Source organism: Thamnophis elegans, chromosome 1 (assembly GCF_009769535.1).
Source record: "Thamnophis elegans isolate rThaEle1 chromosome 1, rThaEle1.pri, whole genome shotgun sequence".
Classification (NCBI taxonomy): Eukaryota; Metazoa; Chordata; class Lepidosauria; order Squamata; family Colubridae; genus Thamnophis; species Thamnophis elegans.
This window is the reverse complement of record NC_045541.1, coordinates 74,036,453-74,180,631: the sequence shown is the minus strand read 5'-3', so window position 1 is coordinate 74,180,631 and position 144,179 is coordinate 74,036,453. Positions and strand designations below refer to the sequence as shown.

Genomic DNA, 144,179 nt, shown 5'->3' with positions numbered 1-144,179 from the left:
GCTTGGCTACTATTTCAAATTGGATATCAGAGATTCCACTTCAGATGTGGCCCCAGATCATACAGCTGATTCAAGGAAAACGTGACCCACATCCAAAAACAGATTAGGTGGAATTCAGTACAACTGATAAAACTCAGCTCTAAGTTTCCTGATGTTTTCTTCTATAATGCAGATACTGAAAAGCACTGGAGACAAAATGGAGTCCTGGGGGACAATATAGTAACAGCTCCCATTTCAAGAAGCAACTATATCCAAGTGACACCATTTGAAATTACCTAAGGCATAGAACTGCAAAAATGTGCCTCCTATTTCCAGAACATTTAGGTAATCTATGGTCACTGAGATACTGAGAAAAACCCAGAGAGTCTCATTACCCGTGCCAATTTCCTAATAAAAAATATTTTACAACTAAGCCGTCATAAACCCATGGTGTGTTCTGAAGCCAGTTTGAAGTTGATCAAGCTAATGTCTCTTCTAAGCAATAGATGATACTATTTTTCCTCATATTTGTTTGTTTAATGGCTATTTAAAAGTTCACTGAAAAAAAGAGAAGCTTCTCAAAAAAAAACCAACCCAGTCTCATGAGAGAGGTCACAATTTAGTTCAGCTCTTTAAGAAAAGTTGAAATAAGACCTACAGACAACATGCTAACTTGATAATCTCTAAGGTAGGTAAGACTGCTTTTAAGGTAATAAGTCTTGAAGTATTTAAAACAACTGGTTTCTCTTTCTAAAAAGCAGTAAAACTATTCTCATATTTTTATTTTTGTTTTATTGGATCAATAAAATGTACATTCTCTACATTTAAGCATGACATATAAAGCTGCCCCTTGATATTGTGACAGTGGATTACTGAATTTCACTGAAGTTACATGCTGTCAACAAAAATTAATATTTAACATTTTCTCCCTTTCCGTATCTGAGAAAAGGGCAGAGTGTCATCCCCAATCTCATGGACAGCTCAACACAGACACAGAAATGATCTCAGCCCTCCCCCCACCCACACCTATTGGAAGTTGGAACACTCAACAATTTTATATATAGCAGAATTAATTAATCAGAAGGCAAAAAGTTACTATGTTTGCAGTCACCCTGTTTAATATCTGTTGGATATAATATGTGAAAATGATTTGTAGCTCATGTAACTTGCCATAAATCCTCACTATCTTAGCTTTCTAATGGGCAATTTGCTTGCCTTTTAATATCTGTGAATTTGAATTATTGTGCACACTGATCAAAATCAAATTTATGATTTAGAAAGCAGCATAAATACAAAACAGCTTATTGTTTGTGCTGACTGCAATAATGAGGATAAAAATCCAGCAGCCATAAAAAAACTTATAAATAACACTTGCCTGATTCAGATCTTATTTATATTTTGCCATTATTATTTTTATAAATAAGTCAGAATGGCGAACATGCCTAATACTCCTCCTTCTCCTATTTTCTCCCCAACAATAATCCTATGAGGTGAGTTGGGTTGAGAGTGACTGGCCCAAAGTCACCCAGATGGCTTTCATGCTAAAGCAGGATTAGAATTGACTGTCTTCCAGGTTTCTAACCTGATGCCTTAATCACTAGCGCTAACTGGCTCTCTAATTTATTCTTTCCCATAAGCAGGAATTTTATGGATATTAATTTTTTTATAAAAAGAATAACAAACAAATTGAAAGACCAAGAAATTATAACTGTATCTCCTTAAGTTAATTAATAAGTAGATATATTTAATTACATCCCAGAGTTTAGCCTTAGGGATTATTTTCATCCAAAGATATGTTAGTTCTCAGATATATATAAAACTCCCCACCCTATGATTCCTCAGCAAAACAAAGCAGTAGTCAAATGATACTTGATAAATTATTATTTACTACATTCATATCCTGCCTTTTTCCAAGGAACTTAAAGCTACATACATGGCATTGTATCCTTTAATTTTAATTTATATATAATCCTTTAACCTCCCTAAATAACAACCCATGAGACAAATTAAGGCTAAGAAACTGATTAATCCAACATCACTTGCTGACTTTAATATTCTATCTTATTGCAAAACTAGTGACTGTTTTACAGATAGTTCGTGTCACAGTAGGAGAAGCAATAGGGCAAAAGTCATATTCAGTCAGGCACATTAAACTGAGATATGGTCATTCAAACTAAGCTATGAACTCTAATTGTTCTAAGTGCTAATGAGTCAGACAGCTATAAGATACCTATAAATATTTTAGTACATTTTTGCCTCCAGAATTACACTGGCCAAAAATCTAGCAATAATTCAATTGCAGGCTATTCTAATGAATTACCACGTAAACTAGCAGATGAAAGTTCAATCTCAAAGTGTATGTCTGCTTTATATAACTAATTTGTTACCTACTTAATGTATATGTACTACCTTTCAACAAGGAGTTCAAAAAATACCCTTCCACCTTTTCACAAATAATTATGGCCCTGATATATCCTTGGGAGAAAAGAGCAGAGGAGTGACTATACTAGACAGGTGTTCAACTGATGAAATAATTAATCTTTCTGTTTGTTTATATTCCATTTCAACAGCAGCAGGGAGTGTCTCCTCCCCCCCCCCCCCAGTATGTTATACTCTGGCATTAAGTAGTTTGGAGTTTACAGAAATAAATCAGTTGCGGTCAAATATTTTATTTCACTGAAAGCAGTATACAGTAGTCGTCAACGTATGACCTCAATTGAGCCTGGAATTTTGGTTGTACCTCATTGTGATCATAAGTTGAGTCATCATATGACCGGACTTGATTTTACAACCATTTTTATAATACCTATTAAGTAAGTCACCATAGTCATTAAGCAAATCATATGGAAGTTAAGCTAATTACATGGTTGTAAGTCCGAATCCAGTAAATGTGTATGTAGTTGCTAATCATCTGAAATGTGATCATAAGACTGCGGGGCAGTTATAATTTTGAGGACAGGTCTTAAGTAACTTTTTTTCAATTCTGCTGTAACTTTGAACAGTTGCTATATAACTGCTCATAAGACTACATGTAGAATGAATCCTGATTTTGTATCAATACATTAATTTTCAAATCTAATTTAACAAAACATTTGCTCTAGGACATATTAAAAGATGCTATCTGATTCATGAGGTAACCGAATACATCTCTGCTACTTAGATACCAATTTTTGTAAGTTCAATGAAACCTTCATCAGATAGAGAAATATTAAGAAAATATTTTCAACTTGGAATGATTTATGGAGTTATTCAAATTACCCTGTGATTTAATAAACAGAAACCTCTTAAAAAGCAGGATTAATCAATATGCTACATTTAGATTATATTTTTATCATATACTATACATTAGTTTTCAAATAAGACTAGGAAATAACTACTAAACGTGCAACAGACTGTTGCAGAAAACAAATCCCAAATACAATTTATGACCACAATTGGGACCAGAATCTCCATCACTAAGCCCGGCAGTGTGAAGCAAGTTGCTCCTAATTTTACACCTTTTTGCCATGGTTGGTCAGTGAATCACTGCATTTGTTAAGTAAATCACAAGGCTGTTAAGTGAAAATGGCTTCACTCATTCTCTTTACTTGTTGGAAGCTGGCTGGGAAGGTTGCAAATGGCGACCAGATGACCCTGAGACACTGCAAGCATCATAAAGAGCCCAATGTTTGATCACATGACCGTGCAGATGCTATGATGGTCGTAAGTGAAAGACTTGACATATGTCACTTATTTTAGTCCCATTGTTAACTTCAAATAATCGTTAAATGAATGGTTGTAAGTCAAAAACTATCTGTATAAAAGAACTGCAATTGAAAAATTGGCATTCCAACAAACTACAGTAGTTAATAAGTGAGCAACATTTCATTTGCTGCAGTAGTCTGTAAAAGTTATTTACCTCTTTGTGTTATAGGTTGTGTCCTGTGGCGTTTCTTCAAGCAAGGTCACATAGCCCAGGGTGCAAGTAAGGATAAACAAGACTGTTAAGGTGTGAGCTTGCCTGTTGACAAAGAGAAAAAAATATCATCTTCTTTTGACACTGTTTATAGTTGGCTTATTATTTTCACCAGCAGAAATTAAAGCTTTAAGTGTGCAAATGTGTTTAAGCACACAGCTCTAATATAAAATATACAGCATTTAAAAGGCAAAGTATATACACCAGTAATTTAAAATGCATTAATATAGCATTTAAAAAGCAAAGTAATACAAATTCACTAGTTACATATACAAGTCCAGAGGAGTCACGACTCGGTATCTATAGAAAGAGAAATTTACATCTTTTTTGAAAGATCCCGAAGAAAATGCTAGTTTCCATGGGGAGAACTGTGCAGAGCTTTCAAGTACTGAAAAAGTTGTTGTTATAGAGTTGTTGGCTATGTCAACTCACTTAATGAGACTAATTAAGCCTGAACAACAGCTGTAGCAGGAAAATGTATGGCGTGATAATCTCAAGCAAGGAAAAGAATAACATCACCTTAAACTGGGCTCACAAGAGAAATACCAACAACTGCATCAAAAATACATTTTCACTTGCTCACTTTGTGCCTTTGAGTTGTATATTTTATATAAGCTGAAGTTTAAAGAAATCTTCAAATGCAGTCAATAAAACAGCAGCTGATCATTGAGATAAAAATGGGGGGAGGGGGCAAACTTACAATAAAATCCTTCAGAACCAAAATGTATTCAGAATCTGACAAGCTGATAAAAAAGATAGGGATTGTCACTAACTGTTTTCTAGGAATCAAACAGAATCAGAATGCTCTCAAAGTCTTCAGAGGTGCAGTTTTTTTCAAGAGCAATAAGACTTATATATTTTTTAGATTTCATTTTCATCTTTTGGTCTTTTTTTTCAAAATATCCAACCAAACGTGGTGAAATGTGTCTATATTGAGAGATGACTTCTCTAACTTCAGAGGAATGATAAAAAGATTACCTTCTTGCAGCAAACAGCCTGTTTCAGTTTAGCCTAATTAGAAGAAAAAAAATCTGCCTCTGCCTCCCAGCAATTTGCCCCTTTCTGCAAACAGCCAGTTTCACTTTCAATTTCAGCAGGGGCAGATGATCAGCTGTTTCAGGCTGCAGGGATTGCCATAGCCTATTTCCGGCTCCGCAAGCCCCATTTACCGTTTGCTGCTGGGAGGCAGAGGCCAAAAGGTGGGGGCCTGTAGTGGGCGGGGCTACATTTGGTGTATAAGACTCACCCAAATTTTCACCCTCTTTTAGGGGGGAAGGTGCGTCTTATACTGCAAAAAATATGGTACATATTTTCTGAAAGTCATGCTTTACATCTGTAATTATATACCGGTAATCAGTATTATAAATTACCTTGGTGCCTACCTTCTTACAGGACTAATTTCTCCAATCTGAGTAAGCCCATCTATTACATTCTTCCCAGGAGAAGCTTTTGATCATACATCACTTTTGTTAAGTACTGGCAGCCACTCCCAACTGTTTTGGTACCAAGGAACGGTTTTGTGGGAGACAATATTTCCACAGACACGGGGGTGGGGGGGTTAATTTGCTCACTCGGCCACCACTCTCCTCCAGCTGTGCGGCCTGGCCCCTAACAGGCCATAGACTCGTACCAGTCCATGTCCTGGGGGTTGGGGATCTCTGCTATAAGGGGAATGAAGGCCAGGAGAAATTGCTTCTCAGTTGCTACTCAGATCTTGTGGGATACCATTTCCTTAGAATTAAAGCTTATTCCATCTCTTATAAGGTTCTGGAAGCTAATGAAGATTTTTTTTTCTTAAAAGCATTTGATTGAATAGTTGGTTATCACATTTAATTACATTAATTTAATTTTTGATATTACTTAATTTGGTTTTCCTATGATTTGTTTTATTTTTTATTTTATTATTGTTACCCTTAGTCAGGTGCAATGGACTAGAAATGATGCAAGGAGTTGATCAGAATGGTACGTTTATTGCTACTCGCCTATTGACAGGAGTCTCACCAGACTAATATACTTACCACAGGAACTACTAGATAAGCACTGCAAGTTTAGGGAGGATTTCAGCTCCAGATTCCACCACACCATTGTATTGTTGTGACTTAATTATTGGTTGTTTTATTTATATCTATCATACATGCTTTAACTGAAATTATTGCTTCTGTTTTGTAAACTGCTAAGCATCTGTAGTGATTTGATGGTAAATAGAATTAATTGCATCAGCTATAAAAATTAACAAAAAAATTAAGGAAGCTTTTGCTAGTTTATGGCAACGCTTAAAAGATATTTTAATTACAATCAATAAATTATTCCACTAAAGTACTCCAGCTAATAAAGCATGAAGTAAATTAGATCTTTACTACTGTACTTGCTTTTTCCATAATGACCATAACTCTAACTAACATCCATTTTTTATTTTATTTTTTTCTATTCCAGCAGGCCTGGGGGCTGTTGACCTCTGGATTGAGGTCCAGCCCCGCTTAGATTGGGTGCATGTTGTGTCTTTTTAAATTTGTCGTGTTTTAGCTGTTTTTAATTTCTCTTAATTTCTGTTTCTGTAAGCCGCCCGGAGTCCTTCGGGATTGGGCAGCCTATAAATTTAATAAACAGTTAAACAGTTAAATATTTTTATTTTTAAATGTTTAGCCAAATATAAGAATAACTAAGAATAATCAAAAATGAGAGACACAAATGGAAACTTCTTTGAAATAGTAGTTACCATAACCTATGTAGGGGGGGATGTAACACAAGATGAATAATTACAATATTATGAAGTGTTACGAAAAAAAACCCAACAACCTTAGCAGAAGTTTATAAACGGAGTACTATTGGAAGAACTGGCAATTTCACCCACACGCCATGTAAAACATGGCATAACTCAAAATATCAGTAAGATCCAGTTACTATATCAGTATTTTTGTACCACAGTTTGTCCCTAATGTACTCTCTAAAATGCTTCCTGGACCTATGATGAAATATGGTGTTCCCTAAATTGCAGAGCATTGAGTACTGGGGCAGTGCATTCTCAGTTGTTGGAATGCAACAACTTCTAGGAAGCTGCTAATTGCGCTCCAAATTTGTTGCTGGGTATCAATGTATCCCTCTTGCTGCCAAGATCACAAAGTTCAAGTCATACAAAGCCAGTTCACGTTTTTTTTTCTCTTTGCCAAGGTTCCCCCCCCCCCCGCAAGAGCCAGAGAACTGTGCCCCTGCAACAGCAAACATTTTTTTTTTAATCTGCAACTATGTTTTCTTCTCTGTCAGTGGCACAGATAGGTAAAGACAGGTGGGAAATACAGCACGACAGCACAAACCACACATGTTTCTGCCCTTCTAATTAGAGGAAGAATATTCTGGAGGCAGTCCATATAGCTAATGCCCAGATTTATGATTGACATAAATTATTGTTTACTGTAAAATTCAAGCTTGCTTTTTATTTAAGGTTCTACAAGTGCAGTTTTAAACACTATTTTTAACCAATGGAGATGTCACTAATGTCATTTTTCTTTTGGGAAACAATGATTTTAAAACATCAGCTAGAGGAGAAGCTGTAAAGAAAAATGGCAGAAATTTACTATGGCTCACTCAGCTGTTATTATCTCATGTAGTGTTCTTATGCACTTTCTTCAGGGATTATTTTAAAATAATAAAGTTCCTTTGTCAATCTTTTCTTTTGGTACAGTTCCATTTCTTTGCATGCTCTATCAGCAATAAGCATTCCACTTCCTAATGCTGCTAAAGTACAAAATGATTTTACAATCTTCCCCCATTGCTTTCTAAAAATAGACAATGTAGAAAATCTGTACAAACTGGGTAAGTGCCAAAATAATATGAAAGAATGTGCAGAACTAACAGAAACTATTAAAAAAGGACAAAGAATATAAATAGATATTTCCTTTTCTCTAACAATCCAGGAAAATATAGGTAGCCCTTAATTTATGACCATAATGGAGCTTGCCCAGTATGGTCATAAGTTGTGACAGTCGTAAAGCAGGTCACCCACATTACCAATCTGATTTTATGACCTTTTTGTGGTGGTCAGTAAGCAAATCACCACAGTCAAGTCAACTCATTGTTCACTACGGGGTGTTTTTGGCGAAAACTAGAAGTAGTAAGTGCCAGTTTTTGGCAAAAATGTTGTAAACTATGGTCACATAACTGCAGGATCCTGCAAACAGCCATAAATTTGGGCTAGTTACCGAGTGCCTGAAATGCAGCCACATGACTACAGATTGGAGGACAGATATCGGAACTTTAGAACCAGTACCATATGGGTTTCCATCGTAATTTTGAATAGACATAAAGTGACTGTTTGTAAGTCAAGGACTACCAGTATTCTGAAAAAAGAAATGTATTCATTTAAGCATAGTTAAGGAATGCAGTCCAAGTGCCCCCTTATTGATGCAGATTAAATTGGCTTATTTCCCTAAGCTTTTATTATGTGTTGCAATATCCATTTCTAACTGAACAAAAACAGAAAAATGACCACAGAAAAAGACCTAGTGGTCCACCAAGTCTGTCTTTTGAGTTTGTTTTTTGTTCTCTTTTTTCTTTATTCATTGTTTTTATTAAGTTTTATTATATTATTTTATTTTCTACTTTTGTCAGACGATGGACATGTGTTTATCCCTAGCGTGTTTAAACTCAGTTACTGATGTTGACCACTATCTCCACTGATTTCTAATGATATTCTTAACAGATTCAGGGACAAGGCACAAGATAAAGAGAGGAGGGAAAATTGTGAAAATAGTCTATAAAGCAATCTTAACAGTTTTCCCGAGTAAACTGTTGACTTGGTCTTCAGTAAAGTTCAATAACAGGATATACATACTATATACCCTTTGGATCCATAACCTTGAACTGGGTAAACATGTACATCATTTTTTTCAACCAGTGTACCTCAAATGTGCTAACTTCCAGAATGTATCCAAAATCTGGACACTTGGAATCCTCTGGAATTGAACTTTGGCAAACTTGATAAAACATTTTATGACATAAAATTATCATAAAGCATTTATGGCATAATACCAAGTGTCATAAAATATTTCCCGTGGTCAACTTCAGATGCTTGACTATATATATGGGCTACTTTCAAAGCAGATACATCTCTGAATAGCTCCCTGAATGTTTAAGAACTTTTCCAATACCTTAGATTAGAAGCTCTGCCATTCAAGAAGGCATTGGAGAATCTGGTAAGGAAATATGTCCGAAAGGATGATGACCCTTGCCTAGTTAGTAACTGTAAGCTTGTTTACATCTGTGATAGCAAGTGATGAAAAATCGCATCCGAGACAGCAATAGCCACCAAGCCAAGTCAGCACAGGGAGCAGGGGAGGAGCAATTCGGAAAGGTCTGTCCTGAAACTAAGAACGTGCTGTACCATCTCTTTCAGAGGACACACACATACACCCAGTTATCAAAAATCAGCCTAGATCTAATTAGAAGCGAGTGCTAGCTCTGAATCCCTACCCAACCCTCGCCCCTGCTGCTGCTGTCACCTTCAGCATCAGCGCCCAGCAACCCTTCCCCTCCAGATTCAGCCACCCTCTGGGCGCCCTTATGGGGTCCAGATGCACCTAAGCGCTCGTTCTGCCTGCAGAGTGACCCAGCAGGCAGGCAGAAGGGGAGCCCGGGCAGTGCGGTCGCCTCTCTCACCAGAAGAAGGTGTTGGTCCCGTCGTCGTACACCTCGGACTCAGTGCTGCGCCGGTCGCCATGAGTGACGACAGCGGCGTCTGGCGCTGCTGCCGATGTAGCTGCTGACACTGACGGAGAGTCCCCGCGAGGCCCCTCTCCAACCTGCAGAGAAGCGCCGTTGGGGGGCGGAGGTGGCGGCGGCAGCGGTTGCCCTTCCTCCAGCGCCGCTTTGCCGGAGGCGCCTCCGTGAGCCCTCCGCTCCCCGCGCCTCATCACGAGAACGACCGCGACTCGCGAGGCTTAAGCGATGCTCGGCGCGCGCCCTGCCGATCCCTCCGCGCACCCCATGCAAAGCTCCGAAGAAGCCAACACAACAGCTCTTGTTCAAGTGCCTTTTCAGCACTCGCTCGTGACCCTACGTGGGACGAGGTTGAGGGGCGGGACTCCTCTTGGAGGAGACGTGAGCGGCTAAGGCCTGCGGGGCGCATGCGCATACCGAGTCACTCATATTCTCTCTCTCTCTCTCTCTCTCTCTCTCTCCCTCTCTCCCTCTCTCCCTCTCGCGAAGGCACCGTCCAGCGAAGCTTTGGAGGCGGGAGCGTTGGCAGGACAAGCTCCTGGAGTACACAATAGAAGTTCAATTGCAGCAAGCCAACGCAGGGAGGTTTACATGGAGAAAAAGGACGTCAGGATGGAGCGTGGTTGGCTGACGAAACATTTTTAGATAGTTTAGTTGAGGGCTTTGTTGGTGAATTCGGTACGGTTACTTTAGGTTACGTGCCTTAAATAAATCCAGACACAAAAGTGCAGTAAATTATACAGAGGGTTACTGTGTCTAAACACAGAAAATATACTAAAAATTGCAGCTTACCGTAGTTAAACAAAGACGGGGGAAAGGGGGAGAGTGTATGTTCCTGTCGTCGAAGAATAGTAGCCAGGGAGCCAGCATTTCAAATGAGCCTTTATTGGTTCCCTGCCTAATTTAAAAAGCTCTTTGCAAATGCCCACTTCAGGTTTTTGGAAAGAGCAATTTACTCTCCCCCTCTCCTTATACAACAACAAGCTGAGGGAAGAAAGATCTGTGTCGTTGGGTGAAAGTAAAAACAAAAAACCACTGCAAAACTATTTTAGAATTAGAAGTTATAGTAGAATAATTGCAGTAATGACTCTGAGATCCCTGTGCCTTTCACTGCCTTGTAACAGGAGAAATGCTGCTGATGACTATCTTTTTAGCCTCTTTCTGAACTAGAGTAGGGGTATATGTTTCAGTTTCTGTCCACTTTCAATATATCCAGCACTGAAATCTTGAAAACCAACATTTATTGTGGCATAAACCTGTCAAATATAGAGACCCTTATTTTTACTGGGTAGGTTATATGTAACACCCTGTAGTATTATGGTAATGTTCACATTCATTGCTGATTTTCCAGCAAAATTAGATTGTTACCATTTTTAGGATATAACTCTAGAGTATTTGGTCAAAAATAAATCAATTTGAGCCCAATATAATTCATTTCTGAGCAAATATTCACATGATTGCATTAGATCAGATTGCATGTAAATTCATTTGAAGGCTGATGATGCCTAGTATTGTGTAAGCACCTGTGGCTCTTATAGTAATTTGTTTATTCTAATATACAATTGGCTACAACTATTGTTTTGTTAACTTGTTATCTGTACAGGTTTTATATTTTGAGTTGTGGGTTTTCTTTTAAATTGCTGTGGATTGCCAGTTTTGGTGGGAAACAAATCTGATAAACAAATTCTACTTTTAACACTTTTAAGAAAATATTGTTAAGATGGTAATAACTATGTCATGTCCATTGTTCATGAATTTCAGCCAGTGTAAATGTGCATTGCTGGCTTACAGTTGGAAGACATTATTGCTCCAATTATGTTGATTGTTTATTCATGTATTATATTTTCCTTAATTACAGTGTCCATGGATGTTTTATTTTTACATACAGTTATGAGTTGTAGCACTGGGACAGTTTAGAAATCAAATAAATAAAAATTAGTTAATTAAGGCCAATCCCCTGCTCTTCAGATGGTCACTTTCAGATTACTTGATTCCTGTTGACATCATGGACAGATCCATGCAATGGTAGTTGTCACTGCTTTCTTCAAAACCTTTGGACTTTTCAGTCTGGTAGCTTACAGTCCTGGGATTTCCTTCTTGTCTCCCACCCAAATATTAATCAGTTCCTGTTTTGCTTCCAATCCCAGACAAGATTGACCTGGGACTATGCAGGTATATACACCAAAACAACTACAACAGAAGTTTATTTGTACAGTTCCAATGAATGAAAAATCACTATCTCCCTGGCTAACTTATTCCATCATGGGGCTATTATTCTTCAGAATTTTTTTCCTGCCATTCCTCCTACTTCCTAATGGGGTGACAAAAACTTCTGACTTGCGATGTAACAGTTTCACTATTTGGTGAATACTGTTGCATTTCAACGTTATTTTCATCTCTAAACAGTCTCGGTTCTTTATGTCTCTCTATAAAATTTGATTTCCCTTGTTCATTCTTGCTGCCTGTTCTGAACCAGTTCCAGTTTCTCTGAATCCTTGTATGCTACTGAACATAAACATTCAAGAACAAAGTGGAACAAATACCGTATTTTTCAGAGTATAAGTTACACAACAAGGTTTTGAAGAGGAAAATTTAAAAAAAGGTTTTTGCACTCTGCAAACTTCCCCCAAACGACCCATTTTTTGTGAAAACGGGCCCATTTTTTTCCCAAAAAAGGGCATGAATAGCCCTTAGGAGGCTTGTAGAATGCTCCTTGGAGGGTGGGGCAAAAACGAGCAAAAAACAGCCTTTTTTTGCAAAAATGGGCCAGTTTTTGTCAAAAAAGGGCATGGATAGCCTTTAGAAAGCTTATAGAGTGCTGCTGGGAGGCAAAAAATGGGCCATTTTCACTCATTTCTGCCCTTCCCAGCCCCCAGGAGTTCTCTGAAAGCCTTCTAAAAGCTATGCACGGCCATTTTGGTGAAGGGGCGGCGTTTTGGGGGGCACAAAATGCTGTATTCAGTGTCAAGCCTTCTACCACCACCACCCAATCCTGCTATGTCACACGGAAAAGTGTTGCCAAATGATTTTGACACATCATAAGAATCAAATAGCTTTTCAATAAACTTCATTGCCAATTTGAAGAAGCAGGATAGAAAGCAGAATGAAGCTTTTGAGCTTGGTGTTGGAGAAGCCTTGAAAAAAACATGGATAGCCAAGAAAATATATAGAAAAAAAAATCAATTCAGAATTCTCATTCAAGGGACAAATAACCAGGCTTAAATTACCAATTTTGGACAGATGCAAATATTTGATTAATGAGGATATTAGATACATAGTTGGCAGAAGGGTCAAGTTGGGGACAAACGAACCCAGAGAAGGACTAACTATGTGGTTACTAATACTCCACACTGACGAATAGCCACATAATCACTGCTAAGCCAGGTAGACCTTCATATCTTATGTATACAATACTTTCTAAGCAGAATTTTTCCATTTTATCTCATTTGAAGCCCATTTCTCTGTCAACTTGAATTATATTTGAATTTTATTTACATCTTATGAAATGTTAAATATCCCACTGAATTTGTAATTCACAAGTGAATTCCACTATCGCATCTGAGTCTCTTTCAAATAGATAAAAACATCAATGCTAAATTGTGTTTGCTTTTCTTCACATATTGTGCTAAGCCAAAATTCTACCATTTTCCCGAAAATAAGACCTCCCTGAATAATAAGCCCAGTCAGTCTTTTGAGCACATGCACTAAAATAAGCCCTCCCTTGAAAATAAGTCCTCTCCGAAAATATAGCAACACATCAGCAGCCATGAGGTGATCGTGCTTGCTGCCTCCTGCACCTCAAAAATAATAAGACCACCCCAAAAATAAGGCCAGTTGCTTATTTTGGAGATCAAAAGAAAATAAGATCCTGTCTTATTTTCAGGAAAACACAGTATTAATTGTGTTTTGTTAGGTCACAGTGGTTATGCTCATAAATAATGTTAAACCTCTTGAGTTGCAATACATTCTCTCTTAGTACAATGTGTAAAGTTAGCCATGTACTTATTTGTGAAGTTTGTTTTTGCTGGCTGCTCCATTATGGTTTGAGAATGAGTTTTGTTTATTCATCAGCACAAATTTGTCCTCCCTTCCCACTATCATTCCCAGATAAGCCAAAGATTCTTGAAATTCTGAACATACTTTGTTTTATAGGTAGTACTCCAAGTGCTATATTTTTGTTGGAAGGTTTAGATCAGTGGTTCCCAAACTTTTTCAGTCCACCACCCCCTTGGTGCTACAAACTGATCCTCAGTGCTCCCTCATTCAGTGGTGGAATTCAATTTTTGTTTCTACCGCTTCTGTGGGCGTGGCTTGGTGGGCCTGGCTGGGGGGGTCATGTGACTGGGCTGTTTGCACGACAGAAGGAAGATAGTAACAGTAAAATTTAAAACTGTAACAATTAATTGCACATTTATTCAAAATCTAATTTAAAAACCTTTTTAGTTAATGTTAATTCAACAAAATTGTTGAACATGATCCAGTGATAACTGGTTTTCAAAATCTGATAGTCATTTATCAAGAACCGTAGTGACTAGTAACTTAGTAAACTCAGTAAAATTTAGTAACTACTTCACTGTTCAGTAAATTCTTAATGTGGTGGATGAGCTTGATGAAGTGATGCCAGTTTCCCAATGTCTGGTTTTAAGACACTTAGCAGGAGTCTTAAATTACTACATTCAGTAATCTGGAGTCGATTTCTTTGCTTGGAAAGAAGTTGGATGACCACACTGAAGCTACTTTCCACCAAATATGATGTTGGAAAGGCAACAAGGAACTTCTTAACCACTGTCCATAGTGCAGGATAGCGATCAGAAATTTCTTTCTGTAACCAAAACTCTTGGTGCCAGGGATGTGCAGTCAGGGGAGGCAGAGGAGGCAGAGCCTTACCACTGTCATCATGAAAAGAAAAAAAAAATGTAAAAGGAAAAAGGCAAGAGCTGAGGTCAGGCTGAGCTAGTTGCTGCCAGAGTCACCATAGATGACTCTGCTTAACTGTTTAAAAAAGCCTCTAAAAAAGCGCCCTCTACAAGAGGAGGCAGGAGAACAATGCGCCTCAACTAGTCTGACTTTAGGTGTTTTATGATCACTTGAGCAGAGTAAAGCAAGGGTTAAAAGCCTAAAAATTCCTGACGTAGGTGAGGCATGTCATTCTCCTGCCTCCTCCTGCAGAGGGTGCTTTTTAGAGGCTTTTTAAAACAGTTAAGCAGAGTCATCCACGGAGAGTCTGGAAGCAACTAGCTCAGCATGACCACAGCTCTTGCCTTTTTCCTTTTACATTTTTTTTTCTTTTCATGATGACAGGCAAGAACAGAGTTGAAATTCTCTCTGAAACAGCTGGAAAAGGTACGTGTGGGTTGGAGGGAGGGGGAGGAATTCAAACTTCATCCTCAAGTGTAGTTTGATTGCAGGCAGAGCCGTGTTGCCTTTTCAAACACACACACACACACACACACACAAACACACCTGGATAAAACTATAAAAGCCCAGCTTCACTGATTACAAGTTTGAAAAGGCAACGTGGCTCCACCTGCAATCAAAGGTGAGAGAAGGAAGGGAGTAGGAGAGATAGTGCAATCCAACTTCTCTGTGTGCGTGTGTCTGTTTGAGAGAGGAGAGGGAGGAAGCATGAAAGGATTACAATCCACAACCTCTTTTGTATGCTGTTCAATCCTTATTTACATAATAAAATAGCTCAAGTGGAGTAGCCGCTCTTCCTCTTAGAATCACATTCCAAAATTTCAGCTTCCTCTGCAATTTTTTATGGAGGCAGCAGCTCAGTTTCTACACAGCATGATAGACCAGCCAAGGGTCTCCATGCGCTCATGTTGGGTGGGACAGAACCTTCGGCTCTTGTGAAACTGTTCACCCACATGCCCATTCGTTAAATAACAGTGGGCCGCGGAGAAGGAAGGTGGCAAAGCCGGTGAGAAGCAGGGAAGACAACTCCATTGCTACCTTTAGGGGTTCACAGCTGCCCCCCCACAGCTGGAAGAGCAGTTTTAACTGCCAGTCTCGCGCGACGAAGAAGAACCCAGCCCTTCCACCCATTGAAGGCGCGTGCGAGACCCAGGCCTTCCCAAAGGCATGGCATCGCCGGTTCATGGTGAGGCGAGACTGAACCGCCACCTCCACACAAGCCACACAGGGAAGGATTCTCGCTTTCGGTCCCATCGCATTCCCTTCCGTGCCTGCGCGCAAAGCTAGGCGAGTCAGGAGTACAGTATAGCAGAACACCTCCAGCACTCCTCTGCCACCTCCCTTGCCTCTTAGCGCCCTCCTGTGGCCCCACTTCCTCTTAGCACCCCCTAAGTCATCCCACTGCCCCCCAGGGGGTGGTACCACCCACTTTGGGAACCACTGGTTTAGATAAACAGTCTCCAACATTTCTGTCTTTGCAGATTGGGGCAGGGGGGGAGGGATGGTTCTGCATGAGCAATAGGCATGCACATGTATATGCGCAATTCTATTTACACAAGCAGCAAGCATATGTGCCTCTGCTGCTCAAACAAATGAAGTTGCATGTGTCACAAATGGAGCTGCACACTCACACAAATGGATAGTGGGCCACAGCCCAAGGGTTGGGGACCCTGGTTTAGATGGAGTTAATCAGTTCAACTAAATTCATTTTTTTTCTGCTTTTGTCCTGTATTTGATGATTACAGGTTATTCATCTAGCCTTGGCAATGTAGTCCTTGGTTTTATATATATATATTTTGCAATTTGCAAATAAATTGGAAGTGCCTGGCAAAATTCTGAACCTATCTATCCAAGTAGCAGCAGCATGTCACTAGGCTTAATCAAGAAGTGTATTGTGAAGCATTACTAAAGCTTTTTAAAATAATGCTAAAAAAAAGTGGCTTCTTCAACTTGACCAATGCAGACAATTATATAAGCTGGAAGAAATATTTTTTTCTACTCCCGAATTCATAGGATAGTCACCTTAAAAAAAAACAGACTGGAAAATTTTCTAAGAATTAGCTTTCTACATTAGCCTATAAATATTTAAGGTTTATATACACTACTTCATTTCATATTCTTATCAACTTACATACCTAAATGCAAAGCTTGTTTGCGAGAACTGAAAGGCTTGCTTAATGTACCAAGGCAATCATTAATATCATTCTTGTGTTCCAAAAAAATCTATCTTGGGAATGTATTGCAGATTCATTAAGAATGCATTGTTGTTATATTTAGCTTGCTCATCCATTCTGAAATTATAGAATTCAGCTACAGATCACAGTTCCAAAGATATAAGGTAAAGATAAAGGTTCCCCCGCATGTGTGTACTAGTTGTTTCCAACTTTAGGGGATGGTGCTCAACTCTGTTTCTAAGCCGAAGAGCCAGCGCTGTCCAAAGACTTCTCTGTGGTCATGTGACCAGCATGACTAAACGCCGAAGGCACACAGGATGCTATTACCTTCCCACCAAGATGGTCCCTATTTTTCTACTTGCATTTTTTTATGTGTTTTCAAACTGCTAGGTTGCCAGAAACTGGGACAAGTAAAGGGAGCTCACTCCGTTACGCGGCACTAGGGATTCGAACAGCTGAACTGCCAATCTAATTGACAAGCTTAGCGTCTTAGCCACTGAGCCGCCTCGCCCCTATTCCAAAGATACAGTACCAAATAAAAAAGCTAATATAAACATTGGTCCTCGCAGGGAAGTCTCTTGGCACCCATCTCTCATTTAGCAGTCTTATCTAAATCATGTTGAAATGGGAGTCTCTCCACAAATTTTGGTTTTGGAATTGGTTTTTAAAAGCTTTAGCATCCAGATATGAGTTCTCAATTATGCACAGTCAAGTACAATACTGAATTAATCATTACACTAAGTACATTGAAAAGTTGATCCATTGCCAAATGGAAGTTCATAGATGATGTAGGAGTTTTCACAATATGAATATATACTCATCTTTTGATACTTGTATTGCAGGGTTTTCAGGTTCCTTGTAATTCAGAGTATCACAACTATAATTTTATCAAAAGAAAAAAGTGAATATTGAGATCATGGCAGGTTCAAGCTATAGAATGCTTTGAATTGCAGAGTGATGAGTGCCTGGAGGGAAATGTTTATTTCTAAAAATGAATATTAACATTTTATGAAACAGAAATCAAATATTTAGAACACTAAAATATACTTATTTTTGTCTTCTGATTATGTACTTTGACTAAAAATGAGCAAATTTTGATTTTTTTTCTAGTTAAAGGCCAAAATATTGGCAAATTTTGCCCTATCTAGAATTTTCTGTTCAAAAGTCCATGGTGATTATATTGTCAAGGACTCATAGCCAAAAAATGATGTAAGGCCATTGCGAGAAATCAGGATTATCCCAGGAAGGCTAAACTACAGATCTACATCCTAGGATGAAGAAACTAGTATAGGTGATTGCAGAACTGCCAACTTTAATAGGAGAATTCCTGGAAATCTGGTAATGTTCCCGAAGTCTGGAGGGGTGCAAAAATTGTCCCATTTTCAAACAAGTGGAAAATAGGTCTTTTTTATATTAATTGTGAACACTTGGCTAAGAATACAACAATTTACAAGAGTCATCATAGGTTTGTGACAAATAAGTCATGCCAATTAACTTTTTTTTTTGGACAGAATTACTTGCCTAGCAAGTCCAAGGAATGCTGAACATAGTGCACTTTGGTTTCAGCAAAGCATTTGACAAAGTATTGTGTTATTTTATTAGTAATTTTATTAAAATATACAATTAAGATAAAAAATTAATACCCATTTTTTAAAAATCAAAGAAAAATATCACAGAAAAGAAAAAAAACTGATTAGCAAAGTATCTTTCAAAGATGCTGAATGTGTAGGAAATATTCTCTTGTAACTTGTAGTTTGGCCACAATCACAATAGATGGTGCTATAAGATAATTCAGTCCAAAAAACACCCATACTTAACCTGAAAACCTTAGTCTCTGCTTCTGGACAGCTGTAGAATATGGGTTTTTATTTATCTATCCCACTGCATTTCTAGTTATCATCCAGGGCATACCTAGGATTCATTGTTTGAGTTTACATATCCTAAACTATGTTTGTTTAAGGCTGGATGAATAAGCAACGAAGTTGAGTCCACAGTTCACATTAAGAGCAAACCAACTACCCACTCTGATTTAAGAATGTGAATCCAGGCTGAAGGAAGCTTCTCACCAAACTTTCCAACAACATTTTTAAGAAGCTGCTTCTACAATAGACTAGTGCTTGTTTGTAGTGCCTACATTTTCTGAATTTGAAGATTTGCATAGGCGATAATAATAGCAAGCAATAGATCATCGTCTGTTAATCATATCATTTTCTATGGTTTATGAACAATTTATCTGATTTATGTAAATAGGCTTTCATACATGAAAATATCATTTTTTTTAAAAACGGTATCTGAATTAAAAAATTTAGCAAGAAATTATTGGCTCATGCAATCAACGTACTATAGTTTTTCTGTGCCTTCTGTAGCCTACACACCCCACCTGAAGAGCATGTAAGAGGTGTATCATAATTCTATGAGAAATCTTCATTTGTACTTGAGATAATTTAAATTCACTGTATATCTGAATTTTTAGACTGAAAGTTGCTAAGAAAGTGTATATTTCTACACTAATTTTATAGATAAGTTTAAATAGGGAATGCTGAATCCCAATAAAACTGGAAGAAAATGCATTTCCCATCACCTTTCTGTACTCTGCTCATTTATGTATATATGGTTATAATATTCCTGTCTCAATAATTGTTAATATTAAACTGAAGAACCCTATAGTACCACTAGGCATTCTCTACAAAGTTCTTCTTTCAGGACAGATTGAGTCTCGAACATTTGTACTTTTTTAAAAAAAAAGTATAGCTTGAGCTGGTTATATTGCTGCCTTTTTAGATTGGGTATCATTCATTGTATACATGTAATTAAACCACTGCACAGATGGTTAATTTTTATTAGATCACAAGCCTACTAACAAGAAGCTCATTATTTTACTAATGATCCTGAAGCTATGTCTACAGGGGCATTCAACTCACAAAAATAGGAAAGTGAAATGCCTTAGAATTTCAAAAATTGGTGACAAATAAAATGAATCAAGACCACAGGTTTTTATTGAGTATTTCATAAAACCGACGTCGATCTATTAGATGTTCCTTGCAGTTTAAATGATAAGAAGGTTGACTCAGCCTTCCATCCTTCCAAGGTGGGTAAAATGAGGACCCAAATTGTTGTGGGCTATAGGCTGACCCTGTAAACTGCTTAGAGAGGGTTGTAAAGCACTGCAAAGTGGTATATAAGTCTAAGTGCTATTGCTATTGCTATAAAAAGTTGTAGATTCATAGAATGGGATTCGGTGGGAAGCAGCCATGCAGTCTCCTGATCAGTGCAAGAATCCTAATGAAAAACTCCCTGACAGATGGTTGACTAGTCTTCATTTTAAGTATATATAACTTAATGGTGGGTTCATATGTAAAAGTGTCAAAACCTCCAGTTTTAGGGAATTAGAAAAAAAAAGCAAAACTGCTTAATACTTTACTCATATCTTTTTTTTTCTGTTACAAGCTATATTGGCCCTGACCCTTCAGGGTTTTTTTTCAAGGTCCTGAAAATATGATTTTGCCAATGGGCATAGAAACTCAGGAGGGAGTAGAGATTATGCACTAGTTGTGCTATTATGCATTGATGTGTTTATATTGGATATGTACTCTGTTTACAGATATTTTTTATAGTTTTATAATCATGACCTTTTCTCAAAGACACTGGACAAGTCCCTGCAGATTTCTTAGTAGGTTTTTTCCCCCAGAAGTGGTTTGCCATCGCCTCCTTCCTAAGAATGAGAGAAAGCAACTGACCCAAGGTCACTCAGCTGCTTTTTGCCTATGGCAAGACTAGAGGTCATAGCCCCCTGATTCCAGTCTGATGCTTTAACCTTTAAACTGGCTCTCATGATTTTAACTGTTTCTTGAATTGTTGTTTTGCTTTATTGTTTTATCTGCTTCTGTGTGCCCAGAATCAAGTACTGAGATGAGTGGCTATATAAATTTAATTAATAGACAAGTTGAACTGGGAAATTGAAAAATAAAATAAAATCTTGGAAGGCAAAAGCAAACCATGTTCATATTATTCTCATGAACCCTACATAGATATGTCCATCAAATTACCAATTCTTAAGTTCAATCTTAAGGAACTCTTCACTGTTTTTCTCCCAAAATAGCAATAGCAATAGCAGTTAGACTTATATACCGCTTCATAGGGCTTTCAGCCCTCTCTAAGCAGTTTACAGAGTCAGCATATTGCCACCAACAACAATCCGAGTCCTCATTTTACCCACCTTGGAAGAATGGAAGGCTGAGTCAATCCTGAGCCGGTGAGATTTGAACAGCCGAACTGCAGAACTGCAGTCAGCTGAAGTAGCCTGCAGTGCTGCATTTAACCACTGCGCCACCTCGGCTCGGTATGTCATGAAGTACAACCCATTTAATAGACCAAGGGTATGCTGCTGTGAATGTAAGGTATTGGGAATTCAGTAAAGCATCTGACAATCTTTCATTCTATCTTTATATAATAGATTGATATGAGTTAAAAGATATCACAGCCCAGAGAATTTGCAATTGTTTGAATAACAACACTGAAATTATGCTCATAAAGAGTTCTATATCAAGGAAAGGGAAATGTCAGTTGGGGTTCTGCAGTCTCTCCTTGCCTATGTGCTATTCAACAGTTTTATAAGTGATTAGTAGGAGAGAAAAAATGACCTTTACAGTGCAAAAAAATGGAATCAAATCCAGTGTATATGGTAGCAAGTATGGTATCCTGAATTTTGCGTGACCCGTCAAAAGCGCGTTCCACAAAAGTGCGGTCGACGAAATCGCGTATGTGACATCATCACAACGCGACGAAAAAGATCGAAAAATTGAAATAAAAATTAAATTACAGCAAGCCGATTCACATAAAGGTAAGGGTTAGGTTAAGGGTTAGGGTTAGGGTTAGGTTAAGGGTTAGGGTTAGGGTTAGAGCGTTAGCGTTACGTTTAGCGTTAGGTTAAGGGTTAGCGTTAGGTTTTTTGTTACATTAAGGGTTAGGGTTAGGGTTAGGGTTAGGTTAAGGGTTAGGTTTAGGGTTAGGTTTAGGGTTAGGTTTGGGGGGGTTAGGGGAAGGTTTTAGCTTTATTTTTACATTTTTCGATCTTTTTTGATCTTTTTCGTCGCGCTGTGATGACGTCACATACGCGCTTTCGTCGACCGCGATTTTGTCGTCCGCGGTTTTGTGGTAGAACCGAATTTTGGTAGGAAAAATCAAGTGCACCCGAAGAGGATTTGATACATCTGACTTGGTGACTATATAAGAAATATACAGCGATATCACTCATCATCAGCTACACATGAGCAAGCAGAGTGATGCAATAGCAAAAGGACCATTGCAATCTTACAGTGCACTTTTAGGTAATATACTGTAGAGATGCTGGAGCAAGTTCATATGGACACTGGTAAAATTGGAAACCAAATCATGTTTAGCTTGCAGAAGGGTAAAGGAAATTATTACAGTTTAACAAGACGACTTGTTAAACTGTAAACTATCTGTTGAGGAAACTGATGAGCTCCTCCTCCTCACTGAAAATGTTCAGAAGGCCATCTGTCGGGGATAGTTTAGTGAACTTCCTCACTAAACAAGGAATCAGACAAGTTGATTTGTGAACTGCCTTCCATTTCATATATACTAAGGTTCTGTGAACCTTGATTAATAAAATCATTTCTTACCAACAGATTGTGTAGGCTGAATTTTATACATTTGAACTACTTTATCTGAATAATGCAAGGTGTTTGATTCTAGTTTGGCATATTTTGTTAATATAGCCTTTGTAACTTGTAAATCAGGGTTTATGGCTATTGTGCAACTCAGCCTTATGATTTTAAAACTCAATTACGGTTAAGGAAATTATAGCTTAGGACGCCTGGCTCTTCTGGCATAATTTGGTTGATGTTTGATTGATGGGTAATTGTAATCAAGCATTAGGCAATGAAGCAACTGTTTATTTCTTAGACAAAAATAACAGATTCAGATGCTCAGGCATGGGAGTTGCCTTCACCGAAAGGTGTCTACCTACCAGGGTTGATATAGAAAAGCAGTATATGTTTTTCTAGCCCAGAAAATCCCTTCATTTTGCAATCCATGTCTATCCTATTAGTACTACCAATCATTATACTACTACTACAAGTGCATTCCTAAATGCATTACAAAGAAAGAAAATACTAATATAGATCAAATAATTCATCACAGATCAACCTTTGGCATATGCTAGTGGTTCTCAACTTGTTCTCTGCAGACCCCTGGGGGCTGCAATGTAATCACAGGGGGTTCAAGAAGGCTTGAAGAAATGCTATGATTCAAATCTTGAGTTAAATCTTGGTGGTGTCCATGGCCACAAGATTTAAAGGGGCAATATCCCAACTTAAAGCAGTTTCTGCTGCCTGTATCCCATTTTTGTCATGAGCTGCTGGGAAGAAAGTGCTGAGGATTTTAAAATATGGAACATACAATAAAATGGCAAGGAGTACAACATCCCTTTACAATTAGCACAGTATCACCAATGCCACACAGATATGATTGGGACTTGAAAAGCTAAGCAAGGTTGGGCCTGATTAATGCAAAGATAAAAATCACCCAGAAATTCCAGTTCTGGGGAGTAGAAAACACCCTACAAGATGACAGTAGCAAATTACTTCCATATTGTTAACAAGAAAACTCCATGGATGTGTCCCTCTAGTGACAGGAATTGAGTATAACTCAAGAGTGTCTCTATCTTTATTCTTGTTATGGGGATTGTAATCTATCAATCTTGAGGGTACTAGGAGCAGAATGGGACCATTAGGAAAGATCCCTAAAAGCCCTGAAAGTCATCAGTGTTATCCAACACTTGATGAAATTGCACATCTCATTGAATTGCAGCTTTTCAAGCAGCTACCATGGACACAGGTCAAAATAACTAATCAGTTTTGTTCAACAATAATTATCACCTAAACAGAAACCAAGCAAAGCACAGGGGCTTAGTTCACGTATGGCACTATATGTTGTGTATGGGAGTAAGTATGTGTATATGTGGAGTGGTTTATTAATTGTGGTTTACTTACTATACCACAATAAAACAGCAATTTAGTACAATGAATTAACCAAATATATAGGTATCTTATGCACCGAATATTTCCCATTTTCTTTCACTGAATCTAATGAGATAGAATGAATGAAAATGAAATATATTGATTATTGTAAAATGTTAGATGATCACTGGATTTAAGTTTAAGCTTCTAGCAATGTCTCTCAGTTCAATATCACACAGGATTATTGGGAAATGTGGGGAGAATCTTCCAGAGAATGTCCTGAAAGCTAACTTGAGCTCCTGTAAAAAAATGGATCATAAAACTATATCACACACACACACAAAAACCGCCTAAAACAAATCCAAAAAAAGCTCCATTAAGTGTTCCCTTTCTTCCTGAAATTGCTTATCTTGGAGTAAATAAATTGCATAATGATAACCTTGTACTGCAATTCATGAACCTTCTTATACACTTTCAATAAAAGATTACTCATGAGGTAAGTTATTATTTAATTATGGTTTACTGAATGATTAGATAAATAATCACACGATGGTGTACAAACCAGAGCAACAGGGTTCATATTACATACCAAATCTAACATGTCACATCAGGACTAACTTAAGAAATTTTGGGATCCATGCAATGGCCAGGTTTGGAGATCTTCCCACATTCTAGATGAGTATACAACCTTTCTGATGAATTCCTATAAAGCAAGGAGGAGGAAAAGACACCGTGCTTTAAAGGAAAATTTATCTTTCTTTAGACAAAAATGATACGAGAAAAGAAGAGTGTCAGTCCCCAGCATAGTGCAGAGCACTTTTGCTCAGGTATAGAGGTTCAGCACAGCCTTCTCTTCTTCACCTTCCGTTTTCGATGGTCCTTTGATTCAATACAGCCGCGGTTGTAGCCGTTTTACAATTCCGTGTGGTGTGAATCCAGTTTTTTTTTTTTTTTAAAGTCGCTCCTGATGCCATTGCCAAAGTCAGACTGATTTTTATCTCCCGCTTAGCTAGTTAACCTGGATTGGGTGTGTGTGGACTCCCTTGCACTTTGAGGAAGAAAACGCTCGCGCTACAGTAACAAAGGGAAGCGCGGAGCGCACACCCATCCCTGAGCAAGCCCTTTGTGGGCTTGGCTCTCCCTGCCCCTGCCTGCCCGGCTACTCTTTTGTATCCTGGTTGAATCTGGTAGGGCGGGAAGTTTAGGGCAAGTCTCTCTTTCTCTGCCTGCGGCGACAGCGGCAGGTGGTGATTCTGTTGTCGGGAGGCGCATTGTAGCCAAACAGTCACACGCGGAAGTCCGGCCGCCTCGAGCACTGAAGCTGCAATTGGAACTAGAGCCCTGGGAGCCTGAAAGGACGCCCCAAAGCAGCATGTGGCGGAGGGGCTCCCTCCGGCACAACTCCTGAAGTTCGGTTAGCGGGCGAAGGGGTCGTAGATCGGAAGCTAGGAGCGCTCTTCTCCGGGGGGCCTGTTGCGCCGGAGGAGCGTCCATCTCCCTCCACTATGCCGGTAAGAGGGCAGAACTGCAGGTCCAGTGTGCGCAAAGTTTAGCCGGAGGGTCAGCTCTAACTGGCTGAGCCACTTCGGAGGCTCCCGCTACCCTGGCCGAGTTGTCCCTTGACTCCCTGTGGATTGGGGCATAGGGACCGTACAGGTGTCGAAAGCGGGACGGTGTGCTGTGCCGAACGCAAACGATTTGAGATTTCGTTCAACGTTTGGCCCGGACGGAAGTGGCCAATGGGATAAATAAGGAAATCTCGCTGCTAAAATGAACCGCGTTCGGCCCTTCAGGTGTACCTCCAGATAATCTTTGGATTGTTGCGTGCCAGTAGGCACCTGCAAGAGCAGAATTAAGCCACGGCCCCATATTGAGCTTTCTGAATAAATCTCACTGAACTGTGTCGTAAATACACCTGAGAGCAGATACATTTCTTGAGCCTTTTGTTTGTTTATTGGATTTGGATTTAAACAAACAAATAAACAAACGAGCCTTTTCGGTCTTCCTTTGCGAGAATTTCTTTTCTATGTACTTGTAAGCAGATTTTTCAAGAGCCGGTTTAGAGTAGTAGTTAAAGCATCACGCTAGTCACTTTCTTTCAGCCTTAAGATAGAAGGCAATGGCAAATTGCTTCTTAGTAATCTTGCCAAGAAAACTGCAAGGACTCTTTAGGCAATCTCTGAGAAAGATGAAAAAAATAAGCAGAGCGAAACATTTGTGTATGGCAGCTGTTAGAATCCCCCCACCTTTCCCCAAAGTTCATGTTCTGGTTCTGGCTGAAAATATGATCAATATTTCACTTTTACTTAGAAAATTCATTCTTTCTTTCTTTCTTTCTTTCTTTCTTTCTTTCTTTCTTTCTGTTTCATATTACAATCAGAAAATTGTATAGAAAGATACAGTTGGTTGATAATTTAAAACTATGTTTTGAATTATGATCAATTGATTTATCATTCTTGGATAAAAACTATTGATTATGTTTATAAAGACAAATACCGTAGTTTAGAGGCTTGATTTCACACTATGCAGCCCAATTTTGCACATGTTTCCTTGGAGTTTTGTGAGTGCTACAAAGCTTTATTTGTTGTTTCAGTATTTGATTAGCTAACTATCCTGATTTCAGGTAAGGTGACTGTTGATAAGCTGGATTTTAAAGATGGTTATCCACTCATGCAAATAAAGTTTCCCAAGAGTTTCATACTGCTTTAGGCTAAGTTACGGTTTACATCAGAGGCTGGTTCCTGAGGCTAAAGCTGACTCTCTGTTCTCAGTTATCTAATCCTTATTTGATACAGAGTTGCAGGAGCACACTGAAAATAAACTCAAAGTTTATATACGGGTAACTAGAAATCAGAATACAAACCCCAATCTGAGTAGTATTGTGTTTTCTCTCAACCATCTTTCTGTTAGAAGCATTGGAAACCAAATAGCATTATTATACGTTGTACTAATGCAACATACTAAGGTATAATTTATTTTGAACATAGTTTATGGAATACAATAAAATGATTGGTCTCATGAGATCATAAATCCAGCGGGTCTTATGTGCCTTTCTCACCAGCACTGAGGCTACATATTTGCACTGCAAAAATCCAGATGCTCAATAGATGATAACAAAGTTAAGTATAAATAGATACTCTTTGCTTAATGGCTGATTGTTTTACAATCATTTGAAGTTACAATGGCCATAGAACAGGTGCTTTAGAGCCCATAAACCACCTCTGGCCATCATAAAGGGTTGTGCTGCTCTGCAGTCACATGACCACATGTTGGGCGCATCAGCTTTATGACCTGTCAAGGCATTCCATGGTCATGTGACCATGATTTTTGATTTTTTTTGCTGGTTTAAATTATCCTCTAGAACAGTATTTCTTAAACTTCTTTGAGGACTTTCTCTTTATGGAGGACCCCAAAAGAGGTTAATGTGGATGTTAAACTGCTCTCCTCTATAGATTACAAATTATAACAGCTAACTTCCTGTTAATATGCAGGGTGAATAGTCTAAAATGCAAAGTATAAAGTTACAGTGGTTTATAGAACAGTATAATAAAAACGTAGTGTGCATTTTCTATTTTCAGTTTCTCTTTGTATTATTTTAATCATCTTTGACCCACCTTCTCATAACTTTCTCATTTTGATTGTTAAAAATAGGTCCATCCGGCATATAATTTTTGGACTGTGGTATTGAATCTCAATTAATTTAACACATTTTAGCAGCTCTTGGTCCTTTGAGTCACAGACAGAAGAAATATATTTAGTCTTGAATAGAAATTGGGTTCAAATGAGGAGTTGAAATGATGAAAAGTTGTCAAGGTGATAATGATTCATAAAGTAACCTTTTAAAGTACAATTATTAATGGAAGCTGATGAGCAGTGTCGAATTAAAAACTCCAGGCAACTAAAACACCTACTATATTTTGTGCTTTAGAGATAAAGTAGGCAAAATATTGAATTGCCAAAAATCATATGCTTGCTGAATAATTGAGAAAGCCAAATAATATCTTTAAGAAGTCTATTTCATTGATTATAGAAGGACTTTTGATTGTGTTAATCATGACCAGTTGTGGAATGTTTGTAGGAAAATGGGAATCACAGAACATCAAATTTCCTTATGCAAAACTCACACCGAGGACAAGAAACTGACTGGCTCCTGATCAGTAAAGGAGTGAGATGAGGCTGTGTACTCTCTCCTTTTTTATTATATTCATATTCTGAATGTAAATGGGGGAAGCTGGATGAATATAAAGAACGTGATTTTAATATTGGAGGAAAAAACAGGAATAACCCGTCTGATGCTGATAAAATTACTCTGATAGCTGAAAATGCAAATGATCTGCAAGCTCTAAAATTGAAAGTCCAGGAGCATAGAAGGAAATGGGATTAAAATTAATGTAGCCCTCGATTTACAAACACAATTGTGTCTCACTTAACAATGTTGTTAAGAGAGACATTTGTTAAGTGAGTTTTGCCCCATTTTACAACCTTTCCTGCCACAGTTGTTAAGTGAATCACTGCAGGTGTTAAGTTAGTAAGACTGTTGTTAAGTGAATCTGGTTTTCCCATTGATTTTGCTTGTCAGAAGGTTGCAAAAGGGATCAAATGATCTTGGGACATAGCAATGTATATATGCAAGAACCAGTTGCAAAGCATCTGAATTTTGATCACATAATCATGGGAATGCTACAAAGGTTTGTAAATGTGAAAAATGGTCATAAGCCATTTTTTTCAGTCCCATTGTAAGTTTGAACGGTCACTAAATGAACTGTTGTACGTTGAGGACTACCTGTACAAATAAGAGAAAACTATTGAGAGTAAACATAGCAACCAATCTAAGGATTGATAATGAAGACCTTCTGGTGGATCTTTTGACTTTTAGGATGATCTATCAGCAGTAAAGGGAAAAATATATACTAGGCACTTGGTGAAGTAGCCATGAAGGTCTTGGAAAAAATACTCAGCTGTTGGGATGTCTCTATACCTACAAAGATCAGATTCATTTAAGCAATAGTTTTCCCTGTGACATTCTATAGAAGTGAAAGTTGGACTTTGAAGAAGTAAGACAGAAAGAATATTAAAGCCTTTGAATTTTGTATTGGGGAAGACTCCTAAAAATACCATGGATAGCTGAGAAAACCAACATGATATTTCACACTAATCAACTCAGAATTCTCACTTAAGACACAAAAGACTAAAATTACTGCATTTTAGGTACTATTTTGTGAAGATATAGCTTTCTTGAGAAGTTTAGAATGTGAGGAAACGTGGAAGGAAAGAAGACAACCAGCATTATACACCCATTGATGATGGCTGTATATCAGTAGAACAGTCAGGTTTGGGGCAGATTATCTGGGCAAGTTTTATATAAGTGGCCATTAAGTGTTAATACTGTCTTGATGCATCTAATCACTGATCAGTCAATGAAACCAGCATGGTGGTTTGCAAAAGAGATTGATGACAATGCAGAGCATCAAGCAAAAAATAGACTTTAGCTATAGGAAATCATAAGCTTTTCTTACACTAGTTATACACTAGTAATAAGGATAAATTTTCTGACAGTGAGAGCAATCAATCAATGGAACAGCTTGCTTTCAGACATTGTGGGAGCTTCATCAATGGAAGCTTTCAAGAAGACACTGGACTGTCATCTGTCAGAAATAGTGTAGGGTCTCCTGCTTGGGTGGGAGGTTGGACTACATAATCTACAAGGTCCCTTCCAACTCTGTTAATCTGTAATATCATGCTTACAATTTTTGTCCTGCCTGACGCTTCATTTTTCTCTCCAATTTTTAATCTTAGTCGTGTAAATTGCAGTCTCCCAAGATTCTCTACATCTAGTACCTGAATATAAAAATGGACTAGATCCGTGATGGCAAACCTTTTTGGCACCAAGTGCCCAAACTGGAAGGCGTGTGCATGTGCATGCATCGGAATGACGGAAACCTGAAGAGTACCTGGCTGGCACACGGGTGTCTTTTTTTGGCTGTTTTGGGGGGCATTTTCAGGCTGGTTTCAGGGCCAAAAACAGCCTGAAAACGGCCTTAAAAACAGCCTTGGGGCATTTTCGGGCCATTTTCGGGCCATTTTCAGGCTGTTTTCCTATACTCTGGTGCTCGTGAAGACCAGCTGGAAACCATGCATGCTGGAAACCAGAAGAACAGCTGGCGCTGGTGCACATGGCCACAGAGAGGGCTCTGCGTGCCACCTCTGGCACATGTGTCATAGGTTCGCCGTTGCGGAACTAGATGATCATTTAAATGTTGAAATGGACTAGATGTCAAAAGTAAGGTTGATGGCAATTCAGCTCTATCTTTTGAAGATCCCCAATGCCATAGCACCTTCACCAAAAGCAAAAGAGACATTATCTCTACACATTATTCAGCTATTCTTTTCTGGCAAGACTTCAAACTTGATAATTGCATAAGAGAAAGCCATTCCCAAAGCAACATTCTCTCTGAATTCATAGTACTAAAAAAAATTGATACTACAATAGTAACTTTTATCTTGTTGTAGTAATTAGTTTAAATGCAATTAACCAGACTTGTTTCTCTAACCACAGGTCACAATGCTGAGGACAATTAAATGGAGTTATTTATTTAGAGACACCTACTCACAACCAGCTTGCTAGAGGATATCTATCTTGAGATTTTAATTATGCAGTGGTTGTATTTATCTATTGTTTGCTGCAGTGTTCCCCTTACACAGTGTAGTGGAGTATAGTTCACCCAAGTTTCATAAATAAAAAGTTTATTAAAGCCAGTGCATGTATTGGGACTCAGAAATATTATCCAACTAAATAAGTCAATAGTGAACTGAACTTCTTAGCATACAACAGACATATGTATCAGTAGTAGCATAGATACTAATATAGTAATAATAGTAATTATTGTTCTCTAGGCCAGCATGTCATTCTTCTGAAATATGGAAGAGAATCCTATAGCAATGAGTGGCTGAAGAAAGTTCTTCTAATCTCATTTTCTGTCATGGTATCCCCCTCTTTCCCAAAATGTGAAATTGGTTTTTGGGGGGTGTTTTTTTGGCATCTTGGTTCTTGTGAGGAATTAGTCAATTGTTGTATTTTATTGTATTTCATGATGGTTAAGTAAACCATCATTTAGTGCAAGAAATACACTCAGCCACTCAGCTCTGAACAGTTTTCTGTATTTTGCCTGTAGGAGCATCTACCTTTGTCAACTGGCCTGATTGGGAATTTTTCCTGACAGAAAGAGTCTTTTTCACCAATTGAATATTTTCCTCTAAATAATTTGGAATTTGGAATTTGAATTTTATTTATAGGCCGCCCTTTTCCCTGGGGGGACTCAGGGCGGCTCACAACTCATGGGGAGGGGGGGATACAAACAATAACAAACAATAACACATAAGAGCGATACATAATTAAAAATAGAGCACACCATTCATACCATTCGGGTGGGGGTGAATTACATTCTTTAACCCCAGGCCTGACGGGATAGCCAGATTTTAAGGGCTGTGCGGAAGGTCTGGAGGGTGGTGAGGGTACGAATCTCCACGGGGAGATCGTTCCAAAGGGTCGGAGCTACTACTGAGAAGGCTCTCCTCTGCGTAGTTGCCAGTCGACACTGACTGGCAGATGGAACTCGGAGGAGGCCTAATCTGTGTGATCTAATGGGTCGCAGGGGGGTAATTGGCAGGAGGCGGTCTCTCAAGTATCCAGATCCACTACCATGAAGGGCTTTATGGGTGGTAAGTAGCACCTTGAAGCGCACCCGGAGATTGACAAGTAGCCAGCGCAGCTCGCGTAGGATAGGTGTTATGTGGGTGTACCGAGGTGCACCCACGATTGCTCGCGCGGCCGCATTCTGGACTAGCTGAAGTCGCCGGATGCTCCTCAAGGGCAGCCCCATGTAGAGCACGTTGCAGTATTCCAGCCTAGAGGTCACAAGGGCACGAGTGACTGTTGTGAGAGCCTCCCGGTTCAGGTAGGGACGCAACTGGTGCACCAGGCGAACCTGTGCAAATGCCCCCCTGGTCACAGCTGATAAATGGTGGTCGAAGGTCAGCTGTGGCTCCAGGAGGACTCCCAGGTTGCGAACCCTGTCTGAGGGGTATAATGTTTGACCCCCCAGCCTGAGAGATGGAACACTAGCCAAATTAGTGGGAGGGAAACACAACAGCCACTCGGTCTTATCCGGGTGGAGCACAAGCTTGTTAGCCCTCATCCAGTCCCTAACAGCTTCAAGGCCCCGGTTCATCACGTCCACCGCTTCATTGAGTTGGCACGGGGCGGACAGATACAGCTGGGTATCGTCCGCATATTGATGGTATCTTATCCCGTGCCGCCGAATGATCTCGCCCAGCGGTTTCATGTAGATGTTGAAAAGTAGGGGGGATAAGACCGAACCCTGCGGCACCCCATATGTTAGGGGCCTAGGGGTTGATCTCTGCCCTCCAACTAACACCAACTGCGACCTGTCCGAGAGGTAGGAGGAGAACCACTGCAAAACAGTGCCTCCCACCCCCACCTCCCGCAGTCGTCACAGAAGGATACCATGGTCGATGGTATCAAAAGCCGCTGAGAGGTCAAGGAGAACCAGGATGGAGGCGTGGCCTCCATCTCTGGCTCTCCAGAGATCATCGGTCAATGCGACCAAAGCGGTTTCTGTGCTGTAACCAGGCCTGAAGCCAGACTGGAAGGGGTCGAGATAGCTAGCTTCCTCCAAGGACCGCTGGAGCTGGTAGGCCACCACCTTCTCAACAACCTTCCCCACGAAGGGGAGGTTGGAGACTGGACGGTAATTGTTAAGAACGGCTGGATCCAGAGATGGTTTCTTCAGGAGGGGTCTCACCACCGCCGCTTTAAGTGCGGAGGGAAAGACCCCCTCCCGAAGGGAGGCGGTAACGACCGCCTGGATCCAGCCCCGTGTCACCTCCTTGCTGTTAGCAACCAGCCAGGAGGGACACGGGTCCAGTACACAGGTGGAGGCACTCACAGCTCTCATGGCCTTGTCCACATCCCCAGGGGCAACATCCAATATTATTCTATGATCCTCAAGAGACATTCAAGCCTTATAACATCTCCTTCTTGGGTGGTGAATGATGTAATTTTGCTTATAGAAGGAGTGATTCAGAGAAGCAGTTTGCTATTAATCATACCAAAGTCATCTTTTCAAAATGTTCTTCTCTGAAGTACTTTTATTCACAGTTCATATCATATGGATTTTCCTCACTATTTTCTATTTTATTCCATTCCATTTTACTCTATTCCCCCACTCTTTTCCTGTTTCCCACACAAATAGCTGGGCAGAATTTCGTGCTTGCTGATTCTACTTAGTACTCAGTAGATTGGTTCCCACTCCTCTTAATAAAAAACCTGCATTTCCACTATCTTTTTTTTTTGTATGAATAGAGTATATAAGTACTTATCATATACTGGAACAAAGCAATGTCAATGCAAATTAGTATATTCTCTTTTTTAGAATGTGCACAAGAAGAATTTTAGAATGTGCACTACACAAGAAATGAGTCACTGTTTCTCAGGAGTAATTTCTGTTCCATCCTATTTCTATTCATCTTAGAAGGAAAAAGGCAAATGTCCAAACACCAAATAACACAGGGTGCAGGCAACCACTTACTGACAATAATCTGAAACTGCTCTATAAGAAACCAGAGATGAGCCTATCAAGAGGCCATCACAGGCATTACAATAATCTGGACACATTCAGAGTTCACAATACATTCCGCATGCAGCCCCTGGGAGGGGCATTCCTAGTCTTTATGCATTCTATCGGCATTGGCAAATGTCTTGAATGAGGCTCGAGATCAGCCCTCCCAGAACACCGTAAAACAATCAGCACTAGAAATGGCAAAGCTGAAGGGCAGATCTGTTTGTGGTCATTTCATAGTGTCTCAAAGATCTTTTGGGCTTCTTGAAAGTAAAGCTATAGAATGTGGTTCTGACTGGGTTGAACATATTTTTTCTAGGTGGTGGATTATATGCCATGGGATGTTGACTTAAAACAAGGGTCAGCAACCCATGGCTCTGGAGCCGCATGTGGCTCTTTCATCCCTCTGCTGCGGCTCCCTGTTGCCAATTGGTAAAAGGAAAAAGGACACAACACTAGGAGGAGACTCTTTGGTGGGGGAACCGGACTTCCGGTCGGCTCCAGAATTGAACTGGGGGCTTCTGGTTAGGACCTTTGTGGCTCTTTGAGTGTTTAAGTTTGCCAACCCCGGCTTAGAAGGAAGTCTCTACATAAGAGATTCTAGCATGCATAGAAAACTTTAGTGTGCTTGTGGTAAAAGTGGAATTAGTTGGCATTCTGGCCAAAATAAATGCTAAAACAGAGTGATGTGTAATTTGCCTTATGCTGGAGGTTATATTCATACCTTCCAATTTACGTAATAGGATTTATAATGTAACATATTTTAATCCAATACATTTCATGTCGCTTCTCAGAGAATGTTATGAATGCTATTTTGATGTTCCAAAATGCCACTGTTTCTTGGAAATGGCATGGCCTGCCTTTTGCTTAGCACTTTGTGCTCAATTGTATATCTGCCCAGAAAATAATAAATTGCAAACAAGAGGACCTGGTGCTCTCAAAGGGAAAGTGATATTTCAAAAATGCAGGTTCCTGTTTTATAACTAAGTGATGGTCACAAAACATTATCTAAGTACGAAAAATTTATAAAACATTATTTTAAGACTCTTGCTGGGTTCTCACATTGCCCTGCATCAAAGCTTACTGGGCTCAACTTGATTCACAACTGAAGTTCATGTTATAAGCTCAAACTGTACTACAGTCAGCAGGATATGTGAATCCAGTATGTAGCAAAACAACAATTACAAAAGCTAAGACATTGCCTACACTGTCGGGCAATTCTGAGAGTTCTAATCTCGATACAATTAAAAAGAATGATGGATGAGAGAATGTTCAATACAATCTGTTTGAAATTATACTGAAATGGTGTTTGGGCTGCACAAATTCCAACAAAAGTAGATAACAAAAAGCCATACTTATTTGTTAAGATCTAGTGATCTTCTAAATGTTTGCTGTTGAGATCTGGTACTAATAGCCTAAGTGCTTTCAAATCTTCCTAAACTAGACTTGCTATATTTTTCTTAAGATTTTGTAAGTGTTAATGAGGATGTGCTCTGACTGTAGAAATACTTCTATAAAGTGATAACTAGGCTGCCAAAGTCCTTGTAGAAATGTTTCAAGAATCAGTTCTATTACACTGGATATACTTTTCCATTTCATTACAAAAAGTGTTACAATATATTGATAATAAACTTATTTATATGTGGTAATGAATATAATATTATCAATTTAAATAACCTCTAAATTCATTATCTTATGATTTTAAAACCAGTGTAGTTCAGACATTAATAATATCTGATGATTCCATTTTGGGGCAAAGCAATACATGAAGTTATAGTTGCTAACATAAAATATAAATATAAAATGATTTAATTTTTTGTTGATATGTTTTCTTCCTTAAAATGTATTTTGACATTTGGTTGTTAGCCTTCTTTTTGCTGCAGTAACAATTGAGGGTGATTAAAAGTTTAAAGAAGGCTAGTCTAGTAAAGAGAAGGACCAAGGGAGACATGATAGCAGTGTTCCAATATTTGAGGGGCTGCTACAGAGAGAAAGGGGTAAAACTATTTTCCAAGGCACTGGAAGGCCAGACAAGGAATAATGGATAGAAACTGACCAAAGAGAGATTCAACCTAGAAATAAGGAGAAATTTTCCAGAGTGGGTTTGCAGGATGATCCAGAGATGGTATTATCACAGCCAATTGGCCTCGAGACTGGGTTGAAGCTGAAGCCACGCCTCTGAGCTCCTCTCCTCTGACTCCAGTTTCAATCTAGTCTGGCCAAAGAGAGGTTGTAAATTCTTGACTCCTGATCTGATTCAACTTTTCTGGACCATCCTCAACTCAACTTGCTTCCTTCTCACAAGGAGACCCTTCCTTCACTTCCCAGTTAGTCCCTGCTATTAGCTGCGGTTTTTCCAGCTACTTGAGGGTTAAATCTCAAGTCTTGGGGGCTCTGGTGGCTGGGTCACTGTCCTGGTGGCCATTTTGGCCGGTGACCACGTGGAGCCCTGAGAGGGGAGATCAGTGCCGGTGGGGGCTAAAGGGCTCTGGTTTCCAGCCCGACAGCCCAGAAGCCTAAAAGGAGAGAGCACCTTGCTGCAGCAGCAGCAGGAAGCCCCAGGAGCATTTTTCAACCGTACGGCATCCTTTGGATGGAGCAGATTCAGGTGCACATTCCACTGGAGGACGTACGCCTACACCAGGGCATCAACAAGTTAGTGGCAGTTGCTGAGTTCTCAGCTGACACTACCTTAAACGCCATGAAGTTTGCTTCCAGAGCTATGGCATCGTCCGTTGCATTGCGCCGCCTCCTGTGGCTCCGTGGCTGGCAGGCGGGCAACAAGGCGAAGTGGCAACTAGTGACAGCTGCCTACATGGGAGGTTCCCTCTTCAGGACTTCCTTTGACCCCATCCTGGTGGAGGATAAGAACAAGAAGAAGGTGCTTCCAACATCAACAAAGAAGACGGAGCAGAGGTCCATGCCCTATGATCGCAGGTCAGCACAGCGACCACAGGAACAGGACACCCACCAGAGCAGGTACCCGGGGGGCAGGGTGGATAGGCCATCCGACAGGGGATTCAATAGGGACAGATCCCACTTCCAGCCTCAGGGCAAACAGCCCTTTCGAGGAGGGGATGGTTGCCCCTTCCGCCAGGGCAAGTAGGTCGCCCATGACCCCACCCATTGGCGGCCGCCTAGCTCTGTTCACAGACGTCTGGCAGAGATATCTACAGATGCCTGGGTCCTCAGTATGGTGACCCATGGTCTCTGCCTGGAATTCCTTTCCCTTCCCCCCAATTGTTTCTGGGTGTTGCCCCTGGCCAAGAATGTTGACAAGTGCCAGCAGATGCGGCAGGCCATCCAGCATCTCCTCAACATTGAGGTCATAGAGAGGGTCCCTGAGGACCACGCGGGCAAGGGGTTTTATTCAAACCTGTTCCTAGTGCCAAAATCATCGGAGGGATGGAGAGCCATTTTAGACCTAAAGCTCCTAAACCAATTCTTAGTGTATAGACGTTTTAAGATGGCTTCCCTTAAGTCCATTCTGGCAGGGATCCGGGAGGGGGACTACATGGCATCCATTGATCTCACGGAGGCCTACCTGCACATCCCCATCCTCCCCGAGCATACATGGTTTCTCCGTTTCTCCTTCTTAGGGGTTCACTACCAGTACAGGCTCTACTGTTTGTGTTGGCTTCAGCCCACAGGATCTTTACCAAGGTGTTAGCGGTAGCGGCCGCCCACCTGAGGGAGATTCAGGGGTGTCTCCTGCTCAGACTAGGTCAGACCTTTAGCAGGTCATTAACACCCTCCTGGGCTTAGGGTTTCGCTTAATTTCTAGAAGAGTACTCTCTCCCCATCCACCCAAATCCTACACCTGGGGGTGGTGATTGATTCCCAGTTGGGTCAAGTGTTTCTTTCCCCAGACCGCAGGTCCAGCTTGTTGAAGTTAATTAACCAGATCCGGAAGGATTGTTGTGTTCCCATAGTCCTTCTTTCCAGCTTGCTGGGAAAATTCATCTCATGCATCGAAGTGGTCCCATGGGCGCGACTACATACCAGGATGCTCCAATGGAGACTGCTGCCATATCAGAAGGCCGCTTCCAGCAACTTGACGCTCAAGGTACCAGCGACGCCGCAGGTGCTGATATCTCTCAAGTGGTGGATGTCCCCAGTTTTGCTCAAGGGCTACAAATTCAAGGAACAAGAGCGCCTCATACTGACAACAGACACCAGCCTGTTCAGTTGGGGGGGGCGACCCTAGGCTCCCAGCTGGCACAGGGCCGGTGGTCAAAGAATGACCTTCAACACAACATAAATTGGCTGGAGCTTTGGGCAGTCCACCTTGCCCTACAATGGTTCCAAACCTCAGTAGAAGGTAATCACGTCCTCGTCTTAACAGACAACGTTGAAGCAAAGGTGCACATCAATCGACAGGGGGGCACATGATCCAGGGCGTTTCACACCAAAGGATGTCGCTGGGATACTGGGTGAAGAAACACCTGCGCTCCATCCGAGTGGAACACATCACTAGCGTTGACACCCATCAGGTGGACTGGCTGAGCCGGGAGACGGTAGACAATGGAGAGTGGATTCTGTCCAAGGAGCTCTTCTAGAAGATCTGCCAGAGGTTCGGGAGGCCAGTGGTGAACCTGTTCGCCGCTCCATCCAACGCTCAGCTGCCACAGTTCTTCCCTTGGTTCCCAGCTTGGGGAATGGATTTGCTCCAAGTGGCCGGTTGGGCTGCTGTACGCTCCCCCCCTACCTCTCCTTCCCGGGGTCATTCAGAAGTTAGTTAGAGAACAGGCCGAAGTAATCCTAGTGGCCCTCTACTGGCCCCAGGAGGGTTTGGTTCACGGACCTGCTGAGTCTGTTGGCAGGGAAACTGTGGAGAGTTCCCCGGGGGAGGTGAGATTGCTATAGGGGAAGTTGGTCCATCCAGATCCACAGTGGCTCCAACTGGCTGTGTGGAGATTTCTACTTGGGAGACGTTTGTCTCCTGGTGCCAGGCTGTCACCTGACCCCCTGCAGGGCCACGGTCCCTCAAGTCTTGGATTTCCTCCAGGAGGGTCTGGACAATGGCCTGTCCCTAGCCATGGTTAGGAGACAGTTGGTGGCATTGGCCATGGTGCTACCTGGGGAGGGGCCCACTCTGCTACATTGTTTGCCCTTAGTTAAGAGGTTCTTCAAGGGGGCGGCCCACCTTCGCCCACCACCAGTCCACAGGTTTCCTACATGGCACCTTTCCACGGTGCTACGGGCCCTTATGGCTGAGCCTTTTGAACCACTCCGGACAGTTAACCGGAAGCTCCTCACTTGTAAGATTGTGTTCCTGGTGGCTATCACCTCGGCTAGGCGAGTCTCAGAGCTGGGGGCTCTCTCCTCCAGGGAGGATCTATGCACATTTCACAATAACAGGGTAGTGCTACACCTGGACCAGGTTTTCCTGCCAAAGGTAAACACGGTCTTCCACCGGGCGCAGGAGGTGGTTCTTCTGGACTTCTGCCCAGACCCAATCAGGGAGTTGGCACTGTTCAGATGTAATGGATTTACCTAAGGTGGACAGTGGAGTTTCGTAGGTCTGAGGCTCTGTTTGTGTCATTCCAACCCTCATCACTAGGAAAGAGGGTCTCTCAGCCCACCATTAGCATTTGGATCCTTCTGGCCGTTGCCCTCGCCTACGAGACGCAGAACTTGCCAGTTCCGGACGGCATCACGGCCCACTCTACTAAGAGTGCGGCCACCTTGGCGCCTGGGCCTCCCAGGCCCCTATAAAAGACATCTGCAGGACAGCGATATGGGCATTCCTGTTGCCCTTCAATCCGGCACTACAGGCTGGATGCCTTCTCATCTTCTGACGTGGCGTTTGGCCGCAGGATCCTGCAACAGGTCCTGTCGGATCAGTGAGGGTCCACCCTTGGGACGAAACTTGGGTATGTCCCATCTCTGGACCATCCTGCAAACCCACTCTGGAAAATGACAGTTAGTCTTACCTCAACTGTTATTTTAAGAGGTGTTTGCAGGATGGGCCAGTTCCCACCCTAAGTTAGATATACAGTATTTGGGTGGAGGTGTCTCCTTTGTGACTTGTTTTCAGGGTCTTGAGAGCGCATACTGCATTGAAACTGGAGTCAGAGGAGAGGAGCCCAGAGGCGTGGCGTCAGCTTCAACCCAGTCTCGAGGCCAATTGGCTGTGATAATACCATCTCTGGCCCATCCTGCAAACACCTCTTAAAATAACAGTTCAGGTAAGACCTGAACAGTTCAGGTCATTTTCTGACAGTGAGAACAATCAACCAATAGAATAGCTTGCCTTTGGATGTTATGGGAGTTTCATCACTGGAAGCTTTCAAGAAGAGACTGGACTGCCTTCTGTCAGAAATGGTGTAGACCTTCTTGGGTGGGGGGTTGGACTAGATGAACTTCAAGGTTCCTTCCAACTCTGTTAAGATGTAATCTGTAAGTTATGTTCAAGTTGTGGACATACATATATCTTTCATATCCCACGTGATGAAATAATTTGTTTTTTGAAGCACTACAAAAATAATGCAGGATGGCATCACTTTCAAATAACATTCAATGTTTTGAAAACAAATTTCCTCTGGAAGACACTTGTACAACCCAGCCCAACATTCCACATTGTTGTTAGTTGCAACACTTTTGTTGTGTCTGTTTCTTTGTTTTTTTTAATTAGAAGTCTTCTCACTTTAGCAAGCAGATATTTCTGATGCAATTAAATACAGTAGACTGAGTTCTTATATCACACACAGTATAGTTTATTTGGTATGGGCCTTGTACTGTGGTTGCAAGTCAAGATTTATGGTATTGTGCATTACCGGTATATGAAACTAAATGAAACAATATGTAGATCAGGCCATTGAGTTGAAACCAATGAAATCTGCTTAATAAGACTCAGCCAAGACAAGGTAAAATACCTAGGAGTAAAACTTTGGAAGGGGGGGGAGTGGGCAATTTTGGTTGGCAATTTTGTACATCAAAACAAAACTCTGACATAGCTATTGGTAGTATAAAAGAAACATATCTTTGACCATTGCCATATTTTTCTCTAGGGTGAAATTCCACTGATGCCATCCTCCTCCTTTGAATACTATGAAGGACTGATACCAGTAAGTTATACATCTGCTACTTTGGTTCAGATGCCTTTAAAAGTAGTGGATCTAAGGATCATTTTAATTCTAATCTTAAACAGAGATTTAATTCATTGCCTGTATATTTATTTATTCATATCCTGCCTTTATTATTATTACTAATAATTCAAGGTGGCAAATATATTCAATACACCTGCCTCCTCCTGTTGTCCCCACCCCCAACAAGAAACCCTGAGAGAGTGACTGGACTGGAGAATGTATGTATCTCAGATTACACTTTTTAAAAAAAGTTGTAGTAATGATAGGGATCAACCCAAAATTTTCCAATGCAATTATCTTGGCTTTACTTGTTTCATAGATGCTCCTGTTCTTAAACTGAATAGAAATTACTCAATTAGGGCAGTGTCAATGCACTGCAAGAGCCACCATCGGAGGGCCAATACTTTCAAATGGCAGCACTTGGTTGAATTTATCAAGCAAATTGTTTGGACTCATTTCTTAACATTTGCATTCATAATTGTTCTTTGCCACAGTCCCAGGCAAGGCAGTTTGCAGTGTTTAAAAAAAAAACATATGCTGTTCAGTGAATGATAGTATTCATGGGAAGTTCTTTAACAAAGATCTGAGGAGTCTTCAGATTGCAAAAAATTCTACAATTTGCTGGTTCAAATTCACTTTCTACCTCTAAGACCAGAGGTTTTTTTTGCACATTCTCAGATTTTAGTCATTAATTTTATCCAGGAGATGCTTCAGGTTAGGGGAGGGATGTTAACCATGTAAGTAAAATATGTAGGAAATGGAAAGAAACAAGTATGAGTTAGATTTGGGGGGGGGGGTTTGAGACATTTTTTTATTGTTTTAATTAAACAGAAAGAAAAATTAAAAAAATCATCTTTCGTTACATCTTGTTGAAAGCGTATCGATTGGTTACAAATATATTCCGTGCGTTTCTTCCACAGGCCTTACATATACTTCATTCAAATCATGTTGTATGTATTAAATCAAGAAAGAAAAGTTATACATTTTACTATCCCTGTACCATAATTCTCATTTGATTACCATTGTTTTAACATGTTTTTATCTAGAATCATTTATATTAGAAGACACAACCACCTACTGATGTTCATTTGCAATTTCAATAGAATCTCCAGTACCATTACACCTTTATGAATTTTAGATAAACCTTCTAAAATTAATTCGGTTAAGTAGGATATCTAAGCATCCCCCCCAGTAACACACCTGTATGTATCATTAAATATTGTCCATTAACATTTCATTGTTATTATTGTAGTTAACTAAAGGTTATTTACTAATTATCTCATCTCTCCTCTCCAGGCCCACACAATATTATAACTTTATAACCATATTTAAACAATGATTTATTAACAAGATTTATAAGACTTTTCCCTCAATTCCAAATTAGTTAATTACAGGCTAAGAAAATAAACATTAGACATCTAAAGCAATCTAAGAAATATTAACATTTCTACTTGACAATCACCCAGAATGTAGGTTAGTATTTCTGTGGTCTGGTTATTTATCCTAAATAAAGTAATTATTTCTCTATTAGTATCATAGTAAGTTTATGTTAATGGATAAACATTCAGTGGTAATTTAAAACATTCTAAAAGATACTATCATCTCTACTTAATAATCAATCAAATATTAACTAGCTTTTTCCCATCAATTGGCATTATTAACCAGTATCTTTTCAGTAACAAAATAGCCTTTCATCTCTCCCAGTTGTTGTGCCAATTCTATATCCAAAACCTTTCCAGGTTTTAAATTTTCTCTCCACACATTGAAGCTTAAATGATCTCTCATGTAGTTTTGTTGCCCTTGAGTTGTTATTAATGTAAGCTTAGCTTTAGTTGTCAGGTTTATTTCTGAATAGATTTGTCTTATTGCCTCCATCTTTTTCGCTCTTTCTTTTTCTCCTACATCTTGAAGATTGGGGTGGAACACCAAATTATCAAAGTCACTTTTCCAGCTTCCCTTCTTTCCATTTTCACTCACGTTTACTCCATTTATAAGTTCATCAAAGTTCTTATCTTTGTTTTCTGTATTTCCATTTACTTCCCTAATTTCTGGGGCTATAACCCCATCATCTTTTTCTGTGATATCCCATAGCCTGTCCCATTTCTTGTAGAATCTCTCGAATCCTTCTGAGATGTTTTGAAGTCCAGGCAAAATGTTTTGAATTAACAAGTTTTCTTCATCTGAGTATTGTTCCATTTTTTAGAATAAGGAATAATATAGGGAAAGAGCAAGAAGAGGGGTTAGGTACAATCTTCCACCCTAGCCTATCACAGATTTTGAAGAATATATCTATTTTTATTTTAGATGAATGTTCTTTTATGGTTTTCAAAGAAAAAGGGTTCTAAATTTTTTTTCCTTTTCCAATTCTTGTCAAGGTATTTTCCATACACCACTATTTGTAACCTTGAGACTTATCAGGTTTTAAAGAGACGTTCCAAGTTCTTTTGTTGCGCAGTTACAGTCTGTATAGTCAGATAAGAGTGAACAAAGAAAACAGCTGTTACAGCAGCAAAAGAAAAAAAGCTTCAGATTTGGGCTTTCAAGTGGCAGATTCGATCCTTTTTAAAACCTCTTTCCTTAAGTATCTCCATTATAATATTACAACAAGTAGAAGAAGAAGTAGAAGAGTTTTAATTTAAGCCAAAAAAAATTAAAGTGGTAAAGGAAAATAAGGAAAAAAGAGATTCCTTCACCTCAAGCAGAAGAAACAGGAGCGTTACAATCACTCAATCCACAAAAGATTACAAGCAAGAGCGGAAAAACTTTCTAAGGCAGTCCAATGGGGATTAAGTACGCTGCTTTGTTCTTGCTTAATGGACTAATTAAGCTTAAGAAAAGAGTTCCTTAGGGCAATCTTCTAAAAGAAAAGAAAAGAAAAACCTCACCAGTAGAAACACTTTCCTTTCATTCTCTCTTCCCTGGAGCAGTCTCCACTATGTCAGCCAGGGGAGGGGGCTAGCAGTTTGCCACCAGTTGGAAGCTCTCCCCTTGGGTCGATCAGGGACTTTGCGATATCCCTGCTACCAACAAGGTCTTGTCTTCCCAGTCACTGTCTCTTCGGGACGGTTTAGATCCTGCCGGACTGTCCAGGGGCAAAAGTGTCATCGATGGATTCAGACAGCCGAATCCAAACAATGTATCGTTGCGACATGGCTCCTCCCATCTTGAGTTAGATTTGTTAATGCTAGGGTTAGTAGGTAAAATGTCATATGGATCAAAATGCACTGACTTGGTGGAAATCCCATCTTTTAAAAAGGTTAATGAATTATTCAACCCAGAAACATACTTTATATCTTATATAATGACATGGTGGTTATGTCCAGTGATGGGATCCTATTGGTTTAACAACCAGTTCAGTGATCACACACTTTGTGCGTGTGTACACATGCATAGTTTTGAGAAAACTTACCTTCTGCATTTCTGCTGGGAAAGAAAACAGCCTAGGCACAGCCATCTGCTCTCCCACGCAACTCAGCTGAGAGGATATAGGTCAGTAAAATGCAAGAATGGCTGGGCAGCCCCAGCTGATTGTCGGAGCTACCGCTTTGCCCAAACCGGTAGAATCCTATCCCTGTTATGTCATGATTTATCTTTATAGGGCTTACTAGACAAATCTCTCCTCAACTAGGAATTCTCAAAGTGTAAGTCATGACTTCTGGAGAATTGCAAGCAAAATGAGGGAGCTGCACTTCCTTCCCCTTTGCCAGAAGGCAGAATGTAGACACTGATGCTCTCCCTCAATTTCCCTTGTGCTCATAGCAATAATTTCTCCTGAGTGCTACTACGGTAGTAAGGCAACTGAACCAGAGCCAAGGCACTCTGATATAATCTCAGTTTCTCCTGTCCCAGGTGTGGCTCTTTTCCTTGAAAGATTGCACAACGTACCAAGCCAGCATACTCCTTCTAGAAAGCAAAGCTATACTGGCCTTGTGAGGTATCAGCCTTCTGTCAGAAGTAGAACAATGTGGAGTCTGGATTGCCTGACGTGGCTGTTGCAGGTTCAGGGACAGGATAGAAACATCTCTAATTGGCATAGGGGAAAGATGTGCACATCAGTGGTGATTGCAGGCGGTACGCCCTAATACATGCGTACCGGTGCCTGCCGGAAGCAGCAGCCACCATACCGGAACGGTGCTTTGAAGGGCCTGCCCGCCTGCCCTCATTCCTTACCTCGTATTTGAAGGAAATGGGCCATATGCATACACGTGTACACTTTTGCAACGCTCTGCTGAGCAGCTGGAGCGCTGCAGGCGGTGGGTGTGCATGTGTGCGCAGCGCGCATGCCTATGGTGCACGCCCGGCTCCGGTTCCAGCGTACTGGTTGCAACGGGAGCCGAAACTCACTACTGATGTACATGTACAAGTGCAGCCCACTTAGGGCAAACATACTATCATGAAATCAAACTAAGGGTGATATAAACACCCAGAAATAGAAAGAGTTTCTCCTGTATACAAATGAAGCCTTGCAGAAGCAATCAATCTTCCTCACCTCTCCTCTTTCAAGGGTAGCAAGACAAGAGAAGACATTCAAGGTAGAATGCACACAATACTCCCACACATATCATACAATGGAAGTTACACGGCAGACAATAAACAATAGAAGTCTCAGCATTTAACTTACAAAACTTACATAAAACCTACACAGAAAGTGTAAATATTTTGATATATATTTTTGGCACAATCAAATCTGCATCCAACCATTTGCAGTGAATTTACTACCTCAGGCCATGTATTTGTCTTTATGTGTGCACTGGGAAACTCAATGCAGATAGTCTATGCTCCACTTTGGGACATGTGGATAGAAGAGTCAAGGGATGGAGCCCTAGAATGGAGCAATAGCCAACATTCTGGACCACTGCAGCTGCCTCTCCCATACGGATGCACAAGGACATTTTTCAGGATTTTTTTCTCCCAAGACACAGGCTTGATCAGATATAATTTCAGATTCTTTCTTTATTTTGCCATCTCTCCCCCCCACCCCCACACAATTATTTTGGTTGGATTTTGTCCTGGTTTGGGAAAGCTATTGTGCACACCATCAGAGTCTGGATCACCTTTACACAATTTATTTCCAAAGGTCTGTTGGGTAGAAAAGAATAAAAAGACACAGAGCTAAGAGAATCCATCTGCATTTGTTAATGGTTTGGTATGTTCAGACATTACTGTCCACCACAACAATTGTGTTAGAGAACTTGGATTTCTGCAGCAGTCTGAACACCATCTTTAGCGATAGCAATAGCACTTAGCAATATACCACTTCATAGTACTTTTACAGCCCGCTCTAAGCGGTTTACAGTCAGTCTACTGCTCCCAACAATCTGGGTCCTCATTTTACCCACCTCGGAAGGATGGAAGGCTGAATCAACCTTGAGCCGGTGAGATTTGAACTGCCAAACTGCAGCTAGCAATCAGCTGAAGTAGCCTGCAGTACTGCACTCTAACCACTGTGCCACCTCAGCTCTTTACCTGAAGTTTGAATGGGTGTACCTTCCATCTTAAAGATAGGTGTCTGTCAACACAGTCAGAAATCACAATAGTCATAGCTTCAGGCAGTGATTAATTCTTCTTTCTCAAGTTTCTGCTATATTGAAATTAAAGCTTCTCACTGAATGTTGTCTGTCCTGTATAAATACCTTGATGAAAGAAGATTAAAGAACCAATTTATGGGCTATTTTTACAATACCATTAACATTGGATAGATGTCCAGAATCACTCACATAATTTTATGTGGCCTTGCTATATTATCTTCCAGATGGAACATACTCTTATTTGGTAATCCATGTTTCCATTTTTTCCTTATCAAGAAAACTCCCTTAAGATATTGAGGGGAAAAACTCAATATCCATGCAATGCATTTGATTGATAGCACCAAGAGTTCCTCAGATAGTTTTCATCTAGATTTATCACTGCATCATTTGGAATTCTCTTTTAAAAAATTCAAATCCATTTATTTCTTCTACAGTAAAGAGAATTAGCTCAAGATACTATGACCCAAGGAAAACAAATAAAAAAAATAGTTCCCCAATTTTTCATTTTTTAAAAAAAAACACATCATAAACTTTCTAAATGTCAAGATTCTCCTTAAAACAATCATTTTCTGTTTTAAAGAAATCAGCAAACCATTTTATAGTGTTGCTATGAAAACTATGCAAATTTAGTTGTCAGTAGGAATCAAACTGGACTCCAGGAAAGCTTTACTTTTTAGCTTGATACTCCTTATGGCCTTTAAAAATGGCTGAAAATTTTCAGCATCAATGTAAAAAAAAAATCTAACCTTTCTCCAAAGAGTATTTTGTCATCAAATAAAGGAAATTCTAATTCTACAAAGAGTTTTTAAATTACTTATATACAGTGACAATATCTTAGTTGATAATACCTGAGCATACTAATTCTTATAAAAATCAAGAAAAGTTTGCTTTTTTGACATTTTGCAAAGAAATCCTATGTAACGAGAATTATATTACATTTTTTTCACAAGAAGAATAGGCATGAGACAAAATTGTCACTCTTATGTTCAATTCCCGGATCTTTGAATGTTGTATATCATCCATAATACCTTCATTTCTTCTTTAGCAGTTTATCTTCTATCAGAATGAGAGCTTTTTTTGATAAACAAAAAAGAAATCCACTGAATATCAAAAAGTTATACACTGAATGTTCTGTTTCAATAAATATAGCATCACTGTCAAAAAAGTCAATTTGTTTTGAATTAAGAATTATTATTTTTTCGATTTTTAAAAATAAAACAAACAGTATTAGAATGATTTTTATCATTTCCTCAGGGATATCGATGTATTGGCTGTTTGAATTAAAAAAAAGATATGAGGAACTTGCACAGGTTCAATTAATCTATTTAATGTTTCATTAAACATTTTGAACAATCATGCTGGCTCAGTTTATTCGACATTCTCATGTTGCATTGATATTTTATTTTGCACTGAGAAAGAGGAATGAATTGTTAGGAATGCAGGCAGGGGTTCAAAATCTGCAAAATCTGCAAAGAATTTTTGTATCTTTTGTATATGCATGTGTGTTATTCTGCCCACCATTTTACAGGTTTTGGCTTCCCCTTCTCCTAAATACTCTCCCCAGTAAGAATGCTTAGTGAAGAAAATATGAATAGGAGGAACGTAAGGGTCATGGTTGGGATGCAACATTACTTGGTTGTTTAGAACATTCATTGTCTTTCTAAAAAGAGCTAGGAAGAAATTAGCGATAAAGTGAAGCAAGACTGATGGAAGGATGGATTATTTAAACAAACTGGTGGAGGAGAAAATGTATGTCTCTCCGTTTCTAGCAGCCTCTTTTGAAAAAAAAATGGAAAAGCTTTAATAAGGGAAATGCATTTGAAAATATTTTGAAGCTGCAGAATAGGAAAGAAAAAGAATAACAAAGGTGACAGTCAGAAGTATTTGATAAATGCTTCAGATTGGGAGACCAGTAATATACACATTTGGGGGAAATGAAAATGTCTCAAGGGGGTGGGTGAGAAACTGCAGATAGAAATGACTTTTCTGACATCAGAATCAGACTTATTTAAAAGTCATGCTCCTTTAAGAGTTATTCCATGGAAACGCTTTAGGATTGAATGAGAATGCATTTTGTATTGATATATTAGCTGATAACCTGGTGTTCCCCGGGTGTTTATAGAGGGAAAATATCTGAACCAAATGTAATTTCTAATGTTGGATTTTCCCCCTTACCATAGGGAGCCCCCTTGTGAGTACTGTGAAGCTATAACTTTTTTTAAAAGTTTCTTCCTTGTATTGGTCATCATTCTGTGCCTACTTAGTGCGCTAAATTTTCACAGGTCTATTTTCATATAATACCCAAAACAAACTGTTTGGTTGATAAACTTTATTTATTTATTTAGAGTTTGGAAATCTCAGCTTTTGGCTGATTCCAAGCTACTCCTTCTGATTATAGGGAATGCTCTTCGATTGCATTCACACTTGCGTATTAGAGAAAAGAAAAATAATCGCCATAAAAATTCCAAAGATTAAAAAATGGAGAACTATTTTAATTTCTTTCAAAATGAAATTCATAATCAATGTAAATTTTCTTAATAATGTAAATAATTCTAGCAATATAATGAAGGGAAACATAAGGAAATATTACATTGTATAAATCCCAATTTGAAAAGAGGAAGAAAATAGCTACAAATAATTTAATAAATAATACACAGAAGTATTTAATAAGCTCAATAGGTACAAATAATATGAGAAAGTAGAGGTTAGAGGAGTAAAAACTTAAGAAAAAAATCTTAAAAGTGTAGAAAGTAACAACAATATGGATTGAGGATGCAACATATTGCGTTCTTTCTTTACAGAAATGCAAAAATAAAAATCCATAGTTCTTCAGATTGTCAATAAGTCACATACAAATGCAGTTTTGAAGAAAATATTTTTCCAAAGAAGCATTAAACTGGCACATATGCTAAATAGCTTGAATTCAAGTATGGATTTTCTGCCGCAAAATATGAGTGAGAAATCTGTCATAACTAAATCTCATTGGCTAGATTCATGCATCATACTAAGCCAAGGAGTAATTTGCAATTGCCTTGGAGTGGAGATATGAAATTTCCAGATATTCTGGAACCAATTTAGGGAAATAGGTAAATATAACCTTATGTTTATTAAAGTATAATTTAGTCAGACAGTAATTATGTTTACTAATTCAATCTGCTTTAACATATTTTAAATCATAGTGCTTCTTCTTTCCCTGAGGCTTAGTCAAAAGCAGATTCACCATTTAGATCAAAAGTAAGTGATAAGCTTCTCAGTAATTCAGGCCTTGCGCCTCCCTTTTCTTCCTTCATTAGTGAAAATGGATTGGCCCAGGGCAAGGCAGAAGGACATCTGGCTCTGACATTTGAGGATTATTGTATATGTCACCATTTGTCCTCTGGGTAGCATGCTGATACTCCAGATAAAATTCTTTCCATTTCAAGATAAAATATTTTATTATAGCATAATATGTGGTCAAAGAGGGCAAGAATGATTATGATTTAAAAAGACAGAAAAATGCCAAGTGATTTTGATAAAAATAAATGTCCTGGAAGTAGAAAGAAAACTATACCAGAAGCTTCTTCTGAATAAATCGAACTATAAATAAAAAGTTATGAAATGGCTTGAGACGAAGCTTCAAGTAAGGGAATGCAGGAGAGGTAGTTTATACATTTCTGTGGGAATATGTGTATAGAGTGAGTGCTTTGCTTATTAATAAGTAATTAATGGCTTTTGTAAGCTGTGAATTAACTTTAGCCAGAGGGATTTGTGCCTTTGCCACTAGAGGTAACATTTCTTTAACACCTAGCAACAAAAGAGCTAAAGGAGTCATCCACATACACTTCACAGGTTGACTCCGGATGTCTCCTATATAAACTAGCTGGCAGGTTGTGATTTTGACACGCAACTAAGATACCTTGCAAGAGAACCTGTTACTGAGATATTTGATATTTATCTTAAGCTATGGTTAGAGACTTTTGGTCATGGGCTGGACCAGTGGTGGGTTTCCATTATTTTTACTACCAGTTTGCTTGTGCATGCGTGTGTGATGCTTCTGCATGCGCAGAAGTGTCCAAGTGGGTGGGCGGAGCCTTCCACCGCTGCCACTACCGGTTCGCCCAATCCGGGCCGAACTGGGAGCAACCCCACCTCTGGTCTAGATTCTGGAGATAAGCAAAGTTTATCATTAGCATAGTAAAAAACACATACCCAGAAGTAGTCAACTTATATGATAATGAAGTAGGATTAACTAATTAATAGAATATTATGGGATAGCTTTGCTTTGTGCGCATGTGTGACTGTCACGTAATTTTGTAACCAATTGGCAATTCTCTTATTTTTGTTTTCTGTCGTAAATTGTATAAAAACAATTCAGCCTGATTTTTGGTTACTCCTTCATTTTCTGCTTCTGTACAGAGCTAAAGAGTTTCATCTTTTCTTATTCTGTGTGGTCATTGGCTTTTTCACACCAGGTTTCAGTATCTAGCCAGTCTTCGGCCAACACGTCAAAAAATAGAATTAAAACAAATCCCACAAAGAAAAAACTTGAAAAAGAAACCATAAATGCTCTGAGAATGCTGAAAATGGCTAAGACTGTAAGGATAATGGAAGATATGTTATAAATATGAATACGGTTTGCTTGTGAAGCAGTTCTGTGCGGTTTGTTTAATATTGGCAAATGCTGCATTTTGTGGCTGAAGATTGGAAAAAGCTGCTATTGTTCCTTGATACAAAATAAAAGTTTGCAAGAGTGAATTTGGAAAGATGTTTGAGGAATTCTGATCCAAAGGCCATGAGAGGTGACAATGAGCAAAAATTATGAGCTTTATCCTAGGTAGTGGGTAAACAGATTGGAATTTTGCTTCTTAGCTGGCATTGAGAAAGTCAAGCTATTTTCTAAAGCACCTGAGTGTAGGATAAGAAGAAATGGGTGGAAACCTATGAAGGAGAGAAGCAACTTAAAACTAAGGAGAAATTTCTTGACAGTAAGAACAATCAATCATGGAACAACTTGCCTCCAGAAGTTGTGAATGCTTCAACACTGGAAGTTTTTTAGAAGATGTTGGATAATCATTTGTCTGAAGTGGTGTAGGGTTTCCTGCCTAAACAGGGGGTTGGACTAGAAGATGTCCAAGGTCCCTTCCAACTCTGCTAAATATATTCTAAATATTAGTTGAAATGCATGATATGATGAGGGCTATCAATTTGGAAATCAATGAATTAAAGATCAAAGTAGTTGTGTTTGGCAGGAAAAGGGAATGAATGATTTGAAGTTATAAATAAATTGCAAATAAATAAAAGATGTTTGGGCAAGAATTTAATAGAATGTTTACTAAAAATGGTTAGGATTTTTTTTGAAAGTGGAAATGCAGATAGAAAAGTTGTGAATAGTATGTGGCCCGCTCAAAGGAATGAATGTTTCTCCAAATAAAAAGTGGAGGGAAAAATAACTGTAGAATAATTTGTTTCTGTCAAATCAGTGTGTGAAATTTATACAAGTAAAGATGATTTGCAAGGAGAGAATGGGCTATAATAAACTAGACAGCCTGTGAAATATTGGGTTATCATTGCAGATATATTTCCTTACCTAAACAAAGAAACAGAATAACCAAGGGCAAAAAATGTGTAGAAGTGGAGCAATTTCCAACATTCTGCTGATTTGATTACGACTGATCTGCTCCGTCAGCTAATGGTTCCACCCTAACCCTCTGGAGGCTGAGTATGCTGGAGGGTGATCAGCCACAATCAAGTCAGCAATAAGTTGGCAGTTCCCATTCACACTGGGTTTTTTTTTTTTACCCTTGGTTATTCTGTCTACTTGATCAGCAGGAGCCAAAAAGGGGCTGGTCTATCTCACCTTCAGAGGAATAGTGTGGGACCAGTCTACTGAACCTCTAGACACTGAAGGAATCACAGATTTGCCAAATTTCAGTTCCAAGGGCATCATTTTGGATGTGTTGTGTAAGTTAAGCCATTAGTTGAAAAATAGTTGCCCTGTGATGCATCGTTTTACTCAGTTAAAAGTTACAAACACAAGAGTTTTAGTAATATGCAGATGGTAAACTTTCTTATTCCTTTTATGTGCTTTCTATAATCTTGCTTATCCTAATGCAGGATATTGAGGGGGAATAAAGAATAGCAATATAGGAGTTTCGTATCTCCTTATCTGCATTCATTATTCTGAAAGAAAATATTTCATTTTTCTTCATCTATTCCATCTTTTTAGTTTAAAAAAAAGGCAAAAGAGGGGGGACTGGCAAAAATGTTGGGGGGGGGGAGAAGAAATTAAACTATTCCAGTTGTTTTCAAAGTTTTTACATCTCTATCCTAGGGGAGGGATTCCCAACCCCTGGTCCGTGGAATGACACAGGGCCGTGGCATGCCAGAAACCATGCTGTGCAAACAAGCGAAGCCCTATCTACAGAATGTAGGCTGGGGACTGCTATCCTAGGATGAAATCTGAATTGGGGTGGTGAATGCTTTGTTTTCAGGTGGTAAATCATAATTTGGATCTGCAATTTGTTTTTGTCTCACTGTTTGGAAGTGCAGCTTACTAGGTTTCTGTTTGCTTTGATCATCAAGGAGTGATGAAGATCAACCATACTTAGCATGACGTGTCAATAAATACATAGGTCCATTGGAAAGAAAATGAGTTATAGATTTTTTTTACATGTGGAATTGACGAGTGGAATCATGTGGTCAGAATAACATACCATCTTCCCTACAGAGGGACTTACTTACCTCTTATATATGTGTAATGTATGCATAATATATTATACATACATAGGAAGTCCCTGGGGGTTGGTTGGCGTATTAGTTTATTATTATCATTGTCGTTGTTGTCGTTATCCTTGTCGCTGTCGTTGTTGTTGTAGTAGTTGTTTTCTTATGTGAGACAAGGAAAGCTTCTTATTGATATTCAACTAGTTGATTGTTTTTCTCTAACCAGGTCCCTAAGAAATGGGACTTTGTCCTAGTTTGTGATGATCACAGGATGAACAGTGAGAAGGATCGCAAGAAAAAGAAGTTTCTGGAAGAACTGCACAGGAAAGGGTTCATTATCAAGGTAAGACTGACATCTCTTCCCTCCCCAAAGCTGACACCACATTGCTGGATATCAAGCTTACACGTTGATTTGAAGCTCTTGTTTACAAAAGGCCCACAGCATTCCTTGCTCAGGATTGGACCTGATATCAGACAGCTCAGTCTGACAACACAACAAGCTCATGCTTTGATAGAGTGGATGTGATCTGTCTAACTAGCCTTTTCTCAAGTATGGTCATAATATTTTTGCACCAATTCATGAGTATGAGAATTGAGGATTCTCCTAGACTGATGTCTTATAAGTCTTGGTATCATTTATTTTTCTATCAAATTCTTAGGCAATTAGGGACCAAAAGCTCTTTTATGGAATTTATGCACCAAGTGGAATCTTTCGAAAATACCAGTGGCTTCTGAATAATTCTGACAATGAATTGGAGCAATTAGATTACCAACAGTCAGCAATCACTTCAACAAGGTAAGGTATCCATCCATCCATCCATCCAACCAACCAACCAACCAACCAACCAACCAACCAACCAACCAACCAACCAACCAACCAACCAACCGGTGCATACAGTTTGTGTTCAAGTGAACCTGCTGTCCACATGATTAAGAAGTCATGAGGTCATAAATTAGTGGGAAAATGGTTTTGAAGAAAATGTTTGGATTGGCAGAGAGGCTATTGCTTAGTTTAACTGAGAACTTCTAATTGTAGTTGAGGGGTGAGGATCAGTTGGGTGTGACTTTCTAAGCCATTTCAAAACTGCAGAGATATCAATGCTATTCATTTAAAGATAATGTTAACTAATAGAAAGATTTTTGCTAAGGTTTTTGCCCTTACTAGATAGTAGATGGAAACTACTGAGCAGCTATGTAGATTAATGTGTAGAACAGCAGTCCCTAACCTGTCCAGCTTGGTGGACCAGCAGGGGGGGAGCATTCTGTGTGAGTGGCAGGCATGTGTGTGTGCAGCTCCATTTGGACAAGTGCGGGCACATGCCTGCCTGTCCCGTAAGTGGAGCTTTGCAAGTGCACCTACCCATTTGCCACTCATGCAAATGGAGCTGCACGCACGTGTTCACTCACCCGCCCTTGTGCGACCCAGTTCAGAATGGTTGGGGACTCCTAGTGTAGAATACAGAGAAAGAACTGGAAGCTTTTTTAAAATAAATCAAACAAACCAAACTAAAAACTTCAAGCAAGGGCTGAATAGGGAAGTCAATCCTTACACCTTCTTCACTGGCAATGCTCCTGGTGAGCTGCTGCCTCCTTCCCCTAATTCTCAGAAATGGATCTATTTGCTCTTCTTTCTCTAACTGGCACCAGCAGGATAAAGTAGGATCAGAGTTAGGGATAAAAAGTTAAAAGATGTTCAGGATACAAGTTATATGCCTTATGAATCTCTATACTAGGAAGAAATACTTTTCTATCATGGATAACAACAGTTGTATTTATTTCTGCCTCTGAACAGTTTATACCATCATTGCTGTTTTTTCGGTTCTTGTATGTTTTAGGATACGTATTGTGAGTTTTATCCTTCAAAACACAGAAATTCCAAATACCAAAGGTATGAAAAGATCTTTCCCTTTATTAGTGTAAATATAACCCATTTGTATTTTATTTGTTGCTGTGTCCTTTTCACCAATGCAGCTATGATCATCAGTCAGTTTTATTATTCATATAGAGACACACCCCACCGTGGGAAGGCTTCATCCTGTAGTACCATACCCATAAGCTGACCCAGCTTTCTGATGAGTACAAACGTTGTGATGAACTGAAAAAAGTACTTTGTTTTTTAGCAGTGTCACGTCAGACAAAGCAATTTGATGCTCTTAGGGTTCAGTGTTTTGTTTGTAATTGCACTGTGGTGGACTGGAAGCAGTGTGATGATGTTTGTAGGATGACAAGATTCAAATTCCACTCAGAAGTAGATCATGTTTTCTTACAGAAAACATTTTGAACAGTATACAGAATTCCTGGATTGTCATCTAATGACTGTTCAAATCTTTGCGATGCAGAAAGAATACTCCCCGTGTTCTTTCTCTTGTGTCATTTCTTTGCTGCAGCTCCTATGGAGGGGGCGGGTCAGGATCAGGTTTGCTTCCAGGGAGGGGGGAAACCTACACACATACACAGATTTGCTTTGTTTGGTTCTTTTTAACTGAAGTTCTGGGGCAAGGAGAGACTCCAAACCAGTTACCTCCTGGTGAGCTAGTGTGGTGTAGTAGTTAAAGGTGTTACACTAGGAACAAGGAAAGCTGTGTTGCAATCCCCCCTCTGCCATGGAAGCTCGCTTGATGATTTGGGGCCAGGTCAGTCTCTTTCAGCCTTCCCTCCTTCCCTCTGTGGAGGCAAACAGGAGAAAGGTACACTACGTATGCCACCTTGAGCTCCTGTACAAAAAAGATGGAATATAAATCAAATAAATAAATTCCTGCCTTCATTGTTAAAGCCACCTTCCCCTACCTGAAATTTCCCTCCCAATCAGCAGAGCTAATGATTGAGGGCAACAGGGGTGATGATTTGTCATCTGTGGACTGCAGGCTCTCCATCTTCTGATTTAGGGCTAATACTGAAGACTGGTAAATTACACCTGAGAATATTCAGGCAATGAGTGGAGCTAGAATACAGATCACATTAATCTGTTTTTAAAACTGGTGCCAGCGGTCTTTTAAATCATTGGAAGTTTCCAAACTCTTTTCAAAGGCAGATATGAATGATTTAGTTTGCAGTAATCTAGTTTCTCTCCCTAAGGCACAAGTCAGGTAATCCAGTCTGCTTTTTCTCGACATGGTTATACGTGCAGCTGACTCAACTGCTCCATTTGGGCAAAAGTAATTTCTTTTGTCATCACCTGAGAATTGACAAATAATGCAAACCTGGTTTTTGAGTGGGATATTTACACCTTCCCAACAAGCCAACCAAATCACTACCGTGGAATTAGCTGTCAAATGACCAGGAGGAAATATTTTATTTCAAGCAGTTTATGTCCAAAATTAAAAATAAGTTAAAACAATCTACAAATAGCCACGATATCTTGTAGTTTGCCCTAGAAAAGGCTGGTGTACTGTATTTTAGTTTTATCTATTTTTGTGAATTGTTTATTTAGCTAAAATGCTACATTAGCCCTAGAAGAAAGAAGGTTTATCAAATGAATGAGACTAGCACAGAAGAATTATCCTTAATTGTCATGCACATTCTAATATGCATCCATGCTGCCTTGAGATATACATGCTTCAAGTCTTTGTTAAGATACTCACTTGAGTGTCTAGACCAGTGATGGTGAACCTTTTAGGCACAGAGCAGTGGTGGGTTTCAAAATTTTTTAGAACTTCTTCTGTAGGTGTGGCCTGCTTTGTGGGAGTGGCTTCTTGGCCATGTGACTGGGTGGGAGTGGCTTGCCAGCCATGTGACCGGGTGGGAGTGGCTTGCCAGCCATGTGACTGGGTGAGCGTGGCCAACTTGTAAAATGTGGTGAAACTCACTTAACAACACTCTTGCTTAGCAACCAAAATGTTGGCTCAGAAACTCTGGCATTTGAAGCACTCAAGTTTTAAAGCTGTCAAGTTACAAGACCCTTGCACCCCTAACCCTTTAGAAAACAAATCCCAGAGGTGTTCAGACTTGACAGCTTTAAGACTTGTGGACTTCAACTCCCAGAATTCCTCCTCTCGCTCTTCATCTTAATGATGTGTGGACGGGCAGGGGGAGGGAACTGAAACCGGTTCTAAATGGCACTGTAGATTTGTGGAACGTCTTCTATAGAAGAGGTTAGAACTGGCAGGAATCCACCCCTGGCACAGAGGGCCCAAACTGGAAGGTGTGCATGCCAGAGCACCAGAAACCTGACAATCAGCTGGCTCAGCTGGGGCGAAGACGTGCGTGCCCACAGAAAGGGCTCTGTGTGCCACCTCAGGCACGTGTGCCATAGGTTCGCCATCATGGGTGTAGACTCTATTTGAAAGAAATATCCTGGCAGAACTTTACTTTTAGGAGGGAAAGATCTTGATCTTGTTTCTCTTCTGCTACTAGAGAAGCTTCGTGACCTGATAAAGAAGAAAGTGTTTGAAACTGCATTTCCTTTACATGAGGTGAGGAAGTCTGAAGGCCAATCTAAAGCTGATGAATGCAGATGTTAAATTAAACAGTGAGCTTAGATTGAAGAATGGAGTTGAATCTTTTGTCTTGATTCCTGGATCCTGAGAGATAAACCATTACAAGTTGCTCTAGTATTAGGGATAGCGGTGGTGATGGTAAGGGAAGCTTTACTTGTGTTTAATTAGAAGAGGCTAAAATAAAAGTCAGAAAATGTATTTACAATGCATTAATCGGTAGAAGAAATGCTTTGCTTGACAATTGTGTCAGTGTATATCTATTCAGCATTTTGTAGGTGCTGATTACTCAGGGCTGTAAAATTGTTTACAGAATATATAATTTCAGTTTTAACATGTTTAATTGCATTATTTTATCTAGAGAGAAGAGCTGGGTGGATTTCTGAAAATGAATTGGGCTCAGTGGAGACAAGTCTTCAATAGGCAACCAATCAGTAAAATCAGGTAAGGGACAGAGGATTTCGAAACATTGATGAGGATGCTTTGAAATGTGAAATTACTGTAATAAAAACATCATCACATTAATTTAAATAGCTCTTTGTGTTCTATTTCCTTATCTAAAAGAAAGGAACATTTAAATAAGATTTAAATTGTATTCCTTTTTTGTTTCTAAATTGAGATCATGCTGTCACAAACTGAAATGTCATGTGCTTCAGTTAACAATCTGCTTCTCTTGAAGAAGAGATGGTTCTTTGATATTTCACTGATATGATCTGAAGATTAAACCCTCCTACAGCTCTTGTCTGTGCCGCTCAATTTTTGAACATACGTTAATAATCCAGTACTTGGAAACCGAATCATTGGGTTTCACAATGTTCAGTGCAATCTGCTACTCTCTTTTGTGTCTCTGGGACTAGCGTTCATTGACCGCTTTTGTAAAATAAGGTATTGGCTTGGAAACGTCTTAATTTAGTGCAGTGGTTCTCAACCTTCCCAATCCTGTGACCCTTTAATACAGTTCCTCATGTTGTGGTGACCCCCAACCATAAAATTGGTGTCTTGGTTCCTAACACCATCGAAAATATGTTTTCTGATGGTCTTAGGTGACCCCTGTGAAAGGGTCGTTTGACCCCTAAAGGGGTCCCGACCCACAGGTTGAGAACCACTGATTTAGTGGAAGTTCTTTCAGATCCAGAACTAGAGGCAAGCAATGTTGTTTGGACAATTCTTTCAAGCTATACTCTTTCCTTTTCAGAATATATTTTGGGGAGAAAATTGCTCTTTATTATGCTTGGCTGGGCTGGTATACATGCGTCCTGTTAATAGCTGCTGTGCCAGGTATTATTCTTTTCATCTATGGCTCCATCAGCTTCAGTTCCAGTCAGATCAGGTGAGTTGCTCTTTTTGCTGGTGAAAATATGGCAGGACGATGAGGAGGAGGAAGAATGAGGCCACCTTTGAATGTTTAGAAAGGGAAACCACTCTCTTGGTCCTTTGTCATTGCTTCCTCCAGTTAATAGGCATCTGAGGCTGGAGAAGGGAGCAATGATTTTGAGCAGGCCACAGCTTTCTTCTCTTTATATTTATTCTCCCCCCCCACTTCCTCTTTCCTCTAATGGATTGGTGGACCCTCCAATCTATAAAATCAGTCATGCACCCACATTGGACCTCCCTAGTCAAGAGCAGGCAACTGTTGAAACAAAACCAAATATTTCTCAGCCCTCCGATTGCATAGTTACTTGGTCCTTATTCCTCAGCCCTCTTACAACCTTTTTTTTTTTGTTATGGACTGGAACCAATTCAAGCGTAACACTGGGAAGGAGAAGCCAGTACATGGCTAATCCCGGAGGAATCTTTTCCAGTTGTTGCCTTCCTGTGTAGATACAAGCAGTTTGGAAAGAGGCAGAATCATTTGTCAGGGCTTTTTTTTTTTTGCTCTATGTGGACCCATTGAAGTGTGCCATGGAAATCTGGAACAAACGAAAGTCCCATAACCAATATGAGGAGCAGATGAAAGAGAAGAGTTATTAATAGCGTGCACTTTAAGAAGCAATATTATATGAGGTGATCTAAGCAAAGAAGCAAATGATATAAATATTAGATTAATTATTTCCTCATATTTATCCAGTGGGATGTGGTGGCACAGTGGATAAGATGCTGAGCTTGTCAATCAGAAAAGTTGGCAGTTTGACGGTTTGAATCCCTAGTGCCACATAATGGAGTGAGCTCCTGTTACTTGTTCCAGCTTCTGCCAACCTAGCTGTTCGAAAGCATGTAAAAATGCAAGTAGAAAAATAGGGATCGCCGTGGTAGGAAGGTAACAATGTTCCATGCCTCTTCAGTGTTTAGTCATGCCGGCCACATGACCACGGAGACGTCTTCAGACAGCGCTGGCTCTTCGGCTTTGAAACGGAAGTGAGCACTGCCCTCTAGAGTCGAAAACAACTAGCACATATGTGTGAGGGAACTTTTACCTTACCTTTAATATTTATCCAATAAAACAACATCCTGGAGTCAACTAATGCCTTTCCACTCTGGATGAACCTACAGAAAGTCAAGTCCAATACTTTGAATATTGCCTGCAATCCTGCAGCAATTTTGAAAAGGGAAAATTCAACTAATCAAATAAAGAAACTACTGTATCTGGTAGTTGCTAGTTTTTTCCTGGCACATCAATAATTCTAGCTTCTATGGATGATACAAAAGGTTTCCAAGGGAAAAAAAGTCTTTGTGTAGTCTGGGTGTTGAAGGATCCAGCGTCAAATAACAAGGACTATCTTGCCTGTAAATCTTTATTATGTCATACATAATGTTTCTGCCAGCCATCAGAGTTTCGATTGCTACTCAGTTGTTCAGTTGGATGTGATATCCTTTTTGCTTTTGTAGAATGCCATACTCAAAGGTGGTATTCAGCAGGTTCTGACCAGTTCTGGAAAACCAGTAGAGGAAATTTTGAGTAGTTTGGAGAACCGGTAAATACCACCTCTGACTGGCCTCTCCCCCATCTATTCTCTGCCTCCCAAGTTCCAGCTGATCAGGAGGAAATGGGGATTTTGCAGTAACCTTCCCCTGGAGTGGCGAGGGAATGGAGATTTTATAGTATCCTTCTCCTGTCCCCCCATCAAGCCATGCCACTACCACCAAGTCACACCCACAGAATCGGTAGTAAATTTTTTTGAATCCCACCACTGGTCATACTGTATAGTTTGATTTTGTAATTGTGTTTTTCAACATTTTTTTTTCCAATAGAAAACATGCAGGACTTTTCTGGTTGAGCAAAGACTGAACCGCTTTTTCCCCTGGAAGCCTTAGACATTTAATCATGAACAGTTATGGGAAAGTGCTCTGGAATTTCTTCTGAGCTTCTAGGCTGGCTCATGAGGTTGGTGACAAAACCACTTCCTCTGACCAGTACACATTTGTTGACTGAGTCAGGGAATACCTGTGATTCTAAAGAAAAATACATTGTCTCAAAAAGCGAAGCAAGACAAGACCTGGATAATACAGGTGAAACTCAAAAAATTAGAATATCGTGCAAAAGTTCATTTATTTCAGTAATGCAACTTAAAAGGTGAAACTAATATATGAAATAGATTCATTACATGCAAAGCAAGATGGTTCAAGCTGTGATTTGTCATAATTGTGATGATTATGGATTACAGCTCATGAAACCCCCAAATCCACAATCTCAGGAGAGATTAGGAGACTCCCAAAACTGTAGGCTGACCTAGGAAGCTGAAAAATATTCCAGAAGAAGATGGTGAATTCATTTCTTATTATTGCAAAACAACCCAAAAAACTACATGTAACTGTTTATGAAGTCACCAGGAATTTAGTTTGGCTTGAGAGAGTCTTTTCCTAAGTGTCAGGTTGGCCAGATCTTACCTGATGTGAAATTATGGATCTTGATAGTATAATGTAGGCAATCATTGTTCTTAAGGAAAGCCAACAGTTAGACCCATTCTCAAAGTATTCTAGTTCTGGAGAACTTTTTCCCTTTTGTGCTTGATAAGGAATGTGGGATATTGCCATCATGATATTTATGCAACAAGGGCACAAAAGGATAAAAAAATTGACCTCAAAATCACATTTGTGTGTATATGTGTGATATCATCCATGCATCCATAGAGATGACATCATATGCCCTTTGCACTCTGAAGAGTGCTACAATCTAATAATTGCAGGAATTTTTGCAGGTGACTTACCTAACAACCCACATTTTTCTCCTTAGGATTGTTTCATACCACATTATTGCTTAAAGATCAACAAATCATTGCAGTTCTTCATGCTTTGATTGTAATAACACTTTGATTTTTTTTGTCTTTATAATTATAGTATTTCCCCCCAAATATTCTTTTACAACCATCTTTACATTTTCTGACGTTTTTGTGTTTTAGATGGTTTCTAATAATAGCATGAGTGACTTATATTTTTAACATATTGTGAGCCCAGAACTACTTTGGGAGAAGGAATTCCTTAAGGGAAGCCAATAAATATGCTTAAATGGTACTTATCCAAACTGACCAGGAATGATAACTTATTACTCGTGCTATAATATTGACATATTGTGTCTCCAAAAAATGTAACATGCAAAGCAATTGATCGCCATCTATGAAATTTTGCAGGGATGGAATAGATGAGCATTGCAGTCAAGGACAACCAATATCAACCTGTTCTGGCTGTGCCCTGTTATTGAAATGTAGGGATAATAAACCAGTAAATGTCCAATTTTGTTTATCTCTCTGATTTAGTAAAGAAATCTGTGAGGCCAACACTACCATCATGTGTCCACTCTGTGACCAGAAGTGTCCATTTTGGATTTTATCAGAAACTTGCACATATGCCAAGGTAAGAACATAAAATATCTCACTTAGGTCTTGTGGTTCGCTTATGATTCTAGTACTTCTACTGCCCAAGAAACAGAATATCCACAGGTAGGTATGCTTTCTCAGTGGAGGCTGCAGAAAAGTATCTTTTGATCTGCTTGCAAGGAGATCTAGGAAAGAGGCAGAGGGCCTGAGAAGATCAAATGTGGTCTTCTTGCAAAAAGGGAGAGAAATATATATATGGTTCCAGTGGTATCAGCCTTAGGGTTTAACTTCAATACTGAGATGAATGAGGCTCTCAGAGAACAACTATCAGATAATGGGGCAGTACTAAAAAAAGGCAATGGGATTTTGAAAGAACAAAGCATCATACTTCCATGAATATAGAGGGTGGGGTTACTTCCTTTGTTTTCCAAAAGTTTGGCTTGCCTCTCGGCATCTTTTCCCACCTGACCATCAGACTTTGGCCTTCTAAATATTTTATGGCTAAACTAAGAGTTCAGTTTCCCTTGTCAAATCAAGAGTCATTTGATTTGTCAGATGGGCACTATATAAATTTGAAAAATAAATAAAAGAATAAATAAATAAATAAATAAATAAATAAACAGACACTTATAAAGGGGGTAGTTGCTTAATTTGATACCATATAGTTCCATGAGTGTTTTGATGAGTTCAATGTATAGTCTTTTGCTTGACCCTCAAATGCTCCTTCAAAAATATCTCCAAAATAATGACACGATTGCTAGAAATCAGCATTACTTTGTCCAAAATAGATCATAAGAGATTTTCCTTTAGTGGATAATGTGACTGCTAGGTATGTAATCAACCTCAGTTTCAGGAAAAGTTTTGACAAGTTTCCACATTACATTCTCACTGCCAGGCTGTTAAGGAGTAATTTAGATGCCATGACAGCACAGGGGATCCACAACTGGCTAGCTAACACACTCACACAATAAAAATTATGGACTTTACATTAAATTGGGGAAACATAGCCAGTTATGTTGGGACCAGTATTACTCACCATTTTAATTTAACGACCTAGCTAAAGGCATTGATTGGCTGCTTAGCATAATTGGGGATGAGAGAAAATTGGAAGGTCAAGCTAACACTCAGAATAAGAGAATGAGATTTCAGTCTAAACAGGACAGTTTGGAAAATTGGTCTGAGAAATCAAGATATCCTAGGTATAAAAGGGAGAATTGTAAGGATTTATATTTAGAGAGGAGAAATGTGGGGCACGCATCTTAAGATAGAGAATATGTGGCTTTGAAATGCTATATTGGAGAGAGACTTAGGTGTGGACATTGACCACAAGCTGAACATGAGGCAGCACTGTGAAGCAGTGGCTAGAAGGGATTTGAGGAGATACCCTAAAGGGAGAAGCTGAAGGAACATGGGGTGGTGCATCTGAAAAAAATAAGACTAAGAAAGTGACATTATATTTGTATTCATATATTCATAAAATGCTATAGGTTCAGCTGCTTGAGCAGGAGGCTGGACAAGAAGACCTCCAAGGTCCCTTCCAGCTCATTCTATTCTATGTATGTAAAAAAGTGCCATAGGGAAGATGAATAGGAATCCATTTTCCGCTGCTACAGGAATTATATAGAAATAATGAACACCACTTACAGTTATATTTCACTTAAATATAAGAAAAGAATTTATGATGTCTTTATGATCCATGTCGCAGCTGAATGGCCCACCCATCCATGTTCACAGGGGAAGTGGGGCATATGTGATCAAAGAAAGCAGAATGACAAAAAGCAACATTGTGGGGAAAAAAGCCACATACTGTTTTCCAAAGAACTCCTGTGATTTACCTCTTCTCTTTTTTTCTTTTTACCTTTTAGATCACCCGTGTGGTTGACAATAAAGGGACAGTTCTGTTTGCAATGTTCATGACTGTCTGGGGTAAGCTTGCGGAAGATTGGTTTCATGAGAAATCCTGTTTAAATATAAGCCCTTTTCTGTCCACAGGACAATCCTTTCTCCTCTTCATTGCCAAAATATTTTTAATCTCTTATTATGCTAAGAAAATATGCAGTATCTTATGGGAAACAAATCATTGTATATATTCCATTATATTCTTAATATTCCCTTAGAAATATATATCCTCTGCATACTTTGGCTGATCTCAATGGACCTGGGCAGTAGTTGGATAGGAGACCACTGGGAAATACCAAGGCTGTCACATAGATTTTTATATATATATATATATATATATATATATATATATATATATATATATATATATATATATATATATATATATATATATATATATATATATATTCTTTTAAAGACAGAGGATATGAATAGCAAGCCACTTCCCTGTGGCATACGACCAAAGATATCAGTAGGCATCAGGCTTGACTCAAAGGAAACATTATCTTTATATATCCTAATATACTTTTTGAAAGTAATAGCTACTGTTTTGTTTTAAATGCACTCCATGGAACTTGGAGAAGCATACTAAGTTACCTTGCTTGCAATCAATTCTGTGCATTAGGCACAGATCTTGGTATAGCTTTTATAAACAGTTGTGGTAGCTCTAAAATGCCTTCTATAAATTTTATAAAATGAATTGCCCCATTCTATGCAGAATACTGGAGGATTCATGGAAGAGATTGAAAATGGTATGTTTGCTGTCTCTCTGTCTCACCCTCCCTACTTTCTTGTTCCCCCCTCCCTCCCTCCTTCCCTCCCTCCCTCTTTATCTTATTTGTCCTTAATGTACAGCCACTGTATTTTTGGAGGTATGGAAGCGACACAGAGCTAAAATTGTCAATCATTGGAATATGTACCAGTGGGATGAAGAAGAGGTAAGGCCAGTTTTCTCATACATAAGAACATTCTTAATATCTCTGATGGCAAGAAAAAAACCTCTTCTTTAATAGCTTTAGTACAAGAACAGCTACTAGACACGTGCTGATGTCTAACCTGACATATTAAATAAATAAATACATACATACATACATACATACATACATACATACATACATACATACATACATACATACGGAGTTAACACTTCTACTTGTATCTTAGACCAATAATCATCAATTTTTTAGGCAAATGGCCCCAATTCCCAATAGAGTCCTTTTATGCAATGTTTTGAACACCAGTAACTGAAATTAAATTAAAACAATCCATGTTTACATGTTCCAAATGCTCAAAGAGATTCCATGCAAAATCACAAAGCTCTTATTGTATTTGCCTATTATTAGTGGACAGGTTGCACTGGGTGCCATCTGGTATGTTGCAGATGCTATATTGCTGACTGCCACCTGATATTAATGCTAATATCACTTGAAAATGTTGGTAGAAACTTCAGCAATTTTGCACTGAGGGAGAGATCAGTAAAAAAGCTCCATTACAGTTGAACAGTAGTTCCAGTTGAGATTCCTAGAAATTTTCTCTTGTCTTCAGATTGTCATTCCAGGATTTGAAACAAGGAATAACAATGGTAGTTGTTGGATTGTTTGTCAGCTCAGTTTAGGAAGGCCTGTGTCTTTCATTTCATAAATTGTTGATTTAGCACTATTCTTTATTGTATATATCTCCAGGTTTTTATAAAGGTTCCTTAAGGAAGCTTATTTTGTGATTTTTCTGTGACAGTTAGGATTTTTATATAGGCATTGTAATTCTTAAATCAAACTTCCGGCCGAGTTGGTCAGGACAGAATAAGTGGTGGTGAGTTAAACTCTGATTCGGTCCGTTTTGAATGTTGGTAATTGAAGTGACGCAAAGGGCTCAGTGGCAAAGATGCTGAGCTTGTTGATCAGAAAGGTTGACGGTTCGAATCCCTACCACCACGTAACAGAGTGAGCTCCCGTTACTTGTCCCAGCTTCTGTCAACCTAGCAGTTCAAAAGCATGTAAAAATGTAAGTAGAAAAAATAGGAACCAAACTTTGGTGAGAAGGTAACAGCATTCCGTGCGGCTTTGGTGTTTAGTCACACAGGCCATATGACCACGGAGATATCTTCGGACAGTGCTGGCTCTTCAGCTTTGAAACAGAGATGAGCACCATCCCCTAGAGTCAGGAACGGCTAGCACATATGTGCGAGGGGAACCTTTACCTTTAATTGAAGTAAAAGAGACAGGGGGTCACATATACTTTCACACTTGCTTTTAGCTGTATCCTATCATCTAAATAAAACAATCTCAGATCTCTGAAAGAGAGTATTTTATTATTTGGGACAATTGTGTATCACTGTATAAAATAGCTTCACATATTCAATCCTTGATTTATGAGGCTATTAGGATAGTAGTGAAATCAGAGCACTTATTTGCATATAGAAAGATCTGTCTCTGGCATTTCCTGGAAAAGGCGTAGAAATAGGAGGCATTTGCCTTTTTTTGTTTCATTAGCCTGGGAATTTTTTTTGCAGCCCAACTGCTTTGTCTCCCATTTCTGTCTTTGTATGCAAATGTTTTGCATATTTTAACTCAGTTGTCTCATGTCTGTATTTTGCACACAGTTATGTACCCCCAATCACAGAAATGAGCAAATGACCCCAAAAATCTCTTAGGAAAAGAGATTTCTAATCTTGTTGGTTGGGATGAGGGCAGCATATACTTGAGGAAATTTAACGTAGGTCTCCATCTCCTATGAAATAGAGATTATAATAGTTTTATAATTGCTGAATTATTTGATTGCTTCTGTTAGGTTCTGAGGATAATTCACAGAGGTAGCTAATATACTTTTACATACCATAGAGTCAGAATCCAGGCTGCATTGGCTAGTCCTATATAATCATAATATCCTACTGGTAGCTCTTATTAGTGCAGCTGAACTGAAATAGCAATAGCATTTAGACTTATATACCGCTTCATAGTGCTTTACAGCGCTCTCTAAGAAGTTTACAGAGTCAGTAAATTGCCTTCACCAATTTGGGTCCTTGTTTTACTGACCTCAGATGTATGGAAGGCTGAATCAACCTTGAGCCTGTCAGGATCAAACTTCTGGCAGTGAGCAGAGTTAGCCTGCAATATTTAATTCTAACCACTGTGTCACCACAGCTTTCACCCCTAACTTCACCATGGATTTTTTTTTACTGCAGAATTGGGGAACGGGCAAAAGTAAATGGCAAACTAATCATTTAGTATGTTGCTGCTGATTAAAAACATTTTTTAATCCAGAATTTGTCCCTGAAATACAATATTATCCCAATTCAAACTTTGATTTCAAGCATTATCTTAATGCCAAGTCTGATTGGCTACAAGAGACCATCATGAAATAAAATTGGAATAAAGGAAAAGATTCTCTTCTCACTTTAATAACCTCAGAATTTTAAAGCCTTCAGACATTTAAGAAAAATGTGATTACTGTTACCACTGGGATCACAAAATTGATAGGAGTGAAAAAGCTGAGTCAGAAGAGGTAATAAAGCTTTCTTCCTTGTAGTCCCTTTTCTGAACAGAACAAATAATGATGTTTTCTTCCCACATTTATACAAATGGAAACCTTAACAAGAGGTTGCTAAGTGTGACTGTACCTCTTTCTGTAGGAGGAAGTGGCTTTGGAGCTCATCAATAATCCTGAAAAAACTTCTGAGGAGTATCAGCATTCATATATCCGCAGTATAATTGTGCTTATTTTAGCTCTTATTGTGGTACGTGGAGATGGTTTTCATAATTTACTTTTCATATTTATTTTGGATTTTTATAACAAAAATACTACACCTTTGGAGTATAATTAGAAGAGATTCCTGTAAATGAAAAGGCATTTCAAAAGATTTCTTTATTTCTAAATAATAAAAATAAGCAATGTTATATATGCCTAGATAATAGGCAAAGGATGCATTACATTTTTCCCCCTGGTCTTCACTGCTTATTGTGAAAGAGTATGCCAGCTGGACACCAATGGGATATGTGAATGAGATATAATTGTTACCTAGAAGTTTAGGCATGAGGTTTGTATGGAGTGAAGATCTACTCCCTGAATTTGGGAGAGAAAACAATTTTACCCTTTGCAATGGGAATTTTTTGCAAACTTGAAAATATGAATCACTTTAGTAATTCAGGCAAAGCATAAAGCATTTTTTAAGGGTGAGAAGATTTTTAATAGACTATGAAAACAAATAATACACACATTCAGTATATGTGATAGAAAGCAAGTGACCAAACGATAAAAGACATTCATTTCATTTGAAAATTGAATCCAGAAATCATTGATTCCAGATAATATTCCACAAGTGGCAAATTTATGGGCTATATCACCTTATTTCCCAATTGAGTCAATATGTTAATATACTTGCAAATATTCAAGGACTTCTAGAATATGCTCCCTATTGTTTAGTTGTTGGAAAGGCTAGTTCTCCCTATCAAAAGAAGAAATGGCTTTCTTTAAAAGAAAAACATGGTTTTCTATACTTTAAAAGGAAATATGGATGCCATGCTACAAAGCTAATATCACGTTTATTAAAATGCTAATAAAGAAACTTAAACACCCAGACAGGTGACACAATAATCTCCTGGAAGGCAGCTGACAGTATCACTTTCAGCAGCTTAAACCCTTAGTTCATTTTTCTGGCCCGTACTACTTTGTCTAACCCACAGGCTTACTGTATATTCAAACAGAAATGGAAGTTTTTTCTACAATCCAGTTCTTGCCCCCATTAATTAAACCTACCATTCAGCTGTCCTGGCACATCAATAATCTTAAAACTTTGAACCCATAGATGTATGAGGGATTGGGCATTGCCACAGATCACATAGCATCACTACAGTTGCCAAAACTGAGATGTTCTTTAAAAGATGGTCCACTTTAGTCAAAATTTGTATTCTGAAGGATCCCTAAAGGGACTTTGTGCTGCTCTTCCAAAACTTGGATACACAATTGGGTTCTGATCCCATTTGGGAGCTAGGAAAGTAGGGAAAAAATAATTCTGGCCATTGTGAAACTCTCCAAGAAGCTTCAAACATTGGAGGTTTTTATGAAAATAAAACCCAGATCTTCCCTTCCAGATGGAGCTGAAATTTGTCACAAATCAGCAGAATATTTATACTGTTTCATAATGCAGCAGGACAACTTTTCCAAAAAGAGAAATTTGGAAATTTTATTTTTAGAAGATTATTTCCAAAATCTAAGCTTAGCAGAACTTTCTATGGATAAGAAGTGGCAGAGAGAGAAGATTAGCCAGCCATCTTCTGTTCCATCTTCCTATTAAAAAAACAAAAACCAAGCAAAACTTTCAGAGAGGTAGTATGAATCAGCCAGCACTTAAACATTTAGAGTTTATGGCACTTTATGGCACTTTCAAGACTAATAACTTTATTATTTAATCAACATAGGTCATAACTCATGTCTTTAGATCAGAGGTGGGTTGCTCCCTGTTCGGCCCGAATCAGGTGAACCGGTAATGGTGGCGGGAGGCTCCGCCTACCCACCCGAATGTCACACTCGATTGCGCACAGAAGTGCACCCAAATCGGTAGTAAAAAAATTGGCAACCCACTACTCTTTAGATGGAATTGATGTAGTTTTATCATGCTTACATGATGGACCACCTGGCCTTCCACTGTTCTTCTGATGTTTTCCTTTTTGGTGCTATCAATACTTTCTTACCTCTTTTTAGATATGTGTGCTGATTGGGATTGCCCATGCCTTGGTCATCTACAGGGTTGTGGTGACAGTAATGTTTACTCAATCCAACTCAAAATTTCTTCAAGAGAAAGCCACTACGGTGGCAGTCCTGACAGGTGCAGTGATGCACTACTTAAGCATCATCATTATGACCAAGGTACACACTTGCTGCTTATTTTGAAGCTATCTGTTTCGCAGGCACTCTGCACTTGTATAATTTATATTCCTATTGCAGGTGAACAAGTGTATTGCACACCACCTCTGTGAACTAGGTAAGAAGAATCTGATGCTGTATACATTCATCTTTCTATTTGAAATATATATGTACTGAATGACTGTAGAGCAGCCTGTTTTCATCTGAGCTGTCCAGCTGTTTTGGGCTGTAACTTCTGGCAGCTCAAGATAGCACGAGCAATCATGAAGGATGAAGCAAATTGAATCTCAATACAACTGGAAAACAACTTGATAGCTGAAGATTTCTGTAGGGGATGAATGAAGACTCACTACAGAGATGTTCAGTGCTTCATGACAAATACGTTCTTGAAACTGAGTAAGGCATGCTTGAGACAACATCAGATGTTCCAAGGGCTATAATTGACTGTATAGTTTTATGCCTTTTTTTTCCAGAGAGGCCAAGATCATTCAGCGAGCGAGAGAAAAGCTATACCATCAAAGTCTTCACCTTCCAGTTCTTCACCCATTTCTCTTCTCTGATCTACGTTGCTTTCTTCCTAGGGAGGTAAACAGTAAGTAGTAAACTTGGGAGAGTTGTGTAGGTATTGGGCAACTGCAGATATTAGAGCTGAAACTCAAGATCTACGTTTTATTGAAAAATCTGCCACATTATTGAAAACTTAAGATTCCTACCCTCAATTCTTCATTTATCCATGTCCTTTGAAGATCTGACTCTTGTTGGGATTTTTTAATGTATCATTCTGTATATGATAATTATCAAAGCTATCATTAGGATTGGGAACAATTTATATTTTAATCTCACTTCCTTATTAGGATTAATGGCCGTCCAGGATCTTATGTACGTGTGGCTGGCAAATGGAGATTGGAAGAAGTAAGCTACTTTACTACAATCCCCTTTTCCACTCCTGACTTGATCTCCTATTAAATTACTTTCTCATTCATCTGTTTTCATCAATCTCTTAGCATATTGGGATGGTTTAAATCTTGGCTCCAGATGGAGATTATTCTGTTGCTTAAATCTCACAATAACATTTGACTTGCATTCTAAATGTTCTATAAAAAGTTACCAGAAGGAAGCATCCTAATACATGTGTTCATGACAGTAATGGGTAGGCATGGATGCAAGATGCATAAGACAAGTTCAGATCATGTACTTAGAACCAATTGGGTGGATCACTCTTTCTCAGTGTGATATTTGATTTGGGAGAGAATAAAATGGATATAAGAAAGACCTTGTATGCCGCCTTGAGCTCTTGAGAGGGAAAGCTGGAAAAAAACGTAACAAATGTACAAATGTGCAACCTTTTTCTTTCCTCGTACGCCTTTTGCAGAGTGAGAGTACAAAACAAAATGACATTGGAAGCACTCTTTGCTTACAGCGCATTCCTTTTTCTTTGTCTAGTGTCATCCGAGTGGTTGCATTACAGACCTTTTCATTCAGATGTTTGTAATTATGACATTAAAGCAAACTCTCAGCAACCTCGTGGAGTACTTTCTTCCGTAAGTAGATCAAATCCAACTCACTCTTCATTTTTCCAGATCATTGCACACTTGCAGCTCAAGTGAAAAAAGTTTGTGCGTGTGCATGTGTATGCATGCATGCAATGACAAGTTCAATTCTGGGAAAAGAAATGTTGAACTGTACTTCTTTGACTTCAAGGCAAGGAAGGAGTTTTGTTCTTTCAAAGCAGGTGAGCCAATATCTAGGGATATGTGTGGGACCTCTCTTCTTTGGGAAGATGTAGTGCAGCCCATATGCTTAAATCATCTACATCTAGGATACAACATCCTGCAATGGCATTACTTTCTTCAACATGTGTCTTTGCCTGTGAGATATGCAGCATGCATTTTTACATTAAACAGTTGGAGAACCATGGCACGAAGAAGGGTCTCCTGGAGTTGGCGATTGTGGAATAACAACATTCTGTGCTTTCCCTTTTTACTATTGTGCTTCTTCTCCCCTGCACACATATGGTAGCTCTGTATAAGCACTTTGACGTAGGGAGTGAGGGCAAGGACTTTGTTCACGTGCCTGTGGTTAAGGACTTATACACATGGTTACAACCGTTTGCCCCATTGTGGAATCCTATTTAAGTGCATCTTGAGCTGGTAAATGGCAGGAATCCTATCACAAATATTTCTTGAACAAAACCTTGCTTGTTGCTTCTGCACTTTTTTAAAAAAACCACCTTTTGTCAGCAGCCAGAGGGCAGCACAGTGACATAATGTTGATGTACAGAGTGGTGGCTTTCTGCAGGATTATAATTACTATGGCAGAGCAGGGCCCAGTTTTTATTTGCTTTGCAGTGTAAAAGTGCATTAAGCCTCTCTGAAACTTAACTCATTTGATTTCTTTATTCTCCCAATGAAGTTTGATTGGAAATATGCTGTCAAATTTAGCTGACAACTGAAATTTCTCCGGAACTTGGAAGTCCGCAAGTGGTTTGGTATCTGGCAATTGCCCATCTCATCATACATAGAGAAGCAATTTTTAAAGAAATTGCCTCACTTCTTAAATGGAACATAGCTAGTTGTTTTCCAAGAGTTCCTACATTATACAGATGAGCATGTTATGGGTCCCATCTACAAAAGGGTTTCATCTGATAGGACTCAGGAAGAGAACCTTTGGTGCTGCCGTACCCACTCCCTGGAATGTCATCCTTCCTGAGGTTAGATTGGCTCAATCTCAGAGTGCCATCAGGATCCTCTGGGCACGGAGACTCTCCAAGATAGCTGCATTGTCTGTGAGCTGTAGGCTGGCCTTTTCATGAACTTCTTTTTTTTCCCCAATGAAGTCCTTGATGATCTCTGAGTGTGGTTGTTTTCTTTCAGACATTTCATTACCCAACTAAGTAACATCACACTGAAGAAGCAAGCTCAGAGAGCACCAAGGACCCCATTCCTGAGCTAGAAACATTCTCTTCTATTGATATTTGTTACTGCTTAAAGTTAACTGTTTTAAATTTTATTTATATGTGTTTGCTTTTGCTGTTTAATGTGTGAGCTATTCAGAGTCAGGTGAGATGTGTGGCTGTGTAATTAAAAAAAAATACCAAGGGAACAGAAGTGTTACCTCCAGTGTGAATCAAGCCTATGAATAGCTGTTTTCTTTGCAGGAACATTCAAATGGCTATTTGGAGAGCAATCTATGAACTGTTCAGTGCAGATATTTTAGCCTTCATGAATATATATATTACATATATATATATATATATATATATATATATATATATATATATATATATATATATATATTACATATATATATATGTGTGTGTGTGTGTGTGTGTGTGTGTGTATGTATGTATGTATGTATGTGTGTGTATATATATATATATATATATATATATATATATATATATATATATGTATGTATATAAAATGCAAAAGAAAGGCAACATAATTAGTTGAGAATTTGGGAAAATGGGAGTTGTGGGTTTCCCATTTGGGGAAGTCATCAAGTTGTAGGGTGGGTGGATTATGTCTGTTGTTAGCCTCCTTAACAGTGGATATTCATGAGCACCGTAACAGTTGACAGATGTCTACTTTTGAATCTTACTTTCCTTAATATTACATGTTTGCCACTTCAGTTCCCTGACCTACAAGTGCCGCCTACTGCACAGAAAGCCCCATGTGGAGGAGACATCCCAGGACTCGTGCAAGGAGGAATGGCTATGGAACTATCAGCTCAATGAAGTCAATGTCTTCACCTTGTTTGATGAATACATGGAGATGAGTAAGTGAAGTTCAGTGGAAAAGCTCACAGAACATTATAAGACTCAGCAACCTGTGATGGGGGCCAAACTAAGGTTAGAATGCTGGCTGTTTTGTCAGTCAAAGCTACACAATAGTTTTGAGGAACAAGAGAATGAAATACTGTAGCTGTATTGTTGAATTGATTGCTTTCAGTACTTCTTATCACCAATGCTTTGAAAGAAATATTCTTGATCACAGTAATAACGTTAACATCTTGAATCTAACTTGTATATGTCCAGTACAGTTAAGGTATTGCATTGTCACTCATAAAGCTCAAGCATTCTGAACTAGAACTCCCATAAAGTTCTTTTAATGAAAGATGTTTTCCTTGGAAAAGGAATAGACATCAATGTACCCTTATTGCCTGCAAGCTCTTGGACTAGAATATGCATATCCTTTTTAGCCCAACAAATTTAGTAATCAAAAGTTCGTGTTGTTTAATTTCCTGCCTCTTTTCATCCTCTTCTTTATGTTCTTAGTGATGCAGTACAGCTTCACCACTATTTTCGTGGCTGCTTTCCCCCTTGCACCATTACTGGCCTTTATCAGTAACTTTTTTGAAATTCGGTTGGATGCTATCAAAATGATGAAACTGCAGAAGCGGATGGTGCCCAAGAAAGCCAACACCATTGGTAAGATGCAGATCAAAGAGATTCCCCCCTCCCAGCCCTTTTGGTAGGCCTGTTTCATGCGTCAAAACAGCAATTTTACTGTGATACAGCTGCTTTTAAACAAGGGGATTAGAATTTTGGGATGAGTCAAATGCTTTGATAGTCTTTGAGGTCCAAAGCAATACATCAATTCAAGCCTTTTGACTAAAACCATTGAAGTACAGTCTCCCAAGTCACGATCTAGTGAGCTTTGGCCACAGCAAGAAGGTACAGATAGAAGCTATTTGGAGAATGAAAATGAGGAAGGCAACATTCCCATTTCTCTCTCTAAATCAGTGTTTCTCAACCTTTTCAACTTCAATGCCCAGAATTTCCCAGCTAGTATGTTAAAGTTGCCAGGTTTGAGAAATAACACAGCTCTAAATAACACACGTCACCACATTGTTCCATATTGCTTTTTTTCTCAGAGTGAGATAGATAGATAGATAGATGATAGATAGAATAACTTTATTGTCATTTTGAATGAACATTAATTTAATTGCATACAGCTCTCAAAGGGTCACCACCTCCAATATACACTTCATAAACATGACAAAATAAATAAATAAATAAATACAAAATTATGCATATACCGACATATATTATATGACACAGAGAAACAACACAGTCTAGTTTGAATGTATACATGTTCATGAGAAACAAATCTTGTGAGTTTAACAGATGGATGGCATAGGGAACAAAGCTGTTACAGAATCTGGTAGTCCTGTTAAAAATACTTTGAAACCTCCTCCCAGAGGGGAGCAACAGAAACAGCGTCACTGATGGGTGTGGGGAGTCTCTAACAATGCTTTGGGCTCTAAGCGCATAGCGCTTATATGCAGTATCCTGAATTACAGGAAGTGAGCATCCTATAATCTTGTCCTTAGGTAAGGCTGTTCTTACTACTCTCGTTATGGACTTTCTATCTGAAGCACTGCTGCCACCAAACCAAACAGTGATGCAGTTTGTTAAAATAGTCTCAATTGTACCTCTATAGAAAGTGACCAAGACAGAAGGAAATCCTTGTTACTCCAATTAAGGAAGCCTGCAGTTCTTTTATATTCTACATTTTCCATAAATAAATGCTCTATTTAAAGCAGTTTGCAGGAAAAAGACTATTCTTCCCTATGAGGGGCAGGGGTAAGGATTCATTACAATTAAGGTAAATTCTCTTTCTTCCACATATTGACTAAGACCAGGGGTGGGTTCCAGCTGCTGCTACTACCGGTTTGCTCAGGGACACGCTGCACAAGCATACACGCTTGATACATGCTATGCGTGCATGCACAGTATAAAAAAAATCCTTCTGCGCATGCGCAGAAGCAAAAACAAGATGGTGGAGCCTATGACCGAGAGAACTGATTTGGGGGCATGGCAAGCTAAGTTACTAGCTACTCGGATGAACTGATCCAAAACGGTAAGAACCCACCTCTGGACTAAGATAGTGTCTCTTTTGTTTTTCATTCCCTTTACAGGTATCTGGTACTACATCCTAGAAACAATTGGTATACTCTCTGTCATTGGCAATGGCCTAGTTATTGCCTTCACCTCAGATTTCATCCCCATTCTGGTGTATCAATATACATTCAGTCCATGCAAGCAGAAGAACAATACTGGCATTGAGTTAGTATTATCTGAAATTCTAACATGGCTATTAAATTAAATGTATCATATATTGGTTTTTTATTTAAATAAATATATTGTTCATAGTTTTCCTCTAAGCTTAAGGTTAGTGGGATAAAAGATATGGATAATCTTCATTGTTATCATCATAGGAATATAACTGGGTTTCAAAAACATTGTAATGTTTGTAAGGATTGGTGAGCTTGTATTTGTAGTGGATCCTGTTGCTTCTCTTCCCTGTTTGTGTGACATGTTTATCTATGGTAAATAATCGTAAATAACTCAGCTCAGTGGCTTGATTCACATGATATGTTGAACCACACACGCGGGGTTCCCATTACTAAACAATCTAAAATGTAGTTGAATAGCTGAGATTGTCATGTTCCTAGGGCCTCTTGGTGTATGGTTATGGAGAGGAGTAAAAAGGTATATAGATTAAAATGAAGAGAAAAAAAATAGAATTAGTCAAATAGAGCAATGCTTGAAAACCACAGAAAAAGAAATTAAATAGCTTTTTAGACTGGCCACATTTTGCAAAATATGTGTGACAGAATATCTCTGACTCTTCCTCACAAAAAATAAATCCAATATTGTCCCTTTATTGGTGGCCATTTTTAACCATAGTAATGCATGTCCTGTAACCAAAAGTATTGCGCTGAGGAAAAATGTCTCCCATATTTAAACCGCCCAGAGTCCCACGGGATTGGGCGGCATACAAATTATATTAAATTCTAAATTTGACCATCAATGAACCCGGTGACTTTTAAGTGCTTTCTAACTTAATCCAGATGCATATCCATGTAATATTTTGTTTCATGTAATAATGAAATTACAATATTAGGGCAAACTTTTGTATTTAGGGTGCAGCTTGCGATTGGAAATCTGAAACATGGCATGTCTATCAATGTTGCTAATAGGAACTAAAAAAGAATTAAGATAGTAAGTATATATTGTGATGAATAGGACAGACATAGAATGGGGCCTTCTTTCAGGATCATTTGAAATCTCATTCCATGGCAGTGCTTGCAGCAAAGAGGACTTATGATAGAGAATTCTTTGACCTATCTATCTATTGTTATCTAGCTATCATCTCTCTCCTTGAGCCTGGTATTAGTTTCTGCTGCTTTTAAAGGAAACAACTATAAGACCTTTACTGACAAAGTTGTTTCTTGACCCAAAAGTCCTTTCTAATTATAGCCCAGTATCAAATATCCCATTCTGGAATCTGAAAAATGATTGAAAAAGTAATGGACTGATTTTCTGGATTAATTTCAATCAGGGTTTCATCTGGGATATGGTACTGAGGCTGCTTTGGTCACCTTGGTATATCAGTTAGGTAGATGCAAAGGGTTTCCAACCTCTACTTCTCCTGTAACTCTCAACAACGTTTTATAGTCAACCATGGCCTTTTGGCAGAGTTAGATCATGGGGTCATTGTTTTGCATTGGATCCAGTCCTTCCTCTTGAGACATGCCCAGAAGGTGGCACTATAAGAGTTGTTCAACAGCTAGGTCACTGACTTAGGGTCTCCTCCAATGTTCTATGTTGTCTTCTGTTGTATATAATATCAACATAAACTGCTGAAAGAAGCCATTAGATTTTGAGAGTGAGGTGTTATCAGTACACCAATAACACCAAGCTCTCTTGCTTCTCCCCTTTTAACAGCTGCATGATTCACCAAGCCTTTGTTATTTAAATGATAGAGTTTGATTTTAATAGTATTACATTTATCTTGTGACTTCCTATTTCTGATTGTAGTTAGGTTACCTTGAACCTTGGTTAGAATGAACCAAAAGGGAAAGGAATGACTAAAATAAAATATCTTCTGGTCCAAAATTAAGTGTTTTACAACCTGCAGAACTGAAGTATTGCACATACTGATTGCTGCTTTGTTGTGCTTCCATAGCTGTTTGACAGGTTATATCAACCACAGCCTTTCAGTTTTCAATGTCCAGCACTTTGAGAATACTGTGAATCTGACGGACCCAATGGGGAATAAGATAACTCATTGCAGGTATTGGCTAATGTCTATCAATGTTTCTGTGCCCTCTGATTCAAAACAGAAAGTACACAGCAGACCAGACAAGGTTTTTGGATGTAGGTCTCCTCCTTTTCTATAATTTGTATTCAGCACTCTAATGAAAGAACTGATTTGTACCAAAACTGGTTTTACCTACATACTAGGATTTTTTTTATGCTACTTCTGTTTTGTCTGACTATGCTCTTTAGAAGTTAAATGATAAATTACATTAAAATAAACGATTTTAAAACAAACTTTGCATTGGCATTCTAAGAACCTTTGCCTATTGAAGCAGAGAAATATATTTTAAAGCAGAGAAAAAGTATGTGAAGGAGGCTCGGGAAAGTGGGAAAAATGAATAAATTGCAAAGTTTACCTGTTTCTATCCACTTTCTGCAGGTACGCAGACTACAGGAACAGTGATGATTACAGTCATTCTATTAAGTTTTGGCACATTTTTGCTGCACGTGTTGCCTTTCTATTTGTATTTGAAGTAAGTATTTGGATTTCAAAAGCATGGAAATAGTCGTGTGCAGGCAGCAAAACCTATAGAGCTAGTTTCGAAACTGTTTATGAGCATGCATAACCACTGAAGAACCCTGTTGAAAACAGTTGTACAAAATCTTCTGCCCAAAGGCAACTTTTGTCTCTAAAGCTTTCCCATCTGCCCCATCCCCTCAGGCCTCTCCTCAAGCTCCACCGCATTTCTTTATCTGAAAAAGCACCCCTTTCTTCACAGGCATTCTACTGTCTTCCTTTGTGCATGTGAAAGAAAAGTAGAAGGGATTGTGTGTAAGAGTGAGAGTGGAGCATGACAGAGAGCAAGCAAGAGTGGGAAAAGGGCATCAGCATCTGCATCCAGGCAGTGGACTTGGACTGTGGTCTTCTTAACTGTTGTTAGTGTGAACATCCAGAACCAATGCAGTTTGGGGCAGGGGTATCAAACTCAAGGCCCACAGGGTGCTTAGATCTGGCTGCAGGGCTGCCCTGGAAACAGTGAAGGACTGGCCCACAGTGCTTCTGCCAGCAAAAATGAACTTTGCCATGTGAGATTCTCCATTTTTGGCTGTGACGGCCTCGTACAGCGCTCTTCTAGCAGCTAAGGAGGGCCGCGAGCTCTGTGTTTACCGGCAAAGCACTGCCATTGCAGGGAAAAACAGAGCCTAGGAGGGGGTGCGCCTGACACGAGTGATGTGGAGGTGGCCACACCCACCCTGGCCACACCTACCCGGCCCCTGAGGTTAAACACAACCCTGATGTGGCCCTCAATGAAATTGAGTTTGACACCCTGGTCTATAGTTTTACTGGATGCTTGATTAATTCAGCAAGACATACTGTAGCACACTGAGACCTTTTGTCTCCTTCAGCAAAAATGTGATTGAAATCCAAATCATCATAAACAGATTATTAGTTTAAATCTTTCCTTTTCACAGTTCCATAGCAGTTGAACACCTGCCTTTTAACAGTTCTGGAGCAGGAGAAAATTATCTTCAGAAACTAGTACTTTATACCTCAGCAGATAAATCAGGGTGGAAACTAGCCGCTTCACCAGAGAAACTGACCAGTGAAAATATTCTGTTTTAAAGAAGCTGATGATGTCAGAATTTCTGCAGTTTCCCCCCCCCCTCCAAGCTCCAAATCGGTTAGCAAATAGGAATCCCTTGGTATCTGCCAGGTATTGGAGAGGCCAGATCTATTTAGGATTAGATATTATGTTTTGTCCTAGGATATGAGCATCGATAGAACCCTCTTTCCAAGATATAAAAAATAGGAAAGCAATAAAGGCAGAGGTGGGTTCCTGCCAGTTCTAACCTCTTCTATAGAAGAAGTTCCACAAATCTACCGTGCCATTTAGAACCAGTTCTAGTTCCCTCCCCCCACCTGTCTGCACCATGCTTGCCCCGTCCACTACTCACTGATTGGCTGGTTCACCAATTGCCCCGCTCACCTCTAAGAATCCTATCTAAACCTTAAAGTCTTAAAGCTGTCAAGTTTGAACATCCCTGGAGTTTTTTTTCTAAAGGGGTTTCTAAAGGGTCAAGTTTGAACATCCCTGGAGTTTTTTTTCTAAAGGGTTAGGGGTGCAAGGGTCTTGTAACTTGACAGCTTTAAGACTTGCGTGCTTCAAATGCCAGAATTTCTGAGCCAACATTTTGATTGCTAAACAATAGCATTGTTAAGTGAGTTTCACCACATTTTACAAGTTGGCCACACCCACCCAGTCACATGACTGCCAAGCCACTCCCACTCAGTCACATGACTGCCAAGCTACTCCCACCCGGTCACATGGCCAGCAAGCCACTTCCACGAAGCAGGCCACACCTACAGAAGAGGTTCTAAAAATTTTTGAAACCCACCACTGAATAAAAGGAGGGAAAAAATCGAGAGACCAGAAAATAAATGCAAAACTGCAGAATTAACAAGAGGGGACAAATATAAGATATTGTATATAAAAATAGTACAAAATAAGAAATATAAGAGAATCAAATGTATATATAAGATGTATGGAATCAATAGAGATAAAAGATATGTAAAAATGTGTGTGTGTGTGTGTGTGTGTGTATGTATTGATGGATGGATGGATGGATGGATGGATGGATGGATGGATGGATGGATGGATGGATAGATAGATAGATAGACAGACAGACAGACAGACAGACAGACAGACAGACAGACAGAGGTATAAAGTATATACTGTATGTATATATAAAAGAAACATAATGGATATTTAAAAGATATAGAAGGGTTGCAAAGACGATATAAATGTATACTAAAAAAGAAAAAAAAGAAAAAGAAAACAGAACCTTCTTTCCAGTTATCAATAGAAAATACTTTATTTCTTACCTTGAATGCCATTTCCAAGATTCAGAAGGCATCACCTTATCTTAATTGGTTTACATTTTATGCTAATCCATAATGTGTGCTTAATTTGGCATGGTGTATGATTTCTAAAGTTTGGGTTTAGGCTTTATGTGCACTATGACTTGTTTGATAAACTATAAACTCACCGTTAAATCAGAGTTGGCACAAAGAGAGTTTTTGACCATTGCATCTGAAGGATCAGTGATGATTTCTGTATGATGGTTGATTTAAAATACTATTATAATTCTGAACTGATATCTAGTAGTAATTAAATTAATCCATGTTCCAAGTAGTTTAGAAGAGCAGTTTTCTGGACGATTCAATATTGCCAAGAAGATAAAGCAGCTGTGTGCCTGAAGGAATAATATGATAATTCTCTGATCATTTTCCAGCATGTGGCTCTATGCGTTAAACTAATTGCGGCATGGTTGGTACCTGATGAACCCAGAACTGTTAAAAATGATCAACTGAATAAAAAACGAGAGAAACTAAAAGTAAAACTCACGTAAGTGTTTATCAAGAACAAAGCTCCCAGAGACACAGCATTGAACCCCAAGATTGCCATTTGACAATTGGGGACATTCATCTTTTCCAAACGTATACAAGTACTCCTCGACTTACAAAAGTTCATTTAGTGACCATACAATAGCCCTGAAAAAAGTGACTTATGACCATTTTTCACACTTATGACCACCGCAGCACTCCCACTTGATTTTTGGTAACTGTTTCATATTTATGCTGGTTACAGTGTCCTGGGGTCAGGTGATCCCCTTTTGTGACCTTCGGACAAGCAAAGTCAATGGGGAATCCAGATTCACTTAACAGCCATGTTATTAATGATTCACTTAACAACTGTGGCAAGAAAAGTCATAAAATGGGACAAGCCTCACTTAACAAATTTCTCACTTAGCAACATAAATTTTGGGCTCAATTGTGGTTGTACGTTGAAGACTACCTGAACATCTTCTTTGCTTTGCTATCAAAACATATTAAATTAGCTAAATATTTGTAACCGTAGCAAATATTTGATTGTAAAAAAACTTATTCCGTGAGAACCTTTTCAGAAATAAACTGGCAAAGCAAACAAGCAAAAACTTGTTTGCTTTGGCTCTTGGAGTTATTGTGAGCCTTGAGTTGATGCTGTCACTGTTGACTCCCTTTAACATTGACTGCCTTTTCTGAACAGTACAGATAGAATCACGGAATGTGAACTCTCTTCTTTATGATTGTAGCTTGCTTGTCTCCTTGTGCATTGGTGGGAGAGGTAAACGATAAAAGAACCAGGCAGGCAATTGCCTTGATTACTCAAAATACAGGTAGTCCTTGACTTATAACCATTCACTTCCAAGTTTAAAATTGTATTAAGTTTATAATGAGCTGCGGTGGCGCAGTGGTTAGAGTGCAGTACTGCAGGCTACTTCTGCTGATCACTGGCTGCCAGCAGTTTAGCAGATCGAATCTCACCAGGCTCTAGGTTGACTCAGCCTTCCATCCTTCCAAGGTGGGTGAAATGAGGACCCAGATTGTTGGGGGCAATATGCTGACTCTGTAAACTGCTTAGAGAGGGCTGTAAAAGCACTATGAAGCGGTATATAAGTCTAAGTGCTATTGCTATTGCTAAAATATAAATACAAAAATACAAAAGAAAATAGTGGGAAAATAAGGCAGGGAGAAGGGAAAGGAAAAGTAAGGGACAAAGGGAAAAAAGAAAGAAAAGGCGTTGACTTCCGACTCCTTCTGGTGCAGTAGAATAAGATAATAATATCAAACCTCAACTTTTTTACTTTTACATAGTAATATAAACTAGCCATTTCTATAACAAACCCATCTAATTGGTAAAACCCCAAATCGACTCACGAGCATTCACTTAGTGATTGCTCAGAATTATACCAGACCTGGAACGGGCGCTTTCTAGCCCTGTAAAGCACTTTTGTCCATTGTAAAATGTCCTGCCACCCACTCCTCGGTCACATGACATTTTAGGTGACGGGCAAATAGCTTTCCTTTGCAACTGATTGCAGTGTTCTCTGGTCACATGACTGTGATGTGTGACTGTTTGCTGCTTTCCAGCATTTTTTTTACTGCTGTTCACTTAATAATTGTGGTGATTCTCTTAATAACTGCTGCAAAAATGTTGTAAGATCATGAGTGCCTCAACTTACAACTGTAATGACTTACAACTGGAAATGCAGTCCCAATTCTGTTCATAAGTTAAAGACTACCTACAGTATAAGCCTTTGAGGAGCCAGTCCTGTCTCAGTTTTCAAATATAGCCAAAACCAAATTGGAATCCATTTTCATTCTTATTCTGGGATGAACTCTCACACCTTTGAGATCATTACCTCTGCTAAAACATTTTTGTTTTGGAGCTTTTTTGTATGGTTGAAATCCTCCTGGGTGCAATCCTGGAGACACAATATCAGCTTCAATAGTTAGAACCAGGGGTGAAATGCTACCAGTTTGGACCGGTTCACCTGAACTGGTAGTAAAAATGCTACTGGTTCTTCTGAAAATAAATGTAGAAAAATAAATGAAACCAGTTCAGGCGAACCAGTTTTTCTGACAATCAGCTGTGACACGCAATTTATATTCATCTAAATTGCATGGCACAGCAGATTTCCACTCTCGCTGTTTGCTTACTGTACCTTTTTGACATTGCGTATGCGCAGGTCCTGCACATGTTTGGAGGTGTGTGTACTCACATTGCTACTGAACCGGTAGCAAAGGTAAGTGGATTTTACCCTTGGTTTGAACCCTGGAAATCCCCCTTTAAATAACTTCCTTGCTGTTCTGTGAATCAAATCAGTTGCAGCCACGTACATTTATGGATGTGTTTGTTTCATTTGTAAAGACTGACTGGGACTAGGGACTACTGTATTTTTTGGAGTATAAGACATACCTTTTACCCTCAAAAAGAGGCTGAAAATCTGGGTGCATCTTATACACTGATTACAGCATTTTTTGCCTCCTGAAACCATGCCTCCTTCACCAAAATGGCTGTGCATAGCCTTTAGGAAGCTTATAGAATGCTCCTGGGGGCTGGGGAGGGCACAAATGAGCAGAAAATAGGCTGTTTTTTGCCTCCCTAGCCCCAAGGAACACTCTATAAGCCTCCTAAAGGCTTTGACAAAAAACCAGACTGTTTTTGCAAAAAACGGGCCATTTTTTGCTCAGTTTTGCCCCCCCCAGCCCCCAGGAACACTCTACAAGCCTCCTAAAGACTATGTAAGCCCCCCCTTTTTTCACAAAAATGGCCCGTTTTCACAAAAAACGGGCCGTTTTTGGGAGATCTGCAGAGTGCAAAAACTTTTTTTTTTAAAAAATTGCCTCTTCAAACTCTTATAATCCGAAAAATATGGTAACTAGTCATACTATTCATGGATACTTTTGAGCTTACATAACATGAAGATTGACTTGTAAGGTTAAAATCACTACTTACTTTTTAGATCAGAAGTTTACTCTTCCACCCCCACCACCCCACCCCGAAGTGAGAGCTCTACTTGACTATTGAATAGAATCTTGGAAGCTACAATCCAAAAACCTATGGGAAGGGCAAAAATAAATCATGATTTTGTTTAGACGTGATTAGAATGCAAATCAGTGAAGATTATTACAATCTGGTTATTATTAAATAATTCCACTCTTCTTACATTTTAAATACGTTTCGGATGGATTTGGAAGTCTTCCAAGAGATTTCCAAAAGGTTTTCAAGGTCTACATATAGTTTTTGATTATTGCCTGTTCTGTTTTGCAAAATTGAACACAGCATGGAGTGGAACCAAAGAAACACCAGTTTGAGTAATAGACATGAGGAAGCAGTCTTAGTTGTTGTTTTTTTAAAAATAAATCCTGGTGTCCATTCATTGTTATTCTGGAACCCAGATTGAAAATGTTTTATCTTACTAACCAAAGATAACATTTTCGATAACATCACTACACTCTCAGCAAGCCTCCATCTCAGAAATGCCATCAGTAACTGCAGCTCTGTCTCTTTAACAAAGGTAATTATTAATTTGACTAGCAGATTGTTGGCAGGAGAGTCCATATGACAGTAGTTCCTCACGTCCTCACTTTTTTATCGAGTAGAAAGGGAGGGGCCTGCTTAAAAGCAGAAAACAAGGAGGAGGAAAAGGAGGAGGAGGAAGAAGAGATTGGACGTTTTCTGTGTGTTGTATACTCTGGAAAGAATAGCAAAATTTCCATACAAAAAATGAATAAGAGATAGTCACTAAAGGTAAAAATGGGTGCAGACTACATAGCATCAAAACCCGGATGTCTTTGGAGATCAGCTAAATGATTGCTTGGGAGGGCTGTTTGCCTGGTTAACCTTTTTCTGTCCCACAGCCTCTCCCTGCCTTGTTACCTCTTCCTCTTATCTCATCCCATCCCCTTCCCTGTTTCCTTATTCCTATCCTCTGTTTTTTTTCTCTCTTTTGCTGTTTGTGCTAGAAGTGAGGATTGTATATGTACACACATGCATTTGTTTATGTAAAAAATGATTGTAAATACAGATGGGAATAAATGAATTATATAACAGGAATACATTATTTAACATTGCAATTAATTTTAATTACTAGTTCTGTATTTAGTTCATATCATCCCGCTGTCTTGTATGGTGGTAGGATGGGCTGCAGGGCTTTAACAGATCTCTCTCTCTCTCTCTTTCTTTCTCCCCCTCCCCCCTTTCTCTCTCTCTCTCTAAGTCCTTGACTTATGGCAACAATTGAGCCCAAAATTTCTGTAGCTAAATGAGACCGTTGTTATGTGAGTTTTGTCCCAATTTATGAAGTTCCATGCCACAGTTGTTAAGTGAATCACTGCAGTTGTTCAGTTAGTAACATAGTTATTAAAAGAATGTGGCTTCCCCAATGATTTTGCTTGTCAGAAGATTTCCAAAGCTGATCACATGATCCCAGGACACTGCAACCATCATAAATATGGATCAGTTGCCAAGTGTCTGAATTTTGACCACATAAGCATGGGGATGCTGCAATGGTTGTAAGCGTGATAACAGCCATAAGTCACTTTTTTCAGTGCCATTGTAACTTTGAATGGTCACTAAATGAACTGTTGTAAGTTGAGGTTAACCTGTTCTTCTATGTGTAACCTTTAACAGGTTGAAGTGGCGCATTGTAGGGTGATCATTTTTGAATAAGGAACCTCAAAATGGGCTAACTTGAGGAATGTGTCCAAAATACAAGCTCTATGAATCCCATGGAATTAAAATTTGTCAAATTAAATTAAATATGACATACCGTATATACTCGAGTATAGGCCGACCCGAATATAAGCCGAGGCACCTAATTTTACCACAAAAAACTGGAAAAGTTATTGACTCGAGTATAAGCCTAGGGTGGGAAATGCAGCAGCTACCGGTAAATTTCAAAAATAAAAATAGATACCAATAATGTTTTTGAATATTTATTTCAAAGAAAAACAGTAAACTAGCGGTGTATTCAATGAAATACTTCACTCACCTCATGATGCTGATGTCCCGCTGTGATGATGATGTCCCGTGCAGCCGCGGGAGCGATGTCCCGCCTCCTATGACACACGGCACAGTGATTCCTATCATTGGATCACTGTACCAGAGGAGGTGGGACATCGCTATGTGGCTGCTTGCCATAACAAGGAGGAGGTGGGACATCGTTGCAGAGCGGCAGGAGGGGGAGGAAGGGGAATCGTAAGACAGCCCTGCATTACATTAGAACGTGAGGAGGGGGGATGGTGCGGTGCGCGCTGCGCGGCAAACTGACACAGAGGGAGGGGAAACTCACAGGGACACTGGGCCATTCACAAGTGTCACCCAGCGGCATGGCCCCGCCCCTTTTTCTCCTCCATTTCGGGCAAATTTTTCACTGACTCGAGTATAAGCCGAGGCGGCTTTTTTCAGCCCAAAAAGTGGGCTGAAAAACTAGGCTTATACTCGAGTATATACAGTAATGCAATATATTATAAAATATGTCCTGTGTTCAACTATGGTGAACCAAATGCTATGGTCCCAAAGGTGCTTTTTTTCTCAAGAGGCAACTGGACGTTCTGGTTTTTCTTTGAAGACATTTTGCTTCTCATCCAAGAAGCTTCTTTAGCTCTCAAAAAGCTTCTTGGAGAACTTTTCCAATACATTAGAAGCTCTGACATTATTTCTGTAAATGTGTTTTTATTTTCCATTTCTGAAGCTCTGACATTATTGAAGATGTTGAAGAATCTGGTAAGGAAATATTTCTGAAATGATGATCTATAGGGTCATGGGTTTTCCAATATATAATAAACATAACTCATACATGAATGTATAAATAAATACAACTCATATATACACAAGTGTGTCATATGGATACATTCATGAAGAGATGGGGAAATAAAGTTTTCAGAATTTACTACTGTTAAAATTGGTTACGGTTAATAAGAGAGAAAACCATACATTACAAAGGATTTGTGTCCATTTCTACATATAGGAACAATATATAATCCTACCTTCCTTTATGGGAATTATTATGATTTTGGGGCATAACTGGTTTAAATCATGTTCATTTCATGGTGTGGCTCAAGAAAAATATAGGTGGCTCTTTCTTTATTAAATGTATATACTGCCATAATTTCCATGGTCTCCCAACAATTGAAAGCAATAACAATGCATTTAAAGCAATGAAATTAAAATCTATTGTGAAGAGATTACCAGACTAGCTTCCAAGTGAAGGCTGCTGCACAGAGTTGGAACCACTATTGAAAAGAAGCATGTCTTGACTTTAGGTTACCTCACTTTATGAAGGGAGCCATTGATAATTATTTTTAGAAAGAGCATATTGGACAAGTCATTTCTAATTGGAGAAAGTGGTACAATAAGCATCTGAAGTACAGGTGCCAAGCTATAGAAGTTCATGGAAAAACATGTTCAGCTTTATATGCTGTCTGGTAGATTGATGTCCATATTTCAAACACTTTTAAGGGTTTCTTTTTGAAGTTGCAACTTCTATACCATACACACATTCATTCCTATATCCTTGTATTTCAGTTTTCTGTAAAAATCTGACTGATGCACAAGAGTGTCCTAAGATTTCCTATATCAGTGTAAACAAGACCACACCTCTTAAAGTCCCAATTGTTTCATTGAATTATATATAATTCAAAGGCTGTGGAATGCAACTGAAGTTATAAAAACTATTTTTTCTGTATTTCAGAACAATGGATGATTCCACAGAAATATAGTAAAACATGATGGACCTATCACAGAAAGTGCTGAATGAAATGGTGCTACAAGCTTTGAAGATGCCAGCAGAAATCTGCAGCTATCCCTGGTCTATCACTTGCACTGTTCTTGGACTTTATACTTAATCACCAAAATAGATGGTAGAACTGTTTTGAAATGTCAGTGTTTTTAGGAAAAATTAGACCAAGTGAAGGAAGCAATTACCAGATGACATGCCAGTGTAATACAGCATTGGAGAAGGCCAGAAGCATTTTCAAATGTTCCATATTCTTCTGTAAGAAGTTACAGTCAGTAACTCATTTGTAACCTTTGTTTTCTACTCAGACATGCTGTTTACCTTGTTAACTCAGACTGATAATCCAGTCTATAGGAAATCCCTGAACAGTTCCTCACTTCATGTAGATTAGAATATCAGGACCTTGTATTGTTCTTCATTTGCTGATAATCCTTGATTTGGGTAAACATATGATGCTTGCCTAACAGAGTCCTTAGCCAAATACTCCATTGTGTAGTACAGCCAATATTCCCTCTTTACAAATAATCTGAAACTGCTCTTTATATTTAGGAGAGCTAACAGAGAAACACTTCAAAATGTCTCTTGTTTTTACTCTCCTTGTCATTTCTAGATTATTTTCCCAACCTTTGCATGCCATTTTATTATATATAAGAACTATATATGATGAGCCGAGGTGGGGCAGTGGTTAAATGCAGCACTGCAGGCTACTTCAGCTGACTGCAGTTCGGCTGTTCAAATCTCACCGGCTCAGGGTTGACTCAGCCTTCCATCCTTCCGAGGTGGGTAAAATGAGGACCCGGATTGTTGGGGGCAATATGCTGACTCTGTAAACCGCTTAGAGAGGGCCGAAAGCCCTATGAAGCGGTATATAAGTCTAACTGCTATTGCTATTGCTAACTGTTTTCTCGTATATCAGTTTTTAAGAGTAATCCAATTTGCCACTAAAATGGGCAGCTTTATTGAGATTTAATGCATACATTGTAAGGTCTAAATTATACACAGTTCCTGATCCCACATTCCAATAAGCTGTTGAGGAGATGTTTTGATTTGAGTTCTTTTTTGTCCCATCCCCCCCCCCCCCCCCCCCCCGTATTACCTATACTTTTTCATTTACAATTTGGGTTATTAGACATTCTTCATACAAGTGATTCTGGAACCTAATATATAAAGAGCATTATGCCTAATCCAGAAGTAATGTATATTGATACAAAAATGAATTAATTCAATCAAGTTAGAGAATCCTGTTTATCCCAGAAAGATAAGTTTACAAAAATGCTGGGTCCAGCAAAGATAAGAACTGTGATAAAATTAATACATCTAAAAAAAGAGACTTTATTAGGAATGTAGCTTGTTGGAATCTGGGTGATTTGTGAGATGAGCTTCAGATTCTGAATTGATTTTTATTTTTATACCTTTATGTTTTCCTTCCAATCAAGTGACTAATAATGCTGAAAACCAAAGAGTACCTGAAATTTTGTTATTTGTTTATTTATGGACTTACATTTGAATTAATCTGTAGCCTATAGATGAACAAAACAAATAAAACTTGAAGTCAATATTTAAGAAATCTTCTGCTATTATAATCCTTTAATTCAAATTTCCTCATGCTTCCCTGTCTGTGAATTTAATTGTTTGCATTAAATTACTTGTATTACTGTCAAACTCTAAATTGTTTGAGTATAGCTTTTCTTTCCTTTAGAGTCAAATTTAACAATTGATTTCAGGGATCAGTGACAATTATATTCTCTGGCTCCTGAAGTCACATTTATAATTGGGACTTTAGATTCAAAAGAGCATACAAAGACCAAATAACAGCTACTTAACTTGTGTGAGTTTACAATGGATGCCAAGCGTTTTATTCCAAAGTTTAAGGAATTTTATTCAAGGATGTTTTTTTTTAAGTTAAATATCTTAAAGATAAAATGAAAAACTTGACTGTTAGTTTTTTTACCAAGAACTTTTAATGCAATTTGAAATTCCTGTTTACAATGTGTGTAAAATAAGTTTTTTTTTTAAAAAAAGAATCCATTTTTATTAAGATATGTATGTGAAATTTGGGTTAAAATATCTTATATAATAAATTTTTAAGAAATAAAAATGAAATTTTTGGAGCTTTATTTTAGTTGGATAGATTTTAGCAAGTAACTCAGGAATGATCCCATTCAATATTCCATGATCCATAGCAAATGTGGCAATATTTCTCTCTGAAATTTTGAAAAAATGGCTTATTTAGTCTGAAAACCAAATAATCTGAACTGGCGAATAACTTCTGGATCTCATTGCCATCTTTTATATATATATATATATATATATATATATATATATATATATATATATATATATATATATATATATATATATATATATATATGTATGTATATGTGTGTGTGTGTGTGTTTTATTTGTGCTGATAAATAAATAAAGGAAGACTAGTATAGATTTATTTCAAGCTGTTTAGCTCTCATCAGCTAGCCATATCCTTACTGGGATTCGAACCTGTGCTGTATTGCATCTTAGGCAAACGACTTAGCCATTATGCCACAGGTCTCCTCCTTATCAGCTATATATATAAATATAATGTATGCATTTTTATATTATATTATACTATATTATATTATTTATTTTATTTTATCATTATATTATATTATATTATAATATTATTATAAAATAATAATATAATATAATATAATATAATATATATTATATACATATACACACATACTTTTTTTAAGTGCTTAGAATTGTACAACACCTCAAATAATAAAGGAGGAAGGCTATTAGGACTATAAAATAAAAAGTTATAAACAGAGTCATTCATCAATCTGCTGTTGTGACTACAGAAATGTAAATTATAAAAAGTCAAATCTTCCAAGAAGCAAGATGTTCCACCTTGAAAATGGGTTAATAATTATAAGACAACATGTCCAAATGTCTTCTCTTCTAAGCTACTGTAATGCTCTGGCTTTCAAACCCCTTACCTTCCTTCTGAATGTAAGCATTTATATTGACAGGGTGACAGCCAGCAATAGCAGTACAGTACTTAATATTCACAGTTTGAAATGCAGTCTGTATTGAATGAATGGAGCGGAGGTTCATCCTAATCACGTCTACTTTAGCATGGCAACTTCTATTAAAGGAGTTCCTCTAATACAGATAGAATTTTTATTAGAGCACAGTTAGCAGAAGAAACATCCTGGCACCTGCAACTGAATTGCCATGCAAGAACAGCCACTACTTTGTAGTTCCTCGTATTTTATGTGTGCTGGCAACCCAATAAGAAGTGGTTTATTTTGAAGGACACTGGATTGTTTTAGTATTGCAGTAAATCTACTCTGTATGTTGGATTAGTTTGTCGACTCATTAGTGTAAATTACATTAATTTATGTTTGAGAGTGCAGAAGCAGAAAAATGAAATTACAGACATCATTAATACTGAGTCTGAAGCTTGACTAACATATACTATTCCTCTTATTTTAATACTTTCAGCACATTCTGTCTCAAAGTAGCTATTGCTGTGGTGATTCTCAAAATCCAGAAGTAGCAATTTGTTTATGTCTCATTAGTTATTTTACGTATGATGTCCAGTACGTATTTGATTGCCAGTGTCAAATAGCATAACACTCAGCATTTTAGACTTTTAACAAATTAACACCCAAAGATGCCCATAATGCTATATACAGTCTTCCAGATTTAATATATTGGAAAATAAAATTAGGTAAGATGCTGAATATATTTTTAAACAAACTGAGGTAAAAAAAAGATGCCAATCCTGAGCCCCACTTCTAACTTTTCTTCCCTCCCAAGCAAGACCTCTGACTTGTCATAGATTCAGTTTGTTCCCCAAAACAAGACCATCCAAATACTGTATCTCCCCTTACTTTGGTCAATTGTTACTTTTCACGATCTGTTTGAAAGGTCTGTTTTCCCCACAAGAAACAATTAGCATTCTCATCTGGATGTAATATATTGGGGAAGGCTAAGACTGTTTCTATACTGAATTTTATACTTGCCATGGGTAGGCCATTTAGCTATCTGGTTTTAATCAAATGTATTTTCAGAAAGGCTAGTGCCAAGGTTACACAATGATTGGATAATGGAAGTACACTTATTGAAGCTCCAAAGCACCCTGGATCATTAAACCTTCTTGAAAAGTTACTGAATATTTTTTTAATGTAACAGATTGGAAAAATATATCTGGGAAGTAATCATACTCACATATTCAAGAGTAATTATGTCACATTTGTCTTACCTACTTATTTGATGAAGTTTGTGGTTTAAAGTATGTCCAACATGCCACAAGCCAAAAGTAACCATTGACCGAAAAATGCTGCATTTTAGTTTAAAATGTGAAATGTTTTTGACATAAACAAAATCCACAAAATGTGGTAAACATTCTAGAAAAATGGGTAATGGAAGAGGAAATCATCATCTGGTCTAAAAGATGGGTCAAGCTGAAGTCCAAAAGGGGAGAGAGAAATTATAATTGCTTAGTTCTGCAATGTATTGTCCAGCAGGAAAACACATTCACAACAATATCTTGGGGAATGAGAAAAAATATTTCTGTCCCATGCTAACAGCGTCTTCCATTATTTCAAAGCAGTTTGCTTTACAGCTCTACAGCAAAAAGGGGAAAGCCAGGCCCTATTTAGCTGTGTCCTATATTTCTTTCAGAAAGACAAAAGTACCCGAAACCCAAGTATGATACAATGTTCCATTTTCCTGAGTCTGCAGACTGTTAAATATTTCAGCAGGAATATTCCCTTTTCTATTTAAGTAACATTGATTGGCAGTTTTAATGCAAGGGCATTTCAAAGTACATGTTTCATCTAGTAGCATATTTATGTAACTGAGCACCTGCCTGCATTCCTAAGTCTGGACTCCAAAAATAAAGCCAAATGATAGTCAAATCTTGCCCTTCCCAGTGCTAAACTCACCCTTCAATAAAATTTAACCTTCCCAAGCCCACCTTCATTGCTTTAACTCAACCCCATATACATTTACTTTGAGAGAGAAAAGTCTCAGTAAATTAAATGCTTAATCTCTGGGAGCAAAGCACAGGATTAAAATTCCAGCGAGAAACACCTTACATCAATATCAGACTCTCCCTATCAGTTCTTTCACCTGTGTGACACACCCTGAATAAATATAAAACATTTACCTTACTCAGGTGTGCATGACCAATGCATGCTAGGAGCCGTAGTTCTTTCTCACAAAGAATGTCAACCTGTGGGAACTGCTGAACTACATTACCCAGAATGCTTTGTCATAAAAGGTATGAGGAACCAACTCATGACCTACCTGAGCACCGGGCACAGTTTCTCCTAGCAACAAAGAAGATAATGAAGACTCCTCCCTGTATCAGCAACTCAAAGTATTGGCTTCGGTTAGCAGGAGGTTGCCTTTGGTATATGGTCGGTTAAACAGCCTGAAAGAGGTTGGTTGAATGAAAAGTATCATATCTACTTCTCTGGCCCATTTCTCTGCTTTGCAAGAAAAAAAATGTTGGATTTCAGGAATGGGGATAAGAATTCTTCCATCAGGAGAAGGAAAATGAGCCCTGCTGTTTTATTCCTGTGTGCAAAACTTTAGCCTCAGCAGAACAAAATATATCTTGCAAACTAGGTGATATTGGGATCATTGCCTTTAATACACATTGATCTGTTATTGTAGTAGGAAAAAAATCTCCAACAAAACAATTTAGCTGGAAAATAATTTGTATTGAATTTGTGCTATATTTTGGAATCTATTTCCTTGTATATAAGTGTCACGTCTCAGTCTCTTGTTATCCAGTGCAGTTAAATGGGAGGAGGTTTATCTTTTATTTAATCAGCATTTGAATTTAAAAAACCTGATTTTATCTGAAGAATCTTAAATTCCTAGACAAGGCATAGTTTCCTAAAATGCTTGGAAGTTGTTCCCACTCATTTCATTGAGGCTTGCTTCTAAATTAGGAGAGAGAGATTTATAACTGCTGGCAACAGTCTTAAAAATGCTTATTTCCAAAGTATATTTTACTGACAAATGTAATTTATTTTTAATGTGAATAGGATTGTGTTCGTATTTATCAATACAGAATTCAAATTAGGGGAGGGAGAGAGGAAGAGAAGGAAAATACATTTACATTCTTAGCAGTTTTCTACGAAAGCAAGTTAAACTGATTACAGTAACACTTCAAATAATTTTTAAAGTCTTTATAGAGTGTGCTTATATTCTTTGCCAGCATCCTGCAATTCATAAGGATACTCTAAGTGTATATGTTTAAGATTAAAAACAAAACTCATAATTTCTTATTCAAATGAACAGCACTTATAGTGGGTACTGTTAACTTTGATTAGAGTGTTCCTAGTTTTTGTTAAATAACTTGTACTACTGCTTTTAAGGTTTTTTTTTTAATTAATCACGTTATGTGGCTGCCCATCTTGTAACAGTGACTCTGGGTTTATCTTAGGTTTGTAAAACCAAACAGTATTAAATGTGTATTGTGGCACCTGATTTCTAAAGTTTTCTAAAGTAAAGAAGCTCAGTGATCTTAGTGGATACTTGGCATTTTACATAAAGAACAATTAACAAATTTTAATTGCTCTTCACAATTAGAGTACAAAGTGTTCCAAAAGCTATTGTAGTTTGGGGTTGTTGTTGTTTTTGCCAATTATTGATTGGCAACATTAAAGACTACACATGTTATTCTTGACCTGTTATCAAGTAGATTTGTTGAAACATGACTTTGATACAGCTGAAAATTACAAGATCTACCTTCACTTGTGGTTCAGGATCTTCAACCTTTTCGGACTGGTTTTGCATAGCTGCAATTTTGACAGCGTATTACAGATACCCTAACACAGGAGTGTCAAACTTGATTTTATTGAGGGCTACATCAAGGTTGTGTCTGACCTTGGGGGGGCCAGGCTGGGTGTGCCACTCAAGGTCACTCATTGAGGCTCTCTTTTAGGTCGTGACAGCTTCCTGTAGCCTGGGAGGGCCACGCACAGCACTCCCGAGCTGTGTTTTCATTGACACAGGCACTGTGGGCCAGTCCGTCACTGTTTTCATGGTGATCCCAGGGGCCATATCTAAGCACCCTGTGGGCTGGATCCCAGCTCACGGGCCTTGAGTTTGACACCCCTGCCCTAACAGAAATATGGCCATTGGGAAAACTTGTCCTGTTACAAAATGGCTCCCACAAGACCTTGTTACAAGACGTAATTTTATCAAAATGCTTCCTCTGCTTTTCCCTTCCTTAAGATGGACTCAGTTCAAATTTGCTATTTTCTGAGCAGATGGGCATACCCAGAATTCATTTGTTATTTGGGGATTTTTGGTCAGAAACATTTAGCATAGATAAGGTATCCATTTAATAGAGTAAACAGTTTCTTGCTATTTACATTAAGTGACTAAGAAGTGATAGCTATCTTTTGTGTATGCTTAGATACGAATGGCAATTTTAATCAGGTAACAATTTGGATACAAGACAGTGAGGTCTATCAGTTTTTCCAAATTTATATTTGAAACACAAAAGCTTCTATGAGAGAGAATTTCACTTTCTTAGTGGGTTTATTTCAAAATTGAACTATTGCTCATAGAACACTTTCTCGGGGCTCTGAACTTACAGATATGTTTATTATGGTGCATGCCAAATAGAGGGGAGAGCTTTGGGCTGTCTAAATAATTCAATCTGCATTATTACTGTTGGTTAGACACAATGCTATTTAGTAATTATTATATAATAATGTTGCTTATTTTGCAAAAAAATTCTTTTACATAGAAGCAAAACTCAATGTTTGTATTTGTTAATTGAGGTTTTCTACTTTATTCCTTGGGGATATTTTCTTTTCTTTTCTTTTTTGTCTTTTTATGTTAACTGCTTCAGAATAACCCTTGCCAAGTTTCAGGAACATTGGCTGGCCTAGTGTTACAAAGCTGCACTCTTCACAGCTGCAGAGCCGTTGAGAAACTTGTTTCATAGCTATTGAGTAAACTTCTACTTGAATGCTTGGCTGCTACCAACAGGTTGGGTAGCTTTCACTGTTTTTTGAAATGTTTTAAGTTCCATTTTCCGATCTATGCAGGTGGAAAAACGGGAGGAGCAATGATAATAAGGAGGAGGTCCTGATTCTCTGAAGTGCAGAGGATTGGAGGATTGTGATTGGGGACAGAGGAAAAAGAACAAGTCATTAAAGAAGGGCACAAGGTCATAAAAAGGAGAGAAAACTTAACTGGCAAAGCCGGTCTGTTGGATAATCATGTGATTAAAATTGTGGCAATAAAGGAGTGTACAGCAAGGGCACACACGAATTCACAGCCTTTTGAAGATACCTATCTGCCTATCTGCTTCTAGACGTGGAGGGGAAGCCCTAGAAAGGTAATGCTTTTGACTCTCTTCTCCAATTTGCAGGGTGTCATTCATGAATAAGCTCAAACGATTGTGAGATTTCTCTCTGTTTGGTCTGTTTGATTTGTCCTCTTGACTTTCTGCCTTGCCAGAGGGGGGGTGGGGTGGACAGGAAAGAATAGTAGTTTATTAAGAACAGTTGCTGCTGCTGCTGGTGCCACTGGTGGTAGAGGAGTTGGGAAATCATTACACTTGAGTTTTAAAGATGAATAGCCTGGATTTTACAATAAAGACATGCCATTGGACTAATTTCCATCCCTTTCTTTGTTACTTGTTCTAGCCAGGATCCCTTTCCTTGCAGTTCTTATTATTTAACCCAGCTCTCTCTCCTTTCTGAAGGCATATAGTGGAGATCTCTTCTTGGAAGTTACACTCTGCAGTCAGAAATACTGTTAGTACTTAAGGCCGTGTGTTTGAACTTTGTTTTGACAGACCTATTTCAATCATTGCTTCTCACAGCTAAGAATATTCGTGTCATGGCTTCCTAATAGGGGGCTATTTTCCTGGTATTGTTCCTTACCTATGAGAAGATTTAATCAAAGTGATTTAAAAAAAAAAAAAAAAAAGGATAAGCTGTCTAATTTATAAAGAACATTGTTACTCATTTGCTGCTGAGGTTTTCTGAAATTTTCTGTCCACTGTCAGATATTGCCACTTTTCTGCAGAGTTCCTGGGAGTGGACTGTGGCTGGCTTCTCTCTGCTTTTGCTTTCCTCTTTCCTCTATGAAGTTTCTTTTATTGGGTGCAGAGAGCTTCAGAAATCCAAATCCTGCCTGACCTCCACAAGCCAATTACTATACTCAAGCACAGAGTGAACAAGGCCTTTGTGGAGAATGCCTAGAGCTATCTTCTCCAGATAGGCAGGCAGGAGAGTCTATTTTCCACTCAGTACAGTGCTCATTACAGGCAGAGCTGATTGAAGTAGATCCACTCTTTGTTTCCTAACACAATGTGCTTTTATTTGTTAGTTTGTTTTTTGTTTACCATTTCTTGTATTGCTGCCAGGTTTCTAGAAAGATTGTTTTAAGTTTGGAAAGGGAAGAATACAGGTAGTTCTTGGCTTACAACAATTCATTTAGTGTCAAATTGAAGATACACTGGCACTGAAAAAGTGACTTAGGAGTGTTTTTCACACTTACGACTGTTGTAACATCCCATGGTCACATGATCAAAATTTGGCAACTGACTCACCTTTATGACGGTTTATGACAAGCAAAGTTAACAGGGAATTCAGATTCATTTAACAACCGTGTTACTAACTTAACACCTGCAGTGATTCATTTAACAATTGTGGCAAGAAAAGTTGTAAAATGAGGAAAAACTCAATTGTCTCGCTTAGCAACAGAAATTTGGGGTCAATTGTGGTTGTAAATCGAGGGCTACCTGTACATATATTTGCAATTAATCCAAGGTGGCCATATGGCGTTAGTGGTAGTTCCACTGTAGTATAGATTATTGCATATGTCTTGATCACATTCATGTATCAGACTTCAGGTATTCTTGCCATGAGTTCAGGAGCAGGTATCAATGCAGTGATGTAAAGGTGGGTAACTATGTACATTTGCCCCTGCTGTAATATGACGCAGGGGGTTTAAATCTTTAATCCAGACACACAGTGAAGCAGGGTTTGCAAATATTCGCTTAATTATTATTTTTTAACAAGAGGATTTGAAAATATATAAATTGGCCGCGTTGGGATTAGAATCTAGTCTGCCACTAAAAGAGCCCATTTGGCCTAAACATCAGGCTAGAAAGCAAGCTAGAAAGCTAGCAAGCTAGCAAGCTAGAAAGCATGGCCAGCTAGCAAGCTAGAAAGCAAGCTACCAAGCTAAAAAGCATGGCCTGAGTCATGAAAGTTGCCTGGATGACTTTGAGCCAGTCACTCTCTCTCAGCCCAGCCCTATTCTTAAGCAAAAGGCTATTTGTGATCTTTGCAACATGAAAGTAATGTAGGAGACTGTGTAAAATAAAGTCAATACATACAAAGCCTAACAATGAACTTATCTGCATTAACATCATGTTTTACAATGAATTCCTCTGTTGGGTGGCCATCTAGTAAAACCTGCTTATCATGCAAATTCACACAATGCATTACAGAATTGCTAGGATTTTGCAATACACAAGAATTATATTTAATACAAAAATTCTGACTTGGTTTGGTTGCTTCTAATGTGTTCATCAGCTGGGAAATGTATGGCAGCATGAACAGTGGAAGAGCATAATTGCTTTCCACTCTCCATTTTCAAAGCAACCTTTCTCAACTTAGGTGTCTTTCAAAACATGTTGACTGTAGACTATGGAAATATTTTTTTATGATGTGAGAATGCGTAATGTAAACTCTCTTCACAGAATATTCCATCTATAAACTTAAATTTGCAGTACAGGAAATCCTCGACTTACAATTGGGCCCAAAATTTCTGTTGCTAATTGAGACATTTGTTAAATGAGTTTTGCCCCATTTTATGACCTTTCTTGCCACATTTGTTAAGTGAGTCATTGCAGATGTTAAGTTAGTAACACGGTTGTTAAGTGAATCTGGCTTACCCATTGACTTTGCTTTTATAAAGGTGCAAAAGGGGATAACATGACCCCGGGACACTGCAACCGTCATAAATATAAGTTAGTTGCCAAGCGTCTGAATTTTGATCATGTGACCATGGGGATGCTGCAACATTCGTAATTGTGAAAAAAGTCATAAGTCACTTTTTTCACTGCTGTTGTAACTTTGAGCGGCCGCTAAATGAACTGTTGTAAATCGAGGACATATTGCTGTATATTGCAGGGCATCTTAGTCATGGATAAATGCTACTTGCCAGGGGCAGGCAACAAATGCAGTCTTGTTCATTAATGGATAAATTGTGCTGTTGCCCAGCGTAGTGGACGTATGGGCCTTTTGACATATTGGAGAAGATACTAAGTGACACAAGAAAGCTGTCAATGTTGACACAAAAACATCGCCTCGGGGAGAATGAGAATGGAAAGGAATTTCAAGGGGGAAGTGTTGAGAGGGTCAAGAGGGATATCATACCCTGTTCCCAACTTCTGTCACTTAAACCTCACTGTAGGACTGGGCTTGTGAGATAAAGTCATCTTGCTTTCATTTGCTTTTGTACGGAGGCTGTAGCCACATTGTTCACAAGATTGTTTCTCTATTCTTTGAGCTATCTAGGGAACTGAAGGTTAACAGAGTGTTCTTTCCAATTACAACCCCCCCTCTCTCTCCCTCCCTCCCTCTCTCCCTCCTACCTTTCTACTTAAGCTACCTTTGTCATTAACTGCTTTGGCTTCTGATCTTATAGTTCAGATACTTGGAGGAATGTTTCAGAGATTGGCAGAAACTTGTATGACAGTGAGAAGTATCATTAAAGAAGATTTAGAAAGTGTAGCTAGTTTAAAATGCAGCTACTAAAGTATTGACCCAGCACATTTCAAGAAGTTTTTTGCTATTTAGATTAGCTGTCCATTTTCTGGGCCCAATTTGAAATCTAACCCTATCCATAAAAAATGTATTTAGACCAGGTTATCTGAAGGACTATCTACATCCATGTGAACAAATCTAGCTAAGTATTACGATTTGTTGTAGAGACCTCTTTTCTGATAAGCCGTTGGTCAAGGAAGCTAGTAAATACTAAAAATAGAAGCTTCTCAGCAACAGCCTCACACTCCAGGAGGTAATTTTCTCAGCATGAAATCAACATTTTTGTATCCCATGAGGCCTTTTCTAGATTGCCTTCTAGGACCAGACTGAATTCATCACCCAAAGAGTTCTTGGGCTAAAAAGGGCTGTCAACAGAAATAATTGGGCCAATAAAATAAGGTCTATAATGCTTATCCCTGAACTGCCTCTCTAAAAATCTAGTCAAAACATGCTTTGGAAGTTTTTCAGTTGACATGTAATCCAGGAGTGAAAAAAAAGGAAACGTATATAATCTATGAACAGTGGTTTTTCTTTCAAACTAGGTAATTCTAGCTCTTAGACTCCATTTATGAGAGTAATTTTCTCAATCCTGTCCTCAACTTACAACCAAAATTGAGACCCCAAATTTATGTTGCTAAGTGAGAAATTTGTTAAGTGAGTTTTGCCCCATTTTGCAATTTTTATTGCCACATTTGTTAAGCGAATCATTGCAGTTGTTAAATTAGTAACACAGTTGTTAAGTAAATCTGGTTTTCCCATTGTTTTTGCTTGTCAGAAAGTGATTAGATATCCACTTTGTAAAGTTAAATGCTGAAAAAGATCTGAAAAAAATTAAACTATTTAAAAGATATCCTGTCAAAGATACAAACACATCTATGATAAATCTGAGTTTGTGAGCACTTCCTTAGGAATGCATAGATGTGCTATAAGGGTTCATTTATATAAGCTAAAAGACAGAACTTTTCCCGACAGCCTGTTCCCAATCAGGAAACAAAGTCTTTCACTAATGTTTAAATGCAGCATATTAACATGGCAGTGGGGACTCGACCCAGCTATTGCAATGAGATAGGTTTTCTTAGAATGGGAAAGTCCTTGGGTTCTTTTTTCATTTGTAGTTTTTGAATTGAAGAGAAAAATCATGACAAAACTAAATTGCAGGACTTCTCTGTAGATTGGAGTGGACAACAATTGGCCTTTTACAATATGTGAACTAACTCCCAGAATTCCTGAACTGGCTCAGGAATTTTAGGAGTTGAAGTCTACAGGTATTAAAGGAGTCACAGTTGCCCACCCCTGCTGTAGATGGTCTTTAAATAATGCTTATGAGAGAGCAAACAAGTGGACTGTTTGTTTCTTTATTTGGCATATGTCCCACTGAGTTTGGCAAGATTTGTTTAGATTCTGTTTTAAGTAGACAATTTATAGTAGCCTCGGGTCACTTTTATATGACAAGAATTGGTTGGCCAGCCATTTTTGTTTGTACCTGTTGATTTCCATGTGCAAAACTAGCAAAAGATTTTATAAAGGATTTGTAATTTGAGCTTTGACACTCTTATATTAGCTAATGGCACATTAACTGCAGGGCATCAGTTGAACATAATGTCAGTGCTGGCAGGATATCAAAAGTAATGAACTGCTATGTTTTATTCTCTTGCCAGTCATACACATGTTAATGATCATGCGTTAACTTTATTAATGAAACATATTTATAATTTCATGTGGCGATCTAAGAACCATTGTGTATCAAAAAAAGAAGAAGCTTCCAGATCTAAAAATAATTACAGAATGCTGCGAGTAGTTTTTTTTAATTATCTCTCTACAGTCAAACATATCTGATATTTTTACTTCCTTCTAGAAAACACTTGTTTTCCTTTATTTTCCCCAGAATCTGTTTCTGTATTTTGGGGAAATGTTGGCAGGCCTGTCAAATTTGCAGCCCACAGGCCGGATACATCACATGCAGGCCACATCTATCCTGGCCATGAAAAGGCAAAAAACATCACGATATGTCATAATCTGGCCCACGGTGCAATTGAATGTGACACCTGTGTTGTAGTGGGAACAGTAGGAAAAAAAATCATAGTGTTAATGTAGTCTTTGTGATTTAGAACAGAATAACCAGATTGGAAATAACCTTGGAGGTCTTCTAGTCCAACCCTCTGCTTGAGCAGGAGACTTATACCATTCCAGATAAATTGTTGCCCAATCTCTTCTTCATGAGCTGGCAATAAAAAATATTGATTGTTTAGAAACATTCGTGTTAAGAGAAATATTGCAACTTACATTGATTTAAAGACTGACAGACAATCTGTGGCATAACTCATTTCACTATTGTGATATCTGTACATGTAGATAAAGTTATATTCTGCTGATGATGACTTCTGTTTTAGTTTTGCTGCTAAGTAACAAGCAAATGGTTGGGATGTTTAGGGCAAGGATGGACAACTATGGGCCTTTTTACGACCTTTGGATTTCAACTCCCAGAATTCCTGAGACACCCATGCATGGAGTTGAATTCTGGGAGTTGAAGTTCACAGGTCCTAAAGGGACCATAGTTGACCACACCTGCTTTGGGAGTGCTTTACTTGCTGTAAAGGTTTGAATGGATTCTACAGCATAGGAATATAGCAGTTGCTCTTTAAGTGATACTGTATGTTTTATTACTAACTTATTTCTTCGATGCTTCCATTAGCTTCTGATTTATCCTGTGTGAACCCAGATCACTTATATGATCACACCATTTGGATCCAACAAGAGTCTGTTAATCATTTGTTCTGCTCTTTGGATAATCAACTTCTTTCAGTCTGCCTTTGACTTGGGCGTCCAGAGAAGCTAAGATTGCCACCAGCTTAACGTCTCCTTCTCCTCCTTCGGCCACCTGCACAGCACACTGCAGAATACAACTACATACCTCACCTTTGAGCACCTCAGGGCAAATGATGTAGACAACTACACCTGTTCTCTGTACTTGAATAATCAAAGAAATATCTCCTTTATTATTCAGCTGGACCATGGCGGGTGAGTACATGAGAGAAGTGACCATTTTGCTTTTCTAGCAGCCATGTTTCCTAATTTTCTACTGGTGTTTTGAGAGAGACTAGTTTTTGGTCTAATTTTAGCTTTTGGAAGATTTCATAGTTGATCTGTACCTTACCAAACAGTAAGCTTGGCTTGGCTTTCCTCCTCACTCACTCCTTCAGAGTAAGGGCATGAGCCTATCATTATCATCTGATTTGCACTTTCAGACTTTTTGATGTATCTGTGTTGGTCTTGGACTGATTTAGTAAGGCAAAAAATATGTGAGATCCTGTCGTATAATGAGTTTTTCTACCCGATCCCCACTTCTTTGGCTCTTTTTGCAGCAGTGAGTGAATCTTACTATGTTACTGAATTCCTTAAGTTTCTGAGTGGAAATTTACTTAATGAGGAAGAGAAGGTGCAACATGTCTGCTTTTGTTATGTTGGCCATAATATTTATTTCTAGCTTGTTTTGTGTGTTGGGGTAGAAAATGTATTGAAATTGACATCTGCTTGTGAAAAAACACAAGTTTGTAGAACTTCTTTAAGCTCTTCATTGCATTTATATTGTATCTAGGGTAACATAAATAGTTGTAAAAACAGATTGCAAACTAATTTGTGCAGTTAAAAAATGACTCAAGAATAATCTCTCCTTATGTAGGTGCTGCTAAAAGGAGAAAAAGATTTTTAATTGCACTGTGATAATGAGTGATGGAATTAGAAATGGGTGAGGAGAGATGGGTAAAGCTGCAGAAAGTGCCAAGATAAGCCTTCCTATTCTGTTTTTGCTACATGTGATTTTATTTATAGTTTCTGTGCTATTAGTGTTACTAATTTTGATCATCATTTGTGACTGATAATGTAACAATTGTTGCTGGACTCTAAACTGAAGTGGGAACAGTCTTCTCTTTTATTTACTGTAGGTTAAACAAGTGGTTGGAAAAGACAAATGTTCCTTTCTTTCCTTTCTGTTTTATATGGTAAAGTTTAGAATACAGGTAATCCTTGACTTATGTCCATAATTGTGCCATAATAGTCGTTAAATGGGTTATCATGTGACTGCACACAATTTTGCAATTTTTTTGCAACAGTCATTCAGCAAACATGGCAGTCTTAAAGCAAACTCAGATGTTGTTAATGAATGTATTAACCGTGCAAACCATTGTTATGGGTATGTTTTGGAAGTAAACATAACTTTGTAGGAAAAAAAAGTAAATTGTCACATGACCACAGAATGCTTCAAATGGCTGTAAATACAGATCAATTGCCAAGGGCCCAAAATATGGTCAGATATCCATAGGGATGGGCAGTCTTAAGAATTTCAAATCTGGGTCATAAGTCACTTTTTGGGGGGTTCATTGTTAACTTCAGAAATTGGAGGTCAATCAAGATCTACCTGTAAAATGCCACTGGGAAGCCTTTTACTTTTCTCAAAAATAAAAACAACCAAACAAAAATCTCAAAAGTTCCTTTGACTTGACATGTAAGATTGAGATTGTCTTGGCAACGTTTTGGGGAGGTCTCATTCGTCATCTTCAGGCTGGTGTTTTCGACTTAAAGCATGGTAGAAGCTGCCGTCTTTCTATAAATCTTGGTTTGTGTGTGTGTGGGTAGTGCTGGTTTTGTTTCAGTAATTGGATTGATTGGTTGTGTGGTTATATCATGATTGGTAGATTGGTGCTGATTGGTGCTGGCTGTGTGTCCATTGTTGTTTTGTGTTGTAATGGTCTGGGTGGTGGGTGGGGCTCATTTGTTGACTAGGGCTGGTTTCCAGATGTCTGGTAGACAGGAGGTATCATCACGTTTATTCATGTTGTGGGGGTGTTTCTCTATTTTGATAGCTTCCATAATCATTAAATGTTCAGTTTTGGAGATTAATTTGGTTCCACTGCCTAACCAACACATACTACATCCATAATGGACGAAGATACAAACCGATAGAAGGCGCACCCATGGGATCACCCCACTGACCCGTCATCGCAAACTTATACATGGAACATTTTGAAACTAATGCCTTAGATAAACCTGAACACAAACCCAAACTCTGGCTTAGATATGTTGATGACACTTTTATGATTTGGCCACACGGGAAAGAAAAACTGGACAACTTCCTCACACATCTCAACAGCCTATACCCCTATGGAATTCACTATGGAAATAGAAGCAAACAACCAACTTCCCTTTCTGGACATCCTAATCTACAAAAAACTCAATGGCTCCCTAGGATACACCATCTACCGGAAAAAAACACACACCAACCGCTACTTAAATGCACAATCCCATCATCACCCTGCACATATCAACTCTGTAGCCAAGACCCTCATCTCCAGAACCAAACGCCTAGCCAACAAAGGCCACCAAAACTGAATTACACACTCTCACAAATGTATTAATCTCCAATGGATTTGAAAGAAAAACAATTACCAACCTAATCCAAAAGGAGACTCCCCCCCAAGAACCAAGACTGCCTGCTGCCAATTACCTCCAATAGACCGATTAGATCCCACAGATTAGGCCTCCTCCGAATTCCATCCGCCGGCCAATGCCGGCTGGCGACTACCCGGAGGAGAGCCTTCTCTGTGGCTGCTCCGACCCTCTGGAACAAGCTCCCCATGGAGATTCGAACCCTCACCACCCTCCAGGCCTTCTGCAAAGCCCTTAAAACTTGGCTGTTCCGACAGGCCTGGGGCTAAAGAGCTTTTGCCTCCCCCCTCGAATGGTATGGTTGTTATGTGCTTTTAAATTGTGTATTGTTTTGTTTCGTCTTTTTTATCCCTTATCTGTATCCCCTTCCCTGACTTGGATTGTGAGCCGCCCTGAGTCCCCTTCAGGGGAAAGGGCGGCATATAAGTGCAATAAATTCAATTCAATTCAATTCAAGACACAGAACAAAACAGCCCTCCTCCCTTACATCAAAGGCACCACAGATAAAATCAGCAAAATTCTCCACAAACAAAATATCAAGACAGCCTTCAACACTGACCAAAAAATAGCCAACATCTTAAGAAACCCCAAAGACAAAAGCTAGCTAGAAAACCAAGGAGTCTATGAAATACCGTGCAAAATCTGCCCTGCAACATACATAGGACAAACGAACAGGAGAATAAATGCACTCATCGCAGAACACAAGAACGCAGTATGAAAAAAAGAAAAAACTTCCTCCCTTTTCCAGCACCTTAAAGCTACAGGACATGAAATTAATTTTGAAGGAGCCAAATTAATCTCCAAAACTGAAGACTTCAACAAGAGAATAATTATGGAAGCTATCGAAATAGAGAAACACCCCCACAACATGAATAAACATGATGATACCTCCCACCTACCACACATCTGGAAACCAGCCCTGGTAAACAAACAAGCCCCACCCACCTCCCAGGCTGTTACAACAGAAAACAACAATGGACACACAGCCAGCACCAATCAGCACCAATCTACCAATCATGATACAACCACACAACCTATCAATCCACTTACTGAAACAAAGCCAGCACTCCACACACTTCACCAAGATTTATAGAAAGATGGCAGCTCCGACCACGCTTTAAGCCAAAAACAGCCTGAAGATGGCGAGTGAGATCTCGCCGAAACATTGCCAAGACAATCTCAATCTTACACGGGAAAGACCCGAATACAACAAGACCATACATATACATATACATATACATATACATATACATATACATATACATATACATATACATATACATATACATATACATATACATATACATATACATATACATGCATACACACAATTTGAGTAGCTGCATTTTCATATATTTTCCCTCTGTACTATCTGAGCTACAGAATGGTATGAATTGATGTAATTTCTTGGCAAATATACAAATGCCCATTTCTACAAAATGATTTCATTGTGTTAAAAAGAAGCAGAAAGAAATGAGGTTTGATTTCTAGTTTTGAGGAGAGAAGGGCTATAAAAGAAAAAAATAGATTACAGTATAGAAGATAGGATACATTGCATGTTACTACTATAACTAGTTTTACATTATTATCCTGCCTCCCCAGCTTTCCTTAAATACCTTTAGATGATGAATTTCAGTAATTTTAAATAGTAGAATTTTTTTCCCCGTCAAGGGTTTTGAAATTATATAAGAATAAATTCTTTTCAGGAACCAGTTTGGTGCAGTGGTTATAGCACCAGGCTAGAAACTGGAAATGTGAATTTTAGTTTTTCCTTAGGCACAAAATCAAATGAGTCAGCCATAAACAGTCCTAGGAAGAAGGCAGTAGCAACCACTTCCGGATGGATGGATGGATGGATGGATGGATGGATGGATGGATGGATGGACGGACGGACGAACAGAAATTCTGGATGGTATCCCATCCAAGCATTAGGTTTTTTGAGATTAGTTAAAATCAACTAGATTTTATCCCCTAGCTAGTTTTAAAAATATGCAAAAGTTCCATTCATATGTTATGGATTAGGAATTTAGAGAGTGACCTTTATTGGACTTTGAACAGGCACTAATGGTAATTTAGTTAATAAAAAAGTTAATAATTAATGTGAAACTTCATAAGTATTATCGTTTCTTATAGCTGTGTGTAGACACTTTCTCTCTCCCTCTCCTCCACCATGTCCTCAATGTTTTTTTTATTTAAGAAATAGCCTGTTTTCTTGAAAATATTGACACTGACTTTTCTATACCAAATGGAAGGGCAGGGATATATATAATGATATATATAGCTGAACTTATTATTTTCCTAAGGCGTAAAGAAATCAGTGTGACAAAGGGAGCGGGGATGCAGATCTCAACCAAATTAGATTTAATTTTACCTGTTAACTAGCTCTAAAAAATCAGTAGAGGATTTGTGAAATGCAATTGGAAGTTCAGTCCCTTTTTTAAAAAAAAAATATTTTTGTTCTTCTAACAGATCTTTGCAGTATGCTTCCCCACTTCCTCTATCCCTCTAGCAATTTGACTATGGAGCAAGCTTTGGATAGTCAAATAACACTGAACTGCACTGTGCAGCTACCTTTCAGTAACGACTGTGATCTTGACCTGCGCTGGATGAAAGATAATCAGTTCTTAGACAATAAAACTCATTCTTCTTATACTCAGTGGTAAGAAAACTTTTATATAAAATTATCTTTATTTGGGTGCACAGTGGTGGCAGTGCGGAAAGTAGGAAGTCTCTCAAACTGAAGATATTTTGAAAACAATCATCGATCGTACTATATGTGGAGCTGCCTCTGAAGATCATTCAGAAACTTCAGCTGGTGCAGAATGCAATTGTGAGTTTAATAAATGATGCCAAATAGATGACACACATAATACCACCTCTGTGTAAACTGCATTGGTTACCAGTGTTTTTCTGGTGCATTTCGAGCTGCTATTGGTTACTTTTAAAGTCCTACATGTCTTGGGACTGGGGTATCTAAGGGATCACCTTTTTGCAAGAGATTCTATCATCTATCTATCTATCTATCTATCTATCTATCTATCTATCTATCTATCTATCTATCATCTATCTATGCATACTGCAGATTCCGTCAATTAAAGAGTGTTGGCTGCCAAGGACTAGAAGGACTGGCTTTACCCCCAGTGCCCCCTGCTCTATGGAACCCCCTTTGGAGATTAGAATGGCCCCAACCCTGTCAGCCTTTTGTAAGGCCCTAAACACCTGGCTGTGTTCCTAAGCCTTGGGCACTAAATGTGTTAAGGGTCCTATCTCCTGGCTGTATTGGTAACTGGCTAAGTATCTTGGCTGCTATGTATATTTATTTTAGATGTTTCTATTTTAATGTCTTTTAGTATTTTTGATTGTAGTATATTTTTTTGAATTTTGCATAATTGACTGAGATGGGCAACTATAGAAATTGAATGAATGAATGAATGCATGCATGCACGCATGCATACATTCTGCTGATTCTTCTGGAATAAAAAGCAAATTTGCAGTGAAAGTGATGTTATGGAGTGGAAGGTACACTTGCTGTATTTCTAGGAAGGAATACTAAATTTTAGAAAAGCCGTATGTGTAAAAAACCAGATAGAAAAGGGTTTATATTTTAAAATGAGAAATTATTGTATGTCTAACTGGAGAGAAAGAGAATAGTTGTCTTTGTTTTACAGCTTCAGAATAGACATGAACACTCCTTCCCAGAGTTATGGTGTGTAGTAGTGCTGAGGTGCTCAGTGACACATATATAGAGAATTTGTATGATTTAATAATATGAGAGGATGACATAGGCTATATTATATATTACCATCAGGGTAGTGCCTACTATCATTCAGGAAATCTGGACAGTAGATTCTTATGAACTCAGTAATCAACTCAAATTCTTATTGGAAAAATAATTTATGTTTCTCCAATAACAAACTGGTATGTTTCAGGTGTATTACCCCCAGTGCAACATCTTTTTCTTTTAAAAAAATGGTGATTCTGCAGTCTGCTCTCTACCCTCCTTCTTCTTAGTACTTTTGCATTTGTCTGTTGACTTTTCTGAGTGAAAATGAAAATAGAAACTGGCTAGAACCTGGGCTGGTGGGTTCCTTTACCACTGACCCAATTTAGCTAAGGCCAGAGGTTGAGCAGGTAGGGCTTTGTTAGTATTTGGATGGGAGAAGTCCAGGAGATGTCATGGCTGCAGGTTAGACAGAGAAGCTGGAAATATCCCACTCCCCTTGACAAATTTCTGCTCATTATAAATTGGCTATTTTATTTGCCTACTATTTCTCTCCTATAAAACATTTTTGATGCTGAGAGCCACAAAGCTGTTTTGGAGTATAACCTAAATTTATATTATATGGCATGTCTAGCATAATGATTTTAAAAATCCACATTAGCCTTAGCTTTATCGTACCATAAATGTCCATGCCATCCAAATCTCTGATCATGTCCCTCTAATGCCAAGAGCCTGATCATTAGTTGACAACATTCCAGAAGAAGGAAATGGCAAACTGTTTCTGTATTGAAACTGCATGGTTGTGTCCTTATAACTTTAATTCAAGGGTATTATTCTACCTTTAAGGGGTACTCAGTAATCATTAGAGTGGAGGCAATGAGGCTTCTTTGCAATGCCTGGTTAGTTTGGAAAGGGCAATGGGAGAAAGAGCTGTTAGAAGAGGCCGAGCTGAGAAAGCAATTGAAGAACATTATTTGCTTGGCCATATAGATAGCAATAGGATGATCTTTCTCTGTTCCTCTTCCACTTGCTCTAGAGCAGTGATGGTGAACCTTTTTGGCACCGAGTGCCAAAAAGTTCGCACAGAAATGTCACACGTGCATGCACATGCTCATCAGTGCTGTGCTCCAGAAAAGTCAAACTTCTGGGTTCCGGCCAGCTGATTGTTGGCATATCCAACAATCAGCTGGATGGTACACATGCGCACATTGGTTCTCAGAATTGCTGCCCGCAAGAAGGACAGCTGATCATCCCATGCCAAAAACCCAGAAGACAAACAGGCAAGGCCGCGTGTGCCGGGTCACATGGCTTCACGTACCACTTTGGGCAGATGTGCCATAGGTTCACCACCACAAATCTAGGACAAACTGGCTGCGGAATTCTGGAGTTGAAGTTCACAAGTCTTAAAAAGTTGCCAGATTTAGAGACCTATGTTCCAAACTGCTCTATTACCAACAGTTTTACTAAGACCTCGAGTCCATCCACCTCCCCACCATCTTCAAATTGCTGCAGGAAACAAAAGGTGGGAGAAGTGGTTAGAATAATGGCAAGGCAAGAGCTTGGAGAAGAACAAAAGAAAAATCATGACACTAACATGGTGAACCCTTGTTGGAGTTTTGGATGCCTCTTTCTGCGCAGCAGAAGCCCAATGGATCCACACATTTAGATTTTTTGGGTCTTTGTATTTGTTCGCTTGTTTATTTGTGCTTTTTATTCTCTTTCTGATAGTCTTATTCAAAGGGGGATACAGCAAGAACAGGGCTATCACCCCAATATTTGTGAGTAGCCGCATTGCATAAAAATGACTTTTTCTGAAAGCTTTTGAGAACAAGGGAGCTTTATTCAATCCTCAGATTGTGGCACAAGAGACTGGTCCTGTTAGCAGTTGTATTTGTCTCTTTTTAAGTCTTTTGTTGCGTTGGTTGCTGTAAGTTGCTCAGAGCCTGTGAGAACTGACTGGTGGAAAACCCTAAGTAAATAAATCTATTACGATTCCACTTCAGCTTCTCCAAAAGTTGAAGACCTCTGTGAAACAATAGGACGCTGATACAGTAGTTTCACCACAGAGCTTTTAAAGTAAATCTTTTGGATTTATACTTTCTGTGGTTGTTTTTGTAAAGAATCACTCTGCTGAGTTGGATAAAATAACCCTAGCTTGGGAAGGAGGCTTCTCATTTATTTTCATGATTCTCAGTGAGTATGCCATATGTTGTTTTTCCTTTGCCTTTTCCCTTTGTGGGAGTCAGATTTGTATATTTTTCCTCTCTCCTTTGTTTCTTTCACTCTCACTCTCACTTCCTTAGGTGATGTGGGGATGACTCTCACAATGCCCTTGAGCATAAAGCTGGAAAGATGTATTAAGCTCATTAATTTTGTTATTGATTGTCCATAATTGCTCACAAATAGTCTGACCTATAAGCAGACATTATTCAGCTGTATAATCTAGTAGAAACTTAGACTTGCTTCCCCACCCCCTGAACACCTCTGTAAGCAGTATTATATTGATTATGCGTTAATATTATACCAGTACAATATTAATTGATGATTTCTATCTTTCAGCCTATTGCCCAGGATAGGAAATCTCTCTCAGTCAGAACTAAGCACAGCAAAGTTGTTAAGCATAAATAAAGGGCTTAACTCTACAATATCTTTACTTGTCAGTACCTTGTCAATTGTTAGTTGTTGTTTTTCTGTAAGGGGGAAATCTACTTTCCTGGACTCAGTCTACTACATTGTTGTAGTTAGGTTTACTTTACAATTTTGGTTTTATGATCAAAGCAGACAGTTTTAATCCAACTTGAAAATAAATCCAGAGGTAAAAATGACAAGGACAAGGTGGCTCAGTGGCTAAGATGCTGAACTTGTCAATCAGAAAGTCAGCAGTTTGGCGGATCGAATCCCTAGCACCGCATAATGGATTGAGCTCCCATTACTTGCCCCAGCTTCTGTGAACCTAGCAGTTCAAAAGCACATAAAAATGCAAGTAGAAAAATAGGAACCACCTTCGGTGGGAAAGTAACAGCATTCTATGTGCCTTTGGCATTTAGTCACACCAGCCACATGACCACGGAGATGTCTTCGGACATAGCTGGCTCTTCGGCTTAGAAACGGAGATGAGCACCACCCTCTAGAGTCAGGAACAACTAGCACATATGTGTGAGGGGAACCTTTACCTTTAGAAAAATGACAAAAAGAAAATGTTCGAGTACAATAATTATGACTCTTTAAAAATGAAAGAAAAGAAAGTGAAAGAAATAAATAAAAACTCAAGCAGTTTAAAGAGAATTAGATTAAAAACTCATACTTTTTTTCTTAAACAAAACAAAAGCACATTTTAAGTAAAACTTTAACTTGCTCCATAGGTAGAACCTACAATTCATTTGTATGTAAAAAACCTGGAGAGAAATGATTTTGGAAGATCCCAAAACTCTGCTAGTGTATGTGCAATGTAAATTAGCTGGTTTGATTATATTCATGAGAACTAAGCCTATTGCCCAAATAATAACTTACCCAACCTTCCCTTTAACTCTGCAAATTTAATCTTCTTTCCACAATTCCCAGTCTACTCCTTTGATAAGACCTTAAATAAACTGAAGCTTCAGAGCGTGTTTGCTTGGATTGATAGATGTTCCTGAGGAAAGTGGGTTTTTTTTTCTTCAGGCTGGAGAAATTATTTTTTATCATGTACAATAACAGTAGTGGCAGTTAGGCTGTCCCCATCACCTGAACCTCTGATCTTGATGATAAGAAGTGGTTCTGGATGGAGGGTAGGGAGATAAACAGGTGAGAGGCAAGGGAACTCCTGACAGATTAAGTTTTGGTAGTTGCTCCTAGTATGTTTCTTTTGAAAGAAAAAAAAGGGGGGAGGAGGAAACAGATAGAGCCGAGGTGGCGCAGTGGTTGGAGTGCAGTACTGCAGGCTACTTTAGCTGACTGCTTGTTCGGCAGTTCGGCGGTTCAAATCTCACCGGCTCAGGGTTGACTCAGCCTTCCATCCTTCCGAGGTGGGTAAAATGAGGACCCAGGTTGTTGGGGGCAATATGCTGACTCTGTAAACCCCTTAGAGAGGGCTGAAAGCCCTATGAAGCGGTATATAAGTCTAACTGCTATTGCTATTGCTATAGCTGTATTGAATGAAAGAAACTTTGGAAGTGTTTTAAATGGGAATAGAGTTGAATATTTGTTTGTTTATTTGTTTCCTACCTTTATTATTTTTTTATAAATCACTCAAAGCAGCAAAAGTATCCAACAATCTTGAATGTGATGGCACCGTGGTTAGAATGCAGTATTGCACTACTGCCAGGAGTTCGATCTTGAGCAGCTCAAGATTGACTCAGTCTTCCATCCTTCTGAGGTCAGTAAAATGACTCAGATTGTTGAGGCCAATATAATGACTCTGTAAACCACTTAGAGAGGGCTGTAAAAGCACTATGAAGCGGTGTATAAGTCTATGCTATTGCTATTGCCATCTTCCTCCTCCCATTTTCCCCACAATAGCAACCCTGTGAGGTGAGTTGGGCTGAGAGAGAGTTACTCACTCAATGTATGCTGGTTAGGATACTTACTCAATATTAACATCAATTCAGTTTAAAAATAAGTTGTGAGCCTCTCCTTTTAGAAATGCACAATCTGATTTAGACTACTTACTCAAAAGAAACCCCATTGGGTTCAATGATTATTCCCAAGCATACTAGCGTAGGTTTGTAGACTAAGCCATGGGAAATGAGGGGAGAATACAGAAGAGAGATATCTTGGAAATTACATGAGAAGGGTGAGAGAGTAAGGTACTAAGTATTTGGGATAAGAAAACCAAAGTCTGTTTTCTGTAATTGAAATTTCCTGCTGATTTTCCCAAACTGGAAAGGGGGTACTTGGGAAAATAAATAAAAATGGCTTATCAACTGAAAACTCATGTAAATCAGAAATTATAGAAAATAGGGATGACAAAGGCAAGATTACCAGGATGGACATACTAAACCAAGAAGAGAATTTCCATAGCACAGATTTGCTTAGGTGTTCTTAGAAGTTAAATATGGCAGTGACATCCTTTTTCCTGATCCATGTTAACACCAAACACCAAAGACTTCCTATCCATGAATATCATGCACTTTTCCAGAGTTTAAAAAGGGGCACAGTGCATGGTGGAATCTGGATAAGTCTTTCAAGGTATAATCAACCTGCTGTATTTGTGGAATTTTACAGGAATCTCAACATTGTTCATATCATGAATAACTCTTCCATATTTTCCTATTACTTCATCTGCTGCCATTGTTTCATTACTTAAATCAAGTGCACTGTGGAAAAAAATGTAACTTCACACAGGGTACTTTCATAGGCAGCATCAGGAGTCCTCTGTCTGTAAGCACCCTAACATTTTTGGGGAGCCCAAATCTGGAATTTCTTTATTCTCATCATTTGCTTTTCTTCCAAAATAACAGTATTTAGCAGTATGCTAACTTTTTTGTTTGTTTGTTTGTTTGTTTGTTTTCCAGGTTCAGTGACAATGAAACCAAAATATTTATCTCCAGTTCTTTAGAACTAAACATGACTGATGAAAATTATGGAGTTTTTGCCTGCTTCATTAGAAATAGTACAGCTCTTTTTACACTGAAAAAACCAGGTAGTATGCCTGTGAAAATAATCATAAAAGATTCTATTGATTATCATTGCAGCTACATGTGCAAAGCATAAAAAAATATTTGTGCTTAGTTAAAAGAGGGTGGATAAAGCAATGGACTTTTGAGAATGAGAAGCAGCACTAGCTTAGGAGTTCATTGTATAAGAGCAGTATTGTAAGAAGCATTTCTCTGTGAATCTAAGGAAAGAAATTGCCACATGATGGCACCAAGTAACAACAAAATTTTCATGGTTGTAGACTAGGCTGGATTGAAAAACATTCTGGAAGAAGGTAATGTTGTGACATACCACTTCCATCCTGTAAAATAATTTCAGGGCAATGTGTTGTGAGACATTGAATATATTCGCCTGAAAATACTCATGGCTCAATTAGCAAAAAGTCAGCACCAATTCTTATTTATTATCATGACAATAAATAGCAACTGCGAAAACCTGTACTCTTTTCATTTCCATATTATTAAATATGTCCCTGCTTGGATCTTTCTACCAAGTCTTCAGGAGTTGCGTTTCAACTTGGCTTGGCTTCTTCAAGGAACATATCCATTTATACTAGCCAGAGTTAAGCTTCAGCCCAAAAGATTTTTTTCTTCTTCTCAACAAAAAAGTAAATGTTGAGTAGCATCATGCTTTTAAGTTTTGGGGAGGGCAAAACTCAGGTTGATATTTTAAGCATGGATGGTTCCTCTGGACATTCTACTGTGTTATTTTACAGGAACATTCTGCAGCCTTTTTAGGGGGGGAGCGCTCTTCTGCAGCTTTCAGATGCCAAAAAAGACTTAAAAGTCACTTTCTGTGAACAAATGTTAATGAGATGAGCTCGACTCTGACGTATGTCAGAAATTGACTTCACATCCATCCTTCATCCCAAGACCTTTCTTTATTATTTTGTGAATAGGAATACTCACCCCAGAGAATTGTAACTTTCCATTTTTCAAATTCTGCTCACCTCTGTAGCTGTGTTGCTGTTATTCTTGTTCAGACAGCAATGAGTCATTTCCCCCCCCCCCCAATAGAATCAGCTTTCACTTTTAACTCTACCATACAGTGTACTGTTTTGCCACAAATTGTAATTAATGTTGTTTGTTTCCTTTTCAGAAGAGACTGCTGGGCACTTGGGCGCAGTGCTAGCCACGTTTTTTGCTGCGGCGCTCCTGCTATTTGTAGCTATAATGTATGTGAAGTGCCAACTGAATGCACTGCTCTGGTACAGGAATCATTATGGAGAAGTAGAAATCAACGGTATATATGTGCCCCTTTTCCTCTTGATTCAGAATATTTAACATTTGGAGAAGTCATTGAAATAAGAGAGGAGCAATTTTTAAAAATTATATGGGATCTTAAAATTCTAGCCAAGCCTATATTTTATATCTTTCTTTTAACTGGGAATAATCAGATGCCACAACAGGTGCCAGCCTGCTGTCTCTTGACACATAGGGATTTGTGGACTAGATGAGGGAAGCCAGCATAGGTATAATTTATTGCATTTTATTTCCTGTATCTTTTTTTCAGATTAACTTTGCCTAACATTCCATCTAACTATGTAACATTACCCCCAAGGTTATTCCAAAGTCAAAGGTCAAAGTTAACTCCTCTCCATCCCATTTTGAAATTTCACAACAAAAAAGCTGTGGGTACCATGGGAATTAGATGAGATTGATTTTTTTAAAAAAAAATATATGTTGGTATAACACACTGTATTTCTCTATGCTTTTTTCTACAGATGGAAAAATTTATGATGCCTATGTATCTTACGCTGATTCAGTGGATGATAGAAAATTTGTGAATTTCATAGTGAAGCCACAGCTAGAGAATCGCTATGGTTACAAGCTCTTTTTAGATGAGAAGGACATTCTGCCCAACTCAGGTAAGAACGTGGCACAAGAAGAGGGCAGTGTTTCGTAGATTGGCTCTACAGCTTAGCTTCTTGAATTGGTGGAGGACTGCAGGAGAACATCCAAAGATACTAACAAAAGGGAATTAACTGAGGGTTTTTTCTCTGTCAATTGGAACAGGAAGGTAGAAACAGGAAGATTCCCAGAAGCAAACAATTTCTAGTCTTTCCTTCAAATGGAATGTGGGTTAAATAATTTGTACCAATTTGAACATTTTGCTGTTAAATTTCAGCAACAGGTTCTTAGAGGTACTTCACGAAGGCTTACGTTTATCCACTTTGGTCCAGGGGTGGGTTCCGACAGGCACTACTGCCTATTTGCTCATGTGCGCAGTGCAATTACAATTGTTCTATGCATGCACAGAACTGAAAAACAAGATGGTGCCACCGATGGCACCGCCTGGGGAACTGGTTCAGGGGCATGGCAGGACGAGGTTGCTGCCGGTTCCAGTGACCCAGGCCACCAAACCACTACTGGTTTGGCCGAACTGGTCCAAACTGGTGGGAACCCACCACTGCTTTAGTCCTGTGGAATGATTTGAGTGAATCAAGAGAAATGTGCCATTAATGTGCTTGTTTGTCCTCATGTTCATAAGAGAGAAGCTTTTTTCAATGCTGACATACTGAAGTGAATATGTTTTATATTTGAATAATCCATAACCACTAGATCAAATTGACCACCTTACAGCAAACTCCTGGCAATAAAACAATAACAACAGAGCAACATCAGATTTTAACATCCAGGGTAGTGTGTAATGGATATTATTGCTAGTGTATTCATAGCTGTGCCATAACCATGGAGTAGGGAAAAAAAGACTTTCCTTCCAAAGGAAGAACTGCATTTCCATTTATCATGATGGCTTCAGGAAGATTCTGAAATTCATCATCTCCTTGAGAAGAAATGTCCCTCATCTCAAACAAGAAGCCCTCTCTGTAGTGCCACCATTGTCAGAATTCAGCTTCATTTTATTTGCCTGTTCTTGAAAAAAAAATCACCATATTCAAACATCGGTCAAAAATTATCTTATTCAAAAACAATAGAGAGATATACAGCCTGCTGTTATCAATGTACTGAAGAGGGCTCTGCTAGTGTTTTCATCTAAATGTTAGACATCACTGGGAAAGGAATAAATTCCTGTAGACCTTTACAGCTTAATTGTCACCAGACGAAGATATAGTCACTCAGGGCTATTTCTCTCCAGAATAGCCCTGAAGTAGGAAAGGAGAGGGTCTAAAAATGTGCCCTGAATACCTTATTTGACAAAGATGCTCCTTAAGGATAATTTGATTAAAAGAATCAGGGGCTATTTAAAAAACTAAGCAGGATCAACAAGTTTATATTTCCCCTGATTCTCTGATAGAGATCTGATATGATAGGTATTTTCCATCCCAACAGTTTTAATTACCAAATTATGGGATTTAATTTGGATTTGGATGATGATGATGATGATGATAGGCTCCTGCATAAGGTAAAGATGAATGATTTTTTTAAAAATCGTCAAGGGGCTGGCCTTTCTCAGAGAAATAAATACATAAATAATCTTCTTTTCCAGAACCTTCTGCGGATTTGATTATGAACGTCAGCCGATGTCGACGTCTTATTGTGGTTCTTTCTTATGCATATTTAGAACAAGAATGGTGCAACAATAATTTCAGGTAAACAGACACTCATTTCTTTAACGTTTGTGTGTGTGTACTTATTTCCCTTCTCTCATTATGTCTGGTTTTGTGTTTGTTTTCTAATGCTGTACTACCTTGTAAATTGCATTTTGCTATCATGCATAAACTAATAAGCTGTTCCTTGTATGAATCCTCCAAACCAAGTTTTCAAACTAATTATTTATTCTGGTTTCCAATCTCTGTTTCATGAGTTTTTACAGGTCACTGTTTGATTTGAATGTAAAGGTAAACTCTGACTTAAAAAATTAATTCAATAAATATTCTATTTAACTGATTATGTGCATGTGGCTCATTCTCAGTCTTCCAAGCTATACTAGAAGACACAGAGAATGTAATATTTGTATGTAATCACTTTTTTAAAAAACAGGCTCCTATGTCATCTTATTTAGAGAAACTAAAATCTCTCCTACATCTTTGAAAATGATATGTGGGAGACTAATATTTGTACTTTGCAGGTTAGCTTCTAATATTTGAGCAACTGATATGCTTCCAAGATTAATGAAGCTGGGGTATGGTATATCTTAAATGAATGAAAGAAATGCAAGTGTTTTTTTTCTTCAGAGTGTAGAACTACAAATAATTATAAAAACCAAGTTTTGTTGATAATTCTGTAAAGCCATTGCCTATTTTTTTTTAGGGAAGGTCTTTGGAGACTACTGGAACTCTCCCGGAAGCCAATCTTCATTGTCTTTGAGAGCCAATATCGGGACATAGCACATCCAGCCATTAATTTGCTAAAGCAGCACAAGAGCAATGTGACCTTGTTGATGTGGCATGCTGGTTCCATGGTAAGCTGGGAGCAAAAAGGCTGCAACCTTATCCTTTGGGTTCTTTTTTGAATAGCAAGACAATATTTCAGATGCAGGGGTGGGCTGCTACAGGTTCGCCCCGGTTCGGTTGAACCCGTAGCTAACGTTATGGCTGGTTCAAAGAACATCCAAATCCCACCCCTGGCTGGCCCTACCCACCCCTCCCCTCTCCTCCCCTCCCAGGAGTCTCCACGCGGTCTGTTTTAGATGTGAGGTAAATGCAGGGCCCCCGCAGAGGCTCAGGAAGGGAGAAAAATGGGCCTCGTGAAAGTTTTGGAAGGCTGGAAACAGGCCGGTTTCCAGCCTCTGGAGAGCTTTCGGGGCCTGCGGGAGGCAGTTTTTGTCTTCCCAGAGGTGTAAGGAAAGCCTCCGGAGCCTGGGGAAGGCAAAAACAACCCCCCCCCCACACTGTGCTGCAGGAGGCCGACTAGACCACACCCACCCAGCAACCGGGCAGAGAACCCGTTGCTGAAATTTTTGAAGCCCACCCAGCAACCGGGCAGAGAACCCGTTGCTGAAATTTTTGAAGCCCACCCCTGTTGAGATGTTATTCTAAATGTAGAAGGAGCTTCTCTTCTGAGAAGGACCATGGTCAAGCCTTTACTTATTTACCTAACAGAATCAGATATTGAGAAGCTTTGGCTATACTTTGAGGTCTAGATTTTGATTTTGTGTAGTAGTAAATTAAATTAGAAACATTTGCTAATTGTGCAACTTTTCATAATTGATTATTTATGAAGTGATGAATCTGTAAGTTCCCAAGATAATTTTCCCAGTAGCCAGTATGGTTAGTGGTAGATGCTGAAAATTGCAGTTTTCAACTTTGATGGATGGAGACTCCCCATCATTGCTAGAAAATAGATTATTGGGTCTGACAGGTTACATCTCTCCCAAGTCACATGTATCTCTGTTTCTCTCTGTCTCTCTCTCTCTCTCTGTCTCTATAATGAATTAGTCTTAAGTGCTGCTACAGAAAATTGTAAGAAAAAAATATTACAATGTCTTGTCTTTAAAAATCCATAATGAGGCACAAAAACCAGGAAAAATAAAAATTAATAATACATACTGTTTTTCACCCAAGATGTTTAATGCACCAATAGTTCAAAGGCAAATAAAAGATATGGATTAGTGAAGATGAAAAAACACAAATATTCTCAAAGCAGGAATGTAGAAAAACATTATATCAATGTACTCGTTTATTATTTAGACTTTTTTCTGTTTTCATATCAGTGGTAAATGGATAATAACACGGACTTTATCATTGGGTTATTGAAGGAGGGATGGAAACTTCTCTTGAGATATGAAAATAATTTAACACGAGCTTAGTACAAGCTGAATATTTGAAACAGTTTTTATACCATAGGAAAAAAACAGCAGATGTGGTTTTTTCCTTCCCTCTATCTCCTGGCTTAGTAAAAAGTGTTTAATTTAAATTTTCTGTGTAGTATTTCCTGATTTGTGCCAGAACTAAATTGTATGATGGGCTGGGCTGCTGTTTGAGAGGATCAGGAAATTATTTTCTTGCCAAAAGGAAATTAATTGGAAAAAAGAGCTCAGGAAGGATTCTTAAATGAATACATTAAAAGATCAAATGCAAATAATTCCAAGGGGGTGGTGGTGGTGGTAGAGCATATATAAGAAATAGAAAGAGGACTAGATTCTCAAGAAAAGAAACTGTGGAAAGTTTGGTTCTCCTGCAGTGGACTTGTTGAAAGCTAGACTGCTACCTGTCAGGAATGTTTTAATTTGGATTTCTCTACAAGGTGTGGGGGATCGGTGGGGGGTTGCTGTGGGTATGGCCATTATGGCCATACCGGTAGTGGCTGGGAGCAGCTGAGAGCGTACTGCTACAGTGGCTCGTTTGGCCCACCTGCCCACCCATGCTCTATAGCTGTTTTTATGGGAAACAGAAATTTGCACATGCGCACATAGCATGCAGTGCCTGCACAAGCCCCCAAAAGCAGCTGGTTCTCACAGGGGCAGTGGATTGCACATGCATGCGCAGCACACGTCAGGCATGTGTACAGCGCATGTCCGGTGCATGCACAAACAGACCACAAGCAGCGTACCGGTAGCGATGGTAAGAGCAACCCATCACTGGGGGTCGTGGTGGTGGTGAACAGAATGCTTTATTCCATGATTTGATAGAAGTCTGACAACATTTATTTGTATGCAGATAGTTCTCAACATACGACCACAATTGAGCCCCAAAATTATGTTGCAAGACAATTAAGGGAGTTTTGCCCCATTTTACAACCTTTCCTGCCCCAGCTATTAATGAATCACTGCAGTTATATTAGTAACATGGTCGTTAAGTGAATTTGGCTTTCCCATTGACTTTGTTTGTCAGAAGGTTGCAAAAGGTGATGACATGTTCTCAGGACACTGCAACAGTTGCCAAGCATCTTAATTTTGATCACAACACCATGGGGATGTTGCAGTGATTATAAGCATGAAAAATGGTTATAAATCTCTTTTTTTCCAGTAGTGTTGTAACTTCCAATGGGCAGTAACCGAATGGTTGTAAGTCAAAAACTACTTGTACTTTTATTAAATATTACATTTCTAAAAAGTGGCATCTTCTTTCACTCTTAGTATGCAGTTTTCAGACCGGCTGCCTTTCTCTTTTATTGCATAAAACAGAGGTGCATTTAAAATCTGGAGAGGACGTTGTTTGATTTTTGGTTTTTCCATGTATGACATCAGAACAAGGCATTTTTGAAGAGTTCTTTGAAGTTTTTGTCTTCTTCTTTGCCTCGCTGTCTCTTCCAGAATTCTTTCAGAGTCATGGAGAGTGATGATTTCTATTTTCTGTCAGTGTTTTCCAAAATCATGATAGGTGATTGAAACATAGAAGCATGTCAGCCATATGGAGATAGAGGACTGGCCAGAATATGGAAATCATCACAAGATGCTCTTCGTGTAAATTTCAGAATTGTGGGGATCTCAGTTCTTACTCTGAAGTGAATTTGTTTTTAGATTTGAGTCACACGACCTAGCAGAAAATGTGATCTGTACTATATTTGTTTGCTGGTGCCCACTGTGCTCTTTAAATGTATACCAAAATAGGTGATGCTCCTAGGGAAAATGACATTTTCAACCACATAATCCTTGTTGCTTCTATTAAGTATGCATGCATTAGCCATGAACATCAGTGACAAGGAATCATTTCCTGATGGTTGGACTACATTTACACAGATATTCTGTGCTTTAAAATTTTACATGTACACACTCTCTCATTAGTGGCAAAATGGAGTTTAGGTGGACCTTTCAATTCACCAGTATATGGAGATTATATTTTGATATGCAAGAGAGCAATAGTGGTTTCGCCATTTTTAAGGCTTAACATATTCAGATCTTGATAAATTGTAGAGTAACTAAAACTCTATTTTATTTTTAAACTACCTCTTTTGAGGTTTATTACCAATTAGAAGACCAGCATGATTTAATTTACACTATAAAGAATCCTAAATAAGTAAATAAAAGCTATGAGGGAAATTAAAATGAAGACTGTAGAAATATCTACCTCCCCCGAAACACTAACAAGAAGAAATCCTATTTCAAAAACAGTCCTGCTACCTGAAAAATTTCCATCTAAATCCAACGTGAGGGCTCTGCAGTTTGCAATCAGTGCATGAAAGCTATGCAAACTTGAATAAATTTTCCATTTACTGATATTTCTAAATTGCATAGGAGCAGTGCGTTAATCTTTCATTCTGACTCTCCTTGTATGAACAAGGGAAGCAGGCTGTCACTCTGATCTTAATAGCTGGGGCTCCTGATTTGGATTTTTTTCCTCCCCCTAATACCAAAAGTAAAGCTCTCATTTAACACCTCTCCTCAAAAATAAGGCAGCACAAAGCCAAATTATCTCAAGAGAGATTTTAAAGTGGTATCTGATGGAGGCTTTTCTGTCATGGCTAAATTTAATAATTATAAAGATTTGCATTCCATCAAGATAAGTTCTGAGAATGCTGATCCCAGTTTTTTTTTTTTTTTAAAGGGGGACTAATAAATTATACACCAATCAGTGTAATAGATATTTTTTAAAAATAGAAGTGAAATATTTCTTCTCACTTACTTATGAGGAATGGGTCCTATTGCTTGATGAAGCTGCTGGAAAATGAGCCAACAGTTCAAAATTAGAGAGCAATTTTGTACTTGCTCATTTAATTCATTTTAACATAAATAAATTGATGCAGCTTTTGTGGACTTTGAATCAGACAGACTATTTTTTAACCAACGGAAATACATTCTCAAAGAAACTTGCTAATACCAACATCAATTACTATTTGTTAATTTTATTGAGAGTGATATACTCAAATTGCATACACTCAGTATAATTGCTTTCTCTCGGTATAAGGGGGGGGGGGAAATAGCCAAATCTGGAGCCCCATTCTGATTAAGATCAGAGTGACAGCCTACTTCTCTGGTTCATGCAAGGAGAGTCAGAAGGAAAGATTAATGCTCTGCTCCTATTCAATTTAGAAATATCAGTAAATGGGAAACATATTTTCTTATGTTTAATGCCTAGTTATATTTTAGTTTCTGTCATAATTATGCATTGCTCCCTTTTTATTCCATCTTTTTAACAAATTTGCCCTTAATCAAAAGGATATTGCTCTTTTCCTGTTATAATCACTAAGAAAAAACTGACTGGTTTTTTTTAAGGCAGTCAATTCAATATAATACTTTTGTCCTATTACTATATAAGCTTATTATTTGCTATCAGGTTATTGTCAACTTTTAGCAAGTATATAGACAGATTTTCTCCATCATGATCTCTCCCTAATCAGGTTTTCCAGGTCTTCTAACAGGGCACAGATCACTTCTGTAACTCTTATACTCTCTTCTGGTTCTCTATCAATGAGGTTCAGGATTTCAAAGTGATTTCTGATCTTCTCCTTGAAAATGATCGGTACATGTTCAAGAACATACTGTGAAAATTGGCTGGCTTTCTTCTTCTTTAGCTTAACTTGGAACTGGCACATGACCAGCTTGTGACCTGTTCCACAACCATATGGCCATATCTTTGATGCTATAATTTAGTTCACATCACATTATATATTTTAAATCAAAAATCTTAATATATCTTACTATCAACTTATCACAATTCTCATTTGACTATAGTTGTTTTAACGTCCTTTTGCATGAAATAATCCAAAATTAAAAGCACAACAACATAATGACATTTCATTAATTATTTCTAATACCAGCCAATAACATTGCCATATATATATATAGGTCTTTGGTTATTCAGGTTTTCTCCTGCATAAAATTGGAGGTGTCTTGGCGATGTTTCGACGAAGTCTCATTCGTCATCTTCATCATTCATCTTTTCCTCTTCTTTTTCCTTCCACCTTTCCCAGCATTAAAGCCTTCTCCAAGCAGCTGGGTCTTCACATAATGTGTCCAAAGTAGGATAATTTGAACCTGCTCATTTGTGCCTCGGGTGAGAGCTGTGGGTTGATATTTTTTTTCCTGTGATCCATGTATTTGTATTCTTGGGTGTCTACAGTATCCTCGAGGGTCAAAAGTTCAAATCATCAATATTCTTCCTATCCTCCCTCTATGGAAACAAAACCCAATTTTTGTTTCCATAGCGGGTCTCAGAGCATGCCATAGTTTGCACAATTCTGATCTTTGTAAGTATAGGCATGTCACAGCATTTGAATCTCTTTTCCAAGGCCTTTGTGGCTGCTCTACGAAGTGCTTGTCTGCAGTGTATTTCTTGAAGGATCGTTGTTCCCTTACTGTGGATGGTTGATTCTGAAAAGCAATAGCTATTTGCCACTTCAATATCTCCATTGTCAATTGTAAGACTGGTGGTTCTACTTATTATTGCAATGATGTTTCTTGACTCTTCTAAAATCTCTCTGAAACTATTATGTTCCTTTCTGAGATTTTTTTGTCTTTCTTGGCTTTGGCTTCTCTTCTTGACATTTTCCTGGTTTGTTCTGGCATCCAGTTTGCTTTCTTCTGTTCCATCTTTGGCTGTCTTCTTTTCACACATCCTTAATAACCTGTCTGAGTTCCTTCCATAGTTCTTCTGGTTCTCTATCAATGAGGTTCAGGATTTCAAAGTGATTTCTGATCTTCTCCTTGAAAATGATCGGTACATGTTCAAGAACATACTGTGAAAATTGGCTGGCTTTCTTCTTCTTTAGCTTAACTTGGAACTGGCACATGACCAGCTTGTGACCTGTTCCACAACCATAGATATGGCCATATCTTTGATGCTATAATTTAGTTCTTGCATCTTATTTTAGTAATAATATAGTCAATTTGATTTCATGCACATCTGCTGGTGATGTCCATTTATGCAGGCATCATTTGAGATATTTGAAGGCTGCATTAACTGTGAAGAAATCATTGGCATCATTGACATTGATAAGTTGGACTCCTGCTTTATTTTGATTTCCTAAGTTATACACTCCAACAACATTTTTTTCTTTTTAATGTTTCTAATTTTGGCATTCCAGTCTCTAATCACAAATTTGCTTGCATGTTCTGACAATTTTAAACTCAACTTGATCTAAAAGTCATCAACCTCCTCTTTTTCTATATGAGTGGTTGGAACGTCATCTTGGATGATTGTTATATTAAAGGAGTGTCCATGAAGCCAAATTGGTGATATCTGGCCATTGATTGCCTTGTAGCTAGGCACTGTTTGTACTATACCCTTCCTAATTATAAAAGCAATGCCATTCCTTCATCTTTAAATCTCCTAATAAGCAATGTGATTTTCTAACTGAAAGTGTCCAATCCCAATCAGCAATCTTAATTTGCTGATATCTAATATGTCATTCTGCAGTTTTTTTCTGTCTTTCATTGTATTTGAGCTTTTCCGTGTTCATGTTTCTTGCATTCCATGTTCTCGTTGTAATTTTGCCTTTGCAGCTTTGGATTTTTCCCCCGTGTGTCAACATCAACAATTACATTTGAGGCTTAGTCTAACCATGTAACATCATTACTACATGCACACACACACACAAAAACCCCTGCATTGTTTCCTTAAGTAGCATGTTGAGTGTCACCTGACCTGAGAGGCCCATCAGCCAGCACTATATTTTCAATCGTTTTATATTTCCTACCCATGTGGCTTTCTTGAAACAAAATATTGGAGTGGTTTATTGTAAGCAGTTCTAAGATTACAACCACTCATTCAGTGACCCTTCAATGTTGTGAAGGTGCCAAATGAGTGGTGCTGATGACAGTCCTTAAAGTTCTGACTGCTGCAGCATCCCTGCAGTCATGCACAACTTGGGTGCTTGGCAATCAGCTTGCACTTAATAGTGGTTGCAATGTCCCATGATCATATGGCTACTTCCCCCCCCCAAAGCACAACTATGGAGTAAGAGATCCCAAGGATCTTAGGAACATACCCCCACTTATGTTCCATAGCATGCTTCTGTCTACAGCAACCCCTCCACCTGCTCACACTCATTAGCACCAGCCTGCAGCCCTCACTGGCCCACCAACTGATCTTGCTGGCCTGCTTGTATCCCTATTGCAGGCTCATGGCACCCTTAATCCCTCCCCCCAATTTCTTGCCTGGGACTCCTTTTGTTTAACAACCTACATGCTTCTAGGGTTAGGACAGCAACTGAGGTTGCTGGATTGTCATTGCTAAGCATTGTGGTCACATAACATCATGCTTTATGACTACATCACTTAGCAATGGAAATTTCAGGTCCAGTTGCCATTGTAACCTGAGGACTTCCTGTATTTCCTGTGTTGTATGAATTGATGCCTTTTGTCATTGTCACTGAAGTGATCTTCTGCCTCCAGCATCTTCCTATATTGCTGCTGCCCAATATAGTCCCTGCTTGCTTTTGTTGGGCAGCTGGGATGACCTTCATGCCTTGGATGACACTGCTAGGAATATATACTCTTGGCATATACTCTCCACATGTTCACTTATCCTTCCCAGGAACAATACTCCTCCCCACTCCCCAGGATGAAGCAGCACAGCAAGACTTTGGTTAGGTGGGATGTGTGTGCACACAAAGTTACACAGCCTATTAATATCATTGCTTATGTTCTTCCTTAAGCATGCCATCAGCATAAATGATCAGACAGCTGAAATCCTTCCTTCTAAACATATTATAAACTATAATGTAGCACAGTGACATCTTTGAGATATAGAAGTGCTGCTAATATTCAGTGAACAAATGTATTTTGCGATGGTTTATTCCCAGATTTTTGAAAGATGGATGCTTTGTCATGCCCAGAAAAGGTTGTTGTGTTCTTAACCTTCATTAGATAGCCTAAGAGCATTTCCTAGATCAGTAATGGGATTTTTCATCCTAAAAGTACTATACACTGGGTGCATGTGCAAGGCACATGTAGAGACACGTGTACCTGTGCAGGGCGGAGGTCATGCCTGCATGTGCAGGGGCGATCGGGGTCACACATGCATGTGCAGGGCACATGCACTTGGGAGCGGGAATAGCACGGGAGTCATGCGCACATGCATGGGGCAGGGGCAGTGGGGGAGGTCCATAAGCAAAGTTTTTCATTGTGTCTCAACTCACCCCACTCCTTTTCAAGGAAGTAGCAGCAGTAAATCAATGATACTGAAGTACACAATGAAAAAGAGGAAGGAAGGGCCACATCCAGGAAAGTGCCTGATGCCTCCTTGTGTCTGAAAACATAATAAAGTTGGCTTCTATTAGTTTTGCTAGTCGACTGAGAAGTGATACGTACAGTATACACATCACAGTGTTTCAATTTCACTTCCTCCTCTACAATTGCAATCAATGTTACCCAAACACTATTGTAATCTTATATAATTGCATGAAGTCACTCGTTGCATAAAAACGTATTATGTTTGTAGAACTGGATATTTTTTTGGCAGGGGCAGACAATGGAATGATGGATTTGTGTAAGTCACCGCTTTCATCGCAACAAAAAGTCAGTTTGCCCAGAAATAACAGGGCAGGGAAAGGAATTTTTGCAAAGCTGCTTGATCTCCCTACAGTTTTTGAGACACCCCTTGATATATCCACACATTCTTCTGCTTTTTCTTCACAACGATGGAGGAAAAACTGGCTTAAAGCGTGCGCACACGTATATAGAATATACAATTGCACTAAAATCATAGGTTAAAGAGAAAGTAGGTTTGGCTGCTAACACCACTCTTCTCTGGTTTTGCAGGATGTTTCATCTCGGAGATGAAACAAAGCTGAATGTAGATATTGCTCAGAGAACTATTCCCAGCAACAGGCCTTTTATCTCTCTCGTTCAGTTCATTGGAAGCCAGGCACAGTTTCTAGTCAGGGTTTTGTGATCTATTGCTGAAAAGACTACTTAAGAGGGTGAGCATATGACAAATCTGGATGTTTTTTCCACCCTATCTCCTGCTTCTAGGCAATTGCATCGAGTTTCTGGAAGGAGTTGTGCCTTGCCTTGCCGCGGAAAGTATCTTATCAAGGCCTCAGGGGGGACCCTCAAACCTTTCTCCAGGAAGACAAGGATCCGATGCTGATTCTCCAAAGCAACTATCCAGAATTCCAGGGGGACTCTCACCCTGAAGGAGACATTGGTAATAACACAATATCATATTAGCTCTGTCGCTGTTTCTTAACAGAATGGCTCTGAAGCAAACCTTTCTGGGGCACAGATCTCTAGCACAAATATAATTGATGTGACATAATTGATGTTAATCATACTGATTCTGCTGGGGCTTTACTTTTTTTTCTTTTTTCATTATTCCATGAAAAGGCTTGACAATTGGAGCTAAGGTTTGAAAGAAAAAAAAATGGAATTGCCGAAGTATCAAAAGGCAACCATAAACAATAGCATCAATGGGTCAAGACTAGTGGTGGGATTCAACATTTTTTACTATCAGTTCTGTGGCTGTAGCTTTGTGGGTGTGGTGTGGCTTTATGGATATGGCAGGGGAAGGTTACTGCAAAATCCCCATTCCCTCCCTACCCCACTAACCTGCTTTCCAGCTTCGTTCTCCTGTTCAGGGCAAAAAAAGAAGGTTGGCTGAGAGGCTGAGAGGCAGCAGGGCAGTGGTGGGATAGAAATAATTTAACAACCGATTCTCTGCCCTAATGACCAGCTGGGTAGGAGGGGCTCGGTGGTCATGTGACTGGGTAGGCGTGACCAACTCAATGTCAATCACGTCGATGGGCACTTCACCTTAGCTGTTACAATGTACTAAGGGTTAACCGGAAAGGCAGTTTCTGTAAGCAGGGCAATAAAGATTAGGCTAGAAACAACACCTGAATGTTTCCTTCCTGCCTTCCTTACAGGATTAGCACTGTAAAGTGGAAAAAAACAAAATGAGATTTCTTCCAACAACCAGTTCTCCGAATTGTTTAGAAAGTTAACAACCGGTTCTCCCAAATAGGTGCGAGCTGGCTGAATCCCACCACTGCAGCAGGGGTGGGGTCAGCCTATTTGCTGGTTCTCTGAACTACTCAAAATTTCCACTACCGGTTTTCCAGAACCTGTCAGAACTGGCTGAATATCACCTCTGGTCAAGGTTTTCACAGAGACCTAAATGAGTTCAGCAATCTGGCTAAACCCATAGTTTTGGGCAGACTGCCATATAAACGACACCATCTATGGATAAGACAGACCCTCATTCACTTAGTCAACTGTTTATACTAAGCAGTGGAAATGGCAGAAAAAGTGAGATAGCTTTAGGAACTGAAGACTCGTACGGTATGCTGGGGAGAACAGTTTGCAGAGAAAAGGTGCAAGCTAAACAAGTGAAGCCAGCCAGGCTTCTTCTAAATGAGTAGGTACAGCTTTTGGCTTCTCTAGATGAAGGTAACATCTTGGCTAAAGAAGCTTCCTTGGTTTGTCTGGTACAAGCCTTCTGTTTTTGCTCATTGCTAAAAAGTAGCTGTATGCTCTTGACTGCACTTACTTTGGGGTAAGTTCTCGTGCTCTGAAAAAAACCATGCGCGTTCAAGAACATGAATGGCCAAGGGAGCCAAGGGGGCTTTTGCAGAGAGTTGCAAAAAGTTGAAAATGACTCCTATGTGTGCCATGTACACTTGTTTCCGTTTGATGAAAGAAAACGTCCTTCTGGGTTTGGCTCCAAGTGGGGAAAAAGACACTTGAGATATGGAGGCTGCTTGGAAAGATGGTTTATTGGTGGACAGGGCCACATGGCTTGAGCCCTGAACAGAAAAGGTGATCACATGCTTCAATGTTGGTGGAGAAGAAGAGAAGGGCTGAGGGAGGGGCTTGCTAGGCTTTTTATAACCTGTTCAGTCCCACTATTCTGTTTCCTGTTCCTGTGTAAGAAATGTATTCTGATTGGTTGTCAGACTCCCATGGGGCTATGCAGGGGCAACTCTCTAGGCTGTGTTTTGAACCCAGGTTTGGTTGAGTTCTCAGATGCCATGTGGTCAGTTGGGGTCAATATTATCATGCTTTAATCCCATCCCCCCTGCAGCTGAAGTGGAGAAGTCTTTATTATGTAAAGGGACTAGCTTGGCCTTCTTAATGGCCCATTGACAAAGGGGGTGACCAGGAAGCTACAGGCAGCTAATCTGTCTTTTAAAACATGTTTCTTTCTTTTCACATCCAGAGAAATATTCTGCCTTTTCAATATTTTCTGGGAGAGGGCTGGATGATAACACATTTTGCTCCTAAGAAACAGATTTTTTCCCCATTCTTTCACGAAAGATAAAACCTAGTTACAAGTTATAGTAGAGCCACAAGTTACAGTGGAGACAAGTGAAAAAGTATATATCCCTTGAGAATTTTAACTCAGAAATTCTCTTCTTCCAGTCCAGGTTTGCACAGTTAGCTTTAAATCACCCTAATTAAAGTAGCTTAACTTTCATGATATTTATATTAGGACACGTTCCCCTAATATTTTAATATGTTTTGATAGATTACCCCCCTCAGTGCCATTGTTTGCTGTTTCTGTGACTTCCAAATGACCTAAAGGTGGCTGATGTATGGTGGCATCAGTTTAGCCAGCCCTGCTTTGCCCCAAGCACCTCTGGCCTCAGTCTGTGTAACTCAGTCTGTGTAAAAGTTAAAAAGTATTACAGCCAGTGAACCTCCTTAGCATACTGTGTGGCACAGTTTACTGCATGCTAATTAATCCTTACGTGTTTATAAATTCATATTAAATACTGATCAGCAAGCAAGACTGGCGTTTCCATAAAACAATTTGCCGTAACCATAAATTGTGTAGTGGTATATACTGTAGATAGATGGAGATTGCATTTTAATTATTGTGATAAATTTATTTTAATGTAGCAATATGGGAGGGTGGCATATAATCTTTTCATTAAGCAACATTCTAACTTCCTGTGTCAAATATATGCCAATATATCAAAACTGAAAAAAGAAAGCAATAAAAAGCATGAATCAGAATTGGAAGGGGATATTTAGACCATCAAGCCCACTACCTTCTCAATGCAGGAATCTAAATTAAAGCAAACTTAAGAGATTTCTGTGTAGCCTCAGTCAAACATATGCAATGAAGTTGAATCTCTCTGGTTAATTGGAGTTCAATGAAGTTGAATCTCTCTGGTTAATTGGCCCCAGTATTGACCCACTCTTACTGATATATATATATATATATATATATATATATATATATATATGTATGTATGTATGTATGTATGTATGTATGTATGTATGTATATATGTATATATGTATATATGTATATATGTATATATGTATATATGTATATATGTATATATGTATATATGTATATATGTGTATATGTATACAGCACAAATATAAAAAAACATATGTATGTATGTGTGTATATATATATATACATACATACACACACATACATACACATACATACATACATACATACATACATACATACATACATACATATTCTTCTGCATAACTTTCTTTACTGTATGTATCAAAAGCATATTAGAAACTACCAACTAACTATCACAACCACATGGCATCCACATAGCACACAAACCTACTAAAGACTTCCAAAATATCCTAAATAAACCAAAAGGTCCAGCAGCCACAGAATAAAAACAGTCATCTTCAACGTACAGTGTAAGGACTATAACAGCCACTATTTAGAACAAACAGGCAGAAGATTAACAGAGCTCATCCATGAACCCAATTAGCAGGAAATAAAAAGACCAAAAACTTCTCACCAGCAATCAACAATCAGAGGAGCAGAGATTAATACCAAGATTAGACCAACAATACAGAAGTTAAACAATACCCCAATCAAGGAACCAGCAGCTCAGACAAACAAACAATAAACAACAACTTAAGGAACCACCAAAACTTCTTGCAGGGCAAGCCACTTGTATATAAAATGAGACCAAACCCCACTCCGTTGTAGAACTGATGACGCTATTTATGAAACCTCTGCAAGAAAACAGCCAAAGTCAGAGAGCATCAAGGACCCCACAGTTTACCCTGAGCTACAAATATTATCTTCTTTTTATATTCTTAGGTATTTGAAGTCTGTCCTCATATCCTCTTCGCCACAGTTCTTCTCTGAAAGATAAATATTGACTTCTTTCCATTCAATTTAAATTTTATTGATCAACCTAACCGCCCTTCTCTATACCGTGTCCAATTTGTTTGAATCCTTCTTAAAACCAGAAGGTGTCCTACAACAATACTTTACTTGAGGTGGGATCTGACTAAAGCTGAATAAAATATAGAACAATTACTTCCCACAATTTGAACAAAAAACAAAGAGCAGTCTAGAAGACTCTCTTTATATAGGTCCTCTGATTTGGAAACTCTGCTTCTGTTGTTTTAACTAAAATTGCATTTACTATTTTCCCAACCACATCATGTGACTGACACATGCTGTTTAAAATTGTTTTGTGCTTTCATTCCTTTTTCAAAGGTACCATTGTTAAGTGAGGTATCTCATCACATATTTGTATCCTTGATTTCTACTTTCTAAATCAAGAACTTTGCATATGCATCTTTCATTTGGTTATATTCAGCCCACTCCTTTAACACATCCAGATACTTGGCAATGTTACATCAGCCATCTTTCTGTCTTAACTAATTTTCTTTCATATGCAAATTTGATTAAACATTCCTGCCACTTCTTGATCCAAGTCATTAACAGAAATATTGTATTATAAAGGATCGTAGGCTGAATTTTATGGTACCCATCTTGATCCTTCGCTCCAGTCGGTAAGGACTCTTATCCTTAAGGACTCTCCAGTTTGATGAGCAGTCTTTGATTGCAATTTCTGAAACAGCTATGCCTCCACTTATTCTTATGCCATTCAGTTGTTACTTTGCTAACTTACTACTCAGAATATCACGTGGCAATTTGTTGGATGTTTTCTTGAAATTTAGATATGTTCCTCTATGACTTTCCCATATTCTACTCAGCAGGCTATCCAATTTAAAATAAAATATGATAAAGTAAGTTCTTTTTCTTTCTGGCAAATATGCACTGTCAACTGGTAGTTATTTCAGTGTTTTCAAGGTACTTAGGGATTGCTCCTATGATCTTCTCTAGGGTTTGTCCAAATATTGATGTCAGATTGAGGGATCTGTAGTTCCTGGAACCTCCTTCCCCCCCCCTTTTTTTTTGGGGGGGGAGAGAAGAACAATAGTTATTATCTGTCAATCATTTGACATTTGATCCCTCTTAAGGATTTTTCAAATATAATTGATAATGCTTTGGCCAGATTATCACCTGACTCCTTGAGTACCCTAGATGTGATCTATCTGGCTCTGGAGATTTAAACTCATTCAAAGTAACATAGAAATTCTCTAGGTTTCCATCAACGTGCTAAGAGCCGAGGTGGCGCAGTGATTCGAGTGCAGTACTAACTTCAAGCTACTTCAGCTGACAGCTAGCTGCAGTTCAGCAGTTCAACTCTCTCCAGATCAAGGTTGACTCAGCCTTCCATCCTTCTGAGGTGGGTAAAATGAGGACCCAGATTGTTGGGGGTAATAGGCTGACTCTGTAAACCGCTTAGAGAGGGCTGTAAAAGCACTATGAAGCAGTATGTAAGTCTAAGTGCTATTGGTAATACTGCCATTTTAATCTGTTCTTCACAGTTGCTTGTTGGAACACATCCCTGCCATTGTGGCAAAGTAGCCATTGAATAGCTCTGCTTATATTCTGAAAAGCCTAAAGCCTGGAGATATTGTAGCTACTTCATATTATTCCTTTTTTAGGCATTTAGGCCCAGGGGGTGCACATTAGATCAATGGTAGGAAAATACCTCTGTGTGCATTCATTAAATCCAGAAGATTTAATGAACCAGTCCTGGCATTGGGGATTTGCTAATACAGGCTCTGCTTGCAGGGCAATACATTTTAATTTTAGCAACAGGAGCAAAATAAGTTTAGTGTTCATAAAAGATTTACCAGCATCTGGCAGCACAAAACCAAGCTCACTTATACTCTGATTTTAATTGTTGGAAAAAATAAAAGCAGTTCATGAACTTGGCTGGATTTCCTTTGTAATTGTGACAGCAGTGGTTGTCTTATTTTGTAAAAGGGCTATGTTCACTATCATGAATAAGGATTGTCCATGTCACAGCATTGGTCTGCAGATTATTGGAAGTTCTCATTTGTCTTGTACAACAGCATCTTTGGATGCTCAAGTCTTCTTACTCTCTAACTTGAATGAGAATGATCTCTTATTTTCCCAACCAAAGAATCCAAAATTTAAACAGAAATACAAAAACAGAATGAAATAATAAGTCCTGATTGGAGTCAACCTTCGTAAAATGCATGCAAAAAAGAATCAAGTTAATCCAAAGATTGCTTGGCAGTGTGGTCTGATAATAATACAGCCAACAAATCATTAATAAGAAAAGATAATTAACCTGTTTGTACTACAGAGCACAGGCCCACAGAATCTCTTGCTTTTGACATGTTACCTGCTAAATGCTAGCCATCAACGCTCCTAATATTACTGAGCAATTCATGTTGAAGAAGAATTCTGCAGTGGAAAGAGTTGCATTGCCAAACATGATTAGTCATCATATTTGTGTACAAAATGAAGGACTTATGGAATGGCATTAGTGTCACAATGTATTTATCCATCTGACATAATTAAATAAAAATTAGATCTCAAGGAAAAACTATTTGAATTTCTGAGGACAGACTGGACACATCAAAGCTGTGTGCTGCTCTTGTTGTTGAGTCAGACAATGTTTAGGAACTAAGGAAAGGGAAGGAAATAGAAGAACAGGCTGAATTAGATTTGCACTTTTACCCACGTATAAACTTCTTGTTTTCCCTTGCACAGTATATTCTTGCAAAATCTGCAAATATATATGAAGATGAGCAACGTAGACAAGAGGAATCAAAATGGATTTGGGAAAGATGAGAGAGAGCAATGTAGTATCTTGTTGTGATTGGAGCATGAAGGCTAAGAACCATTCAAGTTGTCCCTAACTCTATTAATTGACTCAGAGCACCATCTGATGTGATGTGCTTTGTGTAAAATGTAGATGAATAAATGTTTAAACAAAGTTAAGAATATATATATATATATATATATATATATATATATATATATATATATATATATATATATATATATATATATTCTGGTATATATATATATGTTACATTTGTGCTGACACAAAACACACACACACACAGAGAGAGAGAGAGAGGGAGGGAGGGAGGGAGGGAGAGAGAGAGAGAGAGAGAGAGAGAGAGAGAGAGAGAGTTCTTTAAGTGTACTGGTGGCACAGTGGTTAGAATGCAGTATTGCAGGCAAACCCTGCCCACTGCCAGGAGTTCGATCCTGACCGGCTGAAGGTTGACTCAACCTTCCATCTTTCTGTGATGGGTAAATTGTTGGAGGCAATATGGTGACATTTGTAAACTGCTCAGGGAGTGTTCTAAAGCACTATGGAATAGCATATAAATCTTAAGTGCTATTGCTATTATTTTGCACAAGATAATTCTTTTATTGGGTTGAACCTGAATGAAATCTTAGAGATCTGTAATTGGAGTTCTCTCACAGGGTTCAAGCTTTGATTGAAGTATTGATCACAAATAATTTTCATTCATTTCCTCCAGTAGAATTTCCCCTAGTCATAGATTTCTTGGATTTCGTGTAATTTAATTATTACACTGACTTAATAGCATTTTGCAGAAATATTAGATCCAGAACAATGTATAATTTGCTGGGAAGTAAGCTACTTAAAATGGTATTGAATGGGTTCAGTATTAGATATAGCTTCACTCTGAATATTTTGTAGGAATTATAATGTGCTCTGTTACTTCAAAGTAACTAGTCTTGTTTGAACATTTGGAAACATTATCCCATTATCATTTCTTTTCTGTCTTACAGTAATCCGGAGACCAATTATCAAAAATCTACCCCCTCCTGTTAAGATTGATCCTGATGGTCCATGTCTTGGAGCAATGGAAGAGGTACAGCTTGAGGACAGCCAGAAGAATGAGATAGACATTTCTGACCTGGGATCTCGCAACTATGATGCAAGGACAGACTTTTACTGCCTAGTGACGGAAGATGATATATGAGGCTTGCTAAGATATTCCTGTGGAAATGATATTTTTTTTGTAAGCATGGTATGCTTTGGACAACATGCTTAATTAATCTCTTTAATCCAGAAGTCCTACAGAACTCTGACCCGCTCATTCAACATGTCTTTTTCTAACTTAAAGGATAGGAGTAAAAGAAATGTTCAGATGACACAAAACAAAAGAGTAGCCAAGACTTCAGGAGACAGAAATAAAGCAGCTTAGGCTTGGCATCCTTCTGTTGGGCACATCATTAAACAGGGCAATTGTATAAAATGGCCTCTGAACCTCCTACATAATTCTATAAGCATTCACCATTGGGGGGATGCAAGGTTTTGGAGAACATCTGTACTCAATAGTGCCATACATTCAGATGATTATCTTGTATCAGATTGCAATGCTGGGATTTATCTAAGCAACAGGCTTGGCAAAGCTTTTCAGTTACTGCTAACATCTCCAGGCAGGTGTTGATACGTGAGAAGTGAACATTAATAGCTAAATGTTATTAGGGTAATTGGAATTATAAGGGGAAATATCAACACTAAGGAGATATGAGACTCCTCCTTGCTAGAAAAATGAAAAGTGGCAGGTTTCTATATGAAAAAGAACTTTTTTTTGGAAGAAAATAACAAAGCACTCACTTGTACTTATTTCCATGTAAATTTTAAAATGCATCTTACTATATGCTAGCACCAAGGGATGCAGACTTGCATTGATTTCCCCCACCCTGGCTGATAGAATACTATTGCTATTTATTCTTTATATAATGCTATCTAAGTAAGTGGAGGCATTCTTCATTAGGAATTTTTCAAGTTGAGGCTGAAACACATCTAGAGGGCGCTAGATTGATTTTATTAATCTTCTCAAGCATTCTTTGCCTTTGGTAGCCAAAACTCAGAAGGTGTCTGTAACAGCCTTTCAGATGAACACATTGTATGAAGGCATTCTGTAATCTTTCAGAAACTACATGTTACATCACATGCATGCAGTGACTAAAGTGATGTAGAATTTAAATTGGAATGAAGCAAGGGGAAAGAGAGGGGATCCCAGTGGGGTTATGAAGATGCAATTTGATTGCAAAATACCCATTATGTTTGTTGAGATCTTCTAAGACAGCCTGAAATATTTCAATACACATGAATCCAGAACTCTCTTGCCCCATTGCATTGGTAGACTTCCTTTTTTCCAAGGGAAAAGTATGTAAAATAGAGTATCCAAGTCAGTTTCAATAATAAGTAACTTGAAAGAAAAAAAAGGGAAAAATATCTAAAATGCCTATTGGAGGGGAAAAGGGCACTTCCATGGAAAATGGAGAAGGGATGCAGAAATGGGGCCGAGAAAGAGACCAAAAGAAAAAAAAAAAAAAAGAATTTGAAGTCAGAAGATGGGCAAGTATGATTTCAAAATGTGTAAAACAAATGTCTCACAGAGTATCAGGAATTGAAGCACATTGGGATAGATTCCTCTAAAGATCGTGAATAGCTGCTCAAGTTCTCCAAATCTGAAAGTCCAGCCATTGGACTAACTCTTCTAAGCAGCAGTTAGAGGCATATTGAAATTGCCTCTCAAGTTTCATCCAAATGAAACTCAAGAAAAAGTTAATTTAGACAGCAGCAAAGTTAATCTGGTAATGCAGAGGTGGGTTGCTCCCAGTTCAACCCGGTTCAGCCGAACCAGTAGTGATGGTGGTAGGCTCCGCCCATCCACCTGGATGCTTCTGCGCATGTGGAGAAGCATTCCACGTGAGCAAGAGCACGAGCAAACCAGTAGGAAACCAGTTAGCAACCCACCACTGATGCAATGGTATTACAGTGATGATGGTTGTTTCTTTGTTTTTGGATCATTGTAATGACAAAAATTCATCTTCCTCTGTTTCTTGTTAGAAAAAGATTGTCCAAAAGATTGTCCAATGCACTTTATTTTCTTCAGACAAACTTCTATGTATCAAGGGACCAAGAACCATAGGGATGTTTCAAGAAGTCAATCTTAGACTGTGCTTAAGTACTGGATTGTACAATTCAAAAGGCAGCTCTCTGTGGAGATTCTCAGTCATCCAGGTCATAGTTGTCTCAAATGTCCTTTTTTTTCCTTCAAAAGTTTTGAGGTTTTTTTCTTTGAGGAAGAAGAAGAAAACATTTTGCTTCTTGGATGAGAAATAAAATGTTTTCTTATTCCTCCTCTAGGAAAAAAAAACAGTCCAGTTGCCTTTTGAAGAAAAAAGCACCTTTGAGTCAAAAGGCAAGTTTTTTTTTTTACTTTAAAGAGTGGAATGCAAATAAGGTCTTGTGATTTTAGTCATCTGCAGCCCATTTCCTTTTAGCCTAGGCAGATGTGATCAATGGCTTACCAGGCATTAGTCTCAGAATAAAAACTGAAGCCACCTTTTTCATGAATATCAAGAAAGCAAAGCTGAACTGGAGGAAAATGGCAGCATTTTCAAGCAAGAATAGAGGTGACTTCCAAGACATAACAAAGGGGATCCTTAAAACTATCTTTCATTTCATTTTCATTTCATTTTATTTGTCTTGTATGCCACCCACTCCCGGAGGACTCTGGGCGGCTCACAATAGACAAGGGAAAGGGGATAAATAGACAAAGACAACACTTTAAAAAAGACGCAACATTCACAATTTCCGTGGGGCTGGATGTTTCACAAGCCCCCCGGCCTGCTGGAGCAGCCAGGACTTGGTGGCTTTGCGGAAGGCCGGGAGGGTAGTAAGGGTCTGGATCTCCACGGGGAGGTCATTCCAGAGGGTTGGAGCTGCAACAGAGAAGGCTCTCCCCCGGGGAGTCGCCAGCCGACATTGGCTGGCAGATGGAATCCGGAGGAGACCTAACCTGTGAGATCTTATCGGTCTGAGGGAGGTAATCGGCAGGAGGCGGTATCTCAGGTACCCAGGTCCGATAAAGCCCATGTAGGGCTTTATAGGTAGCGACCAGCACCTTGAAGCGGATTCGGAGACTAATGGGTAGCCAGTGCAGCTCGCGGAGGATAGGTGTGACGTGGGTGTACCTAGGTGCACCCACAATCGCTCGCGTGGCTGCATTCTGGACTAACTGAAGTCTTCGAACACTCTTCAAGGGCAGCCCCATGTAGAGCGTGTTACAGTAGATAAAGGGTTAAAAAGATTGCAAATGAGAGCCTCTGTTTGTTGTAAATCAATATGATATTTTCAATAATTTTTGTAAAGAGCATCATTACCAAGTATTTTAACATCATCTTGTGTTAGTCCATTTCATATGGCCTGTAAGTTCAAACACAGTTTGAAGGTCCACCTCTATCTTGCTTTAACTGGCTGAAATTCTGTCTGAATCCATTTGTGATTATTTTCTCCAGAAGTATCAAAATTTAGAAAATTTTGCTGGTATATTTTTTCCTCTTTCAATCTAGACTTCAATCTGAAGTCAAAGGGAAGTTTGGATATCTGGTGGAGGTTGAGCGATCCAGTAGAATGTAACATAAGATAATGCAACATGAGCACAGACTGCAGAAAGAAGGAAATGGAAACACTTATTTTGCTCCATATCAAAGCCAATTACAATTGTTGATCAAGTAACAGCCAAGGTATGGTACTAAGTCCCAGTTTGTTTTAAAAAAAACACCACTGGATGACAGAGAGGAGCATTCTCCAATATTGTTCAAGCAGCACATACCTGAACTCTATTAAGTTAAAATGTGTCCATAACATTCTTGAAAGTTGCATACTTTTTGGTACAATACTACATTTGGTTTTTGACCAAGAGCATGGTTTCTTGATTGCATGCAATCAATACCTGCATGTTTTTTTATTCATTCTGAGGACTTTCATGTAGTATACAATGGATTACATAAACAAACACTTAGCATTAGTTGCTGCAACAAAAGCAGTCCAAAAGTTGGTACTGTTTTACAATAAAGCAAATTGTTAAATATATTAATAAATTATAATAAAATATAAAGTATTTTAATATATTGCTTTAAAATAAAAATCCAGAAAATAATTATTTAAATATGTGAGGCAAGAAATCAACCAAGAAGCATTTGGCTTGTTACGTGACTTATGGTAACAGGAATACTGCCAAGAAAGTGGGTGAATTCTTCTGACTCGTCTTCATCCAAGGCTCTAAACCTAACATGCTAATCATGGCATAAATCAACCATCTCTGACATGAGAAGCAGCATAGAATTGTGACCAGAGCTATTACAGTGGACAAATAATTTGGAATGAGGTGTGCATACTGGTAATTAAATGGCAATGCCTAGAAAAGATGATTGAAAGACTGTTGTGGCCCAGCAGGAGCCATTGGAGCTGCCACCAGACTCCGACAGCGAGGGGCCCTGTGAGCCGGCTCTGGAGGATGTGGAGAACCCTGGACAGGGTTCCGACTCTGAGCAGGGCGTAGAGAGGCTGGTTGGCCACCAGGAAGCACCTGAGCCTTGGACCAGTGGGGAGGAGACAAGGAAGAGTGAGCTGAAAGCCAGTAGTGAGTTGTTCCTGGATGCACGGCATCGAAGAGCTGCTAGGCGTCAGGAACAATTACACAATTACAGGAGGTAATTGCACTCAGCTGGTGGTCATTAGGCTCCTCTCCAGACTATAAAAAGGCTACTTGTGAACATGCCCCTCTTTGCAGAAGGCAACACAGAATCGAATGTCGGAGAACTTTGTATGAGCTTGGCAGGCTGGATTGCTGCCAAGCCTTATCTGTGTTTATTGCTGCCCAAGCTTGTCTGTGCTGGGTTGCTGCCAAGGACCTGTTTGTCTGTTAATTAAATGCCGTAATTTATCTCTGGCTCAGAGTGTGCTTTGGTGTGTAACGAAGGAGGTCAGAACAAAAGACAATCGTGCAAAAAGTCTAAAAAAGTTCAACAAAACAGTAATTCTGTTTTAGCCTTACCATTTAGCCAATGTATTGCACATTGAGCAACATATTTCATGCAGATGGAGAGGTCTAATGCACATTCCCCAACCTTTTTGGGTTGGCAGATTTGTGTGGGAATGGAGGGGGGAAGAAGGGATGGTTTTGTTCCAGGGAGAGGTGTGAACATTGCTTAATTTCCATGAGCAGTGGGTGGACATGCCCGCAGCTCACACAAGTGGGCTGCAAACATTGGTGCCCACTGCCCGCGTAAGCAGGACTGCAAGTGCCCAGTGCCTGCTGCTCATATGAGTCAGGCAGCCCCTGTGCGCATACCAGCCCACTGCTCACGCAGCCTGGATGCAAATAGGCCATGGCCTGGTTGTGCATTCTAATATTTAATTGTTGTCATTGCAATTGCATGCAGGTTGTACTTGTGTTTTACAAAGATCTAGATTTTGAGTTCAGTGTTGTCAAACATGTTTTGCTCTCCCTTGAAACCTTCCCATAAAAGCACAAAGTGTAATTCTTTCTCCGCCAAGTGATGTTGTTGCATCACCTACATTTTTCTTCTTCTATAGATGCTGCCCTCATGGTTGCAAGGTTGCCCTTTTGCTGCTCCAGTAAACACAGGTGACAGTTTATGACTTGGGTTGTGCCAGAATGGCTGCTAATGCTAAGCCCTCGTGGTTCATCGATTAAAATCTGAGTCTCGGCACAAAAGTAGAAATAATGCAAGGGGAGAGGGGTTGAATGGCACAAGAGGGGAGGCTATCACATTCCAAAAAGAAGGAGCTGCCTTTGCTTTCAATCAATACTGAGAGTGTTTTTTCAAACTGCTAAACTACTAGAGAACAAAAATAAATAAATTTCCTTTAGGCAGTGTTTATTGTACTGTAATTCCTGCCTACAGCATTCTTCTTTAATTACTTCAATATTTATATGCAGGGAGAATGTTTTCTCAAAAGGCCGTTCAACTTTTGGTGATAAGATTGTGTACTTTGATCCAAAGCTGAACAGGCTGGACTCAGTCTGGCTTTGCTTAAAGATACACTCTACTGTCGAGTGAATTGTAATACCAGATGCAATTAGGCAAAAATGAAAAACTATAAATGCTTAAGAAAATATTTGCTTTGCAAAGCATCTTGGCAAAACATGAGCTCCTCCCTTCTATTGTAGAGTTAAAACGTTTTCCTAGTTTATCCAAAACCGAACGAGATAAAATAGACCTTGACACTGTCAAGAATGACATTCTTCTTTCTTAGCCTGTGCTACGTGGACAAATCTGGACTGTGTCCTTACCAGTTTTATTATAGCAATGTTTCCCTTAAAAAATTCTAGGAATGATAATTGGGTGGCAGTGCTGGAAATTCTTGCTAGAGCTGTGGAACAGGAGAATTGTACAATCAACTTATTAAGTTAATAATACCAATCACATAAAAAGGAAGTAACACCAGTGACAGGTCATTTTTTATGTTTCTTGGTAACAAATGAGTCTGTTGGGGATGGGTAGCCAGGAAACACCCAATCTGGAGAGCAGACTTTGCTCTAATTATCCAGGTGGTAGGAGGGCAAAGGCCTCTGGGGAGGGAAGAGTTTTGAAGGCAAGCAGACTTCCTATTATTTGCATCAGTTGTTGGTTACATGCTGTAAGAGACAGAATTTTAGCAGGTTCAATTTGTCCTGCAGGCATGAAGAAAAGGGTACAATTAAAAGATTATCTATCCTTTGTTAAAACTACAAGAGCCCTGACTTTCCTCTACAGCAGATCATTTTCAGAGTTAATCAGCTCAAAGCAGGATTTCCTAATCCTGGCAATTTTAAGATATATAGACATCAACTCCCAGAATTCACTTGCTGTCTGGGGAATTTTGGGAGTTGAAGTTCATGTGTCTTAAAGTTGCCAAGATTGGGAAATCTTGCTCCAGAAGGCTCTACTGAAACCCACCCAGAGCTATTATCTCTCATTCACTTGGATTTAACTTTTCAAGTGCTTCTCCTGTAATGGCTCAGGCTTTCCTACAGCACAGAGAAAGAAAGATTAAGATACAGTACTGTCATTTGCAGTTTATAGACTGATTCAAGGACATCTTATTTGTTGAGACCAAGAACAAATAAACCACATTATATCCTAACATGTTATGCAAACTTGGCCATCCCATTAGGCTGTTAGGATTTGGTTGGGTGAACACAGCCAAGGTAACGTGTTATTGTAACTGTATCTGGTGCGTAAAAGGTTGAAATTATGTTTCAAGGATTACACAATGGTCCACTTTTCTCCTTCGTTTAGGTTTGAGCAACTGATTTCATGGTCAAGGCAACATATCCCACATTGCTCTGATGGAGAATCGACAGGCCTGCTAGGAAAAGCAAGAGATGGGCTCTTAAAAAGATGACCTCGGTGATGGAAGTAGGTTAGCCAATTAGCAGTAATTTTATCTAGCTGCTCAACATGTTAAGCTCTAATCATTACAATGATCAGGTTGGATTATTACATCTTATCTCTTGAAGACAATGGGAGGGAAATTAGTCCAATTTTCAAACATTGGTCTCAAGCATCCTGCCTGAAATTGAGCACATTGGTACCAGAAAGATACAACCATAAGCACCTCTGTCCTTGCCTGAAAGTAGATGTTTTCTCAGGATGATATCCATGCCTTCTCCTAGTATTCAATTACTAAAGCATCACATAGTAAACACTCTACTCTCCCATGACCTCCACATAATTCAAATGTCATTGATTTTTCTGTAGGTAGTTTATTTGTTCAGCACTATTGCCTGCCGGGAGAGACGACTTCACAATTATTTTACTCATATAGACTTTCCCCCCTGCTCACTGGACATGTCTGCTTGTAGAAGCTCATTCATTAGACTGACTTTGTGGGAGAAGGTTTCTTCTGGCATGCTTGCCTGTTGGGCATTTCACAGGTGAAGCTTAGGCGTTGAGTGAATGTGCCACCTTAAAGAAGCAAATACTTAACAGAGCAAGAGATCAGTTACCAAAAATAATCACATTTCTTTCAGATGAATAGTGCCCAGTATACAGACCTGCTTTCTCTATGACCCTGGGTTAATTTTCCAACCCACGCC

At 38.8% G+C, this 144,179-nt stretch overlaps 3 protein-coding genes across 3 annotated transcripts in view; 2 read left to right on the top strand and 1 right to left on the bottom strand.

Moving 5' to 3' along the window:
* The window catches only part of LOC116510971 (phosphatidylserine synthase 2), a 38,130-nt gene extending 28,143 nt beyond the window's left edge, over positions 1-9,987 (bottom strand). The window contains exons 1-2 of the mRNA XM_032220661.1: positions 9,587-9,987; positions 3,878-3,979 (exon numbers count right to left, since the gene is read on the bottom strand). Coding sequence (XP_032076552.1) covers positions 3,878-3,979; positions 9,587-9,840 — 356 coding nt within the window. The 5' untranslated portion in view covers positions 9,841-9,987. The remainder of the gene's footprint in view (positions 1-3,877; positions 3,980-9,586) is intronic.
* A 14,975-nt stretch (positions 9,988-24,962) lies between these two features.
* ANO9 (anoctamin 9) lies at positions 24,963-88,501 on the top strand. The gene is made up of 24 exons (XM_032212698.1): positions 24,963-25,228; positions 40,369-40,425; positions 52,903-53,019; positions 53,336-53,472; positions 54,512-54,564; positions 57,030-57,088; positions 57,471-57,553; positions 58,305-58,439; positions 61,801-61,897; positions 63,726-63,786; positions 64,615-64,697; positions 67,388-67,492; positions 69,457-69,621; positions 69,700-69,736; positions 70,092-70,203; positions 70,473-70,530; positions 71,062-71,159; positions 73,250-73,395; positions 73,895-74,047; positions 75,541-75,688; positions 77,595-77,702; positions 78,108-78,201; positions 80,963-81,075; positions 87,749-88,501. The coding sequence occupies exons 1-24, from the start codon at positions 25,223-25,225 to the stop codon at positions 87,774-87,776; spliced, it is 2,253 nt and encodes a 750-aa protein (XP_032068589.1). The 5' UTR covers positions 24,963-25,222; the 3' UTR covers positions 87,777-88,501.
* Positions 88,502-102,301: 13,800 nt separating this feature from the next.
* Positions 102,302-138,293, top strand: SIGIRR (single Ig and TIR domain containing). The gene is made up of 9 exons (XM_032224774.1): positions 102,302-102,618; positions 107,512-107,701; positions 114,256-114,383; positions 115,496-115,639; positions 116,121-116,264; positions 117,845-117,947; positions 118,609-118,759; positions 128,153-128,327; positions 136,057-138,293. The coding sequence occupies exons 1-9, from the start codon at positions 102,612-102,614 to the stop codon at positions 136,248-136,250; spliced, it is 1,236 nt and encodes a 411-aa protein (XP_032080665.1). The 5' UTR covers positions 102,302-102,611; the 3' UTR covers positions 136,251-138,293.
* The last annotated feature ends 5,886 nt before the right edge of the window (positions 138,294-144,179 follow it).

Excerpts from the sequence above, each read along its gene's own strand:
- SIGIRR (XM_032224774.1), top strand. Across the intron at positions 114,384-115,495 it reads TTTTACACTGAAAAAACCAG|AAGAGACTGCTGGGCACTTG; the intron begins GTAGTATGCCTG and ends TTTCCTTTTCAG. Across the intron at positions 116,265-117,844 it reads GGACATTCTGCCCAACTCAG|AACCTTCTGCGGATTTGATT; the intron begins GTAAGAACGTGG and ends CTTCTTTTCCAG.
- ANO9 (XM_032212698.1), top strand. Across the intron at positions 57,554-58,304 it reads CAACCAATCAGTAAAATCAG|AATATATTTTGGGGAGAAAA; the intron begins GTAAGGGACAGA and ends TTTCCTTTTCAG. Across the intron at positions 61,898-63,725 it reads AAACTTGCACATATGCCAAG|ATCACCCGTGTGGTTGACAA; the intron begins GTAAGAACATAA and ends TTTACCTTTTAG.